Source organism: Microtus pennsylvanicus, chromosome 7 (assembly GCF_037038515.1).
Source record: "Microtus pennsylvanicus isolate mMicPen1 chromosome 7, mMicPen1.hap1, whole genome shotgun sequence".
NCBI classification, from domain to species: domain Eukaryota; kingdom Metazoa; phylum Chordata; class Mammalia; order Rodentia; family Cricetidae; genus Microtus; species Microtus pennsylvanicus.
In genome coordinates, this window is record NC_134585.1 from 7,771,327 (window position 1) to 7,895,413 (window position 124,087).

A 124,087-nucleotide genomic window follows, 5' to 3' on the forward strand; every position below is an offset into this window, starting at 1 on the left:
GGCAGGATGGAAGCAAGTGTTCTTACTTGAAGAAATGGGAAGAGCTGGAGATGGTGGGGAAAGCGCTGATCAATGCACAGGGCTTCCGTGTTCCCACACTCACATTGTGCCCTAGAAAAGTGGGATATTGGGGACACAAATGCCCTTGTGCCCACAGGTCACTAGGGAAAGCAGGAATATTACACACATGGGTTTCTTATCAATGGAGGGAAAAACTATCTGCCTTCCCACCCAGAAGGATGGAAGTGGGTTTTGTTGATGACCTGCTGACCTTTTGACTAGCTGTGGAGGGAGACCTCATCTACCTTTTGCTATAGATGCAGACCTTCCCCAAGTTCCCCAGAATGATTATCCCAGACCCTTCCCTCCCTAGACTGTCACAATCCTTAGGGGAGATGTCACGTGTACATTGTGGCCTGCTGCCCTCCATACTGTCGGTCCGAGGCCACAGTAGATTCTAGGCCTTTTATCTATAGAACTCCCCAAGGTCACGTGTTCTTTGTAAAGGAGTTTCTATGGAGTCACACCTTAAGCTTTATTGTGCGCCTGGAATTGGAATGGCTGTTGCCTGGAAACCTTTTCCCAAACCGACTGTGTCTTAAATGCGCTGACAATGAACTGTATGGCATTAGATCCAGGTTGACAAAGTCCATCTCAACTGGGTTTTCATTCTCATCTCTTTGAGGGTACACTTCCTTTACCTGCAGGGTCCCCCTGAGTGTGAGGTTATCAACTGTCAGTCAAGCTGATGTAAATGGAGACTATGCATTCATTTGGGAGCTGGGAATGCTCGTGCTTCTCCCAAAAAAGGTGGCTAGGTTTGGGTTCCGGTTCCTAGAGCTGGAATTCCAATCCCAGCTCTGGCCTGGGCTGGTGATTAAAAGTCTCAGGCAAATGACATTTTCATAAGTTCATGCCCCAAAAGTTGGGCACCATAATGTAAACAGAGAATTGCTCAGTGGTTTAGAGCACTTACCGCTCACATAAAGGGCCTGGGTTCAGTTCCCAGCACCCACATGCATGGTAGCTGACAACTGCAGGAGCTGTATCTACTCCAACACTGGCTTCCTTTCCACTCCTTGGTTCAGTTCCCTTCTGCCCTCTGCCCCTGTAGTGAGGATGCCTGCTCTCCCCTCCGTCACAGAACTCACGCTTCAGGATCCTGAGGGACACACTAGGCCTGCATCAACCCTGTCTTCCAGAGTGCTCAGTTTTATCATCAGCCAGGATAAACAGAGGAAGGGAGGAACGTAGAAATGTGTCACTTAGTAATGTACAGAGGAGTTTTAAAATGTTTTCATTAGTTCTTTGAGAATGTTATACAATATATTTTGATCATATTCAGCCCCAAATTCCTCCCAGACCCACTCCAATCTCCGTACTCACCCAACTTTGTGTCCTTTTCGGTTTTTAACCCCACTGAGTCCAATTTGTGCTGCCCAAATGCTCTTGGGTATGGAGCCTGCCCTGGAGTGGGTCAGCCTACCAGGGGCCATGCCTTTAAAGAAAACTGACTTTCCTATCAGCTCTCAGTTGCTAGAAGCTCTTCAGCTAGGGCCGTATCATCTCTTTGTGCCCAAATCCTTGCTGGGATTTGGTCCACCTTAATCTTACACAGCTCTTGTGCATACTGTCACAATCACTGTGAGTTCATATATACAACTGCCCTGTTGTGAGTTTGGTTTTCATTAGTTTTTGTTGTTTGTTTGTTTGTTTGTTTGGGGGCAGTGTTTCTTTGTGTAGCCCTGGTTGTCCTGACTCTCACTCTGTAGACCAGGCTGGCCTCAAACTCACAGAGATCTGCCTGCCTTTGCCTCCTAAGTGCTGGGATTAAAGGTCTGTGCCACCATGCCCAGCGTGTGTGTGATTCCGGTGACTCTGGTAGCTAATTTTGATTGTTAATGTGATTGGATTAAGGAATACCAAGGGTGTCCGCGAGCCACACTTTAGGGCATTTGCAGAGAGGATTATAACTGACTAAGCACATAAGACCCACCTGGATGTGAGCGGCAGCATCTGTGAGCTGAGGTCCCAAACTAAATAAAAAGAGAAAATGCAGACAGCCAACTGAACCCCAGTACTCATCTCTCAGTTTCCTGATGCACCCAGAGCGAGCAGTCCTCCTCCAGCGTGGGCAGGACTGTGCTGCCATTGTACGCTGCCACCATGACGGACTGTGATGGACTGTACCCCAAGCCTTGAACCAGAACAAACGCTTTCTCACTGAAGTAGCTTCAGAGCCAGCGTTCTGTCGTGGCGATGAGAAAGTAAGGAGACACAGCGGTCATCTACCAATCAGCCTTCACCAAAAGACATTCTGCTCTGTTCTCACTAGTGCCGAGCAGGCTCACGGATGGAATTTTAGTGTCGCCTCTGGAGCAGCGCCTCCTTCCCAGAACAGCTCTGAGCTCTGCTCAGGCTGAGAATTTTGATGAGAAATGACATTTCTCAGATAGGGAAGGAGCATAAAACCACGATGATATCAGAGGCTGAAGAGACTCACAGGGGAAGAGAAGCCAGCTCCCCGTGCAGGAGAATCAGAGCTTTCTGCAGGCACACTGGGCTCAGGGGTGGGGCGTGGTCTGAGCATAGTCATTCCTTTCCAGGAAGGACTGGAAAAAAGGGGGAGGGAGTCTGCAGGGAGAAGCTTGACAAACCTTCCTCAAGCCAGCAGATCAAGCAAGGTCAGGGCCAAGAATAATGATCCTGACGCTCAGCCTGGCCTTTGACACAACAGGAGGGACCCGTGCTTGATCTTGTCCCTAGCCTTGTAACCCCAGACTGCTCAGGAGAAAGGCATCAGGCAGATCCCAATTAAGGGACAGTCTGCAAAGGGTTGACTGGGCCTCCTTAGAGATGTCAAGGTCATCAAACACAGGGAGAGGCGGAGAAGCTGCCGCAGCTGAGAGGGAACGTGAAAAGTGCCACACTGGATCTTGGGACACAAAAGCAGGGCAAGGCAAACCCAAGGAGCCTGAATAAAACATGGGCTCTCGTTAGCGCTAATGTATCGATGTTGGCTCATTAGTTTAACAAATGTACCCTACTATTCTAAGATGTTAGCAGTCGAGAGAATTGCTCTGGGACATCTGGGAACTGTGTGTTCTGGCTTTAGCCACTTTTTCTATAAGTCTAAAATAGCTCCAGCATAAAAAATTCTATTTAAAAATATAATTAACAAAGCAACCTGTGACTCATGGCTATGACATTAAAATGTGGCCCACTGTACCTAGTCACTCCCCAGGACATTCCTCTTAGATTTTCAGAAAGTCCCTCTTCTCTGTTGCGTGACTCAACCAGCTAGATGTGGGGCTGGACAGTTAACCCCTTGGATTGTGACGCTGGCCACATGGGGAAGCCCACAGGGGGGGAGAGAAAGGTACAGACAGGCAGACAGACAGACAGACAGACACAGTGTGCCCTTGAGTCCTGCTGCATCTAAAGTCAGTTCACCCCTGGCCTTTTTAAAAGTAAGGTTGCCTGTGCACGTGTTTATAAAGTTGGGTTGCTGGTGGTAGTATTCGACCACACCTCAGATAAAGCAGAGTTCAGGGGTCCTCTGACTTAGAAAAAAAAGAAATGTGGAGATCACAGAAACATCATCGAATCAGTGGAAGCATGTCGGGGATCCTCCCAGAGGAATGGTTCCAACCTATTTTCTTCCAAAGCATCACACTTCACTGCAAGCAGCAGCTGGACATGCCAGGTCTGTGTCCTTGCTCTGTGTCCTCAGGTGGCCACTTAAATGGTTACCTGCTGGCCATCACAGTCGCTCCTGCCATGGGTTTTAAGGAGGACTGGATATTTCTATTTCAGTGACAATGGGGCCTACACATCAGTGAGTTTCCTGGAGCAACTCCTGTACAAGCATCATGGGTCTCCAGGGAGACAGCCTTGGGAAACTGGCTGTTGCACACACGGCTTCCCAGCCTCCACTGGCTGCTGGTCATCAGCCTGCTTCCTGCCTAATTGGCGGCAGACTTGGTTGAGGAGGATGCCCCATGCCTCTGGAGATACTCAGTAAAGATCAAAGTCATCCTGTAGGCCCTCAGGATGCTGGTGCCAGCATGTGGAAAGTCTTGGGCAGGCGAGGGGAGGGGAGCGGGGGAGAACGGCTGAGATCTCCACGTCTAGGGCCAGTTTTCTTGTCTTGCTTGCTCTAAAGGAGTCTCTTCAACAATCTTTAAACCTATGCTCCAAGGGGAAACTGCATACACCATGGCTATAGTGACGGAGTGCTTTTGTGGGAAACAGTATCCCAGGACTGCACCGGGCAGGAAGGACAGGGCTTGCATGGACCCATCACTGTGAGCAGCCTTCATGGACCTTTCAAGTCCTTTAGAGACTCTATGTCCCACTGTACGGACAAGAATACTGAGGCTTAGGGTTGTAGAGCATTCTATTCAATGCCACTCAGCAGGTAAGCCCTGGATTCAGAGCCTGCCCCAACCTTGTTCCTTAGACTGCTGCCCAGGCACCCTCTCCACGGGCCTTCTGTGTGCATGTCCTCTGTGGCATATCAGCTCAGGTCACTTCCTAGATTCCCACCCACCTGCGGCTCTTGTCACATCTAGAACAGAATCCCGAGTGCTGTGAACACTATTCTACCTGCCTTTTGGCTTCTTTCTGTTCCTGTCCCCATCACCTGACCCAACTCTGGCTGCCTCTGGCCTTTCCTGCCATGACTCACTGCCTCCACTGATAGCCGTCCTTTCAAAGACTCCTCTCCCAATGCCAGTATCCCACTGTCTAAAACATTTATGCCGTAGACTTTCTGAGCAGAATACCGATAGCACAGACACTAAGGCCAAAATTAGTAAATGGTACCTCATGAAGCTGAAAAGCTGGTGTATGGCAAAGATCACCTTCGGGCAGTGTGGAGACCTATAGAACGGGAAAAGATCTTTACCAATTATACACCCGATAGAGGGTTGTTATCTATAACATATAAAGGACTTTTTAAAAACTAGACATCAAGAAAACAACCCAATTAAAAGTGGGGTACAGAACTAGATAGAGCATTCTCATAAGATGAAACACAAATGGCTGAGAAACACTTAAAGAACCGTTCAACATCCTTAGTCATCGTGGAAAAGGAAATTAAAGCTACTTGGAGATTTCATACCCCAGTCACAATGGCCAAGATGAATAAAACAAATGACAGCTCATGCTGGCAAGGATGTAGAGTAAGGGGAACATTTATTCACTGCTGGTGGGAGTGCAAACTTGTACAGCCACGATGGAAATCAGCGTGGCAGCTCCTCAGGAAGTTGGGAATAGATCTACCTCAAGAACCGGTTGTACCACTCTTGGGCACCTTCCCAAAGGACTCTACATCCTACTACAGAGACGCTTGCTCATCCGTGTTCATAGCTGCTCTATTCATAATAGCCAGAAATCGGAAACAGCCTAGATGTCCATCAACTGACGAATGCTAAGGAAAATGTGGCACATTTGCACGATGAAATATCAGCCATCTGTTAAAAAAGGAAATTAAGAAAATTGTTGATAAATGAGTGGATCTAGAAAACAAATCATCCTGAGAGAGGTAACCCAGACCCCAAAAGATAAATATTGTATGTTTTCTCTTATATAGAGATATTAGTCTTTAAGCTTTCCATATGTGTGCTACGTCCAAATAACCACAGAGGTTGCATACTCAGTAAGGGACAGTGGTGAGGACAGGATCTCCTAAGAACAAGGAATAGGATATAGAGTTATAGAGAGCTAAGGGGGGAAGTTAAATACAGGGATGGGAGAGAAGGGTAACGGAGGGACAATGGGGAGGGAAAACTAAAACTAAAGGCTACTTAAAAAATCATATGGAAGTTGGGCAGTGGTGGCACACACCTTTAATCCCAGCACTCAGAAGGCAGAGGCAGGCGGATCTCTGTGAGTTCGAGGCCAGCCTGGTCTACAGAGCAAGTTCCAGGACAGGCTCCAAAGCTACACAGAGAAACCCTGTCTCGAAAAACAAGCAAACAAGAAATCATATGGAAACCTACTACTATAGAAGATTCCTAAAATATAAACATAGAAGGGGATCTAAATGAAGTGCCCACATAATAGGGGAGACAGTGCCCCAACAGGAGATCTTACACCACCAAGTAAAACCTCCAGTGCCAGGAACAGACTACATCTTGGTGAGTTGGCCACACAGATCCTAAGGATCACCTCCCACACACCTTGAAGCATCACAGGCTATTGCTGAGTCTATTGGTTGCTCTTAGCAACCTGATGGTAAGAACCTGCTGCTGAAGGCTATACTTACTTACATCATCAAACGTGGAGAAGCCAAGCTGAACTGGAAGCTTCACCCCTACTGACCAGTGTTCACGGTGCTAGAAGGTACTCTTCATGCTAGTGGAGAAAGGTTATCATCAGTATCACCCAGCAACAACCGTGATTAGCCTGCGAGATATATAGTGCGAAGGTGGTGCCAATGTTATGGGAGTAACCAACCACTTTTCTTTTAGTCTGATGAAAGAATCATACTTTACTAATTTGTTCTCTGAGGAGTTGGGGGATATTAGATAATTTAATTATACAATGAGTTACTTATGCTTAGAAATTCCTTGGACTTTTGGGAGCATTTGTTAGTGCTGAAGGACATTCCACATGCCAAACATTTGCGGGACATTTTTCACATATTGTATTTTGGAACAGAAAAAAATACCCAAATTTAATAAAATTGACTGTGTTGGGTGTAAAGCCCAAGTCTCTTCAGAGTACTGTGGAAAGATATTGAGCTGTTTCTTCCACTCGTGTGGAAGTTATAGTGAATTAACTCAAGGGGTAATAGATATCCTCTGTTTCAAATTGAAAATTTAATATGATAATTAGCATACAAAATTAATATAGGAACACAACTTTCCAAAGTCAAACACTATAAAATAGCAAAAGTGGCCTCCATATTTGCTCTGAATGTCCTCAGTAACGGGGACTAATTGTGGTTACCTGAAAATGAAATTATGGGAGAAGTCATGACCCAACCCCTGTTTTAAAAAATGAAACTTAAGGTCCACTTCATGAGATAGAACCCATACCTAACACTCCCAAAATGGCCAAGAATCTGAGACTGGATTGGTCACGGGCAGAACACCTATTCCTATTATTCTGCTAAAAGGACCTAGCAATAAAATGACCCCTAATGGCATAGTGCTATGCCCATAGATCAGTGCCTTGCTCAGCCCATGTCAGAGAAGCTTCTTCGTGCAGTAGCTGAGAGTTAACAGAGAGGCAACGTACAGAGAATGAGAGACTTTGTAGCTCCAAGTCCTACATGGGATGTCTTCATCTAACCCCTGCCATCAGGGCTTGGGGATCTATGCAGAAGAGGAGGTGGAAAGACTGTAAGAGTCAGGGAGGATGGAAGACGCCAAGCAAAGAGTGTCTTCCAGACAGAACAGGACTGAGGCACATATGAACTCACAGAGACTCTGGCAGCACACGCAAGACCTGCACAGGTTTAAGCCAGATGGCGTCTCAGCACCGACATGGAGAGGTGGACATGGGCTGCCACCCCTAACCAAGAAACTATATGTAATTAGTACCACTAGCAACAGGAAATCAGTTTTCGCTAATGGTGTCTCACTGGGTCACACTGGCCCCATGCCCAGGAGGAGCTGGCCAATACAAAATGAACTCAATAGTTGTCCTCTGCCTATTGTATTTTAGTGGCAGAATTCCTTGCACGCAGCTGTTAGAGACAATGTCTGTCACATTGTGTGTATCAACCTGGGGTAAATGAATCTGCTCTCAGCCCTGGAGGATATTGCCCAAGACTCACATGCCAGGGACCATAAAATAGTACCAACTTTAAATTTACCATGTTTTTTTCCCTTATGCATACTCACCCACAACAGAGATTAACTTAATTAGGACCAGGAAGAAATTCAAACCTACAAGTAATAATAAAATAAAATAATCATAGCAATGTATCATAATAAAAGTTATTCTAAACTTCATGAATTTGTAAATTGTGTATTTCTGGAAATCTTCGTTTAATATTTTTGGACTGTGGCTTACCAGGGGTCTCTGGAACCCCATTTGGTGACAGTGATAGTAGAGGAAGTGGGCTTGCCTGCTCCTTGCTCACCTGTCTTGTCTGCCTGCCAGCCCCGAGTCTTTGCCTGGATGGTTGCTGCCCCTGATTCTGGTCTAGTGCCTGGCTCTCTCTGCCAACATTTGTGATTGTCCAGATGGGGCGGGGTAGGCCTTGCAGGTCCTATCATCCACCTTCAAGTTGGCCCTAAATTCAGAGTTCTCTTCTCTGGGATCAGAGGAAGTGGGGGACCCAAATGAGAGTCCCACAGGTGATATGGCTTCTGGGTGAAAGGTCAGCAGAGGAGGGAGACAGTTCTTCGGGTTGCACTTAGGATCAGTGGCTTTGGTCACTTGATGATGGAAGATACCCAATGGGGATGGTCCACAGAGAGTCTGTCTGCTCAGGGGCCTTGCTGTGTAGGCCTTGGTGTAGGCCCTGCTCTGTGTGATTCTCACTCTGTAATGATTTGCATGAGCAACTAGCAGGAGAGAGAGAGAGAGAGAGAGAGAGAGAGAGAGAGAGAGAGAGAGAGAGAGAGAGAGAGAGAGAGAGGTAACTATAATCTGTATCTTCTATCATCCTATAGCTTGTGAGACAGAGTCCTTCCTACCTGTCCTTCTTCCCATCCTTTGCAGACAACTGTTTGGCCTCTTTGCTTGTTTTGTGGGAAGTGAGGGATGAAGTTAACAGGCAGCTCCGACTGGAAGGGGTCAGAGGTTCTGCCTTATGTTTCTCACAAACTCCTGGGGACCCCATCAGGATGCCTTCAGAACCCATGGACAGGATTAGAAATGGATCACTCATGTCTAAGACACATGGTTAGGAGTTTCCCACACTAAAACACACACAACCTGTTGCCCTTAAAACTAGAATAGATGATATTTTGACACAGTCTGGCAGAGCAGAAGTCAGCCAGACAAAGGAGGCTTGCCTTCCTCTCGACGATGCCATGGTTAAACTGGAGCGGCAGGAGGCATTGGCGGCATTGCTGTTGGAGGGAATGAGGATTCCAACCTACTTTTGTAAATGAGATCGCTTGCCTGCTGGTCCCACTGTGATGGCTGCCTGGGGCTTCTTCTGAATCCCGAGTTCGCCTTGACACATACCCGGATTTAAGCTGCACACAGATCATCTTCAGAAGTAGGATGCTGAGGATGCTAGGAATGGAGCATCCAATGTCACACCTTCCAGGACCAGCCGGAGGCCCACACAGGATGGCAGCTTAATGGCTGTCATGCCCCGGCAGCAGCCCATCATAGGCTATGCCAGAGAGAGTCAGGGTTACCTGCTGCTAAAGGCCCTGAGGTGCCTCCAGGATAGCTGTCAATCACTCTCTAGTGGAGCCAGTGGCCTGGTCTCAGACCGTGGGCAGAGGGATCTAGCATCTCTCTTCCCTATCACTTAGAACATCCTGGACCACTTGTCTTTCCCACTGACAAATGAGGCCTGAGAACCAGGAGGGACAGGATCCTGGAGACCTGGAAAGGATGCCTTACCCCACCCCAGACAACTGGGAATGCCTGATTATGTTGAGAGTGCTTTTAAAAATGCATTTTAATTATTTGAAATCATAGTATAATTACATTATTTCTACTCTTTCTTTCCTTCAGCCAACCCCTCCCATGTACTCCTTGCTCTCTCTAAAATTCATGGCTTTTCTTTCTTTAGTTGTTACACACTCACACACATACACACACACACACACACACACACACACACTACACACATACACTCCTAAATACATGAATGCAGCCTACCAGTCCATATATCTGTATGTATATTATCAGTAGGGGATGACCACTCGGTATTGGGGGGTTTCCAGTTGGGGGGCTTTTCCCTGGGGGAAAGGCCATTTCTCTTGTTGCCCTTAGCTCTTTGTCTAGGGTTAACTCTTTGAGATCACTGCTGCCATCCCCATTCCTGGGTGGTGTTTTAATGGAGAGTAGAGAATGAAGCAATGGGGGAGGAAAAGACAATCTGCTAAAACAAAATGATGTCTAAAGTCAGGATGTGAGAGTGGGGCATAGGAGATAGGCAGGGGGCTAGAAGGACCACGGGAGAGAGGCCAAGGGAGTTGCCATAGGAAGTGATGGGAAGTCAGGTCACAGGGATGCAGGGCAGACCACAGCAAAAGGCAGAACCCTGGGGATGTGTTGCTGGAGGACCAGTGAGCAAGGGAAGAAGGTCCAGAGGAAGGAATCCCTAACCTGGTCCTGTCCCACCCCTACCCTCCCCAGACATACAGATCAAGTGTCTGCCCATGAGCATCACGGCTCCACAAAGTTGTGAAAGGATGGAATACTCATATTGACCTCTAGGGGGCACTAGGCTTCTCTGCATCGACCTGGTCCTGCTCACTCCCATCAGCCACTTCTAAGGTGGAAGCCAAGGCCTTAACTTGATTTTGTTACAGCACCCCACTGCACTAAACAGCGATTCTGAAATATTTTTTTTAAAAGGAGATCCTTAACTCTCTAAACTCAAACATTTCGTCTTCCTGCTGCAAGCCGGTTCACCTCCGCTGGGTCTTTAAAAGCCTGGTGGACTTGGTTGGTCTCGATGAATAACTGGCCCGATCTAGCCTGCTGTGTCCCACAGGCATCCCCGTTTATCCCGAGCACTCAGCGTAATTATCGCCCTTGACATTGCTTCTGCAGAGCTGCCAGATTCATTAGCCAAGTGCGTTGGAAATGTGGGTCATTTCTTTCTTTTCTTTTTCAATTTCCTACTCTAAAGGGCACTGCCTTTTCAAGCTGACAGGAAAGCCAGAAGGGCTTCAGGATGGGTGGTTTGCTGGCTCAAATACGCACCGCCACTTTATGCATAGAATGTAAAGTTACCAGACAATGGTGCTCAGAGGTGTCTGCAAAATATCTAACAGTTCAAAAGCCACGATCTCCTCTACATGAGGAGCGAATAAAATCAATAACACAGGGGCCTTAAGGCAGAATGCATAGCAATGTGTATTAATTCACTAGAAAAACACCAGAGGCCCAAAGAACAAGGCCAGTCTCTGTCTTTCTTTGGCAAGGTTGAAATGGGGTAATGAGTGCATTTAATTTTGCTGAAAGTGTATCAAAAGGTACCTGATATTATATGATCATAAGATGATGATAAGTTTAATCATTTCTGAGGGTTATTTGGCAAAAAATGTTTTTAACAATTAAGTGTGTCAGCCGGGCGGTGGTGGCGCACGCCTTTAATCCCAGCACTCGGGAGGCAGAGGCAGGCGGATCTCTGTGAGTTCGAGACCAGCCTGGTCTACAGAGCTAGTTCCAGGACAGGCTCCAAAGCCACAGAGAAACCCTGTCTCGAAAAACCAAAAAAAAAAAAAAAAAGAATTAAGTGTGTCACGCTGGGTGGTAGTGGCTCACGCCTTTAATCTCGGCCTTGGGAGGCAGAGGCAGACAGATCTCTGCAAGTTCGAAGTCAGCCTGGTCTACCCAGCAAATTCGAGGACAACCAGGACTGTTATACAAAGAAACCATGTCCTGAAATACCAAATAAATAAATAAATAAAGCATGTCTTCATACAGAAACCATAGAAAAGTATAAAAAACAGAGTTGTGGGCACAATCCAGTTGGTGAAGTGTCTGCCACCAAAGCATGAATTCTTGAGTTTGATATCCAGTACCCAAGTGAAAGCCGGGCGTGGTGCTTAGGTGCCTGTATTCTACCTCTAGGGAGTGGAGACAAGAGGATCCTGGGGGGCTCACTGGCTGGTTGGCCCAGCTCAGTGAACTCTGCCTTAATAGAGACCTGTCCACAATAAGGTGGAGAGCAGCTAAGGAAGATGTGATGTGTCTCTCTGGCTTCCACACTCACACACATCTCCACATACATGAATACCTACAAACTCATACATGTGCCACGTACACACTCACATATGCTCTTCCACACATACAAAGTGTAAAAAGTATGCATTCACTACAAATCTCATTTTCTTTTCTTTTTTTAATTTTTGGAATTTGTTAGTTTGTATTTGTTTTTTTTCAAGGCAAGATTTCTTTGTGTAGCCCTGGCTGCCCCTAGAACTCACTGTGTAGACTACCAGGCTGACCTCGAACTCAGAGATCTGCCTCCGAAATATAAGGCATGCACCACACCGCCTGGCTTACAAATCTCATGTATGAATAGTGACAGGAGCCAGGCCTATAATTCCATCTTGGACAGGGAGCAACTGGGATTTGAGGTCAGTTTGGGCAACACCAAGACCAGGATGGAGAAGGAGAGGGAGGAGGAGGAAGAGGAAGAGGAAGAGGAGGAGGAAGAGGAGGATAGCAAGACTACAGAAGTAGCACAGGGCATGGACATTCACCATAGCGAGGGAATCCAAGTTGCATAGAGCCCAAGGTATCAGGGACCCACAGGGAGCAACTGAGGCAGGCCACCCTCCTGCGTGGGAGGGATGTGTCTTTTCTGAAGGGTTTATGGCTGGCCATGATTTATGGCGTTGGAGGCCATAAAGAGCAGTCACTGAGTGTGTAAATCAAGCCCAAGATTTACACAGGTCTTTCCATACAGCATCACTGTTTAAGGCAAACCAGGTCAAAGGGCATACCCTTCTCTAGTGCCCTCTGTGTGCGTGCAGGTGTGTGCCTGGGTGTGTGGACCTAAATAGCACACATGACAATCGTGAGTGTCAGTCTTTGGGCGCTATCTGCCTTAGTGTTTTGAAAGTTTTTTATTGGCTCCCCTCCTCTCCCCCCTCCCTTTGTCCCCTATTAGGAACCTCTGGCCCTGACAAAATGCAGCTGGCTCATGCACATTGGGGAAGCCCTGTAGATCTTTCCTAAATGCTCAAGCCTTCCTTCCCAGCCCCCCAACTTCAAGGAAGGATGCTGTCACTGTGAAATTGTCACTGTGAAGCCCGCTGCCTTGCCTCGCTTTGGCTTTGCTTCTTGCTGAAGGCAAGGACTGGGGTGAGTAAGGAAACCAGAGGCCGGACACCCCTGTCTTGGCTCCTCCCTCTTTAGCTGCTGTTTGAAGCCTTAATATGAAAAAGGTCTAATGGATCATTTTGACAGTGACAGAGTAAACTCCGCTGAAGGACATCAGAAGCCACTAGGAAGAATGACAACTTCTACAGGAGGTCAGCCGCACCCTGACTCCAGGCTACCATTTCCTCAACCTTCCTCGAGGCTGACTTACGCTCAGCAGCCCACACACCTGAGAAGGTCCCTCTATTTAACACCCCTGCTGACTGTGTTCAGTCACTGTCCCTGATAGTTTTCAACTTGACACAAGTTAGAGTCATCTGAGAGGCAGGGACCTCCGTTGAGAAGATGCCGTCCTGTGATTGGGCCATAGGCAAGCCTGTGAGGCATTTTCTTGATTAATGGTTGCTGGGGGAGGGCCAAGTCCATTGTGGGGGATGCCACCCATGGGGTGGTGGTCCTGGGAGCTTTGAGAAAGCAGACTGAGCAAACCATGAAGAGCAAGCCAGCAAGCAACATTCCTTCGTGGCCTCTGTGTCAGCTGCTGCCTCCAGGTTCTGCCCTGTGTGAGTTCATGACTTCCTTTGCTGATGGTCTGTGATACGGAAGTGTAAACAAATAAGCCCTTTCCTCCCATGATGCTCTTGGTCATGGTGTTTCCTTACAGCAACGTTAACCCTACCTAAAACAGTTACCAACCTCCCGAAAGATTCAAGGCCAATCCAAGAGACAGGTGGGCAGGTCCTGGCTCCCACCTGGTCCAGGATCCTCAGGCCACCTGGCAGGGACAGATAGTTTCTTCTATTTTGTTTCGATTCTAAGGCACTCACATGGGCTGCATGCACTGGTGCAAGTCAGGCCACTAGGAGGCCCCAGGCTGCTATGACTGGTGAAAAGGAGGCCAGCCCTTACCTTAACCAAAGGATGCCTAGGCCTGAGCTCTGGTGCAGGCAAAACAAAAAGAAATGAGAGCAGAAAGGAGAAATAATGGCCACCCATGAAGCCAGTTGTCATGGAGACGTAGGACATGGACGCAAATCGTTTCCTACCCCATGAGGGTCAATTCTATGGGTGAGTCTGCTGGGGCACGATGTCTTATCCTGGATGTCTCACAGGGGGTTCTGGGTGAGGTTAAATTTGATGACTGTCCACCTCTATGCTGCTGGGCTTCATCTGACCCATCAAGTGACTTCATGGAACAGAGAACTGGGGACAGAAGGATTTTGTTCTCCCTGCCTGCTTAAGCCAGGCATCGGTCTGCCCTTGAACTTGGGATGCACGCCAGCCAGCAGCTCTCCGGGCGTTCAAGCTTCAGATTTAGACTAGAAACAGACACCAGCACTGGCCCTCCTGGGTCTCCAGCCCTCTGCCAATCGCTTGAGCCAATACCTGTTGTAGGAAGCAACGGTCCCGAGCTTAGATGAGAGTGGAACTCGAGCATTTTTCTTTACTACGGTAACAAAGCCACATGTCCTTCAGATCTTTCCCTGTGCTGACGACAGGCTGCATGAGTCAGTCTCCGTCTCTGCCACCCCCCTCAAAGCTAGGCAGAAATTGTAACCACAAGGCCCCAAGAGCTTCAAGGGGAAAATCTCAAATGTTCAGTAAATGACAGGCATGTTTAACTTAAAATATTTCCAATTAATGATAGGCTCATCAGGCACATCATCTGTTGAGGTATATGTATGCACACATATATCTCAACTATAGACTATATAGGTATAGCATATATAGTATACAGAATCTTCTACCGACTCTGTTTCTCTGTAGAGCCCTGCTCCCTTACCATGGTCCAAATGGCCCTCATGCTTTGTGAAGATGATGTCACTGCCTCCTGACTGACCTCCGACGGTGTGACCCTGCTTGACAGCCTTCACTATCCACTCAAGAGCCTGCGTAGTCCTGGTAAACCATTATTAGTCAGACACATCCCTCCTCTGCCCAACTTCCCAAGAGGCTGCTCCCGATAGACACAGCAGCCTGAAGTCACCTGTGTGACTCCTGGGGCTGCCTCTTGAGCCTGTCTGAACCACTTGAGTCTGTCTCTTGAACCACTGCTGTGCCCGCCATTCCAGCCCTCCTGGCCTCCTAAGCAAGATCTTGGAATGAGGCCACCGCTGGCTGGAAGGTTTGTCACTCAGATCACCAGCTCACAAAGTGACCCTTTAAGCCCAGCTCCTGTGCCCCACATTTTATCCCTGTCCCCCACTGACTTATCTCCTTGGCAGTAGGTATTACTCAACTCTCCACATTCATATTTATTCATCTGCCTCTAGTCTCACTCTCTAAAATGCCGGCCCTTCCCATTGAGGGATTTGAGTAATTTTGCTCACTCCCATACCTCGTACCCCCAGTGCCTGAAACAGTTCTCAATACCACAGAACTTGTTGGCAAAGGACAGACCATAGCTCCAAAGGGAATAGGGGAGGGGGGCATTGTTCCCCTTAGGGTAACAGTTGCTGCCTCAGTGATTGTCTGTTCAGAGGTCTGGTATGTCTCCTGAGAGGAAAGCCGCACAATGCAAAATAAGATTAGATGTGATTGTTATTCTGACTACAGAGCCAGCCAGGCCTTGGAAAGGCCTGTGTGCCTGGTGCCCAACACTCACAGGAACGGACACACAGAGCCACCCGCCCCAGGATGCAGGTTAGCTGCACTGGGGACAAACACCTGGTCTTGAAGGAACCCATTCCAGGAGACTACGCCAGCTGACGGCAGGGTTTGGGGTACAAGAAAGCTATCTGCATTATGGGGAGTTAGTTGTCCATGCCAGGCTGCACAGTAGCACACAGTGGCCCTAACAGCAGGCCGCCCATCAGTTCAAATAGTGTTGGCTCATTTGACAACAAACACCAGCTGATTTTTCTGGTCTTAACTGCAAATCAGCAAATCGGGTGACTAGCTGTAACCACCCAGTAGTGTCAGCCCCCACCTTAGCCCTGCGTGTCGTCACCTTCATACTTGTCACCGGTAATTCTCAAGGTGTCAGGCTCTGTCTAGGGGCTCTGAATTGCACCAGGGGAGTGGGCAGAGGCTGTCAGACAGTCTGGGCGGATTGGAACCAGCGAGGTGATGTGGGGGCTGGACCGTCTGTAGGTGGAAGGTGACTACTTTTCCTTTATCTCATGACAGTTACTGGAGTAGCTAGCTTTCTGGCCCTCCTCCACCCTCTGGGCTAGGGAGTCACGGCTTCTGTGGCTCTCTCGGTGGTAATAGCTGAGGGAGAGTGAGGGCGAGTGTGTCTGCCTTTGGAAGTCCTTGAGTTCATTCCTGGTCTGGACTCCAGTGGCTGTCCACCAGGTAGAAACCAGAAGATGCTAAGTAAGGGAAAGAAGAGGTCGTTGATCTGGCTGGTTGATTTGACTGGCTCCTCTTAGGCCCACAGGACGGGGAGCCCCAGGCATTCTCAGCAAGCACAACCCAGACACCAGTAGATGGACGGTGGGGCTGGAAATCCACTTAAGACAAACAATAAGGGCCTTCTCCAGCGGTTTGTCAGTGGCTTCCAAGAGCAACAAACTCCTCCAGCTGTTCCCACAGGGAAAGCCCCTGAGAATTGTATCCAGAGGGGAAGGAGATCTGAAATCCCCCCTTCCCCGGGCTTACCATGGGCCCTCAACCCCTATGGAAAATAGCAAAACTCTGTGCGTGTGTGTGTGTGTGTGTGTGTGTGTGTGTGTGTGTGTGTGTGTGTGTGTGGTGGGTGGGTAAGGGAAGTGCTGCACCCAACAGATAGTGGACTGGGCAATCTTCCCTCAGCTTAAAGAGCAGAAATAAGGCTCCCGCTTCAGCTCCAGGTGCCAGGGAAGCAGCCTTCCCTGCCCTTCCAGAAATGCACACCCAACAGGGGGAAGGAACTTTCTCCACTTCCGATTCAAATTAAGTGAGGGTGGCCTTTGCTGCAGGGCAGGGAGGCTGGTTTCCCAGCACTGTGGGTAGCGGTCACAGCTCTCAGCCCAAGGACTGTTGGTGACCGAGTGGCAGAGTATGTGGGGTGATCTCTGATCAAGCAAAAGGGCACAGTGGACACGGACGAGGACACTTAGAAACAGGCTGTCGCGGAGACAGGAATCAAAGGGATGAGGGAAGAAGATGAAGGGAAGGGGGAAGGGGAGGAGCAAGAGAAGATGGGGAAGGGGCGGAGAGCAGAGGTGAGAGGAGAGGAGACAGGGTGGGGCGAACAGGAACAGAAGGTGGGAGAGGACTGGAGCGGGGAGATGAGGGAGAGGGAAAGGAAGTGACAGGAATGAGTGAAGAGAGAAGAGGAGGAAAGGGGAGGGCTAGAGATGAAAGAGAAGGAGGGAAGAGAGGTGGGGGAGTGAGAAGAGACGGGTGAGTAAGGAGGAGGGGAAGCTAGGTGAGGCAGAGATGAGGAGGAGGGAAGGGGCGAGGGGGAAGGAAAGAGGGGAGGTAGGGTTGGGAAAGAAAGAAAAGGGTGAGAAAAGGATAGAGGAAGGTGGGCAGAGGGAACAGAAGAAGGTGGGAGGGAGAAAGAGGAGGGGGGACAGGAATAATGGGGGGAAGGCTGGGAGGGAGGAGGCGGGAAAGAGAGGGGGAGGAGGAGAATGGGAGTAGGAGAAGGGAAAGGAGACTAGGGGCGGGGGAGAGGCAGGAGGGAGGAGCCCTGGTGAGAAAGAAGGAGGATGGAGAAGGGGAGGGGTTGAAGAAGGGAAGGGAAGGGAGGAGAGGGAATGGAAGGGCGGGGCGGGCCGGCGCCGTGGGAGGAGGGGCGTGCGGAGGCCGCGAGCCGCAGGCTCTGGTTGGCTGGCCGCCCCCGTCCCTCCCCCGCCCCTCCCCCCTCCCCCGCCCTCCCGGCGCGGTGGCCGCGGAGAGAAAGTAAGGTGAAAAAGTCCAAGAGCTGCTGCGGGCGCGATGGGGGCCGGCTCCTCAAGCTACCGGCCCAAGGCCATCTACCTGGACATCGATGGACGCATCCAGAAGGTACCCCGCCCCTCCTCTGCGGCCTCTGTGAGCCCCAGTAAGCGCAGGTGTCCCCACTGCAGGCGCCGAGCCCACGGACGGAGCTGATCCTGGCGGCCCGCCGTGCGCGCAGAGCCCCGGGAGGCGCGGCAGCCGGGGGTGCAGACCCGCGGAGCAGTTCCCAGGTGGACGGCGACAGTCGTGGGAGGGGGGCAGAACCTGCCGCTGCGTCCTGTGACCTCGTGGGGACTGATGGACCCGCTTTCGGCTCTGCTGTACACTGCCTTTCCAACCAACTTGAGCCACGTAGGAGAGGGGTTCGCCACGGACCCCTTTTGTTCGCGGTCCCTCCCCTTCTAAAGACCCTTCTCTGGACACTTAGTGTCCTTGACTTCGTTGATATTGACAAAGGGACAATGGGTAAGCTGGCGGGGGTGGGAGTGGGGGAGGGTCTCATTAGCTGCCCTCTAAAGTGAGTGTTTATGGAAAAGCCCTTTGTGGGGAAATTGTTCCCGGACCTCCGCTGGACATCTCAGAGAAGCCGGGCAGCTTGCTGTAAACCCAGCAAAGGAAGCCAAGGAGGGGTACCTGATGGGCATGGGCCTCCGTTCTCAGGTGTGTTCTCTTGTCTGGTTGGCTTCATTAGTAAGAGAAACCCACCCTCCACTCTCAGACTGATCCTGGAAAAATGGGAAGTACCGTCCCTCCTCAGGCTTGGTGACTTGGGAGGGGCTGGGAAGTACCTTCCAGCGACCGTGGTCAGCCTCTTACTTGAGCATCGTGGGCAGGTGCAGGTTGAGATGCAGGTCCAGATCCCAGCTCCCGACTCCTGGAGCACAGCTACTGAGATGTAACAGCCTCCTCTTCCTCCCAGAGGAAGGAAGGACTTCACTGCGTGTCTTCCTGCCTCAGCCCGTTTGAGCACACAAACACGTGCACGTATGCATGTGAAGGCATCAACACACATGCCAGATGTGTGCATGCATGTGTATACAATGTGTATACAAAGCACATATCTGTACCCATGCATTTTCCCCTAGCCCACCAAATGAGAATTTATTAAAGATCTGCTTTTGTTTTGTTTTTTTAAATTTTGGTGCAAGGGATGAAACCGTGGGCTTCATGCATGCAAGGCAGACACTGTTATTATGCTACATTGCTGGCCGTCTTTTATCCCTTTAAAGAGGAAAGATGAGGTGTCACCTGGCCAAAAGTGGCAGGTCCTTCCTAAAATCTCCCCCAGAGGTCCTCAAATAGCTGCTTGGCAACCAGTGGAAAGTAGAAGAAAGGTTTAGGAGGACCCGAGTAAGTTTTGGGTCTGGTAGGCTGGTCTGAGACTGTGGGTAAGGTGGGCTTTCCCAGTGGATATACCTGAAGTTGAGTGACCTCTAGAAAGGCCACCTACAGGCCAACCCTGGGGTGGGTCGGGGCAGGCTCCTGCACTAGGCTAGAAGGTCATGGCTTTGGGTGGAGGCGAGACTTGATGTTGAGTGCTGGCTCTGCCACTTTGGGCTCCTCTGGCTGGCATCCTCGTCTGTGAAGGGATCATTATATCTGCTTTATAGACTGTAATGAGAAGTAAATGAGAGGTATAAACAGTGCCTGGACCATGGCAGAACACAAGAGGCATTATTCTCTGTCTTTGTCTGCTCATAAACATTCTTGTCTTCACACCATGGAGTAGAGGCTGGTGGAGCAAGAGGGCCTCCACCCTGCCACTGCGGTCAGCCTCTCACTGATCCTGGGCACCCTGTCATCAGCACTAGGTGTTGAGGTGAACCTTTAGCCTGGTGAGAACTAGGTCTCTGGCTTTCCTGGTGTGCATGTTCACATCTCAGGCTCCGTGCCCTGCAACCCTGCACCCATCCACACTGCTGAGACCTTGTACACCATCCCAGAGCATTTCCTCTTACTAGGCACTGGGCATATCTGAAAGTTCCCAGCATGCAATCATTTCTGGCTTTCATTTACCCACTCCATCTCTTCTTCATGGGAGACCAAGGAATAAACCCCCAGGGAAAGGGTTGGGCCCTGGGGATGAGATAAGGCATGTGTCGCTTTCTGCCAAGGCATCAGTCTTGGTGAGGGGCTTGCCCATGACTCCTGTGTTTTCTCAGCCTTTTGTCCATCTTGATACGAACTCCTGGCCACCTCAGCTTCAGGCAGACATGGGAGGGGACCACATTGCTAACACTGGCTTTTGCTGGTATTACCTGCCCAACAAAGTTCAGGGAGGAGACCTCGGGCCCTCTTGATTGTACCAGGGTGGGACTCAAAGGAACTAGTGAAGTAGTTTGGCTACTGCTCAGTGCTGCTTTTTGTGCATGGAGACAATTCTGGGTGCATACAGTACCCGGCTTTCTTTAATGGGAATGGCAGTGAGAATTTGGGGGATTCTGGCTTCTCTCTCTGGGTCATTTCATGTAGAAGATAAGAGGGCCTAGGGGGGGCTTGTTCTCCCAGACTCTATGTAAAATCTGTAGGACCGTTGGGCTGGAGCCATTGTGTCCCCAAGGTCCTCCACTTCTCATGTCTGCTTTGGTTAGTTGCTTCAACCTGTGTCTGTTTTCTCAGCTCTTAAGTGAGGTAAGAGTGGGCTTGCTGTTGTAGGTGTAGACAGATGAGGCAGATCAGGTACCCAGCGAGCAACACAAGCCCTAAAGTTGGCTGCTGGAGGCTAGGGTCCAGCATGACTGAGACACTCAGGGTACTGTGTTGGGCTGCGGGTGGGAAGCTCACAAATGGTAGGAACCCTAAGTTATTTCCAGCTGGCCAAGATGTGACAGAGGGACATGGTGGGGTCTGTGCTGTGGAGCCTCATGAACTGGCTTCCTTCCTCTGTGGTGGGAGGGAAGGTTCCCATCCTGCAGACCTAGAAGCCTTTAGAACACACTGAGTTAGAATTTTCACAGTGGCCACGGGCAGTGTTGCCCGTCCAGCCACGTCTCTACATTCCTGTCCCTTGGTTCCTCGGCTTGCTGGGATGTACAGATGGGTCCGGGAGTCCTTTAAAGAAGCAGGGAGTTGGGAGCCGGATCTGCTCTCTAGAAACTAGACCCCCTCCATCCTTGCTCTGAGGACTCTCCTGTGTCCTTTCTTAGCTTCCGCACTGGGAGGAGGTGGTCGTGCCTCCAGACCTCAGTACTCGGTCCCTTATCTAATCTACAGGGGAGGAAAGCTCTGAACTTACCCACTTAGGGATGTCGAGCATAAGGCAGTTCGCATCAGAGAGCCAGAGGGCCCCTGCCTGGGTTTGCAGACCTGTAAGGAAAGCAGAGCCCTTCAGGGCCTCAGCCCAACCAGCCTTGGGTTGGTTGAAAAGCCAGTAGCTGGGCAAGGGGGGAGCCTGGGAGCCTTTGTTAGAGCCTGGCCCTGGTGTGGTAAGCGCCCCTCCTCAGCCACTCTAAGCTGCCTGTGGCTTTGTCCCGGCCCATCTCCGCAGCTGGAACCTGGGTCTTACTATGGAAACAGCCACTTGAGCTTTGCTGAGCCGTTTCTGCTCGAAATGTGAAAAGCCACTGGGCGCAGCAGCACGAGGACGCTGGTCAGTGTCCCCATCTAAATGGTTTGTCTCCGTGAATGTGGCTGCCTGGCCTTGGTCCTGCTGGAACCCAGAGTTCACAGTACCCAGTTCTGCTTGGGGCTTCTCAGCACACTCCTGGGTTCCAACCCCCTGGTCCTGTTGTGTCTCTGTGCACCTGCCAGGCTCCAATCTACTGTCTCCACACCAAAGATGTCCTCTTTGGTGCGGCTCCTCTGCACTGAGCGTCCTCAGCCTTGCATGCCCTGCAGGGTTGGTCACTGGTGCTGTGGCTCCATGCTCTCTCCTCCTCCGGCATCCTCTACCCTACCTGTGCCTTTTATAGCTGCCCGTGGCCCTCAAGAACTAAGCCTTCTTTCCTAGCCTGCGCCTCCGCCTCTTCTGTGGTTCCACCTTCTATTGTTTAAAGAATGCACCTGCCTTGTCCTGTGATGGGCGTGGTACCACCTATAGTGTCCTACCTTATCCTCCCTTAGAATAGTCTTGCCCTTTCACTTTGGAACAGATGGTCCTGCCCATCCAGGCACACAGCGGCTATTCTGCCACTGTATGGTCTCCTCCCACTCATATCCCCATGCTTCTTACGGCCGGGACGAACTGGCTCAGTCCTGTGGGTCCTGGCTCCACTGCCCTCTCCCTCATCAAACCAGGTTCAGCGGTTCCCCTTGGCTGCCTTCAGCAGTTATAGAACACTCCATTTGCCTTCCTCTGATATGTTTATAACTTAGACTCTTTAAACAAATATGGGCATGGTACCCTGAGTGCAGTGAGCTAGAAGAAGAGGGGTGTCCTCATCCTCCAGAGACTCAGTGTGGAAATAGGGAGGAAGGAATGGGGAGTAGGGGCCATTTGAATGGCCAATTCTATGTCCATTCTGACCGCTGGCCTGAGATGGCCCCTGGGTCTCTGCCAGGATCAGAACTGGTTGTGAAGATAAATAAAATCACCTCAACTTTCAGTTTCTTTTGCAATAAGCAAACCACTGTTAAGGGCCTGATGGGACCCTACAGTAGGAGTATCCCAGGAGGACCTTAGGAGGTCACTGTGAAATCAGAGAGCAGGCTCTGGCCCCTCCTTCTGTGCCCAGCTTTGATCTGAGGTTCCTGGAAGCCAGGCATTCCCAGTGACCTTTGACCTGGAAGGGATGCTATAGGCTTAAACCCAGCTTGACGCTGTCACGAAGTGACTGCTGATAGCCTGCAGTCCTTTGGAAACACCGGTGTTGCCCAGAGGTGCAAGGAGACTGATCTGCTTGTGGTAGATATAGGGCAGTGTCCCTGGTCCTCCACGGTGGCATTTGATTCTGTCCTTGATGACTAGAAGATGGTGGCCTACTTTGTTTTCTGTTGCTGTAATGAGCACCACAACCAAAAGCAGCTTGGGGAGGAAAGGATTCATGCGGTTTATACTTTAGGTCAGAGTCCATCCCTGAGGGAAGTCATGGCAGGAACCGAAGCAGAAAACCAGCCATAAGTGCGGCTTACTGGTCTACCTCCCCTGGCTCATGCTCTGCTGGGATTAAAAGCATCCACCATCACACACAGCTCTGCCCACTTTCTTACGCAGACCAGGGTGTCAATCAACAATCAAGGTCATTCCCCATAGCTGTGACTACAGGCCGACATGGTCTGGGCTGTCCCTTGAGACTCCCTCTTCTCAGGTGACTCTGGGTCGTACCAGGTGGATGGTAAAAACTGACAGGACAGATGTGAAAGTCACTTCAGTGGGAAGGTGGCAACATTCCCACAGAGGGACCATGCAGAGACTGGTGACTTCAGGGGGCAGGTGGGCACCTGGGAAACTTGTTGATGCCCAGTTGCTCCTCAGGCCTGTGGGTGGCCTTATGTCTCAATACCTTTCACAGCCCCCAGTCCCAACAATCTTGAGGACCCAGAAGAAGCTGTGGCAGGTACCACTTTATAATTCTTCCAGATCCAATGAGTCTGACCCAAAGCCGCTGGGAATGAACCAACAGAACCAAAGACCCCCTTCTTCCATCTCTGACTTACAGAAGCCATACCTGTTGGGACCAACTTATGCCCAGAGCCAAGGGGCCAGAGACCTCCCCAGAGCACATTGTGAGTGAGGCCCGTCTGGCCTTGAAAATGTAGGAAACACAGCTCTAGTCAAGAGCATGGGAAGGGCATGGAGTCCTGGCGGCTCAGTGGGACCGACATGCAAATGAGAGATGATGCAGTATGGTCTCTGTGCCAGCAATGGGAGCACCTCGGGGCATCCCGGCTGGACTCTGCTCATACAGCTTACTGCCTGAGTGCCAGGCATGCCCCGCGGCCTCTCACGCCACAAAAAAAGCCCCCTCCTGCCTAGTCACCAGGCTGCCAATAACCCAGCAAGCCACACCCCTGATCCACACAGGGGGTGGGGCACAGCATGTCTTTGATAAGAAGAACTGACTGAGTCACCAGGGAAGCACCTTGCAGGGTCCTTGTCCAGACAGACTGCTGTGTATTGCCTCCTTTCAAGACCTGCTCTGAGCAGAGCACAGGGCTCCAGCCTCACAGGAGTCCAGCTCCAGCCTGGTAGTTCCATTCACGGAAAGCACAGCCTGTGACTTGACTGATACTTGGACCTGAGATGGGACTATGATTCCTGATGACCACAGCATCATGTCTTGTCAGTGTGCATCTGCATGCCCTGCGTGCTGCATGCCCAGCTGGTACTCTCGTTGGCGGCACGGGGAGTATGCAGTAGCGTGTCGCCCCTCCACCTCACCCTGCACACCTCTTCTCCAGTTTATCCCAGACAGAAACTCCCTGTAGCTTTATTTTTTGCCCACTTAGACCGACTGTGTGATTTTTAAAATTGCGATAAACTATATGTAACATTGTTAAATGCACGGCTCAGCAGCCCTAAGTTAGCTCATAGTGCCAGGCAGCCAGCACTTCCGTTCACCACTAGTACTTTCTCTAGTAGAAAGGAAGCTTGGTCTCTCTTAAACCTGGATTCTCCACCCTCCCTGGGCCCTGGTGCTCGCTCCTCTCTCTCTCTCTCTCTCTCTCTCTCCCTCCCTCCCTCCCTCCCTCCCTCCCTCCCTCTCCCTCTCTCTCTCCATCCAGTCTCCATGAATTTAGCCATAGTTGGGATCTCATCCAAGTGAATCTTGCGGTACCTGTCCTTTTCCTGGCTTCTTTCACTTGGCACAGTGTCCTGCCGTGTTATGGTGGGAGTCAAGACTGCCTTCCTCTTCAGGACTAGCTACATGGCTAGACCACAGTGTGCCATTATCCCCATCGGCGCAGACAGTCAGGGACCCTGCCTGGTGTTCTTCAGCCTCTTGTCAGCGCCGCGTTTGTTTCCTAGTGTACACGGGGCCAGTATGGGACCTACATATGGAGAAGGTCCTGCAGTGTGTCTGATGGGAGGACAGATGAGGCTCTGATGACACGCAGACCATTCCCTGGCACTCTGACGTCATAGTTGAGGCCCAGATGGAGATATTCCTTTACCTTTTTTGCTGTGTGGCTTAGTTGGACACTGTTTACCCTCTCTGGATCTTAGGATCTCCATCAGCAAGGAAATGGGCAAGAAAGGACCGTCTGCCTGTGCTTTGGGGAGATTAAATGTGCTTGTTTGTGTTGAATGTCCTCATGGCTGGCTCTCGGAATGTGTGACTAAGTGACCCTGGTTTTGTTTATTGTTTGTTAATCTACACCATACATTTAAAGCTATCTGGTCTCTGTGCCTGGCTGAGGGCAACCCCCATCCTCTCTGGGTTGTTGAGTGGCCCCCTTTCGCTCCCATAACAGGCCACGTGTCCAGGCTCACTCGGGGAATGAAGGATCAATGATGCCCCTGCCAGGCACGTTTGGTTCAGTAACACCTGTCCTGGCTTAGCCACCAGTCCACCCTCCTCTGCTCAGTTGGTGGCCGTGTCACCATACAGCTCTCTTAAGGGAGGACCGCTCAGTAATAGGCGTGGGTGGAACAAGACACACAGACCTCATGTCGCTGACTGTGAGCTTCAGGCTCATTTCTTTGTGAGGCAGGCTGAAAGCATCGCCCAGGGATGAGTGGCGGCTCTAAAGGCAAAGCCAGCCTGGAAGTGAAAAGGGCTAAGTGGAAGGCTTGGGAAAGCAAGAGTCTCCCTGTGTAGTGGTGGAGGTTGGGACAGCTCTTTAGCCCAGGACTCTGGCTTGTGGACAGGCTCCTGGCTCCTCCAAGAACTAACAATCTAGAAGTCACCAGAAGAAGTGTCCAAACTTAACCACCTGGGCCTGTTGTGGTCAGGTAGCCAGTTGCGTATATTTATTTGTTTATTTACTTATTGATGTGACCAAGCTCCCTCCCATGAGTTTTTTTAGACTTCTCTAGCCTCACACCCAGCCCGAGAGGTGGCCTTTGGCATTACTGCCTAGGCAACTTGAGCATTGCTCTACCTGGAACTCTCAGTCCTAATGAGTCCATGGCCGGCAAGACTGGCTTTCAGGCCCCAGCCCAGCCTGCTGCCTGGAGCAGTGTCGTGCAGATCCTGCAGGGCTGAGTTAAGCTTAAGCTGTGATTAAAGGCTCAAGTCAGTGATGGTGTGTGCTCGGACATATCCAAGACTGGCTGTGAGAGCCGAGGGTGTCACCGTTGCTAACTGACAGGAAAGCGGCAGCTTAGAGCCGGTGACTGTGGCGGCAGCCAGTGACCACACTGCCGCTGGGCATCTGTATTGACGACTTTCTCGTGCTGTGATAGAGAACCAAGGCAGCTCATACAAAGAAGGGTTTATTTGACTTGGAGTTCCAGAGAGCTAGAGTCCATTACGGAGGAGATGCATGACATGGTAGCAGGAACTAGATGCTGAGAGCTCACACCTTGAACTGCGAGCAGGAAGGAGAGAGAGAGACAAGCTAGTATAGTGTGGGACCATAAACTCTAAAAGACACTATTGACACACTTCCTCCAGCAAGGCCATACCCCCTGAGTCTCCCCCACACAGCTCCACTAACTGGGAACCCAGTGTTCAAACACCCAAGACTATTCATGACATCTTATTCAAACCATCACAGAGTCTATGGGACAAGTTCTACCCTGGGCCCCTGTGTCTGGGCTGAGCCCCACGAAACCAGTGTGGGAGGTGATGTCTGTGCCATCATGGCGAGGGCAGAGATGAAGTGGTCTAGGGACTCGGGTGCAGGGAGGAGCCCCCAGAGGCAGCCCAGGTGGATCGGTTGCTTCTCAGATGCTGTAACAGAACACTGAGACCGAAAGCAGCTTAGAGAAGGCTGCTTGTCTTAGCTCACGGTTTCAGAGGGGACACAGGCCATCATACTGGGGAAGCCTTGAGGCTGGCTTGGAACAGAGAGAGCACAATTCATACATACACAGGAAGCAGAAAGAGTACAGGAAATGGGGCCCAGCCACAAAACCTCCAAGCCCATGCCAGTGATACACTTCCCCCAGCAAGGCTCCACCTCCTAAAGGTTCCATAACTCCCCCAAACAGCACCGCCCGCCAAGGACCAAGTGTTCACATACATGAGCCTACGGGGGATGTTTCTCATTCAGACCACTGCAGCAGCGTATGGGGGTGCAGCACAGGCACGTGGGAGTAGGTGGACATGGTGGGCAGAGGCTCAGTATGGATGACAGTCAGCGCATGGGGAGCAGAGGCCAGCCCCTCATTGTATAAGTGCACTCACACACGGCACCCCACATGCACCACACATCACACGAACATATTACACATTCATACCTCATACATGCACCACCACATAGCATGTTTGCCACACACATCACATAAAGCACCTTTTCACATATATACATCAATACTATGAACACATATCATATATACCTTCCCACCACATATTGTGCACACACATAGGTCTCATACACATTCATATACTACACAATACACATGTCATATACATTATATATGCTATATGCTACATATGACATGAATACAGACCTCATCTTAGTGCCTCATACAAAATAATACCTCACACAAATCACACATTACATACACACATACATATACACATTTACACACATATATGCAGGCTCACATTACATACATCCACATACAAATCCCTCACACACACATGTACATGTACATACACTATACATATACACACTTCCTCTCTGAGTGTCAGGCTTTGCTTCTGGAAGCAAGCACGGCGGGCCCGTGGCTCCAAGTGGGTGATGCAAGCTCTCTGCATGGGCTGTGTTAGTGCCTCCTCAGGGACACCTTTGGGCTCAGCACAGCCATGTGATGTGGGTGGATATGTCAGCCATAATGACATCAGCATGGCACAGGGACATACCTGCAGGGGACAGTGCGCCACTGAGTAGAAACCCTCCCTGGGCAAGCATTGAGTCACAACAGCAAACCCAGAATGGGCATGGACCAATTGCCCAAGTGAAGCCAGACCCAGCAGCTGGCTTTCCTTGCCAGGCTCTTCCCAGGTCCATGCACTCGGCCCACACCCCACTTCTACTCCACCCCAGGGCCCCCTGTCCTGGGTGCTTCCTCCAGCCATGACCCTACTCCAGGGCCCTTCCCTAGGCAGCCCTGTGGGTGGAAATAGGCACACCCATACTGCAATAACCAGGCACCAGGTGCCACACTGGCTACGTCACCCCGCCCTTGGATGTGGTCGTTTCCAAACCCACAGCTGCCCGACTGGGCACCAAGCAGACCCAGGGATGTCTGCTGGATTGTTTCAGCTCACCTTTGAGAAAGCCATTCTCTTGGCAAGTGGTGAGAATTCTCCAACAGCCACGAGCCGTCGCATGCCACCATGGGCTCCCCACAAGCCATCGTACACCGCAATGGGCTCCCCTTCTTTCTAATGAGGGGAGGCAGTGTGGATCTTATGAAAAAGAGTCCCCAGCCCTGGGTGGTGCACATGGTCCCAGTGACATGCAGATAGCTTCCACGGGGTCCTCAGGCTCTGATGTCTAGGCCATGTCTTCCCAAAGTGGGGAGAGAGAGAGAGAGGAGGGTAGACAGTGCTGCTTTGGTTCCCACAAGTGTGCTAACCACTCCTGTCATCAGAGTGCCATTTTCCCACCTGGACCCCAGTGGCACACAAGGCCCACAGAGCTGACCTCTCCTTATATGGGGGCAGTGAGGGACCACAGGCTGGTTTCCCTAGAATCCACCCATCTCACAGACTGTAGAGGGGAACATGCAGTACTGGCCCAGCAGGACTGTAAATCAGCTTCCAGGAAGCACACGGATTGGCCTAGATTGTCTCTAGCCTCCAGAGCCCATTATCCCTATACTTAGAGTGTGTTGCCATGACAACGTGTCTCCAACAGGGGGCTTCAGCATAGAAACTGAGTCCTGGAGGTTGAAGGCCCAAGGCCATAGTGTCTCGGGGCTGGTTCCTCCTGAGGACTCTTTCCTTGGCTTGTAGGCAGTATGTCCTGTGTCCTTACATGGGCGCCCAGCGCTCTGTGTGTGTCTGTATCCTGCTTGCCTCAGATAAGGGTACTTAAAAGTTGCGTTGGATCTCCAACATTCTCACCAAGACAGTTTTAGTTCCATCACCTGTCTCTGGGTCATCAGTCTAAAGTGCTGGGAGCACAAGGATTTGAGGGGGACACAATTCAGCCCCCAGAGTCTCTTTAGAGAAGTAGAAACAAGCATTTCTTTCCATCTTCCAGAGGCTGGTATCGTAAGTGACAAAGAGGAAGGAAAGGGCACAGGTCACCAAAGTCATGATGGTCTGAGAGGTTCATGGTGTCTCTAAGCCCGTCTGTGATGGCTTCCCTGCCATCCTGTGGCCCATGTCTGTTTCTCCCCATATTGGGACCTATGCCTTCCTACGCAGGACCTCTCGCTATGTAGACTTGATCTACAAGAGGTCTCTTGATCCTCTTGACTTGGGAAGGGCCCAGTAACAAAAATGCAAATAGCTGGAATGTTTTGCAGCCAAGACAGGTCAAGAAAGTTCTGGGGAGCCCCCACCCCCTAGATGAATACTATCTATTCAGATACCAAATCTATAATGAAGGGGGAGCATCCTATGGTATCCAAAGGGAGAGATGGCATAGCACCTGGTGAGTGAGTGGAATGGGAAAGGAAGGACCGGTGTGGACACAGTCCTTAGCTGGACAGGTAGGTAGGGCACTTTAAGGAGGGTTTAAATTACACTGAAAGCAATACAGAGTAACACGAGCTGTCTGGCCATGGGGTTGCATGAGAGGGGCCCACTCCATCATAGCCATCACCAGCCCCTCACTGGGAGGAAAGCTCTGCCCACCCCTCAGATATGCCGTGGTACCTCTGATCATGGGAGTTCCTGGTTTGGGGTCCTCAGCTCCCAGCAAGTGTCCCATACCAGCCACACAGCAGCCTTCTCTGGCCATCTTCCATGCAGCTTGGCCTTCTCTCAACCCCAAGGGGACCATAAAGACTGTCTGCCTCTGCTCCGGGGGCTCATTGTATTAATAGCCTTTCCCACTGTGTCTTGGATGGAATCTCTCTCCTATATCATTCCCACTGGAGCTGGTAATGACAGAATCCATTGCTTCCCGTCAGCCCCAGCCTCTATCATGGTGACAAAATGCCTGAGACCAGCTTCTAAGGAGGAACGTTTCCAGGTTTTTCCATTGAGCTCACTGAGCCCCATCACTTTGAGTCTTTGGAGAGGCAGGGCATCACGGTGGGGAGCATGTGGCAGGACAGAGCTGCTCACCTCCCAGACGGCAGGAATTAGAGAGCAGAGAGAGAAGAAGCCGGAGTCCCAGTGTCCCCATCAAGGGCTAGCCATGGTGACCTTCCACCAATGAGGCCATATCTGCTGAAGGTCCTGCCACCTCCTGATACCTCCATCAGTTAGGGACAAGCCTTCAGCCGCAGGCCACAGCGTGGCCTGAGGTCTCAGAGTTCTCCGTTGAGTGTCTGTTGGAGGGGAGCTGCACAGGGAGTCTCCACCCTTGTCAGAACGTCCACTTTCCGTCCTCAGGCTGCTCAGCTCACCTCACCTGTCCTCATCTTCACACTGCTCCATTCTTGGGTGCAGTCTAAATTCAGGATGACAGGGGCTGCCTGGTGGGAGAAGGCCACCAGATTGTTATCAGAGGAGCCCCAGAAACGTCCTCCACATTCTCTGCACTGAGCTCTGCATAGCAATTTTTAAAAGGAGTCATTTGGTCTCTTTTTTTCTCTCCACTTAACTCCTATGATCCATTATTTATAGCAGTGACATTGGCTTCAGACACGAGAAGTGTCTTTAAAAAAAATAAAAGCAAAGTAACCCAGAGCTTTGACAAGAAAGATGAGTATATCAGGCATGACAGACAAACCCAAATAAGTGGAGCCTGAGACCAGCATGGACCCAAACAGGCTCACAGATCCTGGAGTCTGCCGGCAGTCAGGCAACCTAAGGGAGCTGGAGGAGGTTCGGGGGTATCAGAGTGGCCTTTCCCTGCTGCCCAAGGAAGGACTCCCATAGAAGCCAGGCTCTTCTACCTCCTGCTTCTCACCTATTCCCACTAGGCTCATACAGTCCTCTGAGGGAGTGGCCACCTCCGGCTCCTGAGACTCCGGAGGCTCCCTGTGTGTCTGCCTTATTGGCGTTTGTCTTTAGAACTGTCCTGTCTCTGCTTATCCTCAGAACTTTGTCACCTGCCGAACGGATTCTGACCTCCTTAGCGTCGGGACTTGAAGTTAATCCATATGGTCCTGGTCATGATCCCCTGGCTTTAACACAACGGAAATTCTCAGTCTCCCTGGGCCTGAGCCAGGGTATCACCAGGGCTGTGTTCCCTCTGAAAGCTCTGTAAAAGCCTTTCCTCCCTCACCAGCTCGTGGAAGCTACCAGCGTCCTTCTGCAATAGCTCCATGCCTCCCATCTTCAAATGGGCTCCTGCCAGCTCCTGCCTTACATCACCATCTTCTCATGTGTCAAGCTCCGCCTCCCTTTCTCTATAAGGACTCTTGGGATCACATTTAGAGATAACCCCCACGTAATCCAGGACTGCTTCATTTCAAAAGTACATCTGCAGAGACTTGGTCATGGCGGGAACATTGCTGGCTGCTAGGATTAGGAGGAGGACACTCATGCAGATGGAAGTGTGGCTCAGGCCTTGGGCATATGGTTGTGAACGTTAACCTCTGCTTGACGCCTATAGCTTCCAGTGAATCCAAGAGTTCCCATAGTAGCCATGCAGATTCAAGCGCCCAAGCCTGAGGGCTACCTTTGGCACCCTGAGAGGGCCTCAGAAGGCACCTCTAGCCTGGCTCTGCTTGCTCCTCGAACCTGTCCACTCTAGCTTCCGTCCCCTCACAGGCCACCTTTGGTTTTGTATTGACTGTCACCCTTCTCCTCCCATGACCCTGGGTCTTTGGTGTCCCCCTCCTTAATTTTACTCCACACTGTGGTAGAGCTTCTCTGGGTCAGGCTAGGCAGCTATGCCTCTCAATCCTTTCCCCTTAAATGCTAGATCTGAGAGATCCAGGAAGGGGAAGCCGGCTCACACAATTGCCTTGCTGGATCTCTCATCTCACAGCCTCTCCAGGGATGGGGTTTCCAGGGCAGGATGGGGCGCTACTCTGTGTGTGTGAAACATCAGCTCCTGACGCAGGCAGCTCTGGACTTCGTTGCTCCCACAGTGCACCGTGGGCTTGCTTAGCTCATAGCCAACATTGCAGGAGTCACCCAGTGCCATCCCTGCAGGACATCACTCTATCTTGTAGATTGCCCTTTGTTTCTTTCCCCAGCCCTTGCTGTATGGCTTCAGGGGCATTACTTAATTCTCTGAGCCTTAGAGTCTGCAAAATAGGAGTGTCTAGCCTAGAGGGGTGCTTTGGGATCAGTAGTACCGTGTGTTTGAGTAAATGGTAAGCAGAGGGCACCCCCACCACCTCCACCCATGATACATCTGTTTACACACTGGGACCTGACCAGGGGATTGTCATTAATTTTCTTCTGTGCACTCATTGCATTGTGTCTGTCTTAAGAAGCAGCCTTTATGTTTGGAAGAGTTCCGTGAAAGACAGGTGAGACAGAGTGTCATCCGTGAGCTTGGACGTCAGGCCAGTGGGGAGCGGCCTGAGCAGTGGTGGGGCTAAGCCTGCAGCTTGCCTTCCATTCACCTCAGCATGTGTGTGCTCATGCCCCTAGAACCACGCCCCCCCCTTCTTAAAGATAATTTCAGTAATAGGTCTAGATCACAGTAATAAATGGAAATTTCTGTTATTATTTTATATTCTTTTTCAAATGCAATGACCAGAAAAACATCTCCTACATTAGAAAGGGAAATGAGGACTAATACAGATTTTATTTTAGCAAACAAAACAGCATGATTGCCTGCTGGTTCGCTCTAACCATCTTGAACTTGACGTCATTGCTAAGCACTCCGAAGCAAGAGACAGCCCAGCATGAGCAGTGTGCTCAAATGTGAAATTTATAAATTGGGGGTGAAATTCAGATGTGGATGGGGGGTAGGTAGATGGGTGGGTGGGAAGATGGGTGGGTGGATATATAGGTAGATGTTAGGCGAGTGATGGATGGGTGGCTAGACAGACGATATACTGGATGGCTGGGTGATGGTGGATGAGCGATGGATAAGATGGGTGGTGGATGGAGATACAGGTGTTAGTATAGAGAGTGGATGATGGGGCAGATGAATGGATAAGGGGATGATGGAGAGGTCGATAAGATGGGTGATGGACAGATAGGTAGGTATTAGGATAGATAAGTGATGGATAGATGATATGTTGGTGGGCAGGTGGATGATGCATGAGTAGATTATGGAGAGGTAGGTGTTAAGGCAGATAGTGGGTGGAGAGATGGATAGACAATATGTAGATAGCTTGTAATATTTTCTTTGGTGAACCTGTCTTTATGTGTTTTGGTCCTGGTCTCTTTTTCATATTAAATATTTTCATATTAAACACTTATTTCTCAGGCACTGAAAAGACAGTAGAACTCCCCCTACCTTTTAATCCCTCCAAAAACTGTGAAGGCAGTGCCCCTGTTCTGGAGCTGGCCATTCAGGAAAGTGGTCCAGCTGGTTTCCACTCACCCGGCAGCCAGCCTGAAAGACTCTGGCAGCTTTGGTTATGGGCAGAGCCTACAAGCCCACGGAGGCTTATGTAAAAGCTTAATAGCTGGCAAAAGCTTTAAAAAATGAATCAGTCTATGATGGACAGAGTAAAAGAACCATGAATTGGTTTATTCTCCTTGGAAGAAGGAGTTAAATCAATGCTCACTTCGAGGATGCAGCACTGGACACCAGAACTGTGTGTGCATCCCTCATGGGTGGGACAGCAGAGCTGGGAGACGCTCTCTTCCCCATGGAGAGCAGCTAAACCAGCTTTAGTCACAGCCTGCGATCTGGCATCCTGGACTCCAGCCCATGCCAGTTGAGTTTGCATCAGGACCATCATTCTGTGCCTATATCTGTGGGGCTGATGATGACACCAGGCTCCTAAGGTCTACTTGTTCTGTCTCTAGCCTGAGAATTGGCTCTGCCCTGGTAACTGTTGACAATAATGGTGGTGTTGACACTACATAAAACCATGGGACACATAATGTACCCTAGCGGTCCTCACTGGGGGTTGGGGGCACCTGGGCCCTATTCCCGGTGATGTGCCTATGGGCTGACTGCTCAGAGGAGCTGATCCAGGCCTGTGGGAAGGCCCTCCCCATCTAGAGACCGCTTGCTGAACTAGAGGAGCTCTCAACCCTCCTGGAGGGAGCTCACACTGGTCTCACCTGCCACAGCTGGAATATTGCTGATTCTGCATGATGGTTCTTATTAAGGAGTCCTTCTGTCCTCCAGTCTCTGCCGTCCTTGTGACACACTAGAACACAGTGAGTTGCCAGTAGAGGTCAGCGGGCCACTTAGAGCAAGCACAGCCTTGTTGACAGAATTCTGGAGCTGGCCTCTGTTTTGTCCCACACTGATGGAAACTCTCAGAAATGCTGACTCTCATACGGAGACCGTATGTCAATGGTGTCTCTTGCCCGTGAAATGGTCTTTGAAGGGATAAGACCCCTGGGTTTAGATAACCCATCCTGTAGTCACAATTGCCACTCGGCCAAGCAGTTGATTTGAAAAGCTCACACTTGCCAGGGTGAATCATCACAGCTCGTCTGTAGCCGATGTAGGGCTGTCCTCACTTTTCACATGGCGAAACAGAGCCTCAGAAGGGCTAAGAAACCTGCGCTGGTCAAGCCGACCTGAATTCGTGGTCTCGATTTCCCTGTACCTACTTCTTGGTCATACATGTACATGGCCCGGTGCACAACCCCAGCACCTGGGCAGAGCAGTTGTAGAGATAGTCCAAAGAGCAAGGGTGTAACCAGTCCTGGGCCTTCTGCGGTGGGCACAGTCAGCCACATACTCAGTCCCAGATGTCTCTGCTCACAGGACCACCCTGGCTTCCAGGCCCTCACTCTTCTCAGCCCTAATGGCTGGGGAGTGTGAGGCAAGGCTTGCACAGGCTCCATAACCGACCTTCTCACAGATTTAACCACCTTAATATTTAAAGCAGATAGGCCATTAGGCACCATGTCTGTAATACCACGTGTTTTTACACACTTAGTACAATATTAATGGCAACAAGGAAGGGCATTTGTGGCCCTTGTGTTTGGAATTGGGGGCCCACGTGGCCACTGCAGGTTCCTGTTGGCCTCAGGGTCACTTTGCCTCAGAGTATCATGGCCGCTCTCAGTAAATCCCATACAGCTGTCCCAGAGGATCTTGGCTGCTTAGCTCCTCTGGCCTGACAGGCCTGACTGCCGGGCACTGTGGCCTGTGACTTGCTAGGAGTCTTGCCTGGGACATGCGAGTCTTCGGAACATGAACATGCGTGGATACCCTGCAGAGTACTAGTGAGCACCGGGGCATGGATCCACCTGGTTCCCGCTCTGAATTCAGCATCCACTAGAGACATCTTCTCTTTCCCTTTGGTCTGCACACCCTTGGGGTCATGAGGCTTGTGGCTCTCTCCAGGCCTGTGGTCTTTGTAAAATTGCTCAGCCTCTGCTTGCCTTCCAGGAGGAGCTGCCATTTCTGCTCGATGCCCTGCCTTCTACCCCAGAGCCTCTGCGAGGCTCCTCTTCCCTTCTGAGTTTCTCCTGCTCATACAGTCCCCAACCCCCAGCCATATGCTATTTAAATTCTGACTTCTATCCTCTGGTTAATTGTTTACTTTTCTTTTGTTCTTGGCTTTATGCCAAAGAGTTTTCTCTCCAAATCAAAATAGAGAAGACCTTTTCTCCTGTCTTGACACTTTTCTGTGTGCGGCGCCGCTTGCTCACACCTGGTCCTTTATCAGAGATGAACCTTAGCTTGTAGAGTGAGGAAAGTTTTTCTTGGTTATAAAAGCCCCACATATTCATTGGAGAAGACTGGGGAAATGCAGTGTAACATCAGGAAGAAATAAAAGGATCCATTATCCTACCCAAAGAGCTGCTGTTGACACCCCAGGGCCTCGGTTTGCTGGGTTCTCATGCAAGTGTGCGTGTGTGTGCCCATGCATGCCTGCTTCTGTGTGTGTAGCGTGTGTGTGTGTGTCTGTGTGTGAGCGTGAGTACATGTGTGTATAGTGTGGGTGCGTGCGTGCGTGTGTGCATGCATGCATGTGTGTGTGCGTGTGTGTCTTTCTCTCCCACGGTTGTGCTTGATGGTTCTCACACAGCCCCCATCCGCGGTGTTCCTGCTGTTTGCATTAAGTGGTCTGCAGAGGCACTGATTATGTCAGCTCTCTGTTGGGGGAGGACACGCTCACTGTAACCATCTCATTGTTTATGAGACCCTGGGCTTCGTTCCTTGTTTTCCCAGTAAACTATACAAGAGGAGCTTCCCCAGCTGTGGAACTGATGGTGGGCTGCTGTGCCGAGCAGTGGGGTGGGTGTGAACCCGGGAGGTGACCCCGTTTGCTGTGACAATCGGATGAGCTAATCCACAGGCTGCACCTGAATGGTGTCTGTTGCTGTTACTTCCCAAGAGCAACTCCTAGAAATGGGATTCCAAGTCAAGGATGTATGCCTTATCAAACTGCTCTCCTCTGTGGCTGTGTGGAGACCCATTCCTTAGCCAGCATCCTCCACACCACCTCAGAACCCACACCCAGTGTCATCCCCATTCTTGAGGACAGTGGTGGCGTTATAGGAAACTGTAGAGAGAGCACAATGAGATCAGAATTCCCTGAACCCAGCTCCTCTTACATATACCACCCGTAGTAACACATCCTAGGCACCAACCGTGGCATGGTTCACCTAGTAGATTCAGGCTCTCATCATTCCTGGACCGACGTTGTTCTACACATATTCTCTCCCAAGCAGGCTCTTTTCACAGTTACTATAACATCCCATCACTTCAGGGGATCCCCATCCTAACCACACCCACGCCTTGCTGTCCTCACCCCACCCATTCCCACCCAAGTCCTAAACAAATGTCCGCTCCCCCTAAGATAGGCACTGATGGCAGACAAAGGAACGATTCCTTCCAAGTCCAGCCTGTGAATCAGTTGCTGGGCTTACTCACATAGCATGAGTGGGTATTACTATAGGCGTGTGGGGGACCCCAAAGCAGCCACATAACTGAAAGTCTCACCCAGCGTGGCTATGACGGCTTCCCCTTAGCTGCATTGATGGAGTCCCCACCTCCGTTAACCTTCCACCTCTGTATACACCTGGCCCCAGGGCAGGAGGGGCAGGCTGATCTCTTTCTCAGTCAGAGGACCTTCTCTCTCCTGCCTTTCTGTAAGAGAGTCTTAATAGGCCCCATCTGGGGGGTTCCTGGTGTCTACAGTGGCCCTGATTCTTGGAGAACAGCGCTCTGCAGCATGGGGGTGTGGTGGTGACAACTGACAGTCGCCCCAGAAAGCACGGAGTTGTTCTCACTTGGGGACGCCCTTTTGTTGTTCCCACTTTGGCTAACATTGGTATTTGCTTTGATTCCTTGGAGCCATTGCCCCTCATCTTAGATAAGAGGTTCCTAGTGCTAGATGGACAGACACTTACTGGATGCCGTCAGCAAGTTAAGAGAGTAAACAAAGACTCCTGTTGGTTAATCTGAGATACAAGAGTCTGGGGGGCTGAGTCCAACTGCAGGAGGAAGGGAACACCACAGGGTTCCAGCACTTTTTCCTTCTCAACAGTAGCTGGGAAACTGCTGGGGAGGGTGGGTCAAAGACCGTAGGATTCCTCAGAGGGAGATCTTACTGGAGATTTGTTACTCTGAGTTCAAAGAGACTCCGTGAAAATTGTTGCTAAGGCAATTGACTAAAAGATTCTACCGTCAGGGTAGCACGGTAGCTGTGAGACACGAAGATCTGGGTGTTTTACAACAGCTCACTCCTCAGTGGGATTTTCCCAACATGGATTTTTTTTAAAGAATGGTTTTGAAAGGTAATGTGGGCTTTCAGAGATGTGGAGAGGGAGCTCATGCCATGCTGGTTCCCAGCCTTGCGGGATGGTGTGTCTTGATGGAGCGGAGCTGGACCACAGGAAGTTCCCAGGCACTGCATTTCCCCCGGGGGGTGCTTGCTGGGATGCCGCTAAGACTAAGTTTGGTTTGGTTTTTTTCCCAGCCTATCAACTCATCCTAAACCTCAGTTGCTGTAGTAATATGGGCGGCGGCAGGGTTGCGTCCCCAATACCCCAGCCGCCTGCCCTGCCCGGCTAGCTTATGCCCCAAATAATTACACGGACACTGTATTCTTTTAAACACTGCTCTGGCCCATTTCTAATCATCTGTGTAGCACCCCTAGGTGCGCTTACCGGGAAGATTCTAAGCCTAAGTCCATCGTGGGTCGGAGCTTCATAGCGTGCGTCTTCCCTGGAGCAGGTAGCATGGCGTCTCTCTTGCGTCTGCTCAGGAGAGCAGAGCTGTGTAGTCTGACCTCACTTCCTCTTCCTCCCAGCCTTCCCTTCTGTTTACTCCACCCACCTAAGGGTGGGCCTATCAAATGGGCCTAGCAGTTTCTTTATTGCTTAAACAATGAAATCAACAGATTGATATATGACACTCCCACATCACTTCCCCTTTTTCTGTTTAAACAAAAAAAGGAAGGCTTTAACCTTAACATAGCAAAATTACATATAACAAAACAGTTATCAAGTAAAAGTTACATCAGAAACATTTATACATATAACAAAATTGACCTTAAATCTCTATAAATAAAGCAAAATCTATACTAATGCAAATTATTCATACCTATATCATATCCTCCTTTAAATGTAAAAGAACATTTATAAACTATATTTGGGAACATGGGCGCAGTTTTTTCTCTCCAAACTGCTTCCTGCTGAATGGGGGCGCTGTTAATCAGATTATTTAGGGTGTAACCTGTGTGCCAGGTTTATCTCAGTTGGCAGTTGAGCAAAGCAATTTTCTGAAGATGTTCACAGCAACCCTTCAGGAGGACGTGGTCCATCATACCAAATCGGAATAGAAGAAATCCATAGAGTCTCATCCTCTGTGAAAACAAAAGAAGACTCTCTCCAAAGCATCATATCCTTAGACCCAAATTCTGAAATCGTAATACCCTTATATCCATTCTGGTTTAGCTTGGCAGCCCATGTATTGAAATGTCTCTCTGTACTTAGCTCCTTCACAGTCAAAAATTTTAAAGAAAACACAATAATACAAAGAATCCAGACTCTCTGTGAATTTTTCATCTTTACGCGGCTTATTTTTATTTATATCTATAACTATCTGTACTCTGTCTCTTTAAAGACTTTACTTTTTTCTTTTTAAACCATTAACTTTATTCTCTATATTCTTTTTCTTCTCTCTCCAAGCCTACGTACATTCATCCAACAGTGTGATTCGTTTATTGGTCTGAATCTGTCCTATTGTGCATCTGCAATTTTTTACTATCCAGGAGCACTTTTGATTTGCACCTTTAAATCACTAGACGCTTAAGAATCTATCCTGTGACATTCCTAGGTTAACTTTTTGCTTTTTGAGCGTATATCTGTAGACCAGGCTGTCTTTGAACTCTCGGAGATCCGCCTGTCTCTGCCTCCCAGGCATTGGGATTAAAGGCGTACACTACTTCACCTTGAACTCACAGAGATCTGTCTCCCTCTGCCTCCCAAGTGTTGGGATTAAAGGTGTGTACACACAACAACTCTCTTCCTTTTTTTTTTGTTTTTTGCTTTAAGAACTTCAACTTTCAGCTTGCATATATTTTTAACACACTTTAAACCATTCAGAAATTTTCTCTGTCTTTGAATCTCTCTTTACTGTATATCTCTCTTTTTCTGACCACAAGAGCCTTTAAATTACTGAGCAATATCAGTAGGACTAAAGGCGTGGCTTTGACGGCTGGATCCAGCCCATTCCTTAGCTTTTCAGCCTCATGGCTGAGGTACTGGCTGCAAGGTCCCTGCCAGCCAGCAAGCTACAACAGACAACACTCAAGTCCTCTCTCAGTAGCCGGCCCTCCTGCCTCAAACAGTCAGAGTTTGCCCTGGCAGGATGGCCCAGAAAGCCGGCATTTTTAAACGCGCAGCTTTTTTCCTGCTACGGCTGAAAACCGAAAAGCATGTGTTCAGCTTTTCGTCAACACCATTTAAGTGTTTCGTGGCAGGACCTCTTAATGAGCTGCAGGCTTTGCAGCTAAAGCTGAGTCAGGAAGCCTCTTGGGGCTACCAGGTAGGAGCGGCACTCAGCACTTTAATTCTGAGACTGAGCGTGCAGCACAGAAATTCTTTTCATCCAAGTTACATCCAAATCTGACACGCAGAGCACTACGCAGTCTGAAAACACATCTCTGTATGGCAGCAGGAATCCGCCATGCTCTTCCGCCTGCCTAAGCCTGATTCTGCCTTCTGCCCAGGAGCAGGCGGGGAGCTCTGAGTCATCGTCAAGGTCTCAGAGCACTCTCCTTCAGATCCCAAGCGGGAACACAAACATAAAGCAAGAGTTTGCACTGGCGGCACAGCCCCAGGAAGCCACACTTTAAAATAACGCAGCTTTTTTTTCTGCTGCTGTTGCTGAATCAGGAAATCTCTCTACAGCACACCACCAACAAACAGCAAAAATCTGTGTTAAACTCTCTCTCCCTTATTTTTAAGCCTTCTCAAGTTTTTTGTGGACTCAGTTAGCCATACGTCTGGGCGTCATTTGTTGTAATATGGGCGGCGGCAGGGTTGCGTCCCCAATACCCCAGCCGCCTGCCCTGCCCGGCTAGCTTATGCCCCAAATAATTACACGGACACTGTATTCTTTTAAACACTGCTCTGGCCCATTTCTAATCATCTGTGTAGCACCCCTAGGTGCGCTTACCGGGAAGATTCTAAGCCTAAGTCCATCGTGGGTCGGAGCTTCATAGCGTGCGTCTTCCCTGGAGCAGGTAGCATGGCGTCTCTCTTGCGTCTGCTCAGGAGAGCAGAGCTGTGTAGTCTGACCTCACTTCCTCTTCCTCCCAGCCTTCCCTTCTGTTTACTCCACCCACCTAAGGGTGGGCCTATCAAATGGGCCTAGCAGTTTCTTTATTGCTTAAACAATGAAATCAACAGATTGATATATGACACTCCCACATCAAGTTGCTGTTTGATTATCGTATTTGCCCAAGCCTGGGAGAATTTCGTAACTGTAGAACCTCGCGGGCCTGTGTTAGAGACCCACGATTTCTGGTGGTCACTGGCTTAAGGCCAATCTGTATAAAATGACCACATGACAGCTCCGTGGTATGGCTAAGGGGAAGAGAGAGAGAGAGAGAGAGAGAGAGAGAGAGAGAGAGAGAGAGAGAGAGAACGGAGGGAATAGAGGATAGAGACAGCAGACAGCGTAGTGAGGCAAGCAGGAGCAGAGTAGCTGAGGGGAGGGCAGGGTCAGAGGACCCGTGTGAAGGCATAAGATGTAGAACAAGTACTTGCTAGTAGGGACTGAGGGAGCCTGGAGACGAGCATGCTGATGGGCACCACAGGTTAGGTGTTAATTGGAGAGTCCCTTTTGCTGGAGGTAAAAGAAATGACTCCTTTGGGTAGATGGGAACGAGTTTTACAAGTTCCTGAGGTGTGCTGGCTTTTATCTAACTACCAGAAAGCCTCCTGTATGGGTGGGTTGAGCTCATTGCTGGAATTTCGGACTGCCTTTTGGGGTGTGGGAAATTGGAGTTTCCTTTGGACTCGACACAGTTCAAAGGAGAGTCTTGTAACCCCGGCATGAAAGATGCCTGAAACACGCACAGAGGCTGTGGGGAAGCACTTCAGACACAGAGATGAGCGGGTCCGGGCTCCCTCGTGCAGGGCCAGAGGCTGGACGCGATGCCCCCGCCCCCGCCCTGTGAGATTCTGACTCTTCTATACAGGCTCCTAATTGCCAAGAAGAAGGAACAATCATGCCTGCCATTGCCAGCCATTTTTGGAACGAACAGAATTTGGATATCAGGGTAAATGGGATAGATACCGCAAGAATTCACTTGGTGTCTGGTGTCTGGAGCTTAAATCCAGGGATAGAATACTGTAAGCTTTCTCGTGTGCCTGCGTGGCCGTCTTCCTAGCAGTGGCCCAAACAGCTATCTGTGAGCAGTCCTCTGCAGAAGCCAGGCTGCGTTCCAGAAGTCTCAGCTTAGGGCAGATCTCTGCCTAGCACTAACTGGTCAGAAAGGCAGGTAAAAAGGGCCAGTTCGAGCTGCATAGTGAGTCTCAGGCCAACTAGAACGTACATAGCAAGACCCTGTTTCAAATATAGAAGGGCAGGGGAGATTGAAACCAGTGTTTCACAAAACTTATTTTTTAAAAAAAAATAGTTTTTCACATATGTGAATTTTTAGTGTGTATGGAAGAAGATGTATCTTTACATGCATGGTCTAGAAATCCACACTGAGCCAGGGCAAAATGGTACAGCACACCTACTGCCCAGCCAGCACCTTCCCAGCATACATCATAGAACAAGGCCTGGCCTTCCAACCAGACTACCGTGGGCAGGGCACTGAGTCTGATCGTAGGTGCTTTGGATGGGGTGCTTTGGACACAGGTGAAGGCTGAGAGTGGGGTCTGGGAGCTCTTCCAGTGGGGTGAGGACGGGGAGGGTCAGAGTTTGAGCCTGACTCCGATCCTTGGAACCTAGGCCTGTTGAGTCCTCCAGTCCCCCTGGTGTGACATGCTGCTTAGCTGAAGGATGGAGTGCTAGTAACCTCACTGGATCAGCCCCTTCTGGGCTCCAAATGAATCTTCACTGCCCCTCCAGATCCCTGCAATACCACAGAAGTGAGCTGAGGGCAGAGTCATGCAGGACCTTAGACGTCAAGTTAGAAGATGGTCCAGCCCTGAATGGAGGTACTGACACCAGCATAAGCCCTAGCTGTTCCCGTGGAAGCTGAAAGAACCCTCCAGCCCAGGTCCCCACTGTGCTGGGGGTGGGGGCAGCCACTGCCCAGCACCCACACTAGGATGCAGCTGTGGCTGCATAGTGTCAGCCCTGTTTCCCACCTGGGAGATGAACCGACCAATGTCGTCAGTTCCACTCCAGAACCTCCCAGCTCTCACCACTCCCTGCTTCCTCCTCAGTGCCCCCCCCAAGCCCTGCTGTACTGAAATTCACAGGTGCATTAATGGGGCATGAACCCTGATGAGAAGCCCTTCCTGGGTACCGGGAAGTTCTGTGCTTTGGTTTCTAGAAGGTAGGAAGGTCTCACCACCATGTGCAGCCAGGGTCAGCATTGCTCTGTTGGGTCCCACAGGGTAGCTGATCATCTGGGGATCACTCTTGGCATCTAAAATGCTCTCCTGGCTTAGACAGACAGCACAATGTGGGGCTTGAACCAGGTACCTGAGAAACCCCTTTTTCTTCCTTCATCTCATAGTGGGACCTTGAGGGACAGGGGATATCCTTATTCTGACACATTATAAACAGAGCCACATCCTCAGAAGGAGACTTCTGGACTCAGAACCCAAGATGGCTCTTTCCAGCTTCAGAAACCATCCTGCCCTTTCTCTGGCCCAAAAGTCACGAGCCTAGCGTGGCCGCTCTCACCTCTGCGCCCCAATCTCCTGACTTGTTCCTTCTGGGTGTACCATCGACCATGCTTGCAGGTACCAAACATAGCTTTTCTTTGTCCTTTCATGGGACTGAGCTCTGTGGAGACCTTGGGTGGGCATGCGACTGTTGTGAGAACAACTGAGTCCCCATTGGATGCTCGGGTGGCTCACTCTTCTGTCTCCAGTCCCTTGCCCCACAGCACCCCACAGCCCTGTGTACCCCGCTCCTGATGCATCCCTCTGGTGGTCCTGTGATCCAAATGAACTCACCGTCTGTCGCTATAGGCTGCTTGCTACGTCCAGGAGAGGCCAGTGGTATCCTGGTATAATTGGCCGGTTTACAGAATGGTAATTCTCTTAGGGAAACTTTCATGAAGTGGGGTGATAGATCCCCTGGGTCAGTTCCATCACCATGAGGACAGACAGGGAGCATGTCTGGAGAGTGCTTGCTGGAGGTACCCCAGGCTGGTTACTGTGATACCCTAAATCTTACTCCTTGAAGTTTTAGGAAGAAGGGGTATAGAAAGATGTTTATCAGAAAAATCTCTACCCAGCACAGCTGGCAGGGGCCATTGATTGCCAATTAGCGAGAGCCCTGCTCCCCTTCCCCCACCTTGCCTTCCTACACCCCTGACAGAAGCCATCCAGCCTAAGAATCACTGAGCTGGACCAGATCAGCTCTTAAGACTCACGGATGCTCCACCACACACAGCTCTTCTTCCATCCTTGCATGACATTTTACCAGGTCAAGGGCAGCCCCCACCACCCCCAGAAAGCCGTGGGCACAGAAGGAGCCGCATCCATTTTTACTTTTCCTGCACCCCTGGAAATTCTTCGGGTGTGCACTCTAGTCTTGCTAAAATACAGCTGGTGCTACACGGGTTGTGGCTGGAAGATACTCTTGTTGCATTCAGGCAGTTCAGGGACCCTTGAAGATATGAGTCATCCTATAGGACCATGATCTTATGGTGACCAAGACGGCATGGCATCCAACCTGATATCCAGCCCGCCGTACTTCCGTGGTTTCTTTCCAGTAGTTTCCTCTGCTTGTTGCTCACTGCCCCCTGGAGAGCCCAGTGGTGCTCCGGCCTTATTGGCCCATTTACAGACTAGTAAGCTGAGGCTCCTGTGGCTACAGTCTTGCTTACAGAGTACAAGAGGATCTTGTACAGAGAGATGGTGAAGGACGGACGGTTCAGTCCCTAGATCCAGCCCCATGTCTAACAAGGTCCAAAGCAGGATGCTGATTCAAATACAGACTAAGTAACCAGGGTCAGTAGTTTCCAGGGTGTGTACCCTGTACCCTCATGGTCGGGTGGCCTGAGATGAAACCTCAGCTGGGCCCATGGGGGCTCACACACGTCCGAGTGCCTCTGTTTTTTTGAATTGTGCTTGGCTTCCACCAACTCTTGGCAAGTGTCTGTATTCTTTTCCGTGGGCGGCATGGAGACGGGATGGGGACTGGCTCCGGACGAAGCTGCTCAGTGACATTCCCAGGTCCCAGCTGGGAAAGAGAAGGGCCGATACCCGGTGAAGAGAAGCCTTCTACTTTCTTTGTTTGTGTCTCTTGCCAGTGTTTTAATATCCCAGTGCTGCTAGTCAAGCCACATGAAAGATTTGGGGGCGATTTTCCATGAAATGGAGAATCTTGCTTGCTTATGAGCCCCAGCCCTGATCTGCCTCCGAAAGCTGGATGGCAGACTGAAAACTCCCATGAATCTGCCTGCCTTGGCATCTTGTTTACATTTCAGCTTCTTTTTTCTTTTGCTGTTTCTGGGTGACGGACAAAGGACCTACAGAATGGTTCACCGTGTAGACAGACAGCCCCGCGCCCTTCCTGATGAGGCTGCCTGGGGGTCTCATGGGCACGCACGGCAGCCATTCCGTCTCTGCAGTCAGGGACAGTTGGTCCAAGCTGGGTGTTTCCTGACTCCAGCCCTCCCAGCAGCGCCCTGCCCTCTGGCATCTTGGACTCTCCTGGCATTGGCTGTGCTGGAGACTAATTAGCAACAAAGAGACGTGACCTTCCTGCTCCTGAGATGTCCCTGTGTCAGAAGGCTTTTGCTCAACTAGTGTTGCAGCCAGCTCAAAAGAGGCCTCGGAAAAGCTGGCAGAGCCGCAGAGTAGAGGAATGTGGGTTCGCAGTGCTTTCTGCCGAGGTTCCCCATGTAATCTTTCTTCTCATTTCAAGGTTCTGTAAGCCTCCCTAGGCCCTTTGTCAGAAACGCTGTCAGGAGGTGGTTCTTGATCCCAGAACAAAGGCGTCACCCTAGCTCCAGCTCAGCTGTTCGCACAGGAGCAGCAAGGTGTCAGGTGCCACAGGGCCTTCCAATTGATTGACTGGAAGGCTTACCTTTTCTAGTATTATTATTTATTAATCTATTTGTTTGACATCCAAACCGCAGCCTCCCCCATCCTCCCCTCCCAGTTCCTCTCCCCCATCTCCCCTCACTCCCCCAGTCCCCTTCTCTTCCGTCTCCATCCAGGAAAGAACAGGTCTCCTATGAGTATCAATAAAACATTTACCTTTCCTTTTTTCTTTTTTCTTTTCTTTTTTTCTTTTGAGACCAGGCAAGTCCCAGACTTACCATGTAGCCCAGGATGACCTCAAATTCATGATCCTCCTGCTTCAGCCTCTCAAATGCCACTGTCTCTGGTAAAGACCCTACCCTTCAGATTTGAAAAATGTCAACTCTTTGCCATCCTATCTTTGGAAGCCCAAGCATCAAACTATTTCTTTTTCCTTCACACATCATCAATGGTCCTTATAAATCTAGGCAAACCCCTTGTCTCAAAATTGCCGGGACCTACAAGAACCTAAGGCGTTTCTTTTCACTGAGCCGACTGTGACCCCACGAAGCAGGCTACTCCCCAACCCCTGGAGGATTTCAAAGCGTTGACCCCATGATGGTAGCCCTCACTCCTCAGGCATCGCCCACTGCTCTGGAGGAACCTCTGCAGATAACCCTGTTGCCATGGAAAGGAAGACTATTTAATACAACTTCCTGAGTCTAGGGAGGAGGCGGAGATGGCAGGAAAAACCAGATATTATTTTAAAATGTTTCATTCCAGTGTTTCATTTCAGTTTTTAAAAATTACCAGTTTGTTTAAATGCTTAAGAAGAAGCTTCTTCGAGGAGCTCAGGACACACAAGCGAAATGTCTCGGGGCTCACTCTGTCCTCTGTGGTGAATTCTGCCGGTCGTGCTTGGCAGACTCACCATGCTGTTCCTCAGCGAACAGGAGTTCTGGGTGGAGGTGGGCATGGAGGCCTGTCTGGACTTGACTCTGAGTCTGCAGTTTGGTATGGTCCTTCACTGTGGCCTCGGATTCTTCAGAATCACACAAGTTTGGCCGTAGAACCTTAAGGAATGTCACTCAGGGCTAAGCCATCGCTAGGTGACAGCCGACGCCTTTGTGGGCCCATTCCACGGAACTGAAAACTGAGTCACAAAGAAGTGGGTGGGGCCCAAAGAGATGGCTCAACAGGCAAAGGGCCTTGACTGGCAACCGTGGCATGCATGTATTAACACAACTAAGTGTAACATAAGAACAAAAGAAGTCAGGGAATTTTCTCCCGACTTCTAGAAGCAAGAACTCAGAGGGCAGAAAGCCCCACTGGACACCACGTGGGCCCTAAGAGGCCCGGGTGTCAGTCTCTCTTGGCTGCACAGAGGATGCAATGTTAGGAGCTGTTCTAGGGGTTCTGGGGAGCTGGAGCAGCCCCCCCCCCCAGCCACATGACACCCTTAGCGTTTGTGTAGGGGAGAGGGAGAAGGATAGCTGGCCCACAGCACCATAGCCCACATCTTGTAGCCTGCCCCACCCCTCAGGGCCCCTCTGAGCCTAGTTAAAGCAAAGGATGGATTCCTTCTGCCTGGGATCCTCTGCATGGTGTCCCTGAGATGGCCCAGGGACCACTGCGTCTCTGACTGCGGGCACACTTTGAAAAGCCTCTTGCCTGCCCCTCTTTTTAGAAGTCTCCCAGCACCATCTGTTATAGAAAGGGCCTTCCTGCCTTCCTCCTTCCACCTCCAGCTCACACGAGCGTGAGACCTCAAGGACCAAACTGAACAGGCAGCGTGAGCTACAAGAAAGACCCCAAATGCCTCGATGAATGACCAGAACCCCAGGCTGACTTGGGACCCCACGTTGGCTATGCCAGAAAATTTACATCATAAACCATGGCTCAGAGGCTCATGCCAGGAGTAGTCATGGGAGAAACAAGGCTGGTCCTGGGTAAAGGTGTGTTCTGCTGACAGTAGAGACCAAAGACGCAGCCTGCCGCTGTAAACAGCGGGATGAAGAGAGAACAGGAGGACTAGGAGAGGGGAATTCATAGGACTGGAGTGAGAGACCACAGTGGGGACACTTAGCCAGGCCACAGGCTGGGAGGGAACAAACCCTGGACCCCTACATGCCCAGCAAAGAGTCAGATCTCTCCTGCGGGTGACAGGAGCTCACAGGGACCCTGCAGAGAGAAGTATGGCATGGATGGGATGAGACAGGAATCGAGCCATGGAGGAGGCTACTGCAGGAATCAGGATATGACCAGAGACGAGCTGGAACGGCACTCTCAGCAGGGAGCTCAGTGCAGATGGAAAATGCGGTCACAGCTATCACGGTCGTCCTGGTACTGGTACACAGGGCGGAACCAAAGGCATGAACAAATGCTGTTTCTGTATCATTGCTGGCCTGGCAGCATGCAGGAAATGGCCTTAGTCACAGAAAGGCCAGGTTCATGGGAGAGAGTTGTCTGTTTGCTATATTCCACCATTTCTAAGTAGAGCAAGAAGCAACTCAGCTAAAAAAAAAAAACAAAAACAAAAACAAAAACCTGCCAGGCCTCAGGAAGTAATTATCAGCCCGGGTCCTCCTCCTCACATAGGGACTCAGGCAGAGTACTGAAGGGCACTACTGCAGTAAGCCCAGAAGAAGCACCCAAGGGCAGCATCTGTTGAATGAAAGTGGGGCTTAGGGGTGCCTTGTGATCCCAGTAGTTCAAATCTGGAGATGGGGGGTTTCAATTCCAGGCCACACAGTGCGACACCGTCTCAGAAAGGAGCTGAGTCAGTGCAAACCATTCTCCTTTGACGTGCAAGGCCCTTGGTTGGATGCCCAGGACAAGAGAGAAAGGAAGGGGGGAAAAACTGTCATAAAGTTTGAACTATTAATTATGGGATTATTATTATATTATATATAATATGTTAACATATTGCTATAAGAGATATTATTAACAGGAAGGGATGGCAATAATAATAGGATGATTACCAGTGACAAAGAGCTGAGACCTGCTCACATCCAGGCTCTTGTACAGACCATGCCAATGCAAGACCTGCCCTCGCTGTCCCGCAGGGCCGGGGCTGGATGCTGGCCGGTGTGCAGAGGCGCAGTGTATACAGTTATATGTTGCTGTGACACTCGCAGTCCACAGCTGTTCTCTTGCCATTTTAAGCCCCCCTTTGATCTAGTTGTTCGGCCCCAGATCCTCATTTCCCAAAGACTAAAAGGCAATCATTTTATTTTAATCAATAAACTTAAATTTGCCTTTCCCATGACAACTCTGTGAAGTGACTGGAGACCAGCTGTGCTGCGATGCCCTGAAACTTCATCCTCACCTTTGTGCCACACGCAGCCGCGGGCACTGCAGGCCCGGGGACGCAGGCGAGCAATTTATTTTCACCTAACAAAGGAATGAAGCTTTTCCACAATCCATACACGCTGATAAAATGAAGAGATGCTCACGTGACATCAGAGAGCCCACGGTTTTGAAAAGTAAACACCGGTTCCGAAGGGCAAGGGAGTACCTGGTACCTGGAACCCAGCATCTCCATGGCAACCAGCCACCGCTCTGCTACCTCACTGCCTGTGTTTTGTGCTTTTTTGTTTAAATGCATGTGTGCACATGTGTGTTCGTACGGATGTAGATACACATGTGCGCACATGCATGTGGGAAACCAGAGGTCATGAGTCTCATTTTTCGAGGCAACGTCTCTCACCGGCCTGGCGCTCACCACATAGGTTAGGCTGGTTAACCAGTGAGCTCTAGGGATGCTCTTGTCTCTGCCTCCCTGGTGTTGGTGTCGGAAGCTTGTGACATTTGGCTACATACATGAGTTCTAGGGATTAAACCTGGGTCCTCATGCTTGAAGAGCAGGCGCACGACTCGCTGAGCCTTCTCCCCAGCCTATCTTCCATGTTTTGCAGGTGGTTTTCAGCAAGTACTGCAACTCCAGCGACATTATGGACCTGTTCTGCATCGCCACCGGCCTGCCTCGGTGAGTGTCCCCTGTGTGCTCTGTGATGAGGACCGCGTCATCCCCACAGTGGACCAGGGGCAGGTGAAGCTGCAGATGGAGGGTCAGATCAGTGCAGCTCAGTCCGGCTCGGCACCTCCTCGGCAGCCGAGCCCAGCCCCCGGGTTGAACTCGGCAGGGCCCCCTCTTCAGAGCTGGGCCTTTCCCTCCACTCACGTGTTCATTCCCTGTTGAGAAAGGAAGGTGGCTGTGTCCAGAGTTGCTCCCGCCTCAAATAGCTGTAAACGTCCTTGCTCTCAAGGGTGCCGTCGTCAGCGTAACACACGGCTGGCTTCAAGATGAGCTAAAAGCCGGTGTCTATCCTACAGAACCCTCCAAATCCCCCCACAGTTTCTTTCCTAAATCCAGTCTGTACTAGCATGGGGATTTTCTAATTACAGGCTGAGCCTCGCTAGTCCCCAAACCCCAAGTTCTCCAAACTGTGAAACAGTTTTAGCGCTGACCTGACACCAGAAGTGGAGAATGACCTGGTGCAATGTCAGTCAAAACACAGCATGAAAGACATGGATTGTGTTTACACATGGGTCTGCTCCTTGTAGTATTACATCCCATAAATTCAAGTAGCCTAAAATCTGAAGAAAAAAAAAAGTCCCAAACACTCTGGCCCTGAGCATTTTGGCTAAGGTGCACATGATTCATTTTAACTCCCAATTTTCCATTAGAAAAGACAACCAAAAGCCAGGCATATATCTGTAATGCTGGTATTTGGGAGGTTGAGGCAGGAGGATTGTGAGTGAGAGGTCAGCCCGGACTATACTGTGAGACTCTGTCACAGACACAACTAAAGAAAGAGGCAGGAGAAAAAAGAGGTGTATGGGTATGACACTGGATGGCAAGAACCTTAAAGTTGGGGTCAGAGTCAGTGGAGGTGAAAGGGTCAGAAGGATGACCAAAGCTTTTCGCAAACCAGCAAGAAAGGGACTGCAGTGATGAAGCCGTGTCCTGGAGGCCACAGCAGATGATTCTAGTGCAGTAAAAGCAGCCACCACGCGGGCAGCTTCCCTACCCTGTAAGACTGGGGTCTCATTTCCAGGGTACTGATCTGAAGAATTCACAGGCCCCTGGGGAGCTGGATAAAGTCCTTGCTGTGCACGTGTGGGACCCAAGTTAACACTCACATAAAAAGCCAAGTGTGGTGGCACACGCTTGTAATCCCAGTCCTTAGGAGGCGGGGACAGGCAGGTACGGGCAGTGGGGGTTCACTAGCCAGGTAGGCTAGCTGAATTGCAGGCCCCAGTCCCACTAAGAGACTCTGTCTCAAAATTCAAGGCGCGTGCTGCCGGAGGAATGCCTTGGAGGTTGACCTCTGGCCTCATGCACCACACAGCATGCACTCATCCTTATACACACAAATTAAAATACAGTAGTGGTCATTCACAGCTGAGGACCAGAGGGCTTAGTTCACTTGGCAGAGGTAACAGCTCCTCAGACACCCCAGAGATGAGAAGCTGCGGAGGAAACTGGTTTTGACCATTTAAGTCCGTTTTGTGGGAGAGCAATGGGACCTGCGCATTGGGCTCTCCCAGGGTCCAGAAGCAGCCAGATAAGCAAGCGATGATTCTTGTCTCTGATTTATGTTAGTTTTGGGGCACCGTAGCTTCCTTCATCTCCCAACTCAATAAATTAGCCTTGCTCCAATTCCCACTTTAAATTAGTTAAAAATTGGCAGGCTCTTAGAATACCTTACCCTTTTAACAGAATTTGCTAAGGGAGGGTGAGGTACAACCCGCTGCCCTTGCCTGCCCTTACTCAAGGACACCTGGTCCCCAGTCCTCAGGGCCAGCCTCGTTCCTCTGGGCTCTGTCACATGAGGCCTGGGTGTACGTGTGTACAGGGGGCGGTGCTGACTTGAGTCTTTTGCAGGAACACCACCATCTCCCTTCTGACCACGGATGACGCCATGGTCTCTATCGATCCCACCATGCCTGCGAACTCAGAGCGGTAAGCAAGCATCTCTTCCTGGGGTGCCTTATGCTTCCATGCCATGTGCCCGGGAGTTTGCAATTTGGTTTTGTTTACTACTGTTGAAGAGTGTGAAGTTTCAGCAGAGAAGGGAAGAGGCAGATGGGAAGCAGGGGGAGGAGGCTCGGTTCACTCCTGCCTTCTTGGGAAGCTGTGCTCCGTTCTCAGTAGGGGCCGTAGAAGGAGGCCGGCCATGTGCAGACACAGGGAACTAGACTAACTAGACTAGGAGCATAGCTCCAGCCTGAGGGATCCTTCTGAGACGGCTAGAGCTTCCAGGGGACTTTGTCACCCCATTTAAGCCCTTGCTGGAACGTTCTGTGCATACAAGGAAGGAGACTGAGGCACAGAAGGTCGAGTAGATAGCTGGAGCCAGTCATTTGTACCCTCAGGGAGGGCATGGGACAAAAACAGATCCTTTGTGTCAGTGATGCCACTTTCCCAGGTGGTCTGGAAAGTCCCTGGGCGTCTCCATGTCATGTGCGCAGTTCAGCTAAACAAAACTCAAAATGCAACCTCTGGGGCTGGCGGGATGATCCAGCTGGCAAAGTGTTTGTACGAAAGTGTAATGGTATGAGTTCAAGCCCAGGACCCGTGTGACGATGGAAGATCCTTTGACTTCAACATCACACACTCGCACATGCGCACACACACGCGCATGCATGCATACACACATACATTCATACACATGCACACACACACACATGCCCAGTGTTCAGAAGGAACACTGCTTTGTGGGATGCTGGAAACCACCTCTCAGATGCAGAGGGGGATCGAGATGCGTGAGGTTGGACAGGTGTCTGGTGCTGTGTCTGGTTACAGTGGTGTGGATGTGGAGACAGAGTGAGGTATCTAGAAGGCTGGGTGAGGCAGGGACATGGACAACATGTTTGTGGGCTTAGACTAAATGACCTGGATCTGGGGGTGACCACATGCTGTGAGTTGGGTGTCGGTGCATTGCCTGTGTGGGTGTATGGAGATGGGGAAGTAACAGACACAGGCATGGTGGACAATGCCTGCTGAGGTGTAAGCATGCTGTCTCCTGGGCCTCCATGTTCTCCTGCACATCCCCTCCAGCATCCCTTCTTCCCTCTTCTCCCCCAGAATGGACTCAGTATCTTGACCTGAGCCTGTGTGCTGGGAAGGGATTGCCAGAGTCGCGAGTGGTTGCTGAAGATGCCATGTGCATCATGACATGTGTGGTCTGGGGATGCCCCATCCTGGTCTCTGTGGGGGTGCCTGACCTCAAGGCATGCCTGTTGGTGCTTTCCATGCCTATCTGACATGAAGACAAGCATCCACTTGCCCACACTGGTGGCTCAGTATGACCAGGTCAACTGGACAGTGGCTTTCCGCTCTTGCTGGGCACTGAAACTAGCAACATCTTTTAAAGGGATCTGCTTGACTCACGGGCTCCTTTATGATTTATTGATCTTTGTAAAGCTCTGCAGAGGGTTCTGGAGTGCGGCCTGGGGTGAGGACCACCCGCGGAGGGGAACCTCTGAAACTACTCTGGACCTAGGCATAGGCCTGTGACCAGAAAGTTCTATCCTCTGATCCCAGCCGGCACCATTCTCAGGAGTACAGGACAGACTCCCTGGTCTGTGACCCACCCCTCCACACTCCCCCACAAGCACAGGCCCACCCCTTACCCGTCCTTACAGGGGCCACATTGACTGCACACCTGATCACTTGTATCTGTTTTTACCCCCCCCCCACCTCTGAAGACCTCAGAGCTGTTCAACTTGGACATGGTCACCTCCTGCTGTCCCTGCCTCCCGCTGGTGGAAGGGACTCAGCTGTGGGTGCCGGTCTCATCCACACACTTGGAGCCTGTTCACTGAATGGGTTTCCCATGACTCCCCAAGACTCAGAGGTTTCTAAGCAGCCACCTTCATCCTGGTCCTGGTCAAATGGGCGGCCCATCTCTCACGGATTAGTGCTTGCCTGCTGTGTTTTCTGCACCTGTTTCAAACCCCAAATCACAGTAGCAAGATGGAAAGCCAATCGGCTTCCGTTCTCCTCTGGAGCTGGCAAGCCATGATGAATGAGCAGCCTGTTCCCAGGACCAATAAGTGAGAACGGGCGTCTTGGAGCCTGGCCAAATTGGAGCTACAGGTTTGCCCTCAGAGGACCTTTTCCCATCTGGCGCCTCTCTCTGACCAAGGGATGTTCTAGGTTTGGTGGTGTCCCGCTCTCGCCGCAGCCTCTTGGACCCTGCCCTTCCGCTCTTGCTGGGGAAGGGGAACAGATGCTTCCGTGGTGTGAGGAGAGGGGGCATATGGCGTAGCATATGGAGCGAGGAGAAGCCCAGAACTGACACCGCACATTCCTGACATAACACAAACACATCTTTGGTTTCCGATTTTAGCCAAGTTGTGAGACGTGCAGCTTTCTGCTGGGTAAAGCAACCAGGCCCCAGCAAGGAGGGCTGGACAGCCATCCCTCTGCTCGGCACACATGCCCCGTGGATGTTCGGCTGGCGCCAGGCTGCTGCCTCCCCAAGCGTCCTAGAAGAAGCGCCAGGCAGAACAGACACACAGTGAAAGTCCAAGGCCATTTATCACCTCTAAAGGGAAGGGGTTATTTCATTTACATTATATTAACAGAGTCGAGGAAGAGACATGAGGAAGCCATAACTCAGTTCAGATGGAGCCAAGGCTCTGTTCAGTCCCAGAAGACGCGGTCACTGGCTCTACTGAGCTGAGAGGATTTGGAAACCCTGTGCGAAGGCTAAGCAAGAAGCTGTGGAATGTAGCCAGGAAGGTCTGCCTGTGGTCCGAGTGTCTTGCAGTCTCTGTCCAGGCCCTCCTCATCTCTGGCCAGTGGCCTCTGCTTGCATTCAAATCAAAACATTCTGGGTAACAAACGGTTACCCATCCTAAAGACAGACACTGTAACTCTGTAACAGAATAATGTCTCTTCAGAAACCCGCACTTGAACGTGGGAGTTCATTGCAGTGACAGGAGCGTTTTGGTCTTGTTCACTGCCCACTCCTACCATAGTGGGCTCTCAGAACAGCACAAGTGAATGAGCAAGACAGGTCTGAGGGTCCCTGGGCTCTCATGGCTCATCTTGAAACATGACTTCCCAACTTTATCTGTGAGACCTAGAGTCAGGTGTTGGAACTTTACCTGTGTAGCTAGCGCACAGCCAGGCAGCAGCATCTCTGAGGGCTGTCTCTCGAGCCCTCTAGTGCTCTTGCTATCAGGTTATAACTTCTGCCAAACTGCTGGGTTAAAAACAACAGCAGCAACAGCAGCAGCAGCAGCAGCAGCAGCAGCAGCAGCAGCAGCAGCCAATCCACCTGTCTCTCCTGAGGTTAGCTCTGAGCCCTGGACATTGCCCAACTTCACCTGATTTCTGCTGGTCTCAGAAGCCTGCCCCTGCCTGCTGGAGGTCCTTACATGCATGGAGAGCCTTTCCCTGCTGTCCCAATAGCCAGTGTCCCCTGCAGGACTTCAAACAGGCCCACAATGGCATGTGTTTCTGACAGGGTCGGTGGTCCCAGTGCGGTCCGCTGAGCTTCAACAGAAATGAGAGGGAGCCAGTTTGCACTGGCTTGGGATAGAATTAGGCAAAGAATGTCAGAGTCTTTTCTTCGCACCTGATACTGTATATTTGGGTCTTAGTTAATCGGTGACAGAAGTTTGCTTCATTAGTCAAATATAAAGGACATTGTAAAGGAACTTGTTAAACGATATGATTTTTAAAACTAGATGCCCCTGAATGAGAGAACTCAGAACAGCCAGATTGGGGGAAGGGGTCTTAGAATGCAGAGCGTGAGCTTGGAACGTGCAGGGCCTGGAGTTCTAGCTCCAGCTCCGCAGCAGGAAAAGAAAACAAATCACCAAGCTGGATTGTAACGCTCCCCAGGGATCGCTTATCGCTGGCAGCCACCGGTGCCTCTGGCAGAAACTCATGGTGCCTTCTCTTCTCTTACAGAACTCCCTACAAGGTGAGACCTGTGGCTGTCAAGCAACTATCTGGTAAGGCCCTGTTATCGCATTTTAAATTATATATATATAATATGGAGAGAGAGAGAGAGAGAGAGAGAGAGAGAGAGAGAGAGAGGTTCCAGCCTTTCCCTATGATGGAATGAATGCATGTTGGTTAAGTGTTCAGTTCTGCAGCTTGCTACCACTGCAGAATCTGAAACCTCATGTTCTTGTCCAGGTGCCCCCCGCCCGAGTTCCCACCCTGACCCAGAGAACATGCTAGATACTGGGTGTCATCCCACCTCAGTTCTACACCCATCTCTGTTCCTATGATCCGCCCACCCAGACCCCCAGCCCACCAGGATTCCCAAGGTGCTTCAGTCAGGCGTGAGATTTTGTAGGAAACCTCTTTCCTTTTGGATTTTTTAAAAACCGCTTCTGTTTGTATGTGATTTGTGCACAGTAAAATGCCCCTGTTTAAGTGTGCACCTGGATGTGATTTGAAGAAGCTGTACACTGCTGTCACCGTCGATGAAACTGAGGTTCCCGTGAACATTCATTCTAACGCGTCGCTTGACAGCTGGCTTAGTTTTGGAGATGATCCAGTAGATGTGTTTCCCAGAGTTTGTGTGAAGTGTTAAGGGGAGAAGGGTGTTAGTGTTTCTTATTCATGACTGTGTGCATACATATAGAAACCAGACATCACTCTCCTGTCGTGTCCTTCCTCGGGAACATCCATCTCGCTCATTGAGACAGGATCTCTTATTCTCCTGGGTCTTGCATACTGACTAGGCTAGGCTGGCCGGGCAGGGAACCCCATGAGATCTTCCTGTGTCTACCTCTCCAGATCTGGAGAGCATGCATGTGCCACCGTGCCCAGCTCTTTACGTGGGGTCTGGGAATGAGACGCGGGTCCTCACGCTTTACAGCAAACAGTCTCCCCAGCCCCTTTCCAGAGTTTCACACAGGAGAAAAAATGATCCAGGAAGTGACTCGACAGGACGCTTCTGAGAACCACTGGTGTCATGAGCACCGGCCATGGCGCCTGTTAGCCAATAATGGTCATCCGCAACCTGTACTTCTCATTCATTTCTGAATGGACTTTTGGGTCATTCTTTTATGAGTCAAGATGCCGTGAAAGACTAGGGGGTGGGGCTTGAGTGAAACTGTAGGGTCATGAGGTAAAGTGTACGTTTGGCTCCTTCAAAGCCTGCTACTCCCCTTCTCTGACACGGCTGTGCCATCTTGGGCTCCCTGGTGCCCTACTCCGGCTGGCTGTCTCCTCAGCACTATGAGCTGTTACAGTCACTCTGACGGCTGTGGAAGAGGAGTAGGCCATAGTTTTAATCTGTGGATTCCCTAACAATTACTGACCGTGAGCGCCCTTGAGTGTCTGTTTTATATTCATTGTGCGACCCCGCTGGTCATCGGTAACTCCTAGTGGCCGCTCCTGCACTGATTGCTCTGGGAAGCCCTTGACGGATGCACCGAAGGTTCACACTCAGCGTCTATTCCCACTGATGTGATAACCACTCTGATGAAAGCTTTTGCAGGAGAAATGGTTTATTTCAGCTTACGGTTCAAGGTCACACAGTCTGGTGGGGACATCAAGGCAGCGGGAGCTTGAAGTAGCTGCTCATGTAACATCCGTGACTGGGATAGCATGAGTGACGGATGCATGCTTGCCAGTGAGGCTCAGTTTCTCCAGAGCGCTGAATCCCCTCCTCAATGAATGGACCTGCCCACAGTTAAAATGAATCTTTCTATCTTAATTCATGTAATCAAGAGACCCGTCTCCCGGGTGACCCTAGATTCTGTCAGCTTGGCAGTTAACACACCATCACACACAAACACCCTTTGTCAGAAACACAATAAATGTTTCCTTTGTCGAAAGTATCCTATTCATCTCCTGATTGGTGGATTTCAAGAATCAGATGGGCTTGGTTGTTTTGATTTTTTTGTTGGTGCCGGGAGTCAAACTCAGGGACTCATACAGGCTAAGCCAGCGCCTTGCAACTGAACCACATTTCTGGGTCTTTGTCTTTTGACTCTGGGTCTCACTATGTCATCCACAAAGCCTTGAACTCAGAGACTTGCTTTCTTCACGTCTCCAGTCATAGGCTGGAGTCACAGGCTTGCACCACCTAAAAGCTTTACATTTTGAAAAAGTCCAGTTTAATTCTCTTTTTTAGATTTGTGTTCTATAGTGTGTATGTGTGTGGCTGTCTTGCCTGCATGTATGTATGTGTACCGAATGCATGCAGTGCCCTCAGATGCCAGAAGAGGGCATCGGACCCCCTGAAACTGTAGTTAACGACAGTGAGAGCCGCCATGTGGGTTCTGGGAGTTGAACCAGGATCCATTTGGCTTTAGAACTCTCCCCACTGCACCTGGCTTTACCTCCTGGCTGGGAAGTTTGCTAATATACTTTTTTCTAGGGGTTTTATAGTTTTAGTTTGTATCTTTAGCTCCATATGGATGTGTTTGCTTGCTTGTTTTGTTGTTGTTGTTGTTGTTGTTTGCAGTGTAGTGTGAAGCCCAGGGTCTTGTGCATGCTAGGCAAGCATCCTGCCACCAAGCTGCATCCAAGCCCACCTGGCAGATTTGGAGTTGATCTTTGTGCATGCATGAGGTAGAGCTGAAGTCAGCTTGCCTTTGTGAAATTCAGTTTGGGTCTTGGGGAGACGGTGCGACAGGATGAACTTTGAAGTGCCCTCAGAGAGCCAGCCATGTGTGCGGCCCTGTGTCCAGATCTCCTTCTTGTCTGCCGTGTGACGTCATGGGGCACCAGTGGCTTCAGCCTGTTCTCTGAGGCGTTTCTTATATAAACTCTCATACAGTTCTCTTGACAGTAGCTATGAGTCTAACTTCTTGTAGCATAAATATTTTTATTGTAAGAAGCTTTCCTGGCTTCCTCTGAGCAGAAAGCTATTTTATTTTTATATTACTAACTAAATCCAGTTCTCTGCATGGATTTCAGCACGGCTTCTCCTAGTCCTTTATCTGTGCCAGGATCTAACCATCATCCCACACTACACTGAGGCCTGGGATCTCAGTTCTCAGACATTCCTGGTTGTGGATTTCAGGATTGTGAATCATCTGTTTAGTGCCCCCTACCTGATTAGTCTGTCTGTCTGTCTGTCCTTCTCTCTCCTCTCTCTCAGTGTGTGTGTGTGTGTGTGATGTGTCGTGATGTGTCTTGCCTTTTTATTTATTTTTGTATGTTTGAGGCAGAATCTTTATAGCCCAGGCTAGCCTGGAACTCACTATGGAGCACCAGACTGGCCTAGAACTCATGGCAGTCCTCCAGTCTCAGCTTCCCAAGTGCTAGGATTGCAGGTAGGAGCCAGCTTGCCTGACTGGTGTCTTTCTCACGATCAGCTGTAGCTGTGGGTTAGGAAGCGGATTGTGTCCTCATGGCTCCTCCACACCACACTGCTCCTCCTCCTGCTTTTCTCCTTAGGCAGGGGTTGCTTAGTCTATTCTGCCAAGTCGAAGAGAGGATTGAGGCATGTTTTTTCCATACGGGGATTCATTTGCTCCAGCTCCATGAGATGAAAAGATGGCCCCATGCTGTCACCATTGGCCCCTTTGTGCAAAGTCAGCTGACCACACCTGTATGAGTCTTCACCTGGACCCAGCCTCCTGGTCCATTAGCACACACACCTGTCCTGACCATGAACGTAGTCCAATGACTGTGGACCCATGGCAAGTCTTGCAAACGGGTGGGCAAAGCCTCTTTTTTTTCCTTAATTTTTTTCAAAATTGACACCGAGTTTATTTTTAAATAATTTTTGGAATCTGTTAATGACTGACAAAAAATAAACACCCCCCCCAAAAAAAGACTGCTCAGAATTTTAGTGAAATCCCATTGAATACACTGAATAATTTGGGGACAATTCATGTTACTAATGTTTCATGGCCTCTTTCATGCCTGAATTTCTGCACTTGTTGGGGTGTCTTCCTTTCGGGGTTTTAGCTGCTGGTGAAAGGCTTTTGGATGTTGCTTGGTAACCTCATTGGTTTCTTCTTAGTGCTACAGAGATGGGTTTGCATGTGTGAGAGGTTATAGTGTAGTGCATAGCATACGTAAAGTCCTGGGTTCAATTCCTACATGACAAACATTTTTAAATCTCAGTTTCTAGGATCTTTTAGTTTGTAAAACTATAAATAGTTTGTGTGTTGGAAAAGCCAGTCCTGACACTGACTCAAAAAAAAATGGAGTTTTGTGTGACTTTGGAGCCAGACTAGACTGGTAGGAGTTGGGTTCTGATTTATTAACATAAGCTAGAACTGAGTCCTGGGGACTTAAGAGCTGAGCTTCCTGGAGGGTTTGGGGAAGGCCGGTGTAGAGGGTGCCTGTGAGCAGCTGGGCCAATGCTGTGAAGCTCTTTCCACATCTGGGGTCACGAGCATGACAAATGACTTGGAGAAACGGGCAGTACTGCAGAGGACCAAGGCCCGTGTGTGTGCATCCCAGCTTCTGACGGCAGCCTGAACGCAGGCAGAAGGATGCATCCTCTCCACGGGCCAGAACCAGACAGAACCAGAAAATGCCTGCCATACACCGTGAGTGTGAGCGCTCTTTAAGTGAGGGAGCAACCTGGAAGTGTGGCTTCCCCGAGAATGCCAGCAGGGTGAGGGTGACCAGCAGCCAGGGTGCAACTGCAGGGCCCTGCATAAGCTTCTGCTTAGCACAAAAGGACAGGTCTCTGCTCTTTGGCAGAAGTAACCCGAGCAAATCTGGGCCATGTTTGGGTCTGCTCTGTCCCTCAGAGTAGCGTGGGAGTGCAGTGTGAACTCTGCAGGAAGAAGGTACTGACTCTAAAGCAGGTCTGTCCCTTCCCTGCAGAGAGACACAGCACCTCCCTTGTTGGTCAGCAGGACTTTGTTTGCTGCAACTTTGTTGCCACCACTGTTTGACAACTCCCTTGTTGGGGGCAGGACTTTGTTTGCTGCAACTTTGTTGCCACCACTGTTTGCAAAGGACAGAGGGCAGAGCACAGGTGGCCAGGAGTAGAAAATGCTCAGAATTCCCCCTGGGGGCAGGCAGCCTGTCCACGGCACACACCTGCCCCCTTCGATGTGGAGGATAGAAGTGGACCTTTGCTGGAGACCCGGGGAGACCAGGTCAGAGGGTTCCTGCCAGTTCAGTGTGCAAGCCTGTCTTAGGAGACAGGGGATGAGGGAGCTCCCTCAGGAATTTGCATTCAGCTTGGCTTTCCTGTTTGCTGGAGGTGTAATTTGCATGCTATTTCATCCAGAGTTCAGCGTGTTGCGGAGTGGTTTTGTCTGCATGTATTTCACTGTGCATTTTCACTGTTTATCCCCAAATGTTTCCATCACCCCAGATGGAAGCCCCACACCTGTGGGCCTGCAATCTCCATTTCCGCTCCCCTCCCTTCCCAAGGCCCTGGCAGCATCTGGTCTGCCTCGCATCTATAGATTTGCCTATTGCTATTTCAAATATGCCACTGTGGCATTAGGGGGGCCATGTCCCGCAGTTAGTGTGGGGTCCACACAGGCTGTGTGGCATGAAGCTGCTCCCATTCCTTTTAGGCATGAGTGACACTACCTCGTGTACATGGGCCACATTTTGGCCCAAACCTGAGGGGTGTATCCATTGTGAGTGATACTGCTATGGATTTTCATGTATATATATTTAAAGATTTGTTAAGCATACAATGTACTGCTAGCAAGGAAGGCACCAGATCTCATTACACATGGTTGTGAGCCACCATGTGGTTGCTGGGAATTGAACTCAGGACCTCTGGAAGAGCAGCCAGTGCTCTTACCCTCTGAGCCATCTCACCAGCCCCTCATGTATATTTTTGCATGGTTGCCGCACTGAAGTGTTTTGAGATACAGCGAGTAAACCAGTCAGTCCTTTTAGATGGCTGATCACCGAAGGGGAAGGGCCAGAGAGCAGTACTAAAGGTTCAGAGCAAAGCAGAGGAGATACTGTTGGTGCAACAGGCTAGTATCTCACTGAGCTGTTCTCAAACCTGTCGGTGGCACCCTTCTCTAGTCCCTCTCTCCCTGCCTGCCTGAGGACTTCCTCTGTTCAGGGAAGCCCAGGAGTGATGGAAAAGCCACCACCCCAGACAGCTGTCTGTCTCACAGAGGACAGTCTTCTGACGTCACCAGCGCAGTTGCCCAAAGGGACCCCTGTCCACCATGGTCACTTCCTCATGAATATGCCTCAGTGCCTGCCCCCCACACACACACACCTTGGAGGACTTCCTGGATAACCTCCCTAAGTGATCACTTCTTTGGGGCCCAGACTTAGAGCTTTGGACTCGCAAATAGGAAGCCAAGAATAAACGGCCCGTCTGAAGCTGTATCATCTGCCAGCTGGGTGAAGTGGCTTTGGGAAAGCTACCTCATGCTCCCCACAGATGAGTTTCCATTTCCTGTGCAGAATAGGAATTAAAATAGACACCTCAGTGGGGTTCTTCAGAGGGTAAATGGTGTAATTTATGCAAAATGCTTAGTGAGGGCCTGCCTCTTAGCGATGCTCAATAAATGGTAGCTATCATTTTAAGTAACCCCAAGGGCATTGTCCAATGGGCAAAACCTTGTCTCAACAAAACTGCAGGATTCTAATGGAGCAGGGGCGCTCCCTCAGGGCCAAACTGACACACGCTGTGTGGGCTCTTGATTTTGCCCGGAAGCCAAGTTACTGCTCAGAATTTGAGCGCAGATGTGTTGTTTGTGAGCAGTAATAATGCCTCTTAATAATATTTTCTATATTTAGTGCAGTTTCAGCCCAAAGCATTAAGGCTTTTAAGCTTCATAAGCAGAATCTTAGTCATCCATGCCTGCATTATTTTTAAAAACAAATAGGGTGCAGTGTATGAAATACAAAATAGCTGTTTTGGGAATGGCGGGCTCACACTTCGCCTTGGAGCCGCCTAGCCAGCTCCAGCAGCATCACGCCACTGCCAGAGACGCGGGTGGCAAGCAGCGGGACAGAGGCCCCCAGAATGTGTGCCCTGGCCATAGGGTTTCCTTTGGTTGAGAATGGCACTGGCATCTGAACGTTGCTCAGGGCTTCAGGGCCATGCGTGGTCCAACTGCCCTCTGTACCAAGACATCCTGAGGGCCAGCAGAACCCAGTGCTCAGCCAGATCAAACCAGAATGCGCAGTTTCAGAGGGCGCTATTCGAGGAATTAGATAAAGGCCAGAGAGACAGCTATCACCCAGTGAAGATGGGGGTCTCCATCAACCTTAGCAACTCCCTGGGTGCTGCCTCCAGGCAACTCCCCCATACCCTAAGAGCACGCCATCTCTGCCTGTGTCACCAGATTGCATTGCCACCTCCCTAGTGCCACTAATACAGACTCCTGCTGTGTGCCGGCCACCTCGATGTGCGGACTCTGGCTTGGTGTCACAGTTACCGATTCATAGGCCTTTGACCGCTTCTGTGACTCTGAGCATGCGTGTGCTCTAGGCCCCTGTGGGTGGACTCAGTGGTCACTATAGTGGTATATTATCTGTGCTTTAATCAGTAAAGCTTGCCTGAAGACCAGAGGGCAAAGTAGTCACACTAGTTAGCCATATAGGCCAGGGAGTGGTGGCACACACCTTCAACCCCAGCAGGGAGACAGAGGCAAACGGATCTCTGTGAGTTCAAGACAACCCTGGACTACACGAGATTGAATCTGTCTAAAAGAGAAACAGAGCTCACACAAAGGTGATCCCAGCTCTTGGGATCTCACCTTCAATCCCAGCACGAAGAAGGTGGAGACAGGAGCGATATGGCTGGGCCGAGAGAGGACTATAAAGTGGAAGGAACAGGAACTCAGTGGAGTATGAGGTTGGTGGAGAGCGTTGTAGGATCGCCCCCTTTGTTTGTCTGAGCCTTGGTAGTGGTAAGATCTCTCTAGAGGCTTGGTTGCTTTGCTTTTTTGGTCTTCAACTTGAACCCAAGTATCTGTCTCTGGGTTTTTAGTATTCGTAGGTTACTTTTGATTTGGGGACCAGCTGCTATGATCACTGTGAAAGTCTCACTGTGGGCTTGCTTGCCAACATTGCATCCTAGGTACGGCCTGGGAGCAAGTGTGCCACATAAGTGGGTTAACTTCCCATGTGTCTGGAGATGGAACTAGGCTCCGTGGCATTATTTGAAGTGATCTCAGAAAGTCCTCGGAGGGAGGGGAAACCGAGGCAAAGAAGGGCGGCGAGTGTATGGGGAAATGACCACTGTACTCACGAGCTACAGCTCAGTTGCTGATTACCACAAGGGCACCCACAATCAGCCTGCTGCTTTCACAGTTTGGTGGGTATGAGACCCCTTGCATCTCAGTCCAGCTTCCGTTTGTATTTCTCAGGCTACTTGGCGGTATATATAGGCATTTTATATATCAACTGGCCATTTGAATAGCTTACATTTTGGTCACTTTTTAAACCGGCCTGTGTTGTTGCTCTGTTGTGGCTTGCCGTAGGAAACAGTGATCTGGTGGTTCCCGTTAGTCACACGTGACTATCTTTCTCAGATCCTGGCTTCTATTTTCTATCCCCCCCCCCCCCGCCACTATTTTCATGTTCTTAATGAGGTCATCAGAGGAGCAGAGGTGGAGAATTGGATGACACCGGGAGTAACATATTTTCTTTTATCTTTGCTACGTCCTTCATCTTCTCTCAAGAGGCATTTTCAGAAAGGCTCATCTCAGCTTTGGCTGTAAAGCTGTGATCCATTTCAAATCGATTTACACAGGGCTCACTGCCCAACCGTCTCCCTCAGCACACCTGGGCTGTCACCGCCAGACTGGCTGAGAGGCGGCCCTTGCCCTGGACCCACTGGCGCTTTTGTGGAGACAGACTTCCACTAGGCACAAATCTCCTCCTAGATAAGTTTACAGTCCTGCCTTGTGCCTGCCCCTGGCATGGTGACCTGGTCAGGTTACATCACGAGGTAGGGAATTTCCTGCCACCCCCTGAAAACCTGCAAAAGTAAAGAGTTGTTGTTGTTTCTAGGGAATTTAAGATTACATTGCTCCCTAGAGTACTACTCAGCAGTAAAAAACAAGGACTTCTTGAATTTTGCATACAAATGGATGGAAATAGAAAACACTATCCTGAGTGAGGTAACCCAGACCCAAAAAGAGGAACATGGGATGTACTCACTCATATTTGGTTTCTAGCCATAAACAAAGGACATTGAGCCTATGATTAGTGATCCTAGAGAAGCTAAATAAGGAGAACTCAAAGAAAAACATATAGGCATCCTCCTGAATATTAACCTGCATCAGGCGATGAAAGGAGACAAAGACAGAGACCCACATTGGAGCACCGGACAGAAATCTCAAGGTCCAAATCAGGAGCAGAAGGAGAGAGAGCACGAGCAAGGAACTCGGGACCGCGAGGGGTGCACCCACACACTGAGACAATGGGGATGTTCTATCGGGAACTCACCAAGGCCGGTTGGCCTGGGTCTGAAAAAGCCTGGGATAAAACCGGACTCGCTGAACATAGCAGACAATGAGGACTACTGAGAACTCAAGAACAATGGCAATGGGTTTTTGATCCTACTGCGTGTACTGGCTTTGTGGGAGCCTAGGCAGTTTGGATGCTCACCTTACTAGACCTGGATGGAGGTGAGTGGTCCTTGGACTTCCCACAGGTCAGGGAACCCTGATTGCTCTTTGGGCTGACAAGGGAGGGGACTTGATTGGAGGAGGGGGAGGGAAATGGGAGGCGGTGGCGGGGAAGAGACAAAAATCTTTAATAAATAAATAAACGGATAAAAAAGTAAAAAAAAAAAAGATTACATTGCTCCCTTCAGGCCCTCCACCGTGCTATGATTGACAGCTGTCTCTCCTAATGCAGTCCCTCTCCAGCTTTGAAAGGATGTTTTTTTCTCCTCCCCCCAAAGCCTCATCATACTGCCTCATCAATGCTCCCACGTTACTCTCCTACCCTAAGACTGCCAGATCCTGCCCCTCCCCCATGGTCATGAGTCTCTCTCTCTCTATCTGTGTGTGTGTGTGTGTGTGTGTCCCCTAACACTGGCACACTTCTGAAGCGTCTGCTTCTTTCCCAAGCTTTCCTTTTCCGTGTGCACCCCTGGTTCCTAGCATCAACGTCGGTACTACATGATATGGTTCTTGATACCAGGCATGAATCTCATACATTTGTCTTCCTTTTGGGTTGATTTAGGTAACTGAAATATTTTCTCCAATATCAGTTTCAAAAAGAAAAAATGTAAGAAAGGATCTATGTCATTGATTATGAATGCTTCCAACATATGGATTGGTAGATTTGAGGGACAAGGATGTCTCTATCATATTGAGGTTTCCCACCCAGGAACATGAGACAGTCCTCCCCTTGGGCAGTCTCCGCAAGTTTTTTCAAGACAGACATTCTGCATATCTTTTTTTTTTTTTTTTGATTTTTCGAGACAGGGTTTCTCTGTAGCTTTTGGTTCCTGTCCTGGAACTAGCTCTTGTAGACCAGGCTGGCCTCGAACTCCCAGAGATCCGCCTGCCTCTGCCTCCCGAGTGCTGGGATTAAAGGCGTGCGCCACCACCGCCCGGCTCTGCATATCTTTTTTAAAAAAACATTTATTCCTAATATTTTTTTTGTTCCCAGGTTTTCCTGTAAATGAGATTTTTAGATTTCTAATTGGTTGCACACCCAATCAGAACATGTGTGTTGACAATGTCTTGTGAACACTGCTTTGACTCTTTAGTAATTGCTTCATAATAAAAGTCTAGGATTTGCCATGGAGACAGTTGTGTGTTGGGAGATACACTTTTGGGTCCTGCATCCCAGCCATTTTGACCTCTTAATACCTGTCTGGTTGGGGCAGGAGACACAACTCAGTGGTTAAGAGCGCTGGCTGCTCTTCTAGATGACTTGGATACAGTTCCCAGCACCCCACACAGCAGCTCACAACTACCTGTAACTTCAGCTCCAGAGGAACTGGTATCCTCTTCTGGCCTCTGGAGGTACTACATACATTGGGTGCATAAATATACATGCAGGTAAAACACCCACCCATACAAAATAATAAAGTAATTTTTAAGAATATATACCGGGGGCTGGAGAGATGGCTCAGAGGTTAAGAGCATTGCCTGCTCTTCCAAAGGTCCTGAGTTCAATTCCCAGCAACCACATGGTGGCTCACAACCATCTGTAATGGGGTCTGGTGCCCTCTTCTGGCCTGCAGGCATACACACAGACAGAATATTGTATACATAATAAATAAATAAATAATTTTTAAAAAAAGAATATATACTGGGGAGATTACTTTGCTGACTGACTGCCTGGTTGTCTGGCTGTCTGAGGGTCTCAGTGTAGCCCTGGTTGGCCTGGAACTTGCTTTGTAGACTACAGATCAGGCTAGGGTTGACTTTGTCAGGTCAAAGGAAACCCCATTTCCCTACCTTTTGGCAGTTAGACGAAAGCCAGCATTCCCCAGGAGCTTGTGAAGCCCTTCCCCTCTACCTGAGGAGCCAGTTCCTTTCTCACTGGCAGAAGGGACAAACGGCTTCTCTGGTTATTAGCATCCCAAAGTGCATGCTGACTCCAGACTCCGTCAGAATTAGAAGACCCTGTCATACGTCTCAGAGTCCATGCTGGCTCCTCTCAGTTCTTCTAACCCTGCCTTTGCTGGCCATGTTTGGTCTACCGCTTTCTCTACCTGCTCTGGACCCTTCCAGAGGCCGCTGACAGTTCTCCCCTGCAAATTTACAATAAAAACCTTCCCATCACCGTTAAACAGCCTTAGTCTTGAAGATGCTTGGTTTTTGCTGATCTCGGTTTTTTCCTTTTCCGCTGCTGTGCGTGTTGGCTGGGTAGATGTCCACATTCTGCTTTCTTCCTGCTCCATGCCCCTCAGTATGGCTCTTAGCCGCTGCTCTAAGCACCGTGATTTCCATCTTCAACTTATTTTAAACGTAGGGACTTGGTGTTTTTAGATTGAGAGCGAAGTTGAATGAAAACCACAGCGTTCCTACCCATTCTCTCCCTACACCCTCAGTGACAGACGTGAGGTACTCCCCAGAGTCCACAGGTCACCATGGGGGACACTCTTGGCTTTACACATTCTTCAGCTTTGTAAATGCGTAGTGCCGTGTGTCCCCAGCGCAGCCTCATAAGGAAAACCTTCAACCTCCTGGGCTCCAGAAATGTGACGGCACCTGTACTCCCAGCTACTCAGGATGCTGAGGGTGGAGAATCCTTGAGACTAGCAGGAGATTCAAAGCCAACCTGGCCAGTAGGGTGTGGGGGCGGGGGCACAGGTGAAGGGGAGGGAGATCTGTTTCCACGGCTCCTGGCTCCCTCCCATAGCCCTCTTTCCTGTCTTCATGGTTTTTCCTTTTCTAGATTGTCCTATAGTTGGAACCATGCAGGGCACAGCCTTTCAGACCAGTTCCTCTCTCTTGCTGCCTTGCCAGTTGGGGCCCTTCTCTGCCTTTCCCTGGCTCTCCAGCATCATCCAGTATCCATGTGTATCAATGTTTATTCCTCAGTGACCTGCTGCAAGCAGCCTGGAGACTTGCAGCATTGGCGGTTACGACTGCCTACGCTGTGTATCCTTATGCACAGGTTCTTAAGGAAGCGGGCAGGGAAAGAAAAAGAAATCAGGCAGACCACACAGAGCATGACAGACCCCCGCACCCCCACCCCCACCCCAAGAACAGAGTTCTGTACACCCCATGCCTGTGGATCTGAATCTCCAAGACAGTTGCCAGACGCAGCAGTTTGGCTCACCAGGACATCAGAGTGTTTGGCGCCTTTTGCTTACTTGTTACTGAAATGCCCTATACCAATCCTTCAACTGCTGAGTTTGTGATTTCCCAGCAGGGTGACCCAGAGAACCTGCGACTTTAAGAAGTGCCAGGCAAGGTCACTGTTAATCATATAACTTTATTGTCCTCCTGGGTCATAAAGGAAGTGTGTCTTGTCCCTCCCCTCCCCCTCCTCCTGAATGTCAGTTTTATGGGGCCCATAAACAATGAGTGCCCAGTGACCCTTCCAGCTTTAGACCGTTCCCACACACTGTTTTGAAGAAAGGCTGGTTGGAGGGCTGCTGCAGGGGCTGGGAGAGAGCAGAAGTGGGGCCGGAGGTGAGTCTGGTCCTCTTGTTTCCCAGGGCAAGGGTGGAGAGGGAGATGAGCTGACTGTACCTTCCCTTGTCTCCAGGGCCTCTGGGAGAGTGGCCTCTTTGAGTCTAGGGGATAGGGCTCATTTTATCCCTAACGTGGTGGTGGCATTGGTGGTGGCAGTGGCGATAATGACGATGCCACCACCCGAAGGAGTAGACATTTTCATTGTTGTTTAGGTATTGCTTGGTTTTGGTTTCGGTTTTTCGGAGTTTTGGGAGGTTTCTGTTGATCCGGTGCAGCTGGGAGAATGCGCAGAACCCCATCTGTTGCCTCCGGTTGAGTAGAGTAGCGTGGCAAGCCCAGGGGAGTCGTGAGCCATCGCTGTCTGCCGGGTGAGAGGCTCCGTGGTGTGTCCTTTGTTTTCTATTTTGGAGAAGCTCTCGCTATGTAGTAACCCAGGCTGGCCTCCCATTCTCCATCCTCCTGCCTCAGCCTCCCCAGTTATAAGGATTACAGGTGTATGCCCACACCCCTAACGCCCCTGCAGCTTTTAGTGCTGTGTCTGCAGGCTGAGAGAGCTAAGATGCAGATGCCCATACTGGCACCTCAGGCCTTCCACCTCCATGCAGTAGCCTGGGACTGGGAAGAGGGGTCGTGTCCAAACCAGCTCAGGCATTAGGGGGATGGAAAAAGTTGGCAAAGCTGTTGTTCTCTTCTGCTCAGCATACAAAGGACTTCGAGTCACCAGCCTGCTGGCCCTGGACGACATGTAGTATGCAATTGCTCCTTGTAACAGAACAGCAGACTTTCCTGCTGTCCCTTTAACCAACTGCTTGTGTCTTTCTGCCACTGAATGACAGGAGTCCCGACAGGGTCAGGAATTGTCTGAAACATAAACAATTCCTGGAAGAAGTGGGCGGGGCAGGGGCAGGTTCCTTGAATGTCCCCTGTAACCCAGCTTGGAGTCAGACTTCAGACTCTGTCGTGGTCTGCTTGGGGAAGCCCCGTGGCACGGGGCCCTCATCCCGTCTGCTCCTATGTACCTGTCGCTGTTGACACCCCAGTAACTTCCCCCAAAATTGACAGAGGTTTGGTGTATTCCAGACCCCTGTTCTAGAACAGACCCTGCTCTAGCTGAGCACGGGGGAGCTGGGGTTTCTCAGCTCCACATCAGTGGTGTGATGCTTCTGTGATGTCCTAACGTCCTCGAAGCTGGATCCCTGCTGGCCCTCTCACACTGTCCTAAAATGAAACTCAGCCCTCCTATGCTGTTTGAGACCTCCAGCTCCCGCCAGCTCTCGCCAGCATCTACTGTGGATGCTTGCCTCAGGAAATCTGTAGACACAGCAGCCTGCAGGAGCTAAGGCTTCCACAAACCAGACTGCACACAAGCCTCCCCAGCCTGGAGGAAGTTGCTCTTTAGAGCGAGGCACCTACCTTTGTGGCGGCAGTCAGTACCTGGGAGTCCTCCCTGGTGTGCTCCCACCAGCTCTCCGCATGCACGCACAGGGCCGGTGGGTACTCTGCATTAGCTGCTCGGCTCCTGGAGTTTCCCTAGAAACTAACTTGGGAATGCCAGCTTGCTCTCCTGCAGGCTCTGTCTGTGCGGACCAGCAACATTCCTCCCCTCAGACCATCGCCTTTGCTTGAGGTCCAGAGGGACCCCAAAGAGATGACAGTTGCCTGAAGCTATGACTTACTTTCTCAGAGCTACTAAGCCGTCTTCAAAACAAAGCGCTTGCATGTGCTTAAACTTCTTCAGTCAGTATGTGCCGTGCAGCCTGGGAAATAGCTATCGGTGTCATCTCTAGGAGTGGATTTCGCTGGCAGGGCATGGCTTCGCTACCAAGTTGGGGATGACAAACACTTGACAACTGAACCCTGTTGCCCCCAAATCTAGAGGTTTTAGGCTCTTTGGGGGGATAAAGAGAAATAATACGTGCTTTTTCTCATGTAGAAACCAGCATTCTTTTCAAAAGATAGGGCAGTAAAAGAAAGGGTTCTTAGGGGAAACAGAAGGGTTGGGGTGGAGGGGACAAGAGGATGGGCGGGTGTGATCAAAGCATGATGTGTGCAAAGGTGGGAACATTGTAATGAACACCCTTGATCTGTGCGGTCGAGCTGTGCCTGTTAATTACCATGGGAAGGAGCACCTGGAAGATGTGGCAGCCAGGCCGGGGCAGCCCAGGCTGATGGGAGCTCCCTACGCATCTCATCGTCCCAGAGATGCCACACACCAGGGAAGGGCAAGCCACAAGAGATGCTGGGGCAAAACCTTGGCTGTCAGCCAGCCTTAGTGACCCCAGGACAGTAAGGCCAGCGCAGGGACAGGAGCGAAGGCAGTGGCTTGCGTGACAGGCCACACACTGCCCTGAAGGTGCTACACGTGTTCCTGGCTTGTGTTCAAGTTCTGTAGAATGCGGGGAGAAAACAGTGCCGATGCAGGGATTCCTGTGGTGGCAGACACCGCTTCAGACCAGGGCTGTGTTTATGAACATGTGACTGGCTGTGCGACACAGGATTTTTTTTCTCCTTTTTTTTTTTCTTGAAGAAGAATTCGTTCTTTGCCCTCTGAATGAATGCCCCAGTGAGCTCTTTCTGCTGAGTTGTATATTCAGAGTGGATGCCACAGCCTGACTGTGGCCCCAGCGGGTGTGCCGCTGTTTCCGAGCTGTTTCTAAGAACCACAGAGATGCTGGCAGGGGTCATACATAAGCTAAGGCTTAGCCTTAACATAGACGGGAATACCAACATCTATCTGGGCATTGAGTCCTGCTTCTCCTGAGAATCAAATTCAAGCATAAAAGTGCTGTGAGACCCAAGAGACATGCCCCAAACCCAAAGGACAGCTCTTCCTTAACTCTTTTTCAAGTTACTCATTTGTACTTTATGTGTATGACTATTGTCTGCATGAATATCTATGTGCCGCAGGCATGCCTTATGCCCAAGAAGGCCACAGATCCCCCTGTAGTTGTGAGCTACCATGTAGGTGCTCCAGACCTAACTCCAGACCACCACGTGCTCTTTCTCTCTGAGCCATCTCTCCAGTCCTTCCTTATTTTCTTTTATTCCGTTCTGAACTGGCTTGGAGGAGAGTTCAGATTCAGATGCTCACGGGAACAAACGGAGAGGCAGCTTGCACAGCTGCGGCTCAGTGACCAGCCGGCTACAGACTCCCGCACGCTCAGGTACACACCACCCCTCCTCCACCCTACCTGCCCTTGGGTAACCACTTCCCTTCTGACCTCACCCTTCCTTGACCCCTGCCAGTGGCTAACCTGAGGTCATCAGATTTCTAGTTTTGTCACTTAGAACGTTGAATAGATGCGGTCATACAAGTAATTTGGGCCAAGCTGTTCCCAGAGAAGCTCCCTTCCTTGGAGGAGCACAGTTAGTTTATCCATTCACCTTTGAGGGTGTCTGGCTTGTTCCCAGGTTGGGACCACTTCCAGTCATCTTGTTAGCTCACAGGTGATTGTGGGAACATAGACTTTGCTCCTTGGGCCTGGAAGGTCAGCTCCTGCCAAACTTTTCCGCAGACTCTCCGTGGCCATGAGTGACCCAGGGTTACTCTTCCCTGGCCCTGGGTGTGGTCAGCCTTTTTGATCTTAGGATAAGCTTTTTGATACGCGTTTCCTAGTGACTGTGAATGCCGGATGGTTCCATGCTCACACTCCTTTGCTCATGGTCGGTCACATGTCACCTCTTGTCTGTTTTCAGGCTGAGTTGAAGTCTTTTCTGCTGTTGGCTTTGACGGCTTTTCACACACACACACACACACACACACACACACACACACACACACAGTGTCAAATCATTGTCAGCTTCCCCATTAGCAAATATCCCCCCCAGCTGCAGTTTTCCTTTTCTCTTGGGGGGGGACTTGCAATAATTGTTTTTTATTTTTTAAATTTTTCATAAAATATTTATTTATTCAATCATTACGTATACAGTATTCTGCCTGCATGTATGCCTGCAGGCCAGAAGAGGGCACCAGATCTCATTATAGATGGTTGTGAACCACCATGTGATTGCTGGGAATTGAACTCAGGTCCTCTGGAAGAGCAACCTTAACCTCTGATCCATCTCTCCAGCCCCCCATAAAATATATCTGGATCTTATTCTTTCCCCTCCACCAGCTCCTTCCAGATCCCCCACCACCCCACCCAACTTCATGTTCTTTCTCTCTTAAAACACACACACACACACACTCCAAAGCATGGAGTCTGTTTCATGTTGGCTGCCTGGAGTGTGGCTTCAGGCTGCCTCTTCGTCCCCTTCACACTGTTCTTCTTATAGCAGTGATTCACTTTGACAAGTGGCTTAGAGAATTCTCCTGTGTGTTTGGGCGTCACATCTAGGAACTCTCTGACTTCCCCGGCACTCTGCAGGTTTTTCCCATGTGTTTTGTTTATAGCCATGGGCCATTCATTTTGCATTAGTTTTTTTACCTGTGGAATAATCTTGTCTACTTCTACAAAAGAGATTGCGGCAATTTTTGACAGGAATTTCTTTAAGCCTGTATACCAGTTTAGGGAGCATTGGCATGTTTGCCACGTCAAATTCGCTAAGTCATTAACATGAGTTACTTACAATTCATTTACATATTTTTCCAGTAGCATTTAGGAGTTTCAAGCATACAAATTCTGCATATGTTTTTGTTAGGTTTATGCCTGAGTCGTGGGACTTTTTTGAGTGATTTGCAGTGGTATTGTATTTTTAATGTAATTATTATATATGATGATTAATACTGTATGTGGATATTATGACCTTGTTAATTTCACTTGTTAGCTCTGGGAGAGGTTGTTTATCTATAGATTCCTTAGACTGTTCTATATAGACAGTCTTGCCATCAGCAAGATGATGGTCCTGTGTTCGTTCCTTCCTTCTTTCTTTCTTTCTTTCTTTCTTTCTTTCTTTCTTTCTTTCTTTCTTATTCTTGCCTTATTGCATTAGCTTGAACTTCCAGTATTGTATCAGTGAGAGTCTGTCCTGCCTTGTTACACCTGTAGCTGAAGAGTTTTGTTAATGCTTTTATAATTCTTTTTTCATTTTGTGTGTAAGGGTGTTGTAGCTGCAGGCATGTATGTGTACCATCTATATGCAGTACCCACAGAGGTCAGAAGAGGGCATCAGATCCCATGAACTTCGAAAACATGCCATGAAAAGTGACTTTTCTTCTCAGAGGGTATGAAGCCAGGTGGCCATGGGTTAGCTCCACCCACTTCCTCAGGGTCTTAGGTAGAGTTCAGCCTTTGAGTGATTAGGAGACACAAGCTTGAAATAAAGAAGTCATTACTTATAGGTCTGGGGATAGGCAGGTGGCCTGCAGGCCACACAGAGAGGCCAGGAACACAAGGACAAAGACAGAAGATGACCTGTAGGTTGATGCCTTTATTGAGTCCTGAGAATTACCCTGTGAGGTTCCTCAGGGGGAGGTTTAATGGGCGATTTAAAGCGAGCAGACACAGTTCTGAGAGGTTATGGTGACGGTGAAATGGTTTCTGTGGCATAGGGCTGCGCGGTGTGTGCAGGGCGTGGGGACAGGAGGGTGACTCAGGTAGGCTGTTCCGAGGTGTCCTCAGGGAGGTGGTCACCAGGAGGGAGTGGTTTAAGGCAGGCATTTGGACTGACACCTGAGTAGAAGAGAAGCAGACAACCGGAAGCTGGGCTGGGGTGACTGAACCTGCTCTGGAGTGAGGAGTGTAAGGTCATACGGCACCGGAAGGATTTCCCACAGGTCGTGAAGCATCAAGGGCTTAAGAGATTGATCCAAATTGAGTCATTCTTCTTTGTGGCGTTTTTTATTGTGTACAGAGGATAAACACTAGCAAATGTATTTTAGGAAGGAGGGAGGGAAGAAGAGGGGCTAGGCATGTGGGAGGCTAAAGCATAAAGAACCCAAGTTAGAGGCCAGCCTAGGCTACTTGGCAAAATCCTGCTAAAAGAAAGGGAGGAAGGGAGCAGAAATACCTGGACGTGGTGTGAACCAGGCATGTTGAGCATCCATAGGAGGGCATGTCAAAGCAGCTTGTTGTCGAAGACACACAGAGATGGCGTGATGTGTCTAAACTTGAGCACATCTTCCTGGGCTCACACAGTGGGCTAGAGCACCCAGCGCTGTAAGGACCTGACTTCGGAAACTCCTTTTTAAAGAAGGGGTTTCATCTTAAGCCATATAATAAGTTGTGGGGAGAGCAGGTCTCAGCTCCAGGAATATGCTATGATAGCAGAAATTGAACAGATACCCTAAAAATAGCCAATAAAGGAGCTAGGGAGCAGGGCCATAAAATTTAACGAGGTCCAGATGTTCTTGGGAGACATCCTGTCCTTGACGACACCTTGTCAGTTATTAATGGCTCTTTGTTAAGTTTTTGCGCCCAAAAACTGACCAGTGGGTTCAGAAACTACCTTATCCTGTGTGCTCCTCACCCAACCCCAAGACGACAGGACTCAAACACCCCCGATTGTGGCGTTTCCTCTCTAAAAGTTTGCCCCTTTCCCTGGGTTCGGGGCTGCACTTCCCTCGCCCACTGCATTGGCATGGTGCAGGTGTAGTCCAAACCTGAGTTTGAATTAAAAACCCTCATGTCATTTGCATTGGAAATCCGGCTCCATGAATTCACTTGGGGACCAGAAACTTGGGCCTAACAGCACCAACTGCAGAACTTCCTTATGCGACCTGCGTGCCATCTGCCTGTGCCAGCAACGGTGTCACCTAGCCACGTGCTTCTTGAAATGGCACTCACACCGCTGATGAACCGAATTGCTAAGTTTGGAATTTTCAGTGGCGTCAGCCTGGTAAGGGTGTCCTGGCATCACAGGTCCGTGCTACAGGCACCGCCGCTGCCACCCAGTCTTATCTGCAGGCGTTAGACACAGGAGGACACACCCCGCACACCTGCGTTCCTGTGAGGCTGGAAGCTGTGAGCTGGCATCTGCCTAGAGCTCAGGTGACCTGTGGAGGGACAGGGACTCAGGGAGGCCAAAGAGACTTCTGGGGTACCAACAAGGTTCTGTTTCTTGGACTGAGTACAAGTGACCAAGAAGGGAGGGGGAAACAACTTTTTTTCTCATTAGAAAATTAAAATATTTTCATGGTAAAAATGAAAGATTCTCCAAGGAAGCAAAAAAAAAAATGAAAATGGAATCTTACAAGCAAAAGATAACGGTTGGTGTTTTTGAAGGTTCCCTCCCAACATGTTTGAAAAATAGGATTGTTCTGTTACCGTTTGAAACAGCGTTTGAAGAATTTTTTAGATTTATTTATTCATGAGGGTTTGACTTGAACATATATGTCTGTGTACCGTGTGCATACCTGGTACCCCTGGAGTCAGAAGGGGCACTGGGTACCCTGGGACTGGAGTTATAAATAGTTGGCTGTGAGCCTCCATGTGGGTGCTGGGAATCAAACCCAGGTCCTCTGCAAGAGCAGCCAGCGTTCTTAACCTCTGAAAGATTTCTTCAGCCTCTCAAAAACCATTTTTCTTACATCTAACAACAGATGCTAACTTTTCTACTTGGCTTTTGTTTTTTATAAGTCTTTTTTTTTTCCTTCTTGTTTAATGTACATTGGTGGTTTTGTCTACGTGTATTTCTGCGTGATGGAGGCTGACCCTCTGGAACAGGGGTTACAGACAGGTGTGAGCTGCCGTGTGGGTGCTGGGACTTGAACTTGGACTTCTTAGCTGCTGAGCCATCTCTTCAGTCCCCTTGTTTTTGTTTTTAAAGTTAGGATCTTGCTACATAACTCTGGCTGGCTTATCATGTACTCGCTGGTCATCCTCCTGCCTCTGTCTCCCAGACTTGAACATTTTTAAATGATTGCCTTTTCCTTCCTCTTTTTCCCACTTTAGACAGGGTTTCCTTGGGCAGTTTAAAGCTGACCTTGAACTTGTTCTTCCCCGCCCACCTGGCCTCCTAACTCCTGCACTACCCTCCCACGGGATAAAAAGGCATGCTGAGCTGAAATTATTATCAATAGTAGAATGTGTGTACCGATTTGTCATATTTAATTTAACAATTCTGAGGCCCACAAGATGGCTCTGCAGTTAATGGTGCTTGCCGCCAAGCCTGGCGACCTGAGTTTGGGTCCTCAAATCCGTGCAATGAAATGAGAGACCTGACTCCCACAAATTATCCTCTGACCTCCATAGGTGTGCTAAACACAGACGTGTCGCCACCACACACAGATAGGCTGTGCTCACTCTCTCCGTGCTAAATGATGCCCTGGTGCCTATCTTCTGTGTGTTCCCGGCCATTTACCGGAAAGCAGGCACTGGATGGAAACAGGGACATTCTTAGCTTTTGAGTTCCGTTGCCGGACTAAATTGCCGTAGTATTTTCTTGGCTGTGCTGTTGTGGTTTGCTTTGTTTTGATTGCTGGGGCAAGTTAAGCATCAGGCCTATGTAGAAGCATCTATGCAGTCAAGTGCTCTACCACTGAGCATACCCCCTCTGCAGAAGCGTCTATGAATCCCTTTTTCGGGTCTCTGACTTTGGGGTTATGAATGAATGATTAACTAGTTGGGACAAGAAGGTCTCCCCTTTCTCAAGGACACAGACAGACTCACTACAGAGGGCAGTGGCCTGGCCATCTGCACCTTCCCATAAGTCTCAGCATTTGGGCTGGTCAGGAAATAGGAAAGAGGCAAGTTATGATCAGTCTGGGGCCTGAACCTTGTAAAACTGGCCACCCAACCCAGTTTTACAGGGCAGGCAGCAAGAGGCCAGGCCTGCTCCACCCAGCCTGCTTCCTCTCTGCAGGCCCATCCTGAGAACACTATGTTTTCACTCCGGCGGGGCATTGACCCCATTCTGCCATAGTAATTGTCCCCATAAAATGAGCCCTAAGACAAAGCTGCCCATATTTAGAGCCCCCAGACTGGCCTGCCTTATCTCGCTGTGGTAGTACCTGGAGAACATCAGCCTGGGCCACTGACAAGGAGCCAGTAAGAGCAGGCAGCAGAGAAGAGGGAGAACCTTCATGGAGGCCCTGTCCCACGACTGACAGTCTAAGCATCCTTCGCAGTAACACCTGCAGCTCGCTCAGGGACAGAACCCTTAGTGACCTGCCTGCCTCTGCGTCCTCCCTCCCAGCCCGTACTGCATCGGTCTCTCTCCTTTGGTTTGTAGAAAGAGAAGAACTCATCCAGGGTGTGCTGGCCCAGGTGGCAGAGCAGTTCTCCAGGTACCGTATTCTCTGCATGTACTTTTCAGGCTTGTGGGAGCTGAGCGTAGCCATAGTGAGGCTTCTGTAGCTTCAGTAGCGAGACTAGCCAGGCACATTCTAGCAAACCTTCATCTTATCCCCAAAATTGTGTCCAGTGGCTGCTGGAAGATTATTAGTTCTGGGGTGGTGAGTCCACCCCCACCACTCCATTTTTCCAGGACTTGAAGCCGCCTACAAAACACCCTTTTACAAATGAGTGTTTCCCACTGAACTACTGTATAGGTCGAGGGGCGGGGCTTCCTTTTCATTCATCAACACCCTACTAAATTCTATGTCAGTATTGTTAGTTTCTCAGAGCGGTTTCTGAGCATGGCAGTACCCTGTAGCTGTCTGTGTTGGTCAGGGCAGGGTACAGGCTTGGGGTCAACCCACCTTAAGTCTACACAGAGAATCCAGGACAGAGTAGTGAAGACACCAGACCCAGGGACATTATGCATTCTTTAAAAGCATCTCCTGCTGTCTTGGTCCCCTCTCTAGCCTCCTTGGAGACCTCACCTCAGGTAGGAACCCATACGTGTTTGCCAGTCTGGGTCATGTTTTATCTTTTCTCCCCACTTTTCCCCTCAGAGCGTTTAAGATCAACGAGCTGAAAGCAGAAGTTGCAAACCACCTGGCCGTGCTGGAGAAACGGGTAGAACGTGAGTGGAGTTGTTTTTTTTCCTTCTTTCTGCTTTCCACGTATACTTTTAACCACCGTCAGAATTAGCCACTTAGAGTTACTAACGAGTTAGTACTGACAGCAAACACATCTTTTCTTGGCGTGCTGCTCTGATATTAACAAAGGCTAGACCAGGACAAATCTAAGCACGCGTTTCTATGAAGCGCAGCTCGTACAAAGCCGCACAGAACATAGAGTAATACCCCAAATGGCCTCCGTCTGGCCCAGCAGAACCTCTGCCAGGACTCCAGCTCTGCGCCTCTCTGCATGAGACAGGGGAATGGCTCTTCACGCCGCTATGCAGCTTGCTTCTGCAGAGTTTGGAATAAGTATATGACATCTGCATCTCAGTGTTCAGCCACTGCTATAGGAAAGAAGAAACTCTGCCCGTGAGCAAGAGTCAGGTCCAGTCTCTGTTCAGGTTCCAAAAAGTCACATTTGGGGGGGGGGAGGAATAGCTTCGAGGCCCCTCAGCTGTCGTGAGGGAATCAATGAAAGGCTCGATGCTTCCGCCCCATAGGCCTGCGGATCCCACATTCCACCCTCAGCTCCTCAGCCAGGCGCTCTGTCACTGTCAGGCTCAGCCTGGCAATACACGGGCACCTAATTTATTAACTTGGGCTGAGTAAACAGAATCCAAACAGGAAGCCATTAAGAGGCAAGCATCCCCGAAGAATATGTGGCAGATTCTGTTCGGAAGATTGAGTGGATGTCTTTCTTTTTTTTGTATCTTGCTTTTTAATTGCTTCTCTTCTTTTTTTTCAAGAAAAAAAACTTTCTATCACATAAAACCCAGCTCCCTGGAATAAGCTGAAACACGTTCCCATCATCTCTCTCGTGTGTCCTCCTCAAAGCACGTTGACTTTTCCCAATTCAGCTGATCTTTGAGTCCTCAAAACTATCTTGTCTTGCCTGGGATGATGGGAATCACAGATAGTGACCCCTCCAGTTCATTCAGCAAATGAGACAAGAAAAGACCAGTGTCTGGAGTCCATGCCACCTTTCCTTAGGGAGGCGGCACCCTCCTGCACTCCTGTCTTGCCATCTTGATGGCTCTGAACAGAAGAGATCTTGGGGAGCCCACCACACTGCTAGAGGGTGTGGTGCAGCATGACAACCCCCCCCACACACACTATTCTTGTAACTCCTAGTCCCTCTGTCACCCCACGGTCCCCACTGCCATTGCTCCCATTGTTACCAGATTCCAAGCCTGCTGGAGCTGAAGCACAGCCAGAGTAGGAGAGTGTGCACTCCTGGGGCCACCTCACAATTTTACACCTCAGAGTGCCGCACCTTGGGGGTCTGAATCCCAGCAGTGCCTTCTGGGAGCTGGAAACTCTGGCTCAGAGAGTATCAGCAGGGCTGGCCCTCTGGGATCTAAGCGAGAGTCGTTTCTAGGCTGTCTCTGGTAATTGGTTACCTGGCTGGAATCATTCCATGGCTGCAGCCTGCCCCTGTCTTCATGTGGCTACCTCCTCCCAGCCACCATATCTCAGTACTCCCTGTCTGTTTCTTAAAACGCCTCTGTTTGAATCAAGGATGGTCCCATCTCAAGTTCTCTGTCTAATAACTGCCAAGATCTCTCATCTAAATCAAGCGGCATTCACAGGACCCGGGATTTAGGATAGGTCACATGCTCTGTGAGGCACAGTTCAACCCACTGCAGTGAGCATCCATCGTTCCCTCTTTCTCAGTGGAGATCAGATTAGTCTCCTGCTGAGATGTATGGAGTATTGGACTCTCTAAACGTGAGAGGGACTTTAGCCACAGACCATGGAAGGAGCTCATTGCCAGAGCACCAGCCACATCAACAGATACATAAAGCCACTGTCACCATTTGGCTTATGACTGCCACACCCAGCAGGTACCTCCTCAACCTCTATTTGTCTCTCCTCTTCTGATGCCTCGTCTGTCCCAGGTCCCCAACTGTAGGTCTCACTTCTGGCATCTCCGTGTCTTCTTGCATCCCCAGGGGTGGCCTTGTATGCACAGGCTCTCTGCCACAGAAATCCAGCTGGCTCTGGGCTCATTCATTCCCGGTCCTCTTAGCTGACCACTTCCTAGTCTCCAGAGTCTCCAGAGACCTCTCCTTTTAGCATGGATATAGCCAGGAATGTCACCCATGCTAATCCCCAGGGACTTTGAGTTTCGGATACTTAGGTCCTCACTCTGAAGATGCAGATAGGGCTTGTCAGGTATATACAAGTAGGAGAGACAGGGTGAAAAGTTTGAGTGGGGACTACGGTCAGACCTCATTCGGAGCAGGATGCTAGGGAATTGTCCAACCCAGATGGTCCTGACCCTGTATGACTGCATAGGCTGCCAGGAGCTCAGCTCGAGTCCCTGCTCCATATAGACACAACCATGCAGAAATATGTGCATAAAGACATGGACAGACACACGCGTGGGCATGCATACACATACAACTTCACCTGGCCGCCATCAGCTATTATCTGTGTCTCAGGGTGAGGGACATCCAGCTAGCCAGGCCGCCTGTAAACCCCCACACGGCACTGACCTTGTCATGAATGGGATTTCCTGCTTGCCCTTTGACCTTAAGCCAAATACACGATTCTCCTCCAGTGACTTCCAGCGTTTTTTCTACCTTTCTGTGTAAATGTTTAGCCTTTAAAGCGTGTGGGATTACTGGTGGGTCAAAGGTGATTTCATAACCATGGAACAGCCTGGCCCTCACCTCCTGTCCTGCCTGGAGCTATTCACTTCCTTTCTGGTGTGCTGGGGGTGGGGGGCACAGGGAAACCCTGCTCCCTCTACCCTTTGTACCCGTGCCCTGGACCTGAACCAAGACCTAAACACCAGTGTGGGCCACAGCCAGAGCTAACCCCTGGGAGCAGAGTTGGACACGGGGCAAGCAAACAATCCAGAATTTCCATACTGAACTGAACCAAACCAGCCCTTCTGTATTTGCTCCCCCCTCCCAGGAAGTGTGCCTGAGGCAAACCTTCAGAGCAGCCCCAGGAAAAGGCTTTGGAAAACTCAGCTCCCTGCCTTTGAGAGGAGAGCCTTAGTTTTGCAGCCAGGAGAGAACAAGCCCCCCAGATCCTGTGGGTTCTTAACGTGGAAGAAGGGGGAAACCGCCTTAGCTACTGCTATGGCCCCTTTTCCTCCGAGCCACCATCTCTTAGGAAGTCACTCTCAAATCTTTTCATTGGGAGGTAAAGATACAGAAGTCCACACAAAATCCTTCCTAAGTTGGAGCTGGAGAGATGGCTCGGTGATTAAGAACACTGGCTGCAATTCCAGAGGACCTGGACTCAGTTTCCTGCACGCACCCACATGGCAACTGTCTTTAACTCCGGTTACAGGGGATCCAGCACCCTCTTCTGGCCTCCTGGGGCACTGCACTTAGGTGGTGCATTGACACCCATGAATGCAAAACATGCATGCACATTATTTTTTCAGAAATCCCTTCTGAAGTCCACATGTACTTCCAAGGTTTCAAAGGAAGATAATTCTGCACAGCAGCATGGCAAAAGGTCACGTTGATTGCATCACCAGAGCCCTGGCAAGGTCAAATGATTCAGGGAACTTCTACTTTAGCTTGGGGTATCTGTGCCTACCTATATGCCAAGCTTAAGAGAAAACAAGAGGGCCCTAAAGGATGGAACTTGGGCCAGGCCATGAGCACAGCAGCCTCCCACCGTTGTTTTTGACCACCTCTCCTCTCTGTATGGAGCATCCGTACCCTGAAGTAGGCTTCCTTCTCCATGGAGTGATGGAGGAACCGGAATGGGGCCTGCAATGAGCTGCAGAATCCCTGATGTAGATCACACCTGTACTCCCAATGACTGACAAACCAAGGCATGAGTGACCGTTGCACGTTTGAGCCGATCTGTGTCACACGGGACAGCTGTCTCAAACCCACACGGCAAGCAGAGCTGTGGGTCACCTCTCCGTGGGACCGCTCACTTCCCACAAGGTCCTGCCTCTCATGCATCGGTTGATTTGAGCGGCAAGCTTGCTGTGGTTGTTGATTTACCACGTATTGCATTTGTGTTCTAGAGGCATGCCTTTGGCCTGCAAATATATAACCAGGAGGTCTAAACAAGGCCACAGCGGCCAAATTAAATCCATTGCTAAGGACCCCCGGGGTGCCTGAGCACCTATCCTGAGAAGAACACCCTTGACCTTCAGCTTCTTTGGGTGCCAGCGATACAGGAAAGTGTAAAGAACCTCACTCCAAAGGAGGGTGACTGAGTGGGTGAACAAACATGCCCGGCCTCTGTGTGTCCCCCCGACTTGTCCCCAGGCTGCCACTACCCTTAACCCAGCCACTGGCACCTGAGGCCTTCATTTTGTTTTGCACAGCTTCCTGCCACCCTTGTATGGGAGGGACGGAAGTTTTTTTGGCCCAGAAGCAAGTCACCAGGACCAGAGCTGACTGTGTCCCTTTGTGCAGAAGAGGCAGTGTCCCTATGGAGTCCTATCCCAGCTTAACTACTACCTTGAAAAGTTCTAGAAAGCCCAGAAGGAGGCTGAGTTATGCCAGGCTCCCGAGCTGTGGCTCCTCTTCTTGAATGAGAGGCATTGTTAGGAACTTGCCAACTCCCTAAATGGCTGTTTTTCCTTTAGAAGGGGCATGCTGTGTTTTTTTTTTATAAAGATTTATTTATTATGTATACAACATTCTGCCTCTATGTATGCCTGCATGCCAGAGGAGGGCGCCAGATCTCACTACAGATGGTTGTGAGCCACCATGTGGTTGCTGGGAATTGAACTCAGAACCTCTGGAAGAACAGCCGGTGCCCTTAACCTCTGAGCCATCTCTCCAGCCCCCGTGCTGTGTTTTTAACAGTTATTCTGAGCCCAACTGAGTGAGAAAGAGAATACATAGTCACGGTGGGCACTGTCCTTTGGCAGAAAACCAAGAGGTGGTCATAAAATAATATAATCATTGTTTTGGTTCCTCAAGAACCCAGCTTCCGGCAGCATTTCCAGGCATTCCCCGCATTTCCGAGGGAACATCTTGGCTAGTAGCTTGTTGGCAGGCACACCCTCCAGTTCACTGGGACACACACACACATACACACCCGCCCAGAATGTGAATGAGTCTCACCCTGCTCTTCCTTGACGTTGCCTGTTTGTTTCTTGACTGGTGGGGAGCTGAGGGATCCCCACATATCAGTAGCATGGGAAGGCGTGGAAGCGTCTGCCGTGAGCCAGCATCCTCCTGAAACCCTCAGCTACCAGCCTGACTAGATCCTTGCAACTACTTCTGGTGACCCCATCTGTGTCTGTTTGTCACCAGTGGAAGGACTTAAAGTGGTGGAGATCGAAAAATGCAAGAGTGACATTAAGAAGATGCGGGAGGAGCTGGCCGCCAGAAACAGCAGGTGAGTGTGTGCCCGGAGCCTGCAGCACTTGGCCCTGGAAAGGGGTCCATGTGGAAAGCATGTGATGAAATATGGCTTTGTGTCCCCACACACAAAAGCTATTGTGACTTGGCCTGTTGTGCCAATGCTCCTCCATCCCATTCTCTTGAAGAGTTTTGTTTCTTTGTTTATTTTTAGTTTATGTGCATGAGTGTTACCTGTATGTGTGTCCGTGCACCATTTGCATGTCTGGTGCCCATGGTGACCGAAAGAGTCAGATCCTCTGGAACTAGAGTTACAGGCAGTTGTGAGTTGCCATGTGGGTGCTGGGTATAGAACCCAGGTCCTCTGCAAGAACAGTAAGTGCTCACATAACTGCTCAGCCATCTTCCCAACCCCCTATGTTTTCTTAAAAAGCGGGTTTTGTGGCAGGCGCGAGCTGGAAAATGGCCGCACAGGAGAGGGAGCTCCCTCTCCTTCAGACCTATGTGACCATAAATTCCCCACTTGAAGGAAGTTGAGGTCTGGTTTTTGTTGTTTTGTTTTGGGTTTTTTGTTGTGGTTGTGGGTGTTGTTTTTGTTTGTTTATTTAGCTGTGGTTGTCTTGGAACTCGCTCTATAGACCAGGCTGGCCTTGAACTAACTGGGATTCATCCCCCTGCCTCTGTCTCCCGAGTGCTGGGATTAAATACACATGCCCCCACACCCAGCTGCTATCTATTTTTAAAGATAGTGGTAAGAAGACAAAGGTGTTTGGCTTATAGGGAACCCCAGTTTTCACCCCCAGGTCTCCCAGTTCCCAGGGGAGCCCCTTCTGGCAGAGGGGCACAGCAAGTGTTCCCATTGTCATGAACTTGGATCACACAGCCCATCAAAGGTGGTGTCCACAGAGGCCGGTGACCAGTAATCCAAGCAAAATGGCCTGCTGGATAGTTGGTCAGCAGGACTATCCACAAAAAACCAGAGTGCATGACCATAGGGCAACCCCGGAGCAAGGACCAGCCCTAAACAAGCAATCTCCATTGTCTTAGAATCCCAAGCTGCACCGGAGACCACTGCCTGAACTCAAATAAAGCCAGGCTGCCTGCTGAGGGTGGGTGTGGCTCTTGCCTGCAGGTAGGAGGTGCGTGGAAAGCCAGTGGTCCCCGTGCAGGTGTCTCAGGGAGGACGAGAGGTACACCATGTTGTCCTATGGGAACCCCGTCATGCTCAGTGTCACATGGACTGGCCAGCTGGTGTAGAGTTTGGGAGCCCTTGTTCCTTTGATTTGGATGAAACAAGGCGAAGCATTTTGCAGCCATAGGAAATTGAGTGAATAGTTCACTCCCATTGTCCTTAAGAAAGTAGCTCTTCAGGGGTCAAGAGAGTCCCTCTAAGAAGAGCCCAGGGGCAGATGGTAGTCAGCTGAGGCTGGAAACCAACCTGACAACCTTGGACCCAAGGCCTCACTCAGTCTGCTATCACCCCAGGAAGCCTGACTCTCCAGGACCAAGTAGGGGCAAGTGGCCTCTGTGCCGGCCCCCATCAGCAGCGCTGGCAGTCTGCCTGTGGTGGGTCTTTGGCTCGGCTCAGTGTCAAGTGTGCCTCTGTACCCCACAGGTACAGTCTGGAGCTCAGAGACATCAGCCAGAGCCCTCCAGTGCCCCAGCAGGCTTGCAGAAGTGGCACTGTCCATAGGCAGTGATGGGGCATTCCTTGTAAGCGAGATGGGTCCGTGGGTTGCTTTAGTGTCCACAAGGGGGCGACATGCTCAGATTCCACCTCCACATGAGCAAGCCGATCTGGGGCACTGGCTATGGTCGAGTCCACACCTAGTCCTGGCTCAGGGCCCTGTAGCCGGTTTTCTCCTGGACCCAATGCTTTAGTATTCTGAATGCAGAATGGGGAGTGTGGTTTTTGTGCTGCCCCTTCTGTCTTGTTGACGGAAGGAGTTCATTTTAAGTATAAATGTACACCCAGAAATCAAGTCCCCATTCCCCCGGATGAGGCTGGATTGTAAAGAAATGTTGTACCCTTGAGGGATGCAGTTGCCATATTCTTGCCTTTCTCGGGGAGCAGAAAGAATAGGAGCCGGTGGAGTGGGTATGGGGGGGGATCACAGCCAGCGCCACAATTGTGAGTCTGAAGAGAAGACCGGCATTAGCCCACTGTGAACACACTCTGCCGGGAGTCTGAATCCACCAGAACCTAACTGGGACAGCAGGGGGCACACGCACAGCCTGCCAACGCCCTAGGCAGGACGTCTTCTCCTTAGACCCCCGCAGTTTCCTCTGTTTCCCAGCAAAGAAAGAACTCCAATGGCTAGGCTACATTCAGAGCAGAAGTAAGTTGAATGCGGCTACTGTGGTCTCCTGCACCGCACAATGAAGGAACGAGAAGGGAGCAAGACCAAGGCGGGGTCATGCAGAAAGATGGGGTAGAGCCTGAGGTTTGGAGGGTATAATCTCCGCCTTTGTCCGAGACAAATGGTCTTGACCATGAACTGATTGATCCCCAGGGGATGGGAGGATGGGAACCCCAGGAAATGAGGCAAAAATGAGCTCCAAATGGGACAAAAAGAAGAGGTGCTATGCCAATTGTTCAGCCAGCTGGAGGATGCTGGTTCCTGTGGCAATGGGGCCTAGAGTGAGAAGTGGCTGGCCGAGACAGGGTCAGCAGGCACCCAGCATCCTGGTCTGCCCCCAAGGCCTCAGCAGGAAGGAGCGGGATTCCAGTGTCAGCATAGATAGTGCCTGGTGAGGGCTTCCATACGCTTGGGCAGGGGGCAGAAGACACAGAATAGAACACATGTGTGAATGTTTATACAAACGAGATTCAGGAAGAAAGGGAGCATCGTACCACCCTACGCAGCCAAGAGAGGAGCTGATCTGAAATCAGGGTGGCGTGTGGACAGGGCAGGGGTGACATGGCTTCACTGGGCTATTCCGTCCGTTCCTTCTGTCACAGATTTACTACATCTGTGTTTGGTACAGCGGCCATCACAGAAACCTGATAGTCTTGGCAAGTGTGCAGTTGGGAGGGAGGTAAAGGCTGTGTTTCAAAAGGAATAGATTTATGATTCTGGGCTTGGAAATATCGCAGGCTCACGGAAGACTCCAGACAACCCAGAGAGAGGCGGGGGGGGGGGGGGGGGTCACTGATAGTGACAACATCCAGGCCTGTCTTCAATTTAAATCCATTGCAAAGTCTCCCTCCCTGGTGTTTTCTTGGGTATGTTCAACTAGTTTTGAAGAAAAAAAAAACTTAAAAATACTGTTTTGCGATCTTCTTTGCTTGTCATGTTATGAAAAAAAAGTAGATTAAATTGTAACCACACAGGGCATATATTTTCCCACAATACCACCCGTTTTCTTAACCCAACACTGCATGTGACTGGAAAGCTCAGGTGTCTAGCCATGTGTTTCTGTGCCTCAGAACCTTCTGAAAGGACACCCCAGGCTGTTGTCAGAGTGACGTCCGGGGTGTGGTGCTTGGGGAGAAATGGGCAAGTGGGAACGTGAGGGTTTCTTTTGTTTTTCTGCTGTGTTTGTTGGCTTTTGTTTGTTCTGAGTTGGGATCCCCACCTGTGGCCCAGGCTGGCCGCAAACACAAGACCCTTCAGCCTCATCACCTGGGTGCTGACGTCACAGGCGTGGACCGCCACACCCGGCTGAGTCTTTGAGAATCAGATGTTCTACTGTGTATAGGATGTGGCTCAGCTGGTAGAGTGTTTGTCTCCTGTTCCCGAAGCCCTGGCTTCCATCTCCAGCGCTGCATAAACTAGGGGTGGGTGGTAAGGCACCTCTATAATCCTAGCCTGCAGGGGGCTCAGAAGTCCAAGGTCATCCTTGGTTACATAGCAAGTTGAGGCCAGCCGGGGCTACGTGAGATCCTGTCTCAGAAAAACAAAAGCAAGCAAGGGAAAAGAAAAAAAGTTCTTGTGTCTTTTAAAAAGATTTTGTAGCTATCTCTTAAATAATAGACTAATAGATTATAATAAATTTATTTCCAAATGTAAGTTTATTAATTATACATATATTAATAAATTTATTAATTTATTTAAAAAGTGAGCTCTGGCCACATTATCACCTGGCTTTCAGGGTATCCCTATTTGCTATCCAGGAACCAAGCATCTCCCAGCTGCCCTGCTGGATACCCCTATGGCAAATCTGGTGGTTGGGTCTGTGCGTTCCAGAACTAGGGCTACAGGTCCGGGGCTGAGGCTATGGGTCCTAGGGTTGGGGCTGTGTGTTCCGTTTGCTCTGCTGCCCTGAGCAGTATACAGAGTGCTTCCCAGCCAGAGTACCATGCCATAACTAGTTCTTCCTCTCCCCTCCAGGACCAACTGTCACTGTAAATACAGTTTTTTGGATAACAAGAAGCTGACACCCCGACGTGATGTCCCCACTTACCCCAAGGTGAGATGGGTTTCTGGCGCAGGGAAAGTTTTAGCTCTGTGTCCCTCAGACCCAGGACACAGGAACCCATGACTGGCCCCTTGCTCTGCACAGTGCCAACACCGCCCCCCTCCATCTCTATCACGGGCTGAGGAAGGGTGGGAGGTTGTCAGGCAGGATATTTTTCTCTTGGACATTTGTTTAGAGAAGCAATTCCAGAGCTCCTTCCCTCCCCGGCCCACAGCTGACATAAAAGACATCTGCATACAAACATTCCACCAAGGAACTTTAACAAGGATCTTAAAAATCTGCATCACTGGTTCCCCTGTCCCTGAACAACACCGTTTTTATGGAAAGCTTTTCACAAAAGTTTCCTGAGTTTTAAAAACAGCCAAGCCCAGAGTCAAGTAGCTATGACCTGGAATTCAGCTGTTTTCAATGCCTCCAAAGAACGCCACCCCCATAGCGGCGGACTCTGGTTAAACCCTGGCTCACACTTTTACGCTGAGGTTAAGCCGACCACCCACAGGTTCTCCTGGAAGCCCCCATAGGTCCCTGGAGCCCACTAGTCAGTGATTTGTTCCACATCTGTCCAAGCCGTGCACTGAGTGCCATCCAGGAGACCAACACCTTTCCGCATGGACAAACATGGCCCATATCTTTTGCAATCCTGTCTGGGGATTACATGGCCCAGACGGGAACAAACTGAGCCAGCCTCTACACCAGTCCCTTCTTAAGAGAATGAAGAAGGCTAACCCCATGGCGCCCCTCCTGCTGCCTCGTGTCCAGAATATCACCCTTGCCACCAACAGTTCACCCTACACCTCAGTGCTCAGTGGACCCAACCTCAGCCTCAGGCCTTCATCAGCCAGGGTGTGGCTTAGCTTGAGGCTGATTCCGGGGGTGGCTCCTCCCCCAGACAAACCCAGCAGAGCTTCTCAGCAGGGATGTGAACATGTGCCCAGTGGCTTATTGTCCCTTCTCTTCACTTTATGTAGCTTTTACTGTTGAGATCTGATTGACAGTTGTGAAGTTCATTTTTTTGGGCTCTGAGCACAGTGAGTTCTGACACACAGTCATGAGATTACCATCATGGTAAATACAGGGAACATTTCTATCATTCAAGCGTTCCTAGGAGCCCCTCGTAGCCCAGGCCACTATAGAGAGGAGTCCAGTGACAACTTCCAAGGAAGGACAGCCCCGAGTCTGTTCACAGCATCTGTGAGGGGGACTGGAGAAGAGAGAAAATGCTCACCCTGATGCCACTGTGAGCACGGCTTTAGTCACTCACAGACAGACGCCCCACTGTCTGACTAACATACCACTCCCGTCTTCCTAGTACCTGCTCTCCCCAGAGACCATCGAAGCCCTTCGGAAGCCCACCTTCGATGTCTGGCTTTGGGAACCCAACGAGGTAGGTGAGGGACAGCCAGGTTCTCCGGTCACTGGGGACAGCTGCTCAGGACAGCAGCTACTGGGGGCTGTGCCCAGGCTGTCCCTCCCATGTGCTTTCTCTTGTCTTTTTTTTTTAAGTTAAACACTCCTGAATTAAAATTTCTAGATATTAATTCAAAATGACTCAGTGGGCTCAGAGGGATACAAAAGTCAGAGCCCAAGGCAAGGAGGCCTTACCCAAGCTTTAAAAAAAGAATACCAGCAACCCCCGACCTTCTGATGGCACCAAAAATGACCGCTGAACCCAGGCCCAGGCTGAGCACACTCTCATCTTCAGGATACGTGGGAAGATGTTGCCGTGTGGAGGCAGAACTGCTGCTTGGAACAGCTGTTTCCTGCTGAAAGGGGCCTCCGAAGGAGCATCCTACTGGAAAGTGTCACCAACAGAGGCCCCGGACGGCTGGACACAAGATAGTGCCTATGTGAGATTTGCAGAGAGAGGAGTCGGTTTTGACCGGAAGATATTTCTTCAAAGTTTCTCATTTGCTAAGAAATATCAACGTGGAGAAAGAACAAGTTCCTCCTCGTGGGCAACTCACCAAAGCCTAAGGGCTCTTCGCTTTTCCAAAGCACAGACTCGTGGAAATAGACCAAACTGCTCCCTGTCCCTTGGCAAGGTCAGTTGTAGCAAATGGGATTTTGTGCCTTTAGACAGGAGAGTCCCCACATTTCCCAAATAAACCTCTTCCAGCATGTTCCTGCCCAGCATCAGAGGGCCTTTGGCTGGGGAACTTTGGCCAGAAAAGCAGAGACTAGGCTGGGAGATGCTGGATGGCTTAAGGAGCTTGTTGTCAACAGTGAGGACTGGGGTTCGGATCTGCAGCATCCATGTAAATGTCTCCTGGGTATGGCAGCTGCCTGTGATCTCAGCACAAGGGAGGCAGAGATGCCCTGAGCAGGCTGGTTAGACAGACTGGTCTAATAAGTGAGCTCTGTGTTCAAGTGATAGATCCTGCCTCAGGTTTTCGAAAGGGTGGATAGCAATCAAGAAAGATACCAGGTGGTGGTGGGCACGCACTTTTAATCCCAGCACTCCGGAAACAGAGGTACGTGAATCTCTGAGTTTGTGGCCAGCTCGGTCTACAGAGCAAGTTCCAGGTCAGCCAGGACTACACAAAGAAACCCTGTCTCAAAAAACAAAACAAAGCAAAAATACTATATCAACCTCTGGCCTCCACACTCGTGTGTGTGCACACACACCCCCTCACGCTTGCCCACACACATACAACCTCCCTACACATCCACAAACAACAACAAAACAGAAAAGCAGGACCTAGCTCAGTTCACTGGAAGAGCACCCCATCAACAAAATGCCAGAGGTGCAGCTACCAAGGGTTCCGTGCTCCAGTCTTAGACGTGCAGTCCTTCCAGGTCAGTGTGGAGTCACAGTTTCCTGAGCACAGGTACCAGAAACAAAGATAGGGCTTTGAAGAGACACTGGTGCCTCCAGGGCCTGGCAGAGCGAGGCTGTGACAAAGAAAGGTACAGCAGGTGGCTCAGAATGTGGCTCCTCCCACCAGTAGGTGGCCAGCCCTGCTTCTGCCTCACTCTCTAGGATAGTCCCAATACCCAGTCGTTGGCTTTAGCCAGTCAATGTCTCTAGTGAGGGTGGCTGCATAGAAACCAATACTTGAGGGTTTGTGTTTTGTTTTTTCTGCTGCTGCTACCCCCTCCATGGAGCCTCCGAGCACAGTGCTCCCTGGGGTGGGAGCGAAGGTTGTCCCCAAGGCTGAAGAACTCACACATCCATAATAGAAGCATCACCCTTCTGCCCTCACTTTGCAGACCGTGGTCATAGCTGCTCTCTGGCTGGCAGGAGGGCACGGTGAGTGGCTTTTACAGCTGGACCCAGCCATGTGACATCTTCCACTGCCCATAGCTTCGGCCAAACAGACTAGCGGGATGCTTCTAGAGATTTCTTGCTGCCTTCCGGTGGTAAGCCAGAAAACCGCCTCAAATCAAGAGCCTCGGTCTCGGGCAGATTCAGCTGTGAACAGCAAGTAGGCATGACTGAACATGCACCGAGGACCTGGGCAGCCGCCTGAGATGGCAAAGAGCATCAGGGCCCTGTGGCGGCACACCTCTCTCTTCCAGTGGGGGCAATGCCACATCTACCCATAGGTCTGCCCAACATCCTTCTCAGACCTAGTCCAGGATGTGACCGTACGTTGTTCTGGTGCCTCAGGTCCTATGGGGCGTCATCGGAGACTGCAGGCAGTGAGGTGGCTGCTCTGCCACACTGAAGGATCACCCGCTGTCACCCGGGAAGCCGTCCCCTCTTGACCAGTGCTCATCTCAGGGAACAGACCATCACGCCTGCTCCGAAGCCACCATGTCCATCACAGAAGTGGTAGCAGATGGTGGCGTCTAGCAGTTCTCGGAATCTCTCAACTGTGGCTCCACAGCAAATATTTCATCTCTCCAGGGCTTCTCAGAACACTGCCTGGGCCTCTGGGGCAAACCCAATGGTTGCCCGAAGGTCCTGAGGGCTGGCATTCCGTACGGTGGGAGGACCGGTAGCCCTGGATGGACAGCAGCTGCCAGCCAGCATCTGGGGAGTCAGCTGTCCTCAAGCCAGGGCCAGACCCCTTGTTGCTCTGCAGGAAGTGCTTTCTGGGGCCAGCATCTTCAAAGCCAGTGACTTCTCAAAGAAGATGCGTGTATGGCCACCGTACCCTCGGGATGCTCCGTGACAGCCTAAGTCCCCTGTGAGGTCCGAGTGAGAGATTGTTTTCTGTTTCTCAAATGAACTTGTGATACCATAGAATTCTCTGCTACCAACAGAATTTAATTATCGTAGTCCCAAAACGTCACATTAACTGCCGCATTCCCAGTGCCCATACATATTAATTAACAAAAAAGACTAGAGCTTGGTGGCATGCACACATTTCCTCTGACAGTCGGCCATGTCAAACCACCACAGACTGGGCGGCATCAACAACAGCAGCAGTGTGTTATTGTCTCATTGTCCTGGATCCCGGAATTCACGGTCAAGGTGTCTTGGGTTGGTCATCCCTGCACTGTCCCCTTAGCTCACAGATGACATCTTCTCTCCGTTATCTCTGTGTCTGTGTCCTATCTGTCCCTACAGAGTCGTGGTCAAATTGAATTGGGCCCCTCCTATGACCACATTTATCTTGGTTGCCTCTGTAAAAACCCTGTCCCCAGTATGGTCACGTTGGTGGGGATGTCGTGGTGGGGTCTCTACATACTATTGATGGGACATAATTCAGTCCCTCACATAGATGCCACTTGGTGCCCAGATGCAAGGGAAACTGGCCAGGCTACAGCACTAACAACTGTCGCCCTGTGCAGGTACTAGGACGCTGGTACCCAGGACCAGGCTGGCACTGATGTGTGGCCTAGGGGAAGTGCTCCCTGCTGGGACCATGCCATGTGTCCACAGGGCTGTGCCCCTCCGTTCTGTATTACAGACCTGCTTCTCCCAGAAGCAGAGCCACTGTATCCAGGCTTAGTTAGTGTCCCTTTTCTATTCCTCATTGGCTTAGTTAGTGTCAAAACTCTGGCAGATACTTTCAGAGACCTGAAAAAAGACAGCAGAATTCAACACCATGTCTGTCTCACCCTATACCAAGTATCCACAGATGACAGAATTTCCAGAAATAACATTTGTCTGGACAAGAGATCCGCCCTCCAGATCAAGGCAGTAGAAAGCATCTCTAGTCCCAGCAAGAGGAGCGGACTCCAGCTCCTCAAAGCCTTGAGCGAGGAAGCGGTGGCCCTCAGTGACACCCTTTCCCACGTGTACGGTGGCTGAGCTTCCTCGCAGCCCTTAACCCTCGACTCGGGTTGTGATCATTTTGGTGTCACCCTTTGCAGCTGTGTCTTCCTACACAAGGTTGCTATAGTGACTGGAACACACCTTGTCACTTCACTCCCAGGAGGCCTGCAGGCTGTCACCACCTGTCTGGGTGATCCTACAATTGGCCTGTCCCACTCTTCTCCGTCGTCCCCATGGGCACTGTTCAGGACAGTGCATGGGAAAGAAGGTCAGCTGGCCTGCCTGCTCCCCCTGACCCCTGACCCCTGACCTCTCACCCCTGGCCCTGTTCCCACAGATGCTGAGCTGCTTAGAGCATATGTACCATGACCTCGGCCTGGTCAGGGACTTCAACATCAACCCCATCACACTCCGCAGATGGCTGGTAAGTGATGAACCCACACTCGGACCTGTCACTTCCCCTGCCACACCGGAATGGTCTACTCTGCCTTTCCTGGTGGCAGTGGGCTTCTGCAGAGTGGGCATCTGGGCCAGGGAAGCTCTGTTAGGTCATTTGTCCCCCTCCCATGCCCTCAGAGGAGTAAGGAAACAGTATGACAATCAAGAAGAAACCCACAAGGCAGCCCACTAAAGCAGAGGTGTGTGGAGTTGGGGGTGTCATGTGTGTCTGGGGGTGTGTGGATAAGGAGGTTATATGAGTCGTGCGTGGAGTTATGTCTATGAGTATATAAATGTGCGTGTGTACGCGTGTGTGTCTGGGAGTGTGCATGTGAGAATGTGTGTGATAGGGAGTGTATGTCCCTGGCAGTGTGGATGTGTGTTTGTGAGAGTGTATGTATCTGTCTTGGGCATGGTGTGGGTGGCTATATGTATATGGAGGTAGGCATGGGTGCTTCGTAGCAGATCTTTTACTAAGGGATAAAATGTCATGAATCCAGAACTAAAAGTCTGCTAATTGTCCAATAGGCCTGGGAACCTAGAGTCCCTCCTGAAATGTCCCTGCCCCACTCCCAGCTTTCCATCCCAGTGTGGCTCAGCAGACACCGGGGGATACTTTCCTCCCTGCCCCCAGGTTGTAGCAGGGTGGGACATTGCAGGGCTCCTGGGCTGCACTGTCCTGTGATGGCGAACTTGGGGACACCCGATGCCTGGGAGCCTCACGGGAGCAGGGATGGTGAGCTGACCCTTCCCTCCCCACAGCTCTGCGTGCACGACAACTACAGGAACAACCCCTTCCACAACTTCCGGCACTGCTTCTGTGTGACGCAGATGATGTACAGCATGGTCTGGCTCTGTGGCCTCCAGGTGGGTCCTGCCAGCCCCCACCCTCCATCCCTCACCCTGCCAAGTACCTGGGCCCTCCCTGCCCCCAGCCCAGGGGGCGTGTGACCTCTGCAGGGACTGTGTCCTCAGCCCCTGTCACTGCAGCCCAGTCTGTCCCCCACCCCTCCTGCCCTCCCATGAGGAGGACAGACGCCTGACTCTCTCCTAATCCAGGAGAAGTTTTCCCAGATGGACATCTTGGTCCTGATGACCGCAGCCATCTGCCATGATCTGGACCACCCAGGGTACAACAACACGTACGTTTGGGGTTTCTTTCTCCTTTCTGCTTTAGAAAGTGCCCCTTCTCTCAGGGGAAACTCAGCTTACCCAGCAGCTCTCAGACGGAGCTGCTAACTTAGACCCCTAGCCCTGTAGGATGTAGTTCCCAGCTTTGGACTCTGTCCAGGGCCCTGGGTCTCCCCCAGGAGGGTACCTCCAAGGCTACCAACCCACACAGGTAGCCACAGTCCCTTTTTATCAGTCCCAGGCTCTGAAGGTGCATGGCAGCCTGCCCCCTCCCCCGTGGGAGACAGTGGGACTTAACGACACCACTGTCTTCCAGGATGCTTCCAAAGGCACATGCAGAGGAGCAGGGCTAGAGTGGGTGAAAGCAGGGCTAGGAAAGGCAGGTAACGGGACCAAGAAGATGGGCCCAAGAACCTCCTGTCTCCAGTAGAGTAGAATGCCACCCCACGGAACCGACAGAGTCCTCCCTCATAGTGGGGGCCTGAATTCAGTGACACATAGGTTTTTCTCTGATGCACCTTCGTGGCTGCGTGTGACATCAGATGTCCCTGGGGCCACGATTTGTCAGGGCAGAGTGGGTCCCAGGTCTAGCCATGTGTACGCCTCAGAGACAGAGTCAATGCCAGGTGTGGCCATGAGGACTCCTCAGAGGCGGTCCCAGCAAGTCCTCTGTTACCTTTCTGCACATTTATTGGTCACCACAGCTGCCAACATCAGGTTGCCAACAACATTTTAGCATTAACCAACCCTTAGAATGGCACAGTGGGGCTTTTCCTGTAAGCCCAGCTCTTGGATGCTGAGTGAGGCAAAAAGATCCCACTTTCCAGGCCACCTGGGCTGCAGAATGAGATCTTGTTATATATGCATGTACATACATATGTACATACATACATACGTTTAAACATACATACTTAATTACGTATAGGGTAGGGTAAGAGAACAAACCTGTTTCCTCTTTCCCGAAATCCTGTCTTTGCATATACCGAAAATCTGAGTTTTTAGAACCTTGATGTCTTCAAGGCATCACCGCAGGGAGAGAGCTGAGATCACGGGTTGGACTTCAAGGCATGGGATATCCAGTTACAGGAGAGCCAGGGGTTCAGCGAAGCAAGTTTCTGGTGGGAGCAGGCGTCTAGTCACTCGCCCTTAGGCACCTCCAGCTTCTGCAGGAACCATGCACACGCTGGCATACAGATGCCAGTGGCAGGGTGCCTTAGCCTCCTGCTCTCTCCACACATCCTAGATACCAGATCAACGCCCGCACGGAGCTGGCTGTGCGCTACAACGACATCTCACCTCTGGAGAACCACCACTGCGCCATTGCCTTCCAGATCCTGGCGAGGCCCGAGTGCAACATCTTCTCCAGTGTGCCACCTGAGGGCTTCAGGCAGATCAGGCAGGTGTGTGCGGCCAGGACTTTGTGGGGTCATAGCAGAGCCCTGCTCCTCAGAGGCTCATCGTTACAGCAGTACCCATCAGGGAGCCTGAAACCAGCTCACCTCACCTGCTTCCTCCAGGGCCCAAAGTGGTCTCCAAGGAGATGGGCCTTTGCCATCTACACCTGGTGTCACCTGCATTTCGTTGTCATTAATATAACCCTAAAGGCCCAGTAAAAGACCATGCATGGGACCATAGAGGCAGATACTGGTATAGACAAAGCCAAGGGACTCCTGGGCAACCAGAACCTCTAAGGAGCAGGAAAGAGCCTTCTCTCAAGCCTTGGGAGGAACAAGAACATGCTGGTATCTTCATTTTGGCCTTCTAGACCCCAAAACTATAAGGGGCTATATATCCCCAAAGCAGCGCTCAGCGAGGCCACCCATACTATACCCATCAGGAGACTCCCCAGGGTCTCTGAGGGTCATGTGTTGCCATCCCTGGGGATGGTCCCCTTTGACTCTCGGCTGGCCTCCTTCCCCACATAGCTAAATTTATACATGGAGCAGGGTTCATCTGCCTCCTTCCCCACATGGCTAAATCTATACATGGAGCGGGGTTCATCTGCCTCCTTCCTGGAGAACTTGGAAGCTTGGCTTTTTCAAAGAGCAGCCACCCCAAAAACCATTATTTCCTCGCCTGCTCTCTGAGAAGTTCGACGCTAACTGGAGTGCTTGACAACAGTCAATACTGAATCGCTGATTCGTGGTACAGCCCTCTCTTCCGTCTGCAGGCTTCTGCTCTCTCTTTCATGTTCGCAGCCCCACCCTCTACGTGCGTTCCATAGACTGTTAGGACAAACCCTTTTCTACAGTGGGTAAAGGGCATGCTAAGAAGGGAGGTGGGCACACAGGCCAGTGCCACCCAGTGAGCCTGATGGAGCATCCCTTAGTGTGTGAGTTTCTCCAGCAAGCGGTACCCCCAAGAGAAACAAGAGTCATCTAATTGGATAAGTAAACAATAAATCTGTGCAAACAGGATTTTCTTCCTGCTGGCCACCCTGGGGATAACAAGGGATTGTCCTATTCCAGAAGTTTAAGAGTTCTAAAATAAGAGTTCTTCTGGAAACAAAAAAATCATTTCTTCAAATTTTTGAAATATTTTATAAGTAATAAGGAGATGGCTCAGTAGGTAAAGCGCTTGCCACATAAACCAGACAACCTGAGCTCAGAACCCACATCTGTCTATAACTGTAGTGCACGCCTATGGGAAAGGGAGAGACGGAGGCAGAATTAGCTGATGCTCACAGGCCAGCTGGCCTGGCGTCCACTCCAGTGAACACCAGGGGACCCTGCCTCAAACAGGGTGGAAAGCAAGGACCAACAACCAAGGTTGTCCCCCTGCCTGCACGTGTGCGTGCACCGACACCCACACATACAAAACAGTTTGTCACTGAAGATCTTGAGGGATAACTGAATGTTCTGTTAATAGCAGTCTTTACAGGAAAAAGTTCATAATTCAAAGTGCAAGATGATGTGTCCCCTTCCCCCACGCACAAGAAATATACATTTGAGACCCCCACACACACACACACACAAGATTCTTCATATTGACTGCTTGCTTTATATTGGCCTTTGAGGCTGGGGGTCTTATTTTCTTGGAAAAGTGATACTCTACACCTGGTGCAGAGATGTTATGTAAATGTTTTATGGGATGGAGGGATAGGTGGGTGGATAATGGATGGCTGGGTAGGTAGGTGAATGGGTGGGTGAATGAAAAGATGGATGGATGGATGGATGGATGGATGGATGGATGGATGGATGGATGGATAGATGGATGGATAGATAGGCTTGCAGATGGATGAGTCAGGGAGTGGGTGGCAGATGATTGGATGAGGGATGGAAGGATGAGGGATGGAAAGAAGGATGGGTGAGAGGGTGGGTAGCAGATGGTTGGATGAGGGATCGAAGGAAGGAAGGGTGGGTAGGTGGGTGGGTGGTGAGTGGATGATGAATGGAAGGATGGGTGGACATATAGACAAATAGAATACTGTAGATGCATGGAAAGCTAGATGGACAGAAGGAGAAATGAAAGAGTGGGTTATATGGAATATAGTTTTGGATGCTATGGTTTTTATGCTACTAAAACTGGTTTTCCTAAACCAGTATTTAGTTAACTGCCTCAGTCTAGTTTCAGCCGCTATAATAAAATACCACAGGCTGGGTAGTTTTAAAGGGAAGAGGTTCATGATCACTCATAGTTCTTGAGTCTGAGAAGTCTAAGAGTTTGGCATCCACATCTGCTCTGCTTCTGGTGAGGGATGTGGGCAGAAGGTTAAGGAGCAAGAACGAGAATTCACTCCCTGTGGATTTAACCCAGTGCTGGATGAGTTGGGGGAGAATATGAAATTCTTCACGAGGATGGAACCCAAACACTTCTTAAGGATACACTTCTTACCACAGTCAGTCTAGGGACCAGATTTCAACCTGTGTTTAGGAGGGCATCAACCATGTTCAAATCATAGCACAGCTAGAGTTTAAAGCCTTTGGATCCTCACTTATGAAGTAGATAGTGGGGATGTTACCAAGTATGTTCTGACTTAGATAATCTATATGCAGTCACATATAGATGAGACAACGGGAAAATTGTCTTGGGATCTGCTGCTGATATTCGCTAGCAAGCTCTGAGAAAGGCTAATACAGACCTAGGTGACTAAGGCTAGGAGACTTAAAATCTGCTTGGTTTTACAAGTCAGCGTGACGACCCATCTGTTACCCTGTCAGGCTGTGATCTGTAGCCTGTGGACATGGCCCAGGGACAGACAGAGCATGCATGTGGGCGATGGTCACACAGGAGCTCAGAGCACAGCGTGAGGAGCACTCACTGAGGTCCTGGCATGTGGTGACACCGTGTCCTCTTGCCATCCAGGGCATGATCACATTGATCTTGGCCACCGACATGGCAAGGCACGCTGAAATTATGGATTCTTTCAAAGAAAAAATGGAGAATTTTGACTACAGCAATGAGGAACACCTGACGCTGGTAGGTTGTGTCTCTTGTGTCTTTGGAAAGCTGAGCCATAGCTCAGTTGGGAAAACCAGGAACCTAGGTATCTCCCCTGGCCATGGAGTGCTGGAGTGATTGAATTTCAGTATCCCAGCTCCTCCTGGGCCAGCAGTAGACAAGGCTGCCCTGAAGAGTACTCCATGGGTCAGGGACAACCCCCTCCCTTAAGGTGAGGAGGTAGCCTAAGTGTACGTGGTGTCTGTCCCTTCTAAAAATCAAAATGCAAACCCAGCATGCTGGTTCATCCCTGTACTCACAATACTGGGGAGGCTGAGGCAGGAGGATTGCAGCCACTTCAGACCCACCAGGGCTACCTATACTGGATTCTGAGCTAGCCTGTGCTATAGTGTAAGACCCTATCTCAAAATTAAATTAACCTCAAAATGAGCAAAATGCATTAACAAAATAATTAACAATTAGCATCCCAGCATTCAGAGATTAAGTTAATTGCTCTGTGCTTCACTTTGGCGACAAGCACTGTAGCCTCTCTCTCTCTCTCTCTCTCTCTCTCTCTCTCTCTCTCTCTCTCTCTCTCTTTTATTTTCGAGACAGGGTTTCTCTTTGTAGCTTTGGTGCCTATCCTGGAACTAGCTCTTGTAGACCAAGCTGTCCTCGAACTCAAGGAGATCCACCTGCCTCTGCCTCCCGAGTGCTGGGATTAAAGGCGTGCACCACCACCGCCTGGCTCTATATATTTTTCTTATATTTCACACAGTCACAGTTTTTTTACTTATCAAGGCAATGGACTTCATATATAATAGGCAAATACCGTAGACCCCTCAGCCACGTCCCCAGCCTTGATTTTTCTTGGCAGTTGGAGACAAGAGTCTCATTACGTTGTCCAGCAGGGCCATGCACTCAGTGTAGCCTAGGCAGTCCTTGAATTTGCATCTTCTTGTCTTGGCCTTGCCATGACTTTGTTTTGAGAACCAGGCATGGTGGCATCTGTAGTCCTAGCAGCTGGGAGGCAGGAAGAACAGGAGTTCAAGGCCAGCCTGAGCTGCAGAGTGAGCCGGTTTCAGCATGGAAGAGCCTAAGTGCCCACTCGGTTTTTAACCTGGCAGTTTACATCCTAAAAGCTTGAGTGTCGGATGCTCTGTGGGTATGATGGGTCCCCATCCTTCCTCAGGGAAGCTGAAAAATCCAGACTACCAGGATCCCAGTGCAGAGTGCAGCAGGTACCCTTCCAGGGCCAGCATCCCTCCCCACCCCCGTCCCACCCTGTTTCTCCACCTGTGACGGTGAATCCAGTCAGCCCACAGCAGTAGTGGTGGTGCTGTGTCTACCGTGGCCCTCAATGTCGCGTCTCTTTCAGCTGAAGATGATTCTCATAAAATGCTGCGATATCTCCAACGAAGTCCGTCCCATGGAGGTGGCCGAGCCATGGGTAGATTGTTTACTGGAAGAATACTTCATGCAGGTAAGAGACACCGAGCCATCAAATCGTGAGCACTCCTTCCAGCTCCGTGAGCGGGGCTGCATTGGAAAGAGCAGACTAGGGTGATTGACATATCCATCCACACCCCAGCAGCCTCCACAATACTGTCTGTGTAAACATACAGCAGAAACGACATAGGCTGTGTTATAGATGTGAGACAATGACCACCAGTGGGGACAAACAGTGTGGTGAGACTGCCACCCATTGCCACTCACAGAGCCACTGTTAGAGGTAGACTCAAGAAAAGTGGCCATGGGTCAAGAAGGGGAGGGGAGCCCTGTGGAGGGGCAAGGGCAAGCAAGATGGTTCACAGGATAGCTACCGGGAAACACAGGCATAAAATAATGTAGACAGTAGCTGTCAAGTTGAGCCTTGTAAACTGCCCTGTCACGCCTTGAGACACTCAGCCTGTCTCTAGACTTGGTCCCTATGACGCCAGCATGATCACCTCGCCTTGGCTCGTGTGTAGCCAATCATCGCAGGCCCTCTGTGTCCTCGCCATTGTACTGCCTTTCTGTGTGGCCATGAGGAGCCCGGCTGGGCAGCATGTCCTGTCCTTCCTCTAAGAACAGGGCTGCTCTGTGTACCCGAGTCCACAGGCCTTTGTGCCTTTAATGCCATTGTCCCTGTGTTCCCTGCAGAGTGACCGTGAGAAGTCAGAAGGCCTTCCTGTGGCCCCATTCATGGACAGGGACAAAGTGACCAAAGCAACAGCCCAAATTGGGTTCATCAAGTTTGTCCTGATCCCAATGTTTGAATCAGTGACCAAGGTGAGAGATTGTGCTATTGGTACAGCAGCAGTGAGCACGCATGTGCACTCATGCATGCATGCACATTTGGGGGATATGCATTGTATATACATGTGCATACACATAAACCCTCTACAGCTTCATCTGCTGTCATGGTGATGGTTGCCTAGCAGCCATTCCTTCTGCTGTGTCCAGTGCCACCCCCTCTGGTGCTCTTCAAAGAGCTCCATGTGTGACTGCCAGGCCCTCTGTGCCCACTCTGTCCCTGCCTGTCTCTGCCAGCCTTAAGACCCAGCCAGCTGTACCAGCTATTGGCTTTCCTGTCCTTCCAGGCTTCTCCTTAAAGGAGCACCTGGAATTGGCGCCCTTGGGCGAGGGAACCCTCACAACCAAGTCCTAGTCTTCTTCCAACTCTGTTCCTCCACCTCCCACACCCCAGCGCTGCCTAAGGCCACCACTTCCAGCCCTGAGTCCCAAACACACACTCCTCTCTAGCCAACCCATTTGCTCCACCCCACCTCCTTCCCATCGTTCTCCGGGTAACTCAGAGCCACCCATATCCTTTTCATTCTGTGACCACCACCGGGATTTCGTCAGATCTGTCCCCTGCCTAAGACCCTCTGAAGCCATCCCTACCCTTGTCATACTGGAAGGATGGGGACAGGAGAAGTTAGTAGGCTTTCTGGGGTCCTCTGAGGAGTGACAAGAGTGGAAATCTGTGCCAGAGACAGAAATGGGGGATGGGTGGGGCTGCGCCAGGTCTCCAGGACTTGAAACTGGCCAGGAGATTTACACTCCATTACCTTGGGTTTCTCTGAAAGCCTTGATTTGAGGCCACTGGGAAGTGAGATCCCTGGGACTCACAGGTACCCCAAGGGCCTGACAGTTCTCCTCCAGTGTTCTCTGCCATCTAATAATGGTGGACTGACCCCGGACTCTCTGCTCCCCAGCTCTTCCCCATTGTCGAGGAGACCATGCTACGGCCACTCTGGGAGTCTCGCGAACACTATGAGGAGCTGAAGCAGCTGGATGACGCCATGAAGGAGGTAAAGGCAGCACAGAGGACACAGGCAGGCGAGTCAGAGACTGGCGGCCAGGCAGGACAAAGGGCAGGCACAAGAGCCAAGCTCAATGAGACGAGGGGTCCAGATGCTGCGCTCTGGGCAGCAGAGTCTCTTCCCAGGGACTGTGGTGGGCTGATGAGAACCAGCATGCAGCTGTGTGAGTCTGGAGATGTACCGTGCATCACCACCTCTGCTGTGTGTCTGAGCACCTCCCTGGCCCCTGTGCTCCTCCAGGCCTGGGTGCCTGTTCAGTGAGGGCTGCACTGAAAAAGACATGAGACCAAAGCAAAGACCCAAGTCCCTGCTTTGGGACACAGAGCACACAGGGCAACTTGTCTACTCTTGTGGTCCAGGAGGTGGAGAGGTTTTAGGGCGCTGGGGATGCTGGTTCTTAGGAGAGGGTAGGAGCCTCGACAGTCTTGACACGGATCCCCATGGGCAGTTCAGCTTTGTTGGAGCCCCTGTATGAACCTCTCTTTTTCCAGAGATGCTGGTATTAGGGACTCAATCCTTATCGCCTGCCTGATGTGGCTGCTGGGTACAGTCTTTCTCTGCCCACAGCACCCCCTGCTCCTACCAAGACATTCATGTACCCAAAAGAAGTTTCGTCACTCCGTATACCCTCCAGACCTCTCCTTGGCCACTGTGCCCTCACCACCCAACCTCCGATGCCCCTCGGGCCCTCATTTCCTACTCTGTACCCATCCATCCAAGCTCCCCAGTAAACAGAGGGCTCTGTATCCATCTTTTCTGCCTTTATGCCCAGGTGTGGTCTGGTATTGGTCACATCTGCCATGCATACCCCCCAGTGCCGGTCATGTCACAGACACACGGTGAAAACATCTAGGTTGACTAAAAGCAAAGACCAGGGCTGGAGAGATGGCTCAGTGGTTAAGAGCATTGCCTGCTCTTCCAAAGGTCCTGAGTTCAATTCCCGGCAACCACATGGTGGCTCACAACCATCTGTAAAGAGGTCTGGTGCCCTCTTCTGGCCTGCAGACATACACACAGACAGAATATTGTATACATAATAAATAAATAAATATTTAAAAAAAAAAAATAAAAGCAAAGACCAGCAGTCCTGACCCCCTTGCCAGGAAGTCACAAGATACCTGCTCTGTAAATCCAAAAGGCTAAGAGGAAAACTGTACACACCAAAGGTTGTTCCCCATCCAGACTCTCCTTAGAAGGCTGCAGGGACCTCTACCACCATGGCCATCGCATCAGCCAATGCTCTTGGAACCTGAGTCTGGAATTCTATGTTTCACTGCCTAATGGGAATGCCAGGCATCTCCAAGATGCCATCCTGGCCCTGGAGAAGGCATGAGAAAGAAGTGACCGCGCTGAGCCTGAAACAGGAGCCCGGCCCCCTCGGCTGTGAGCTGTGGCCGGCTTGGGCCATTCCTGGCCAGGATGCTTTCATGGGTTGTGAACAGGTCACAAGCACCCAGGCTGTCTCTGGAAAATCTGGAAATCTTACGTATGTGTGGGCAGGCATCTGAGTGTCTTCCGGCAGCAGACACCTCCTGAGACGAGAGGCTGCATGCACTGGCCCTCTGCCTCCAGGTCTGACTCTGGCCCTTGCTTCCTTAGTTACAGAAGAAGACAGACAACTTGACAACTGGGGGCACGGAAAACGCCACAGAGAAGAACAAAGATAAGAAAAACAGTGAAGGACATTCTCCTCCAAACTGATGGCTCAATGTGTAGGGTAAGTGGGTGGGCTCTGAAGTGCTATACATGGGGAAGGGCAGAGTGCAAGTGAGTGTGTGTGTGTGTGTGTGTGAGAGAGAGAGAGAGAGAGAGAGAGAGAGAGAGAGAGAGAGAGAGAGAGAGAGTGTGTGTGTGTGTGTGAGAGAGAGAGAGAGAGAGAGAGAGAATGTGTGTGTGAGAGAGAGTGTGTGTGTGTGTGTGAGTGTGTGTGTGAGAGAGTGTGTGTGTGTGTGTGAGAGTGAGAGTGTGTGTGTGTGTGTGTGAGAGAGAGAATGTGTGTGTGAGAGAGAGAGTGTGTGTGTGTGTGAGAGTGTGTGTGAGAGAAAGAAAAAGAGAAAGAGTGTGTGTGTGAGAGAGAGTGTGTGTGAGAGAGAAAGAAAAAGAGAGAGAGAGCCGGGCGGTGGTGGCGCACGCCTTTAATCCCAGCACTCGGGAGGCAGAGGCAGGCGGATCTCTGTGAGTTCGAGACCAGCCTGGTCTACAAGAGCTAGTTCCAGGACAGGCTCCAAAACCATAGAGAAACCTTGTCTCGAAAAACCAAAAAAAGAAAAAAGAAAAAGAGAGAGAGAGAGAGAGAGAGAGTGTGTGTGTGTGTGTGTGTGTGTGAGAGAGAGAGAGAGAGAGAGAGAGAGAGAGAGAGAGAGAGAGAGAGAGAATGTTTGTGTGTGTATGTGTTTGCTCTCCCGCCATCTTCTCATAAAGCACCAGAAACTCAGTCACGGGATAGCCACCCTGATGCCTTTGTCTGATTGCCTCCCACAGCCTCCCCCGAACAGCACAGTCAGGTGTTTTCACCTTTCCCCTCACAGTGGGGATTGCACCTCAGCGCGAGAACACCCAGACGCTTACAAGCCCTCATTTGCCTGTTACACTTACAGAAGGCAGCATCAAACCACGGCTTTCCAATACGCGCAGCTTAATCCTGCATATCCTAATTAGAATCTGGGCTCTGATTTGGAAAGGTTCACACTTGGGTTATAGAAAGGATTAATTATTAGAATGTGCGCCACTCATGAAATGAGATATTCTGTGAAGTGCATCTGGAGTGCTAGGAGCTTTTAGAAAGCGTTTGCCCCTACCCTACCCCCGACCATCACTACAAGCATGTCCTCTGACGCCCGCTGACACAGCCCTTTGCGGGGCACAGCCACTCAGCCAGTGCAGGCTACAGCACAGGCTTGGGTGCAGGCTAACCGCTAAGCACGTGGCTGTCGAGTGGCTGTCACGTGAGCTGAGGGTTTATGCACAGAGCTGGAGAAGCTGAGTTTGAAGGGAAACAAAAGACGCCCGCCCAAGGCCTGCCTTCAGTGAAACCTTTGTGTCTCCACCTCTGTGAACACCAGCCTCTCGTTTGTGAACCCCAGGCCTCTCGTTTGTAAGCCCAAGGCCACAGTGTCATTGCTGGGATCTAAGCAGTTGTGTGAACTGCTGTTCCATACGGAGGCATCCAGTGAACCTTGAAGCCAGGTCATATTCTTGAGAAGAAAATGGCATTGACATTGTCTAATTTGGACTACATGTGTTGTGTGGCTGACAACCTCATTCTCTCCCTCTCTGATTTATTTTATTTGTGTGCATGTGTGTTTTCCTGCATGAGTATGTGGATCACATGTGTGCTGGATTCCATGGAAGCCAGAAGAGGATGTCAGATGCTCTGGAACTGGAGTTTCAGATGGTTGTGAGCCTCTATGTGGGTACCCGAGAGCGAACTCGTGTCCTCTGTAAGAGCAGCCAGTGTTGCTAAGAGCAGCAGTGAGCCCTCTCTACAGCCCCAACCTCATTCTGTTATTTATTTATTTATTTATTTATTGTTTTTTGTTTTTCAAGACAGGGTTTTTCTGTAGCTTTGGAGCCTGTCCTGGAACTAGCTCTTGTAGACCAGGTTGGCCTTGAACTCACAGAGATCCGCCTGTCTCTGTCTCCCGAGTGCTGGGATTAAAGGCATGCACCACCACCAACCCAGCCTCATTCTTTTATATTTATTAAATTTTCATATTAGTATACAAAGTAATGATTTTCATCCTGGTGTCTTCACGCATATCCGTTATTATCCCTTCTCATCCATTCCTGCCCTTCCCCGCATCCACTTGTCCTATCAGGCTTGGTCCCTTTCATTCCCCAGTTTGTACTGCCTTTGACTGTGTGTGTGTGTGTGACTTTGTGAGTGTGTGACTTTGTGAGTGTGTGAGAGTGTATGTGTGTATGACTGTGAGAGTGTGTGAGTGTGTGTGAGTGTGAGTGTGTGTGAGTGTGTGTGACTGTGAGTGTGTGTGACTGTGAGTGTGTGTGACTGTGTGTGTGTGACTGTGTGAGTGTGTGTGACTGTGTGTGTGTGACTGTGTGAGTGTGTGTGACTGTGAGTATGTGTGACTGTGAGTGTGTGTGACTGTGTGAGTGTGTGTGACTGTGTGAGTGTGTGTGACTGTGAGAGTGTGTGACTGTGTAAGTGTGTGTGACTGTGAGTGTGTGAGACTGTGTATGTGAGTGTGTGTGTGTGTGTTTACCTACTTGTATGTCTATGCAACACTGGCATATCTGGTGCCTGTGGCGGCCAGAAAAGGACATTGGATCACTTGGAACTAGAGTTATAAACATCTATGAACCACCATGTAGATACTGGAAATTGAACCTGGGTCTTCCAGAAGAGCAGCCGGTGCTCTTAATCACTGAATTACCTCTCCAGCCCTACTTCTGCTTTAACATAAGAAGTTTTGCTTTAAATTTTTAATTATCTATATATGTGTGGGTATATACATATATGTGGGTATGTGCACTTGAGTGCAGGTGCCGTAGAGAACAGAAGAGGGCGCTGGATACACTGGAGCTGGAGTTACAGGCGGTTGTGGATCCTGGGATTCGAACTTGGATCCTCTGCGAGAGCAGTGCTGGCTCCACCACTCCCCAGCCCAGGTCTTTCTGCTTTCTGGTCCCATGCATCCTGTTACCATCTCAACTTCCCACTGGGATCTGACTGTGCCATCTCCAGTGCCCACAGAGACAACATGCCATCTTCCTCTTTTTCCAGCAGACTGGACTAGTTAAAGCAACCGAACCATGGCCTCTGAGTGGACAGGGATGGGGAACCTCACAGGATCCTCCACGCAAGGACGGTCACACCCAGGCGACCCCGGATGACCTGCGACAGACCATGTTTTCTAAGAACCGTTTTGTTCACTGATATAAAAAAAGGAATTCATGATGCTGTACAGAATTTTTATTTTTAAACTGTCTTTTAAATAATATATTCTTATACAGAAATGGGTCTGTACTTTTTCTTTGGGTTTTGCACTCGGGCTTCCAAGGACTCTGGTTTTTCCTGGGATGTATCTTCAAATGGTTGAGCAGTAATGTGACCCAAGGGTCCATGTAAATTCCACATTAAACATGAGAATGGTGCCCGAGTGCAGGGGCGTGCGTGTGTCCTGTGTTTATGAACAGAGCGGGGTGGGGAAACACCTGGGGACATGCGCGTGGCAGAGGGAAGTCATCAGTGATGTGTACAGAGCTGGTGAGTGAGGCAGGCTGGGGGACCAGGCAAAAGTGGTGATGTGGGAGGCAGATGCCCTCCTGACTACTGGGACAGGGAACTGGAATTTTCCATTCAAATCATCAGTGTGTTTAAGGAACTCTGTGTCCTTCATTTTGGAGGACAGGCAATGTGTATATCCCAGGTGTCATGGCAACGGCCCCACACCACCCTGTGTACCCTCTTGTGCACCTAGACTCTGAATTCTCGATTTACTAGCAGTGTTTTAATTCTTTTTTGGTTTGATTTGGTTTTCTGAGACAGGGTTTCCTTTTGTATAGTCCTGGCTGTCATGGAACTTGCTCTGAAGACCAGGCTGGCCTCCAAGATTCTCAATTTACAAGAAACACAGAGATGCTGCTGACCATCTCCCTGGGGCTGCTCCCCTGGAGGGACAGAGGACCCCTTGGAGAACCACTCTGTGAGGAGGTAATCCACTGTTGCATTCCATCCTGGGTTAGCTTTCGCGGGAGCAGCAACTCCTCTGTGTGAATTCTTGAATATTGCTCCTCATCTTTGAATAATTCATTTGGGGCAGTGACTCTCTCTCTCTCTCTCTCTCTCTCTCTCTCTCTCTCTCTCTCTCTCTCTCTCTCTCTGTGTGTGTGTGTGTGTGTGTGTGTGTGTGTGTGTGTGTGTGTGTTCCTCCCCTCAAACTTTCTATGTAGCCCAGGCTGACCTTTGAATTTACAGCCCCCTGTAGTAGGAGGCCACTTGTTCGTTTCCCGGCCACCCAGACTCCCTAAACAATAACATAGAAACTGTATTAATTAAATCACTGCTTAGCCCATTAGCTCTAGCTTCTTATTGGCTAACTTTTACATCTTAATTTAACCCATCTCCATTAATCTGTGTATGGCCACGAGGCCCTGGCTTACCTAGTAAAGTTCCCTCGTCTGTCCCTGGCAGGGCTACATGGCTTCTCCGACTCCACCTCCTTTCTTCCAGCATTCAGTTTAGTTCTCCCCTCCATCTCTACTCCACCCTGTCACAGGCCCAAGACAGTTTCTTTATTAACCAGTGGTATTCACGGCATACAGAGGGGACTCCCACATCAGCCCCTCACCCCAGCCTCTCTCACCACCACACCAGTTGTTTCTGTCCCGTTTTGACCCCCTCAGCCCTGTGTTTACTTCTATACCTCTTTCAGGTTTTGTCACCTTAACCTACTGTCAGAATACAGCCAAACCTCAGAGGCGCCCTGGTGTTGTGCCTCTGCCCTCTGTCACCCTACAAGTCACCTGCCACTCTGGCTGGAAAAAGACCCTCCAATGATGATTTCCATCTGACCTTCCCATCTCAACATCAAGGGCTCCCCCGCCCCCTTTACAACCCACTGGGATCCTGCATTCTGAGCCCTGGGATTCCTGCACTAGGAGACTCCTGAGCCCTCTTTTCTGATCAGCATCAGTGATCCCTGGTGTCAGCTGCTGGGAAAGAATGGAGTAGGGAAAGGGACCCACATCTGAGTAAGTGGCCAGCTGGGAAGTAGACTGGCCAAGACTCTGCTGTGGTGGGGATAATTCAAAAGGCTGGTGGACCCAGGCATCAGCCTGGGCACAGGACCACCTGTACTTGGAGGGACATTGGGACTTAGGAGATCCCTGAGACCTCAGAGCCACTCGCCTAGCCTGAGGAGCAGAGACCGGAGACTTAGTTGGGGTCACGGGGGGGCGGGGGGGGGCTTCTAGTGATTTCTAACCTGCCTGCGGTGTCTGAGCGGTTACCTTCTCAGCACACACCCTCTCAGGCACCGGCTAATAAACAGTGCTGACTGCTCTCCCAGCAGCACCAGGCCCTTAGATAACAACGGAGCTCTCTGACTCGCCCGCCACCGCTCAGAGAAATTAACATCCAGTTTGTTGGGTGTAGCGCTCTGGCTACCCTTCCCGCAGTCTTTGGTCATGCCTTATGAAGGAGAACGACCCTTACCCCTTAATTGCATTTTGTGGCTAGCCCATGAGGTCAGAGCCTTTTCTTTTGTTTTGTTTGTTTGTTTGTTTGTTTGTTTGTTTGTTTTTGAGACAGTGTTTCTCTGTGTTGCCCTGGCTGCCCTGAAGCTCACTCTGTAGACCAGGCTGGCTTCTGCCTCTCAAGTGCTGGGATTAAAGGCATGCACCACCCCAGAGAGGGGGATGTCATTGCCTCTTCGAATTTTTATTTTTTTAGCTGGAAAGCTTTTTATTTGCTCACTGGCCATATAGCTTCCCATTCTGTGAAAGCAAGTCTTTGTTCATTTTCCTCTTGGGACCATCTTTATCGGTCACAGATGCTCTTTTTATTTTCTGAGCTCTGAACCCTGTGGTTATTATATATTTTCATAATCGGTGGTCTGGGATTCTGTGGTGCCCTGAACGCGGCACTTAGAGGCCATGGGCTGGTGCCCTGGCAGAAGGAACCCAGAGACCTGCTCATTGTTCTCCCCAGGGAAGGACAGAGACAGTCCTATCCCTAAAGAACCTGCTGGCCCAGACCGTGCAGATCTCTGGCTTCCTGACTGGGAGCTGGGAGGAGCCCTGTCTGCTGTGTGCTATCCCCATGTGTCCACATGTTGTGTAGGGGCAGCAAGTGCTAACCAAGGGCTGCAGGATTGCTTCCTTCACCTTCCCACCTCTGCTCCTCTCACTCCCTGCAGCTGCAGCCCCCCTCCCCACCCGGAAAATGCTCTCCCACAGTTCCAGACTCAGCTTTATCCTTCAAGGCTCCAGATGACAATTCCATCTAAGCTTTTCTGGATGGCTCCAAACACCCGCTCCCCTGGCTGCTTCTGCCTCCATCTCTTCTTTCCTCCCTCTCTCTGTCTCTCTCCCAGGCCTCATCCTCTGCATTCTAGAACTGGAACTCAGATAGATAGATAGATAGATAGATAGATAGATAGATAGATAGATAGATAGATAGATAGATACATAGATAGATAGATACATAGATAGATACATAGATAGATACATAGATAGATACATAGATAGATACATAGATAGATACATAGACAGACAGACAGACAGACAGACAGACAGACAGACAAACACTACTTCAGGGCTGATTTTAATGGGTAAGACTTCTAGGTGCTCAATAAACATCAGCTGAATGAATGAATGAATGAGATTGGTCACCCACACAATCACTTAATAAGCAAAAATCCCAGTGCAAATCTTGAGGGGCAGAAGAGACTGTTCCTATAGGTAGGTATCAGACATAGACATGGGTGTACATGGACGGACGCTCATGGGCATGCGTGCACACATCAGCCCTCCGGCCTTGCTCCCAGCTGACAGGGAAGCTAAGAGACGAATGATGTCCAGCATTCAGCCATTTTATAGACCTGGCAGCCAACAAAGTGAAAATAAAGGTGGTTTGGGCTTTCTTCAGGAACAAGGGGATGGGTTCTGCGGGGGAGGGGGAGGCAGCAGAGGCAAACAGCAGGGCGAGGCTGAACGCAAAGCCTTGTGCAATAGCTGATGAAGATTTGTGGTAATGAGCATTCAAGGCTTTCTGTTTGGGTCTCTCTCTGTGTGTGTTTAAAATGATTTAACAACAAAATCTGGAATGCGCCAGGTGTGCCCGTGAGCAGGCAGAAGGGGAATGTGCTGAGCAGGAGCTGACGGCTGACACTAGCCTGTGGATGAAGCTGGCTGCAGCCCCAGGTTAGTGTGCGCGGACCCCTGTCACCAGTGGATGTCCAGCCCTGCAGCGCTAAGGAGGAAAGATGCACTAGAGACAGACAGACAGACAGCTCCATCTGATGAAGCCGCTGCTTGCAGGGGAGACAGAGTTCTGAGCAGAGTGTGCCAGCTGAGGAGAAGCCAGGCAGGATATTATGTGTATCACCCAGCTACTGCCTGCAGACAGACTACCGTCCGCACCAGCAGGCTTCCAGGGCCTGAGCATCCTTGGCTCCGTTCTGACTCCCATTGCACTGCTCAGACCTGTGAGCTGGGCAAACTCTGCCTCAGGGCAGAGGGTGACTAAGATGCACCTGCTCTACAAAGAGCCTGATAGGGCTGGGCTTGACCCTTCTCACACTGTGCGGGGCACTCATCTTTTCTCTTTGTGTCCTACACTGTGGGAACAGATGACCACAGCAATGGGGTCTCAAGTCAGCAGAAAAGAACTTTCTCTATTCAGAGGCTTCTGCAGTTCAGGACTGGGGTCCGCCGTTACAGGGCCTGCTCCCTGAGGAGGTTTCATTGAGAGGATCCTTACAGCATCTTTTAGCTCCAGGGGGTCTCCTAAAAGTCTGTGGGGTCCCCCAATACATGGCAGTGTCACATTAATCTCTACTGTCATTACAAAGTCTTCCCTCAGGATGTGGCTGTGTCCAAACCTCCCTCTGCTTATAAGGATGTCAAGTCATTGGCTGAGCATCCTCACATGCCAGGGCTGCATCTGCAAAAAGCATCTTCCCAGATAAGAAGCGAGTAGTCAATGCTGTCCAACTGCATTTGTCCTCAGGAAAAACACGTCTAACTGTCAAGGACTGCTAAAAGGCCACAGAGAAAGAGGGAGGGGACTGTGGGCTGTCTGCAGAACAAACAGGGTGTGCCCCGATAGCTACAGGCACTGTTGGGAAGATGGAAAGTTCCAGGAGGGCAGATAAAGGGGACAGATAGACAGACAGACAAACAGGACCCAGAGGATGGCTGCTTAGACGAGACCTGAAAAACTAACACGGAACTGACATCACACAATGTGGATGGGGCAGGGAGCTCACAGGGTCCATCCCTAAATGAAGAGCTACAAGCAATTAACAAGTGCTGGGGTAGAAAGAATTAATCTTCCCCAGGGATGAGCCCCTGGTTTAGACAATACTGAGAAACATACATGTAGGCAACACTAAACAGGCTCAGCTGTTCGTATTTACAAGTTTATTTCTTTATATGTATATGTAACAATAATGATTAACAAAGAGGATGTCAGCCGGGCGGTGGTGGCGCATGCCTTTAATCCCAGCACTCGGGAGGCAGAGGCAAGTGAACCTCTGTGAGTTCGAGGTCAGCCTGGTCTACAAGAACTAGTTCCAGGACAGGCTCCAAAAACTACAGAGAAATCCTGTCTCGAAAGAAAAAAACAAACAAAAAAAAAACCAAAGAAGATGTCATATATTTGTGGGGTGGTAGAAAGGCAGGAGGGAAGGGGGATGATATAATAATATTTTAATTACATTTTTAAGTGGTTTATTACCTACATTACTAAACATGCTCGAAAGTGAAACAATAAAGAAACAGAACCCAGAGGAATTAGCTCACCTTGATTCTCCTGCCAACCTCCTCCCTCCCACTCCAGCCCCCACAGGCCATGAGAGCTCTAGGCCAGCTGTTCCTATGGAGGAATAAGGGCTTGTGAAGGTCTCAATGAAAATAGCCCCCATAGACATACAGGGAGGGGCATTATTGGAGGTGTGGCCTTGTTGGAGTGGGTGTGGCCTTGTTGGAGGAAGTGTGTCACTGCGGGGGTGGGCTTTGAAGTTTCAGAAGCTCAAGCCAGACCTAAGGGCTCAGTCTCTCGTCCTGGTGTCCGTGGATCCGGAGGTAGAGCTCTCAGCTCCCTCTCCAGCGCCATGTCTGCCTGCATGCCACCGTGCTTCCCACCATGATGACAATGGAGCACACCTCTGAACTGTAAGCCCACTCCAGTTTAATGCTTTCTTTTATAAGAGTTGCTGTGGTAATGATATCTTCACAATGATAGAAACCCTAACTAAGATGGGGCTCAAGTCAAAGGAGCTCTGAGGAGGACCTGGCAACCTTTGAATCCTTATCTATGAGAGGTGGAAATTCCTCTGTGTGGTCTGGGAATCAAACTCAGGCCTCTTATGCTTCTAATAGGTAAGCGCTTTTCCGCTGAGCCACCTCTCCTGCCTTTGTTGCTAGGTTTAAAAGCTCTTAGTACTGCTAGTGCTCCGCTGGGTGGAGCTGCCTTCCAAGGCCGAAATAAATGAAGTGTGTGATCCAGTGTGTGACCCTGTGTGGCGCTGGGGATGGCGCTGAACGGAGTTTGTCAATTCAATACAACTAGGATCATTTGAGAAGAAGAACCCTCAACTGAGGAAAAACAAAAAAGAAACAACAAAAACCCGCCTTCATTAGATTAACCTGTAGGCAAGTCTGCGGGGCATTTTCTTGATTGATGACTGATGGGCGAGGGCCCACTCACCGTGGGCAGTTCCACACCTGGGCAAGGTGGGCCTAGGTTGTTTAAGAAAACAGGCTGAGCAAGCCATGGGGAACAAGCCAGTAGGCAGTGTTCCTCCATGGCTTCTCCTTCAGCTCCTGCCTCCAGATTCCTGCCCTGTCCTCCCTCAGTGATGGAGTGTGACCTGGAAGTTGGTGAGTGTTTTCACAAGTTTTATCACAGCGGTAGGAAGCTGACTAGGACAGGGATCGAACCCAGGGCATCACATACATTGCTGGGCAAGTCGCAGTCTTCCTATAGAGTGGCCCTGGCCTTTTGATTTTCTAAGCGGTATTTTTCAAACAGCAAATATTTTTTTTGACCAAGTCCAATTTCATCATTTCGCTCATCAAGCTTATGTTCCTTGTCAAGTCTAAACACTCCCTGCCTATCCCTTAAGGCTGAGAATTTCTTGTGTCTTTTTCCTAAGAGTCTCACGCTTTCAGAGTTTCATCTATGACCCTTTAGAATCGGCTTCTACACAGACATCGAGGTCCCGCTTGTGTCTCATGTCTAGTCACCCCGGCTCGCTCTTTGGAAAGCTATCTTTCAGCCCAGTGGTGGCACACGTCTTTAATCCCAGCATGTCTTCAGGCAGATCTCAGAGTTCGAGGCCAGCGTGGTCTACAGAGAGAGCTCTAGGACAGCCAGGGCTCCACAGGGAAACCCTGGCTGGAGTGGGAGAGAGAAGAAAAGACAATCTCTTCCTCCAGGAATTGTCTTTATGCCTTTCTCAGAAGCTGGTGGAACATATCCGTGGCGCCTGTCTCTGGATTTTTTGGCTCTACTCCGCTGACCTGTCTGCCCTTCTACCAGCATTACACAGCTTTAATTATTCTAGCAAAACAATAGCTCTTTAAACTAGGTAGCTTAGTTCCTCCCATGTTACTTTCTTTTTCAAAAAAAAAAATCTTTTAACTATTTTACCCTCCTTTTAAAAAGATGTTTTTATTTTCAGTGTATGGATGTGCCCTGGCTAGTTTTTTTGTCAAATTGGATCAAGCTAGAGTCATCAGAGGGGAGGAGCCTCAATCGAGAAAACGCCTCCATAAGAGCTAGGCAGTAGACAAGCCTGTAGAGCATTTTTTAAATTAGTGATTGATGTGGGAGGGCCCAGCTCACTGTGGGTGGTGCCAACCCTGGACTGGTGCTTCCAGCTTCTATAAGAAAGCAAGTTGAGCCAAGCCATGTAGAATAAGCCTATAAGTAGCACTGTTCCATGGCCCCTGCATCAGCTCCTGGCTCCAGGTTCCTTCCCAGTTTGAGTTCCTGTCCTGACTTCCTTAAACGATGAACAATGATGTGGAAGTGTAAGCCAAATAAACCCTTTCCTCCCCAAGTTGCTAGAACTTTGCTATGGATTTCTACATGGGCGTTAATAAGTGATGTTAATCCATAGTTGCCTCTTTATTGTCTCTCTCTGACTTGGTCTCAGAGTACTCCTAGTTCCTGTAGTAATTGAGAAGGACTTCTGCTTCCTTTGTTTTCTGCAAGAAGGGGCACAAACTGGTGTCAATTCCTCATTAAATGCCTGGGATAAATTTCAGTACAATGACTGAAGAATGGCCGGGGGCTGGAGAGATGGCTCAGAGGTTAAGAGCAGTGGCTGCTCTTCCAGAGGTCCTGAGTTCAATTCCCGGCAACCACATGGTGGCTCACAACCATCTGTACTGAGATCTGGCGCCCTCCTCTGGTGTGCAGAATGTTGTATACATAATAAATAAATAAATCTTAAAAAAAAAAGACTGACGAATGAGCAAATACGGGCATGGAGGGGTACTGTGGACTGAGGGCCCCAGAAAAAGGCACACCCATGTAAAGATTCTACAGGCCTGATTCAGTCATTGGAACCTTTGTGATTTGGGGGGAGCTGGAATGTTGCAGGTCCAGAGCCAAATTATCCTGGGTTATCTTAGCCCCTTGATAGCCATTTATTGGCCGCCTCTCTGTGTGGTGTAATATCTTGTGACTATTGGGTAAATCTCTTTGGGACATACAAACAGACCCCTACCTTCCACCCACTCAAGGGCTGAGAGCACCCTCCAACACACCTGAGGCGATGACAGAGGTTCCCTGCTTTCCAGAAACCCACCTGCCTACCTGATATTCCACTAATGTGTTCTAAACGTGCCTTGATTTATGGCTTTCTTTGTTCCGTTGTTATAAAAACTTCATGAAACTGATATGATGCCAGAGCATAGTATTCGGGTAAACTGAGTCTGTGTTCCTGGACCACTGCCATTCACCTTTAGCTCCAGAATAAACTGTCTTCTCTTCCCTAGGAGGTAAGAGTCGTGTTTCTGTTGACAGTGTGTTTTAATCATCGGTCCCATTTTGTCGTAGTTTATGGAGCTGTGTAAATGAGTATCTTGTGGTAGATGTGTCTGCTGTTCCAACAGTTGGTCCCGCTCACATAAGCTGTTCTGTGTGTGGATGCTTTTCAGTGTCCCTGGGTCACACCCTTGCTGCCAGTCTGGTGATGCTCGCTCTTCCTTTTCCACTATTAGCAGTTGGTTCTCCTCTCCTGCTAGTTTACTGATCTAGTTTACTGATCTTTCAAGGAGCCAGCTCAATCTCCCCCTCCCCCCCCACCGACTTTCTGCGTTGTTTTTACTTTCGCCTTTTATATTTCTTCCTTCTGAGTGGCTCGGGTTTATTTGGCCCTTTTTATTGAGGTTGAAGTCTAGTTAGAGACTGGATCCTGCTGTCTCCCTTCCAGCATTAGCATTGTAAATCTCCTTCCCAGCCAGGCTTTAGCTGTGCCCCAGGGCTGAATTTGATACATTGTATTTTCATTTTCCCTCAATTCACTGTCTCTTTAAATTTCCCTTGAGACTCTTTCTTATCTTGGATCATTTAAAACTAGGTTACTTTGGCCCCAGTTGTTTGAAGGGTTTCCTGTTGTCTTCTGGTTATTGGTACTATTGATACTTGGTTAGACTTCACTCTGGACAAGAACCACACAGTCACATTTCAGCCTGGACTTTCAAGGGCATTGAGGTTGGTTTGATGGATTGTCACAGTCTCTTGGTACACCTTTCTCTGTGCTGGAAAAGGGTGTGTCTGATGCCGTGGGCAATATTTTGATCCTTTTTTCAAGTGCCTTCAGCTTGGTTTGATGGATGGCGACACACTCTGTCTTCGTATATATTTCATGCTCCTGGAAAAGGGAGTGTTTGGTGCCATGGGTGGGTGGGTGTCTATGTGTTATGTAGACCAGGCTGGCTGGTAGTCACTGAGGTAGGTCCCTTGCATCCTTGCTTGGCTGTGGCCTTTGCTGAGGACCACAGCTTCCACTGGTCAGCCTGGTCACCGCACAGCCTCCTGCTCTAAGTAAGTTCCTTTTTGGCCTTTCAGACCTAAAGCAAAGAGCAGCTGCCTGTGCCCTTTGCATTGGAATATAGGGTTTTCTAACCTCCCCCACAGCTAGACTCATGAACCCTCCTGGGTGGCTCAGTTTTCTGTACCATCTCTTTTCTGCCAGGGTCTTATCGAATGATGTGTTAGTGCCGATGGCCAGAACCCCTCAGGAGATGAGCTCACAGAAGGAGCTCGTTAGGGTCGAGCGTCAGTGAAATGCTCAAAAGCTGCTTCTTTCTCCTCTTAGAGCTTAGAGAGCCTCAAAGAACAGCATTCCCACGGTCGGTCTGCTCATTCTCACAGCCAGCAGAGAGCTCAGTCACAGGAAACAAAGACACCAAGCGAGCACCACAGGCGTTCCCTCCTCACGGTGTGAAAGGCAAAGTTATGGCAGGGTGGGAAGGGGGTGTCAAAGTTCAAGACAGACTCCCTTCTCAACAACTCAGCAGGTGCAGGGACCAGGAAGGGAGTTTTGTAGTCGGGGAGAGACTGGCTCACCTCTCCCAGCAGAAAGAGAGAGTGGGGATTTACAAAGGATGACACTGGTGGAGATCTAGCTAGCTGACCTGACGGGCTTCCTGATGAAGGACAGGCAAGGGTCACCAGACACCTCCCGAGGACAAAGGGGACAGGGAATTCCTCAGAAATTAATAACAATCAGGCTAAGTGTTGTGGCGGCACCCACCTGGAACCCCAGCACTTGGGTGTGGACACAAAAGGATCAGGAGTTTGAAGCTAGCCTCAGCTACATACATACATACATACATACATACATACATACATACATAAAACCAGAGAGCAGCTACAGAAGATCCTGCTGTCAGCCACCCATCCCTGGGGACAGACAGACAGACAGACACACACACACACACACACACACACATACACCATAAAAGAAAATAAGGGATCAGATCTGAGAGTAGGGAGTTCTTGATAAACTGACTTAGAGTTCTTGCCAAGTGTATTTTAAAAGGAAGTTCACCAATGGGGTCAAGGAGAAGATTCAAGAGCCTAACTAGAGCTTGGCTAAGAAGAGAATCTTTGTCAGAGAGCACAGTGGCTACAATAGGGACAGATAAGAAAGATTCTGCTAAACGTTTAGCCTTTTTTTTTTTTTTTAAGACAAGGTTTCTTTGTAGCTTTGAAGCCTGTCCTGGAACTAGCTCTTGTAGACCAGGCTGGCCTTGAACTCACAGAGATCTGCATGCCTCTGCCTCCAGAGTGCTGGGATTAAAGGTGTGTGTCACCACCACCTGGCTCTCAACCTGTGTTTTATAGTTAAAGCCAGTATATTTTGGGTAAATCGCAGATTGAACAAAACCATCCAAAGTTGGGGACACAGCTCAGTTGGGGAGAACCTGCCTAGTATCTTAGCTTCTTTTTCTGCTGCTGTGGTAAGATACTCAGACAAAAGCTGCTTGAGGGAGAAGGGTCTGTTTTGGCTCACAGTTACGGGTACAGTCCATCACCGTGGGGGAAGTCGAGGCAATGTGAGCTCAAGCAGCTGGTCTTACTACTCCTGCAGTCAGAAGAGAGTAATGAATCCTGCTGCTGCTGCTGCTGCTGCTGCTGCTGCTGCTGCTGCTGCTGCTGCTGCTGCTGCTGCTGCTGCTGCTGCTATTCATTTTCTCCATTCCACACAGTCCAGGATCCCCAGCCAATGGAACAGTTCGTGAATTCTTTCCCGTGGGGAAACACAAACACACATCTGGCCCTTCCCCCACCAGATAGGGCACCAATGACAAACTAAAATCCAATTCCGCCAAAGGCTAACTTGAAAGCCAGTGAACTTGTTGGGCTTTTGTAGAGCATGGGGGAGGGGCTACTGCCAGAGCACGGGTGACCCCCAAAGCAGCCACAGCACCAGAAAGTCTCACCTAGCATGGCTGATCACTTTCCCCTTAGCAGAAATCCTTTTCTTGTCTCTCCTACCAATCTGTCATCCTAGTCCCTCTGGAGACCATGAGGCTGTGTGCAAACAGGGAGTCACACATAGCTGAGAGGTACAGGGGAGTTTCCAATGTCACCCCACCCCTTTCTACTAAGAGGGAGGGTAAATAATCAACAGAACTGATTATCGCAAGTGGTCACAGCTGCTATGATGAAGTTGACAGCTATTCGGCTCAGAGGATACTGTGTTCTGCAACCCTGTCTTAGGGGGAAAAAAGCCAACATTGATAAGCCACTGAGTATGGATAGTTTACTAGGAATCAGCTCCTGTGATCCTATTTTTATGGATGTGTGCAGGTGTGCACAGGTATCCATGTGTGGGCACGTGGAGCAGAAAAGATTTATGTGTCATCCTGGGATCTCCATTTAGGTCCTTTGAGATGGTCTCACTGAAACTTGACTGCCTGTAGAGGTTGCTCCATCCTGGCCCTGTGGCTGGGCATGTGTGATGGAGGAGGAGCTCACTGGGCATATGGGATGGAGGAGGAGCTCACTGGGTGTGTGGGATGGAGGAGGAGCTCACTGGGCATGTGTGATGGAGGAGGAGCTCACTGGGCATGTGGGATGATGGAGGAGCTCACTGGGCATGTGGGATGGAGGAGGAGCTCACTGGGCGTGTGGGATGATGGAGGAGCTCACTGGGCATGTGGGATGATGGAGGAGCAGCTCACTGGGCATGTGGGATGATGGAGGAGCAGCTCACTGGGCATGTGGGATGATGGAGGAGCTCACAGGGCATGTGTGATGGAGGAGGAGCTCACTGGGCATGTGGGATGATGGAGGAGCTCACTGGGCATGTGGGATGGAGGAGGAGTTCACTGGGCATGTGGGATGGAGGAGGAGCTCACTGGGCATGTGTGATGGTGGAGCAGCTCACTGGGCATGTGGGATGATGGAGGAGCAGCTCACTGGGCATGTGGGATGGTGGAGGAGCTCACTGGGCATGTGGGATGATGGAGGAGCTCACTGGGCATGTGGGATGATGGAGGAGCTCACTGGGCATGTGGGATGATGGAGGAGCTCACTGGGCATGTGGGATGATGGAGGAGCTCACTGGGCATGTGGGATGATGGAGGAGCTCACTGGGCATGTGGGATGATGGAGGAGCTCACTGGGCATGTGGGATGATGGAGGAGCTCACTGGGCATGTGGGATGATGGAGGAGCTCATAGGGCATGTGTGATGGTGGAGGAGCTCACTGGGCATGGGGGATGGTGGAGGAGCTCACTGGGCATGTGGGAGGGAGGAGGAGCTCACTGGGCATGGGGGATGGTGGAGGAGCTCACTGGGTGTGTGGGATGGAGGAGGAGCTCACTGGGCATGTGGGATGGTAGAGTTCTCTGACTCCCCTGCTCAGGTTCTAGTGTGTAAAAGCGTGCTGCCTCAGCAGGGGACACATCAGGACATGTATGGCTCCTACAGGCCTTAGGCACCCACTAAAGGTATGCCCCCTAGAGGCTTCTAGATCAGATATCCCTGCCGCCGAGGACCAGGACTGCCTCATGTTGGTCACTCCCTGTGGGTGCCTTCTGTTCTCCCTCTAGAAATGGTCACCTGCAATCATGTAGGAAACATGCCTCTGTGAGGTAGCATTTGTACACAGGACACATTTATTGTTTTAACTATTTTAGATGCACTTCAGTAAGAGTTCGTTTATACTGCCATGCAGCCATCACCACCTTCTCCAGAACATCTTCCAAACAGGACTCCATTTCCACACAGCAAATGTGGATTCCCCAGCCTCCAGCACCTTCCACTCTCATTTTGCCTGAGTGCTTGTTCCGGTTTCAACTATTTTTTTTTTTTTTTGCTAGAACCCGGTCCTAGGGTAACTTAGGGGAGAAAGTGGTTGGGGTGATCATTATTCATAGGCAAAGTCAGTGAGCTTGGTTGGCTTCCAGAGCCCTCAAGACCCCAGCTCTCCAGTCCCTCCCTTTCCTCAGGGCCACTGATGGCCACAGATTTCTTCTTCTCCTGTGTACTTTGGTGGCAGTATTAGGTCCCGTATTCTATGCAACCATGCAGCCACAGCTGTGTGACATCATTAGCTATGTGTCTGTAGGCCAATTCCTCTGTGACAACAGCCAAAGCTGTTTTGTCACACAGGCCCCAGAAAGAGCAGAAAGCCACCAGGCTTAACGCTCAGTGTGATGTGATAATGCAAAATTCCTCATTAATTTTATATCAATTACATAATGAAATGATAGCCCTTTGGCCATGCTGCTTTAGTCAAAAAGCTTATTGATTTCTCCTGAGCTTTTGCTGTTTAATAGGTTCTGAGGACATCCAGTCACATGGTGCCTGGAATTTGTGGCTCACTGCATGAGTCTATCAGATAGTGCCACCTACACAGCCTGCAACTTGACCTTAGGGGACTGGAACACAGGCAGGTTCCTGTGTTTAACAGGAAAGGAAAACTCAAGTGTTGTAGGATGCCGCTTGTTTGTTTCCTGGCCGCCTGGCAGCTCAGACCCAAAATAACCACATAGAAACTGTATTAATTAAATCATTGCTTAGCCTATTAGCCCTAGCTTCTTATTGGCTAGGTCTTACATCTTAATTTAACCCATCTCCATTAATCTGTGTATCACCCAGCTGTGGCTCACTGGGTAAAGTTCCGGCATCTATCTCCGGTGGGGCTACATGGCTTCTTTCTGACTCTGCCTTCTTTCTCCCAGCATTCAATTTAGTGTATTGTATTGTGTTGTCCCCTGCCCCCGGCTCTGCTCTACCCTATCACAGGCCCAAGACAGTTTATTAACCAATGATATTTACAGCATACAGAGGGGAATCTCACATCACTCAAGGAGGATGACCCTAGCCAGAAGACATGCCCAGATGGGAAAAGAGCAGAGGTGGATTGGCCCTCAGCTAGCACATGGGATGACACACACAGGATGAAGTGTGTGGACGCGGAGAGAAGTGAGAGTAGTCACTATTCAATGCTGTATGAACATTCCCACCTTCTACACTCCCCATGTGCCCTACTCCCATCTCCAAGTCTGCAAGGATCAAAGACAGGAACAGACAGTGCTGGAAACTATTCATCTATTTTTTATGTGTATGTGTTTCTGCTTTGCATACATGTATGTGTAGCATGTGTATGCCTGGTATCTGTTGAGGTCTGAGGAAGGTGTTGGGTCCCCTGGAACTGGAGTTAGATGGTTGTGAGCCATAATGTGGGTGCTGGGAACTGAACTCAGATCCTTAAGTATGAAGAATTTTTTTTTTTGAGACAGAGTTTCTCTGTAGCTTTGGAGCCTGTCCTAGAACTAGCTCTTGTAGACCACGCTGGCCTCGATCTCACAGAGATCAGCCTGCCCCTGCCTCCAAGTGCTGGCATTAAAGGTGTGTACCACCAACACTAGGCAAGTATGAACTCTTAACTACTGAGCCAACTCTCTAGTCCCTCATCTTCTATTTCTCACTCATATATCAGGGCTGTTGACTTTTTTTCTCAATCTTCTATGCAGTGACTTCAGAGTTGGTTTTAGCATGGACCTCTAGGCTGTCCAGACACCTTATCATGCCACCTGCCAATAGCTTTCCTCCCTTGGCAATTGTGCCATGAATCAGCCCCCTTGTCTAGCTGCCCTGGCTTACACCCCTGCAGAGTGGAAGAGTAAACAGTAACCACACCATGCTCCTGACCACAGGAAACGCTCTGCTCTCTGCATATCGTTGTGGTGCTGGCTTTTGGTCAACAGCAAATGCAGCCTCAGGCTTCTGGAAGGTGCCCAAACCCAATGGCATGCAAAGATGTGATTTCAGATTTTGGCAGCATTTAAAATTCTTAATTTTGTTCCTGTTCAAAGCAAGCACAAGTATCACCGGTAGGAACTCTGACCATTATACTGGTGAGATTTTTCTCAAATTGACACAAACCCAGAGTCATCTGGGATGAGGGAACCTCAACTGAGAAAATGCTCCCATTGGATTGGCCTGTAGGCAGGTCTGTAGGCCATTTTTTGATTAATAATTAATAATCACTGTGGATGGTAGCACCTCTAGGCAGGTGGTCTGAGATTCTAAAAGAAAGCAGGCTAAGGCCAGGCGGTGGTGGCATACGCCTTTAATTCCAGCACTTGGGAGGCAGAGATGGGCAGATTTCTTTGAGTTCGAAGCTAGCCTGGTCTACAAGAGCTAGCTCCAGGACAGGCTCCAAAGATACAGAGAAACCCTGTCTCGGAAAAACAAAAAACAAAAAAAAAGAAAATAGGCTGAGCAAGTCACAGGGAGCAAGTCAGTAAGCAGCACTCCTCCATGGTTCAGTTCCTGCCAGGAGCACCTGCACTGGCTTTCTTCCTGATGGACCACAAACTGTAAGATTAAATAGCCCCCAGCCAGGCTGGTTTGGGTCACAGTATTTTATCATAGCAATAGAAAGCAAATGAATATGACCATGGTCTGTAGCTGCCAGTGAATGGCTAATACCAGAGGCAGACAGATTCTTACCTTCTCCGTTGTCCTTGCCCACGCTGACCCACGGGGACTCTCTGGGAGCACATCCCAGTGTCCCATGGAGCTTTGCTCTGGCTCCCCAGCTTCCCTGCCTCCAGCACCTCCCTTTCCCTACCAAGCACTGGGCCTGAGGAACCTTGAAGGCTACTGTTTTGCTTTTACTTCTTCACTGTGGAACTGGGACCAGAAAAATTGTAATAGCAATGTGGGGCTTGTAATTTCCTGC

The 124,087-nt window shown here is 50.2% G+C and overlaps 1 protein-coding gene across 6 annotated transcripts; it reads left to right on the top strand.

Annotated features, from left to right (window-relative positions):
• Positions 1 to 17,786: 17,786 nt before the first annotated feature.
• On the top strand, positions 17,787 to 107,797 carry Pde9a (phosphodiesterase 9A). Of its 6 annotated transcripts, none has more exons than XM_075979773.1 (19): positions 17,787 to 17,925; positions 49,559 to 49,629; positions 51,532 to 51,609; positions 55,576 to 55,619; positions 77,760 to 77,814; positions 78,424 to 78,494; positions 83,784 to 83,868; positions 88,166 to 88,244; positions 89,563 to 89,637; positions 93,758 to 93,844; positions 94,621 to 94,725; positions 94,918 to 95,000; positions 96,233 to 96,389; positions 99,295 to 99,408; positions 100,748 to 100,852; positions 101,512 to 101,640; positions 102,570 to 102,665; positions 104,277 to 104,394; positions 107,181 to 107,797. In XM_075979773.1, the coding sequence occupies exons 1-18, from the start codon at positions 17,857 to 17,859 to the stop codon at positions 104,376 to 104,378; spliced, it is 1,605 nt and encodes a 534-aa protein (XP_075835888.1). In that variant the 5' UTR covers positions 17,787 to 17,856; the 3' UTR covers positions 104,379 to 104,394; positions 107,181 to 107,797. The 6 variants fall into 6 exon arrangements, with proteins under 6 accessions (XP_075835888.1, XP_075835886.1, XP_075835887.1 ...); XM_075979771.1 differs by having other exon boundaries at positions 107,425 to 107,797; XM_075979772.1 differs by having other exon boundaries at positions 107,422 to 107,601.
• The last annotated feature ends 16,290 nt before the right edge of the window (positions 107,798 to 124,087 follow it).

Coding starts and splice junctions, on each gene's coding strand:
- Pde9a (XM_075979773.1), top strand. CDS start 17,857: ATGGGGGCCGGCTCCTCAAGCTACCGGCCCAAGGCCATCTACCTGGAC. Junction 89,638..93,757: donor GGCTTTGGGAACCCAACGAG/GTAGGTGAGGGA, acceptor CTGTTCCCACAG/ATGCTGAGCTGCTTAGAGCA. Junction 94,726..94,917: donor TCTGGCTCTGTGGCCTCCAG/GTGGGTCCTGCC, acceptor CTCCTAATCCAG/GAGAAGTTTTCCCAGATGGA.